Raw genomic sequence first — 100,990 nt, 5'->3', positions numbered from 1 at the left:
GATCCTCAAATTGCCCGTTCCAATTCTTCCTACAGGAAGAAAAACATTTCCATCCCCAGGAAATAAATGCCTATCTTCCATCCCATCAGTTTCATTTCCTATATGCAAATGTCCAATTAAGTAACTTTGTGATTATTTGTTGTTGGCATGTAATATATAATATAGTTGAAGTTGATCAATTAAACTACTTGTGAGTAAATTTTGTTGTGATAATATAGTTGATCTTCTTCTTTTTCTTCAGTTTTGGGGAGATGATGCTGGAAATTGGAAGTAATGGAAGGTTGACGAATACGGGAGCAACCTTGCAAAGCAAGTGAAGCAAAGTTATTCATAGAGAAATCTAATCTACAATGATAGAGAAGTTGTTTCCACCAATGCAGTTGAAGAAGAGATGAAGCTGGTACTTGAGGTTGCCATGCTTTGCACTAAGAGCAGACAATCTGATCGCCCATCCCATCCATGCAAGATACATTGATTTAGAGCTTTTACCGGGTCAAAAAATAAACCCTACTTTTGAAGCAGCAGGAATTATGATTTTGGATGCAGATTACCAATTAGAACAAAACAGAACAAAACAAAAACAAAAATAGGATTTCTCATGTGCAGAAAATAGGTCTCCTTCTTGGGTTGGCCAGTTGTTGAATGTATCTCAATAACCAGACGGCTCTAGAATAAGAACCAATTGTAAAAATGTACATATCAGAGTCAGCAATACAATACAAAATCAGGTAGGACTGAGGATCCATTCACTTAATCGTAGTTAGTTCTTTTCTGTCCAATGAGTTCCAATACCAAGTTTTTGGGTCTTGGAGAAAAATTGTTTGAAGGTAGGGGTCCTCTTGAACAAGATTTCTCTTTGGCAAGTCATAGTTCGAGCTTCGAGTTACTAAACTGGCTCAGCATGATAGCCAAATCCATACCTTGTACCATTGTAGGCACAGCTGTCTCATAAGGACACTGCTGAGAAAATCCAACCTTCCCAGATTTTTGTACTTTCTTTATGCAGGTCTTGAACTTCTCATGGCATTTTATATCGGTCATACCTATAAAACCAATATATTATAGCAAAGGATGTTGTAAAACAAGCAAGCTAATACCATGCCAATAAAAAAGAAAACAGTAAATTACTAAAATTAAAAAAAATATTCTACCAGCTACAAAAAGGGAAGGACAGACAACTGTATGTGCACGGTTCATGACGAACTGCAAAAAAACAGGAAGGACAACTGTATTGGCATGATTCATGATGAACTGCCCAATCCTTGTATCATCTAAATTCGGTAATATATTCAATTCATGTTGCCCAAGTTGTCTGCCCTTTGTTAATTTATGGGTTCGGTAGTTAATCAAAACTCCAAGAAAAAAATGTTTATATCTGACTGTCACGATGCACCAAGACCAGACAACCAATATATCAACGTGTTGAGTTCTCAAGTTTAAACTTTTTCTTTACCCTGCCCTAGAGAGAGGAGATGATGCTGTTATAGTTGTTAAATGAATGAATTCTTAACTAGAAACCAACTTGCTCTGTATATGAGTTATCTTATAGAGGAGCAGGCCTAGAATTCAACCAATTACATGTTAGTTTCCATTACATACTTTTTCTATTGATTGGCAAAATGAAACTAGAACGCTTTTGACACAACAAGGACACAAGTTTCTGAGAAATCATAACAAGGATCCAAAGCAAATGAAAATGTGGCTGCAATTTTTTCGAGTGAGTGAAATAAAAAGTTACCAACCATATTTTTACCAGGGCTGATGGCACATAAGAAATAGACTATTGATGGTTTGTAACCCAATTCACTACTACTTTCTAATAATCAAAAGTTTGATTCTTTTTCCCACCAAAGAATGCTACTTGTCAATCAAAATGCCAAACAGATATGATATGACATTCTGTTTCCTATTCATCTAATTCATCTAATTCATCTAATCATCCAAAACCCAAGTGTCTAAAGCTTATTTAATCAGTGAAGTAACTGAAACAACCACATAAATTGCAGCAAAGCAAAAGCCAAAAACATGTTACTTCAAGTTCCACCAAAATTAAAAAAGAAGATACCTTTTTTGCCAACACAATCGTCATGAATCTTGCAGCAAGCATCAAGATCATCGCAGGGCTTCTCCCCTGGGCAGCCGGTCCACCCTACTCCGCAGTACTTTCCGTACCGAATCCCAACAGCTAAAAGTTCACAAACAATAATATCAAAATAAATTATTAATTTAAGAATAAAATACAGAAAAAGGAGTTGGATTTGAGAAAGTTTTAGGAATTAAAGGATCTAGAGCTTACAATTACAGTTCTCTGCTACGCAGATTCGGCTGCAGGTCACCTGCACATTCCAAAATCCCAGTTTTATTTTAAAAACAAAGTGAAAAAGAACAAATCCGAAGCTCCAAATAATATGGGCTCAATTTTTTTGTCCAATTTTGTGGGAAGAGATATTTACCTCGGAGTCATTGTTGGAGCAGCGGGCGACGGCGATGAGGGAGAAGATAACGAAGGCGAATGCGGCGGCAAAACTTGTCGTGCGACGGAGGCCGGCGTCTCGCGACATTGACATTGTCGCTCGCTGTTTCAGTTTTTGGGCTCAACGGGATTAACAGAAACTGAAGTCTTCGGCGCCTTCTTCCTCGAAGCGTTCCGTGTATTAATATTTGTCGTTTCTCTGCGTGTCTGTCTGTCGGTTCCTCATTCGCCCGAATGACGTTATTTGATTTTACTAAAGTGCCCTTCCCTGGTCGCTGACAAATTGCCAATGGCGTAGTCAACAATAATACATAAAATCAAATTTTATTTTTTGGTGCAACTTAATTAATATATATATATATATATATTTTTTGTTATTTGCATAGGCAGCTTTTAAAAGTCTATCTTAAAGTAAAAATAAATTTCAAAAACTACGATTAATTTTAGAATTTGCTATTCCTACTCCCAAAAAATCCATATGCACACATTTTTCTTATAAAAACATGTCATAAAGAACAAAAATTACATTTAAAATTTTACATAATGACTATTTTGAAGTGTCAATAATAACTTTGTAAAATAACTTCTATACACAGGCGGAACAAGCGCATTGAACAAAAGGGGCAATGATTTGATGTAGCAAAATTTGTTGATGTGTAAAGGATCAACATTGTCTGCATAATTCTTGAGAAAAAAGTTCAAAAGATGAAGAAAACTGGCGTAAATGTTTGTCCGAAACTAGGGACATGCAATGGCAGGGGGTACAATTGCAATGTGATTTCACGTCTGTTTGATGGCCGAGCAAAGAAAAAAGAAAGGCCTTTCTCCATGGAAATTTGGCCAACCAAGTAATTTTGTTCGAGATTCTCTATCAATATGAACCATAAAAACAAAATTATCAGATATAACAGTTGAGATTTCATCAGAAACAGATTCTACCAGATACAAGAATCCCTTTTAGATTCTGACATGCTCACCTTGGCATAATCGGATGGCAATACCAATATTATACAATCGCACTACACATTTGGATTCAAGGGATTGATCTAAGCACAAGTAAAAGCTATTGATTTCAAAGAGAGTGAACCTAATAAAATTTGTGACGTATTATCATCATATTCATGATTCCAAAAGAGAAAACTAAACAACATCCCATTCAAGTCACTTTCAAATACATTTGATTATTAAGGCTGTCAAACTTGCCCACCGATTTCTCAGCTTCAAAAATTTGTCAAGGAAAACAAAAAAATTGCAAGTACAGTACCCGCAGTTCAGATCCAGCAAATGACATGAGAGGCTTACACGTGCAATCCCTAGAAACATTTTATCAAATGGTTGCTCTCAAGGATAGTAACCAGTGAAGGTAAATCCCCTTCCCACAATCTCACCAGCACAAAACCATGCAAAGCACTCCAGCCCAAACAAAGCAGCAATGCCAGCATCTTCAACCTTCAGGTCCTGCCTGTTCTTCCACAAATGCTTGACGTAATCAACTTCCTTCCAGAATGATTCGGTACGGCCAGGAATACTGTAGAGTAAAAACTAAGTCAGATGAAGTAACATATATATATATATATATATACATTAGAGAAAGACATAACATATTGGGTTATTACACAATGACTACTGCAATTAAAATGCGCTTCCAATGAAAGTTCTAAGCTTGAATGAATTCGTTGGGTACATGAAAGACTTCATAAAAATAAATGTATGAAAAAGAGAGAAAAATTGTATCAAAAGCATTCTTTGTGATGGGTTCTCAGGTCCCAAAATAAATCCGAGACTTGATGATACACACAACCAAACCATTGGATGCCCATGAACAAATTGCAATTCAAGCACGTATCAAAATAGTCTGCTATAAAAATGTATTGCCACATCCAGGATGTACAAAGAAAATTGACACTTGGATGCCCAGTATTAAACTATAAGCTACATTATCAACATAAACCCAACCAAGTATCTAGAGCACTTATGAACATAAAGAAAAGGGCGAAAAGAAAAGAAACTTTAATTAGCTTTTCCAAAGAGCACTAATTTGTTTACAAAGCAGAGAAATTAAATGGAGGCAACAAGAACATGCAAGGCAATCTACATTCTTCTCCTTCAATTACAACAACTGTATCAACATCAATTCAAGCTTCAGAGCTAGAGAATGTTGCTTATTTAAAGCAGATAAATTACATGATTGAAATTAAAGGAAACTAATACCAAAAAAAATATTGTAATCACAAGTTGAAGAGAATAGTTCATTTGGAGAATTTTCATGGTTTCAATCCTGACGATGGGCAGAGTGGGTCTGAAATAATCTTATGCCATTGTTGTGTGTAATGATAATGCCTGCTAAGATTTGTTACGCAACTCACTTATCTTGGGTTACATTGTTTAGTTACTTACTATGCATTAATTCATTCAGGCTCTCGACGTGGTAGGAAGGTGATTCAACTAACATAAATCTTGAAGAGCATGTAATCAACATATATGAAATTTTCATTCACTCTGGCACTCCTACCAGAGAAGCCCAAGTTATAACTCAATTCGGTCCTTAGACAAAGAAGGTTAAGAAATATAACCTAGCAAGTCGAGTATAAAACAATTGCTTTGACAGCTCATTGCACTTCTCAACTGTTGGTGGATGCTGAATGTATTGCTTGTTCTGCTCTAACAAATTCTTGTAGTAGGTACTTCCATGCTTGGACACAAACTGTGTTGCTTGACAAGCCTTAGATTGCAACTGGCGCAACTTCGATGCCATCAATGCCCAAATCAATCCTGAGTTCAGAATATAATCAGTTAGTTACCTTAAAACAAGTGAAAGAGCTATAATTCAACAAGAACAGGTAATCTAGGCACAATTAAAAAGAAAAATTCATCAATTTGCACCATGCACAACAATGTGCCAAAAAACACAAGACCATTCTCTATACGGGCACCGCAATCTCTTGCCCAATTTTTTTCCCCAAATTTCTGAACCCTAAGTTTCATTTGCCTCAAAAATTAAAATTGCTAATGGGTATCAAGCTAAAACCCTAACCATCGAGATTCTCACATAATTAAATCAGCCGTAAACTTCATATGCTAAAAAAAAAAAAAATCAAAAATTTGCTTCTTGGTCTAAAACCCATAGATTCGCATGCTCCGATTTCCAAATCAAAGCATCACCCAAAGGGGTCAGTCCAAAATCGCAAGATCTAAACAATCAAAAGCGGAAGCCTTGAGATAAATCAACAAGTTGCAACTGGAAGCAGAGAAAGAAAAATCTGAATGACATTTTACCTTCGTCTTCGTAGTGTTCGATTCGAATGCAAAGCCGAAGAGAGAGAGTCTCAGACTGTCAGACTCCTTGCTTCTCTTGTGCTGCGCTTCGCGGCCTGCGTGCTATGGTGTATAGAGGGAGCTCTCGCGTTTTGGGATCAGAGAGGTTTTACCTGTTGGGCTTTCCACTCAATTTCAATCGGGGGTAGTTTCGGAATTTCAGTATGAATTGTGGGCTTCCATTTTTGCTATCTCAAGCTGGCCCAAAAGAAAATCAATTAATTTTGGTCGGCCCACTATTATTATAAGCCTGCATAAGATCCAATAAATTTTGTAGGCCCACTGAAAAAAAAACCGTCCAGAAACGAAAGAGACTTCCATCTCCAAGTTTAACTCAGACGTAGCTCGCTTCTTTTTGGAAAATTCGTGCATGAAATATTTTATTTATTTATTTATTTTAACATGGAATGCCCCCTGTTTTTTAAAGGGTATAACACCATTTCGTGTTCTTGGAATGAGAATTGAAGAAAGACTTTCCACCATGGTCAAACTAACTCTCCCGACAACTTGTTCCTCTACTTGCCCAATGAAAATGAACCTTCCATCAATAGAGTGAAAGGATTTTTTTTTTAATTTTAGCATCACATGAGAGTGATTTGATGACATCCGTCTACTCTCAACCAATGGATCGTATTCGTAGAAGAACACAATATTCATAAAAGAAATTAACATAGTTGGAATTTCTAATATGTTGATTAACAAAAGACTAGCTTTTTCGCACCTGTGAGAGGCTTTTTTTTAATTAAAAAAAAATTTTAGAATTAAAAAGATAAATGGGTAGTTGTGTCCCATAAAAATATGATCCATTATCTAATTTTTCTTTTAATTTTAATTTTTTTAAATATGAAAAAGTGTGAATTTACTATATTATCTTCATTTAATTAATAATTTCAATTGTTAATATTTGTATTAACAAAGTGCATTTTTTGATATTTTGAATGTTTTACCATTTTCTAGTATATATATAGATAATGAACCTGAATAATCATATTATATTGCATGCTAAATGACTTAAGCATGACCGGCTAAACCCTAATGGCCCAATGCTCCTATCTAACATATATATAAATCTCATATTCAAATTCAGAGTTATTTGTGTTTATACCTGGATTTTTTTTCTCATTACGACCCACATAAAACCAAGTAACATGAAAAAGCGTCATTGATAATTTTATCCTAAATAATTCACGTGTTAGGCTGAAAAGATTTTACGGTCAACATTTTGCTAATGTTTGTAATTATACATCGCATCAGCACACAATATCCTAATTAAAGTCGTGTTAGTTGAAAAAACAAAATTATATGCCAACCTTCTACACTCGTATAGGTCTGAAAATAAAAAAATTCCAGTATCGATAATTTTTATATTATTGCGATTTGAATCATTTGATTGGGATCATAGTGGACCCTTGCTCCATATAAAAATTGGCAGCGACCATCACGCCTCTGAAAGCTTTGCACTTTCCAGCATATCATTGAGACTTCATGGAGCCTGTTCAAACTGCATGCCAAGGCCAAAAATCAAATGGAGTAGTTGGCCAAATTTGTTATTTTATGCATCTCTACATGCTTACTTGGCAGCTGATGATTGCCCTCGTGAGCCACATGGTGGTGATCTGGAGGACTGTGATTGGTGGGTTCGTTGTTTCCGTGTGATTTGTCATGGGAAGCGATCACACATTTTAATGATATATGCGATATATAATAGTTGACATTTGGCTTGGAAAATGATCAATGGGGTTTGGTGTTATGTGTCAAGAAATTGTCAACAGGAAACTCTGCTACGCAGAAGAATATATGGCAACAACTATAAATATATTCACACTAAACCCTATTAAAAAAGAATGGGTCGTAAAAGAAACTCAAAGAGCGAGAGAGAAATTTTTGTGTGTGACGGCAATACTAAAAATTAAGTTGGCATTGAATTTCACATAAAAATGGGTTGTTTATAGTTTGAGAAAGCTTAAAGATACTTTTCAATGATCATATCGTCTAATGTCGTTGTTTCCGTATATATGAAATGACATTATCATAATCTTCGACATATTAGAAAATAATTGATATTTGGAATTGACTTATAGACACCTACTAACCATATTATCTCTACATGATTAGATTATCTACTGATGCGCCTCCTGACCTGAGCTCATCTAAACCCTCTCTGATTTCTTCATCTCTCTGCTTAAACCAATTTCGGTTAGCTATAATCGAACTCGCCGTATCTCTCGAATGGATATTTACGTTAATTAGATGATTAATATAGCCTAATTATAATTTGATATATTCTGGGCCAGTCTGTATCAAATGGTATATATCATGCATGTGGTGGACCAACATTTGGTAAAGCATGGCACATTGCACGCAATGCTCATATATTAAAATTTTAAAAAAATTTATAATAATAATAAAAAAATTAAAAAAAAAAAAAACACAAGAGAAAATTAACCTACTAGATCAATCAGGCTTATGTTATATGAGCATGATATGATAGTGACAGAATCAGAGCTTAATTAATTAAAAAATGTCAAAGGGGGTGTAGACGTTTGATGTTCTAATCTCTAAATATATATGCCATGATGTTTACATATGGCTAGGTCTCTCTCTCTCTCTCTCTCTCTCTCTCTCTCTCTCTCTCTCTGTGTTAATATTCTCGACCCCACATTAACATGTTGTTTCTTGGGTCTTTCTTCGAAACTTGATTAATTGCCCAATGTCATGTATCAAGAGTCAAGTCTTCCAAACTCCATTGATGAGTTCTATATTAACACTCGACAGTCGACATGCATTATTTAAGTGACACCACAATTAGCTCAAGATATGGACTAATATATGACTAATGAAAATGTAATGCAAAGAGATTTTTTTGAGATAAGGACGATAGATTGTATTTATAATTCAAGCACAAAAATCGTCAGCTAAATGATATATATTTAGGATGTTTCACTATGGAATGTTTCTCTCTCAATATCAGGCACGCTTCCTTCCTTACCACTTGAGCTCACTTAAGAGCTAATGCGTTTGTTCAATATTTTTGCTAGAAGCATATCAGAAATTTCATTAAAACTTTAAATTAATGCTCCTTGCTCATTCGAGAAAGATAGATGCTTTTGTAGGAAATACTAAAAGAGAGAAAAGTAATGCTACTATCAATTGATTATAGAAGTTGGATTTCTGTGAAACTTGCTTTTCCAAGCAAGAAAACAAGGGTGTTGTTTCATCCAATCTAAAGTATGTATGATGAGACAAATCTCCAATTCCTTATGAACTAGCTAGATTTTGTCTTCTCAAGAATCAAAATGGGTAGAACCATTCAAAAAGAGAAAAAAAGGATAAAAGGATCAAAGAGATGAAAATAGAATCTAACTTCTCTCTCTTCGTTCCATGAAATTATGTATTCTTTTGAGAGCAATTTCAAGTGTCTGCTCACTCATGTTGGCAAAACACACCCTAAACCAACCTGGTTCAGAGCAGTGGCAAGAAGAGCCTGGAGATATATTTAACTTCACTTCATGCAGCATAGAGTCCCAAAGAGCCAGTTCACCTCCTCTTGTTGGTTTCTCTAATAGTGGACTTAAATTCATCCAGCAAAACAACCCAGCATTTCCTTTCAAACACTCAATCCCAGCTTTCTTCAACCCTTCAATGATCATATCATATCTCTTCCTCAGTCTCTCTCTGTTTGTCTTTATGTAATTTTCAGTGAATTCCTTATCAGACAACATGGAAGCCAAGAGATGTTGTGTTTGAGAAGATATTAAGGTGAAGCTTGACATCCTTCTTGCTGTTGTTACAACCTTGTCATTGTACGAGTACACGGTGCCAATTCTAAATCCCGGAAGGCCAAGGTCTTTGGAAAGGCTATAAACAATGTGAACTCTTTCTGAATTCTTGTACTGCCTGGCTTCAAGAATCTCTGCAATGCTCACGAATGCAGAGGATGAGAAGGTGGACCCCGAATAGATTTCATCAGAGACAAGATGGATGTTTTTGGAGGTAACAAAATCAAGAATCTCTTCAAGAACTACTCTTTGGATTGTTGCACCTAAAGGGTTTGAAGGATTTGTGATTAGTACCCCTCTCACTCTCATGTTCTTGGCTTCTGCATCTTTGTATGCAGCTTCCAAAGCTTGAGGAGTAATCTGGAAATTGTTTGAGCTGTCACAGTGAATTGGTACAATATTCACACCAGTCCTCCACCTTAAATCTCTATCAAATCTGTAAAACAGAATTTGCGCAGAACATAATTAGTTTTGATACATATATGGATTATATAAAAATAATATGCATAAAATGTAAGTTTGAATTGTGGAGGGAGGGACTAGTTCTTACCCTGGATAGTATGGGGTTGGCACAAGCAAAGCATCACCAGGATCAGCTATAATGAAAGTTAAAAGCTCATTGGCTGCAGTTGCACCTGCAGTTAGGACAATTCTATCGGGGTCAAATTTGGCTCTTCCTCCTCTGATTTGTCCCATGAAACTTGCCATTGCCTTTCTGAAAGACACAAGGCCATGGTAATCTTGAAACAAGGCATTTTCTCTAAAGCAAGGCACTCCTTTTGATCCCCAGTTGAAAACTTCTGAGTGCTCTTCCAAGTACTTTTCCAACAAATCAAATGAAACCTGTTCAAGAATCAAAACAACAAATGAACATTAGATGAGAATTCCAACACAAAAAATTAAAAAAAAAAAAGTTTCAATTTGGTCTTGGTCATGAGCATGCTACTTACTTGGTTCTCTGCCAGCCCCATCTGTATGACACCAGAAGGGTTAGTTGATTGATTATAAGGGTCTTCATCATATGCTTTCCAGCCTGCAAAGTATGGAGAGTCTTCTCCATGAGTATCAGAAACAGCTATCTTTGATAGCCCGACAGAAGGCTGCTCAATCTCTATAGCCATCACTAGCTAGCTCAATTCGTTGCGAAAAAGGTTCACGCTTCTCCTTTTTTTATCTAGGATTGATGGCAACGGCAATGCCTAAAAATATTCAGGCTTCTCCTTTTTTGTCTACGATTGGTGGCAAAGGCCAATGACTATGGGATTAGAGAAAAGAGCTGAAGAGAGAACTGTTTGAATGAAACCTCAAACGGACGGGCCTCTTATATATAGGGAAGGCAAGCCTCTGCCTCTATAGTTTTTTCTTTAAAATATAAATCTCATGCAACAATGGTTGGTTGGTTCTGTCATATTACCAAACTTTCCCTATCTTAATCATCCTAAGATCGTGAACGGCGGTAGCCCGATAGAAAAGAGTCTTGATGTGAGAAATACGGAGGCCCCTCCTATAGTTTAAAATATCACTTATATTTTTTTTAATAAATAACAATCATCCTAAGATTATACATATCAAATATGGTGGCTAAAAGGGTAGTTGTCTTATTCCTAAATTAATTAGAAAAAAAAAATTATGGGATTTATTATGAGTGTTGCTATTTCCATCTTTGTATCTTATTTTTCCGCTCACTTCATCTTCAAATTTTAAAAAACAAATTTACTCCGTTGTAGAATGACTTTTAAGAACTTAACTCTAAGTTAACACTGTTAAGCCATAAAAAATAAAAGAGCCCAGCAAACAACCTCCAGACTACCCACCCGACCTCATGACAACCAAACCCAACCTCCCCTCCTCACCTCACCGCCACCCACATCATCAATTGCCACCTGAACCAAATGAGTTGCTCTTGTAAGATTCCCAGTTGCCCTCCTCTCTATCTTTTCTTTTTTTATAGCAGCACTCTTAATTACGCAGCTAAATTGTAGTTGGTTGATACTTCAAACCAAACAAATGATTGCCGTTTCAAATCCAGGGATTCTGTAGTTAATAAATTGTTTAACTGGAATACGTAAGTTTGGTATTTGCATATAATAAGAATAAAAATAACCAATACATAAATCAAAGATCAAATCCCATTAAATCTTTTAATTAAACACTTTCCATGCTGCAAACCAAATATTTGAAGAGATCTAAGAGTAGTTAAGTTCTGCTAACCAGACACAGATAACAATTTATCCGAGATTTTAAGATTCTGATTGTTAACAAAGGTAGGACAAAGCAGAAACTCCGAGAAGATCTGCTCATGGTCCCACACCATTTGTTCTTAGCAACAAAACATATTTTGACCTGCTTTTCTGCTTTTTGATTGTGTCAATTTACTGTGTGTATTTTTTTCTCTGCAATTTTTTTTTTGTTTTTTTGCAATTCAAGCCCATCACTGTCCATTTTGATTATGTTTCTTATAGCATAAGAGTGTTCCAAGTTTGCATAGATGGGATTTTTTTTTTTTTTTTTTTCAAACGGTAAGGGAGATTGCATTCATAAATTACGCCACGAGAGCAATACAAATACAATATTCACAAGGTTCACTACAACTATTCCCAACGAAGAAATCTAATAATAACATCAAACTTGTAATGCACACTACAAACTCAAAGATAGTTCAGCATAAACACATGTCTGAAAAAGCCGAGTATATAACAACCACAGCGCAAACTCTCCTACATAAACACTACAACTCCGGAGTCATGGGTACGAAGGTTAGTACTTCTCTACAAACCCCAAAATAGCAACAACAATAATAATTATTATTTTTACTTACAAATTTAATAATTGTTATGGGTTGTATTTAGTAGGTCTATTATGTTCGGGTGTATGTTCATTATAAATTTCTATTTTTTTGGCATTACTGATTAAGTCCATTACAAGATTTACATGAGCCTTTTTTTTTAAGAATTCAACTTTTTCTCTCCCATTGGATGAAGGAATTAAAATTTGTATAGAATTCTTAAATGATGGAATTTAGATTTCCATCTTTTAACTTTCTGGCAATTAATAATTTTAGTGTTTGAATTTATAGTCAAATTTTATAAATGACATAAATTACAGTGAAAAACGAATTTATGCTCAATAGAAATTGCAAATTAACGCCTCTTTTGACAGAAATTAAACTTGGGAATCTTGATCTCCAATTTCCACGATTTTTTTCGCGTGTCATTTAATAAGTCCTATGCTTAAGTTGCCAAACAATGGAAATATCGATTTTTCCTCTTCAATTTCTGACTTTTAGCTAAATCTCGAGTTATTTTTCTCCATCCAAATAAAGAGTTTGTTTCAAACCAACTAATGGTTTGTTTATATGGGAAACGAGACATTAAGATATAATCCGGCCCCATGATTTGATAACGGAAAGAGTCATTTTTCCATTTACTTGTCACACTACGAATATGAACCACAATCGTCAATACAATTAATACAAGCATTTGTTTGGCAAAAGAACCAATACCCGTATATACATACATAATGCTCTTATATACATAGCTCTTATATACATATACAAAATGTTATATGACATGAGCATATAATGTGGAAGGTATTTGATATATATATATATATATATATATATATATATACACACACATATTTGTTGAGATCTCGTTTCTAATTTGTTATTGGTGTAAGATTTCATCAACTAACTTGGGCTGTGGATATGAGAAAGAAAAGCAAAAGATAATTTTAAAATGTTGCTCGAGGTCATGAAGATCCATGTGCAAGATAGCATGAGAGATTTTGCAATTAATAGATAGAATCCCTCCTCCTACTACTGCATCAAACATACAGAGAACGTGAATACTAGCTACTGATGAGATGACGACTACAAAGCCGACTTCAGCCTTGCCATGGACAGACAAGTATCAAACAAAAGTTCCACACAAGATATGGAATTTCAATTTTATATCAATAAAACTTATAAATAAATAATCAGATTGCCCTTTAAAATAAATAATAATGAGATATATCGAAGTCGTGGGCAATTCATTTTCCATGTTTTCATGATGACCTTCTGTTTGCCGCCTATATATATATATGTTTATTATTTTATTATTAAAGAGTGTAATTAAGGGTTGCTAGCAGCCATCATAAACTAATTAGCTAGCTTGCTAAAGCAACTACATAGTAATGAATTAGGTAGTTAAATTAATATAATTAAGAAATTAATATTATGATATATGTCAAGCTCTTTGCCAAGAAAGTGTACTCACATTTCCTAGGTGGAGTCCAACTCAGAGACAGCCATGGCCATGGAAGCACCCCAGAAATTGGACAAGTCAATTGATCTGCCTAAGTAGGAAAATACTTACATCCTTTCTTGGAAGTACGACTATTAATAGCTAATGTGTCAACATCCTCAGAATAAGGGGCCAAAGTTGATGTCACTTTATGCTGTTCAGAAGGACTACAAATGACAGATTGTATTTGCCTTTTGTCTTAAAAAAAAATGTTGTAATGTGTAGCTAGCTAGCTAGCCAAAAATGACCTAGAGATGGGAAAATGCTTCAATTTTGAAAGTGGTCGGCCTTCAGGAGGATTGGGTAGGTACCATGTTTGTATTTTAGACATGATCGATCGATCATACATATAGGAAATCTATTTCAATTGACAAACATTGCGCCGAATCTCATCACTAGTTAAAAGCTCATTATGTTATATAAAATGCTTCTGTTTATGCAATATGTGGTATGAATAGGTCCACATTTGGTTCTTTCAGATTCTTTCAGATTTCAAAAAAAATAAAAATAAATAAAGATGTGAATCACATATATATGATCAAATGAAGAGGCTGGTCTCCTGCAAATGTACAAGGGAAAAATGGAGCTGGTGTTTGCAACCCAATCAAAGACCAAATATCTTCATGGAAGATATAGAACCAATGACAATGTGCCACTTGGACACGGAAATTCTTTATTATAATTGATCTTGCTAGCTAAGATCATGCACAAGAGAGAGAGAGAGAGAGAGAGAGAGAGAGAGAGAGAGAGAGAGAGAGCTTGCTAGCTAAGATCATGCACGAGAGAGAGAGAGAGAGAGAGAGGAGTGTAGAATATTGGGCAGGTCAGATTTTAATACTAGTCTGCCTCTATTAAGAGAGAAACTTTGTTGCAAGTTGCAACAGGGATAGTACTATTTTTCAATTCATGATCATAACACTATAATATGCTTGATAAGTTTTTCATATGGTATATTTTTATCGACCTTATTGACTAGGGATAACGAAACAATCAGGGACGGATCCATTCCCAGGCTAACCTGGGCTATAGCTCAAGTGTCTTAATTTGTTTTAGCCTATAGTAATACTCCTAGCCCGCTCAAGGAAACCCCACACACCCTCTTGTGCAGAAAACATCCCTTAGTTAATGCACGCAGAAAAAAAAAAAGAAAAAAAAAGAAGAAGAAAGAGCCAACATCCCTGCCACACGCCAATCAACCATGCCCTTCAATGCTTAATTAAGCAAACCAAATTAATCTTCTTTTTTATTATCTTAATTTGTTGATATTCAAATTTAGGGACTTTTTAGAGTTTATGAAGTATCAATTAGGGATTTACAATTTTTTATTTAAAAAAATTTATGTAATTTTTTTTTTAATAGCTTGGCTAAAACATTTGATTGTACATGTTTTTTTTCAAGTAGGTCAGCCCCTTATAGTCCCATAAAATTCCAATATAAATTTTAATTATAATCATTCATGTTTTACGCCATAAAGCCTTAATCCTAAAAATTTCTTCATTTTTGGAAAGAAAAAAATAGCTTCTACATTTGTAATTGTTTTATTAGTATGAGTTTATTTCTTTTGTTGGTTAGTGTTAGTTTTTGTTTTGGTTAATTAATATGGGTTTTATGTTTTTAAAAAAATTGGAAATATGTACACGTCAATCCTATTGATTATGTTTTTCTCTTCAAGGCTTGTACGTAAGGTAAATCTAGCCCATTCTAATTTGAAATCCTGAGTCCGTCCCTGTAAACAATGCTACTCCTGTCTCCTCTATTAGGAGATGAATTGCTGAACTGGTATAAAGTTTTGTACTTTTAATTAATTTCGTTATATATATCCAATCCAAGCCTAAGTACGTTGTAGCTAGTTTATAAAATAATTGAGGATTTCAAATTGCGTGGTTTTGTACCAACACGTTTTGTGAACCCCATATGAGGCTTTGAGAGACATAATCCCAACTTGGCCAAAACCGTGTTTACTGATGTCTGCAGAAAAGCATATGTTTTAATTATTGTCTTTATTATACAACTTTCCTTATGGCTCTGCAGAAAACGCGATCAGCCTTACATTTAGTACACACAAATTAATATACAGCCTTACATTTGCTCTGGTTTTTTTAAAACCCCCACTTGCATTTGTGATTATATTAAAGCGAATTAAGCTTTTTTTCTGATGCATATATGTGACAAGAATCACCTTTTTGTGGATAATTTTTTGTCTTAACCATGTGCCGCCTTCTTATTCTTCTCAACCAAATTAATGCTTGTATTTGTGTGTGAACATTTCATTATTATTGATGACTATAACTATAATAATTGTAAAGTGGGAGTTTTTGTATATATATATATATATATAGAAATTCTCTTATGTAGACATTCGTACGTTATTATCGTAAAGACACCATGTATTTTATATTATCCTTTCTTGCCTTCTTGCCTGTTTACAATGACATCCATACGATAATAATGTGCTAATATTCAGATTGTGATCCAAGAAACATCCATGCACACAGGCTTTTGGTGATAAAATTAGATCAAGATTATTGTAATAAGACACATTATTGACACAAAACAGGCACGTTTGTTTCTGGTTTTGAATTCTTAATATGTGTCACCTAACCTAGCTCTTTTATAAATCCTTGTATAAATTTTGCTTTCCATATCTGATCTTGATCTTTCTTTCTCTCTTCCAATGTACATAACTGTCTACTCCACCTCCCTTGCCAACCAGGCAACTACGCTGGCTCATACATGGCTTTTTTTTTTTTTTTTTTGGTCGAAGGCTCATACATGGCTTAGTTTGCATGCATGGGAACTCATGAAAATGCTATATATATTTCTAATAATAAGGCCTCGTAAATTGAATTCAAACACATGTGCTTGCACATTTTTTAAAAACCCTATCATATATTCAAGTCTAAATACAAGAAGTTAGAGGAAATTGCTCTGAAACTGAAGACCTTTTCTCTTGAAAGAATTGGTTTACTAAAGCTGCCAAGTAATCTGGTTTTGTTACCATGCATATATATATATATATATATATATATATTAAAATGTCATTATAGCTAGCCTATAGTTGCAGAAGGCCTGACAAATTGAGGGTTTGGACTAATAAAATATATGTTAAATGATAGTTTGGAGTCGACTTTGTTAATGACTTTTACCACAGATCATAAGAAAGTTTCAATTGGCAAATGTCTCAAGATCAACGACAGTATATAAAAGCGACTGAATGTTTACTTATAATATGTTCTACACTGATTATGATTTTTTAAGATTTTTTTTTTTTTTTTAAATTTCAAAGTCAAGTGGCGCGCTTAAATGCCAAACTTAAATATAATATTAAGCAGAGAATTCGAATCCCCTCTTTTATACCCCTATTGAGCTCAGATCAACATGAAATATATGATCTTAAATATTTCTCTCGAATGCGTGTTTACATTATTTTTTTGATTAATAAATGTAATCAGTGTTTACTGATTAATATATTCAGGGCCTGCTGTGTATATCAAATGGTATCTGTCGTGGTGGACTAACATTTGATGCAAAGCTTTGTATATTATGCAAACCATATCTTAATTAATCATGCCAGGTTATATATGAGAATGACATTGCAACGTCAAAATCAGCTTACATATTGTCAAAAGTTGGAAGTTCAAGGCAATATTAATTCAAAATAATAATATTAATTGCAAGACAAGTAAGAAAAATGCATAATATTAATCTGAACTCCATCAATTATACAAAATGAATTTGTGAGAAACTTGCTTTTTCAAGCAAGAAAACAAGAGAGATGGTTGTTACAATTCAATCACATCTACAATACTATATATGTAAGAAGACAATCCTCTTAAGAATCAAAAATAGGGAGGATCACTAAAAAAAAGGAAGATAAAAAGAGAGGAAAACAGATTTCTAGCTAGCTCTCTCTTTTTTCTCCATGAAATTATGTATTCTTGTCAATGCAACTTCAAGTGTTTGCTCACTCATGTTAGCAAAGCACACCCTAAACCAACCTGGTTCAGAGCATTGACAGGACGAACCTGGAGAAATGTTTAGCTTCACTTCATGCATTATAGAATTCCAAAGAGTCAGCTCACCTTCTCTTGTTGGTTCATCCAAAAATGGACTTAAATTCATCCAGCAAAACAACCCAGCATTTCCTTTCAAACACTCAATCCCGGCTTTCTTTAATCCTTCAATGATCAGATCGTATCGCTTCCTCAGTCTCTCTCTGTTTGTCTTTATGTAGTTTTCAGTGAATTCCTTGTCAGACAACATGGAAGCTAAGAGATGTTGTGTTTGAGAAGATATTAAGGTGAAGCTTGACATCCTTCTTGCTGTTGTTACAACCTTGTCGTTGTATGAGTACACGGTGCCAACTCTAAAGCCCGGAAGGCCAAGGTCTTTGGAAAGGCTATAAACTATGTGAACTCTTTCTGAGTTCTTGTGCTGCTGGGATTCAAGAATCTCTGCAACGCTTATGAATTCGGAGGATGAGAAGGCGGATCCTGAGTAGATTTCATCGGAGACAAGATGGATGTTTTTTCGGGTGACAAAATCAAGAATCTGTTCAAGGACTTGTCTTTGGATTGTTGCACCTAATGGGTTTGAAGGATTTGTGATTAGTATCCCTCTCACTCTCATGTTCTTGGCTTCTGCTTCTTTGTATGCAGCTTCTAAAGCTTGAGGAGTAACCTGAAAGTTGTTTGAGCTATCAGTGTGGATTGGCACAATGTTCACCCCAGTCCTCCACCTTAAATCTCTATCAAATCTGAAGAAGGAAATTTAAGTTGACATTAGTTATGAGAATTCGAATACAAATTCACAGAAAGTATGCATGAAAAAAACAATATATAACTTCCAAAGATTATGTTCTCTTGTCAAATAACACTTGACATGATGTTATGTTGTCAGATTATCATTTGGATAGTGTCTCACTGTCGACAAGTGAACATTTCCGTAACTTCTAAAATCGTTAAGTTCCATGTTGGAGGATAGTTCTTACCCTGGATAGTATGGGGTTGGAACAAGCAAAGCATCACCAGGATCAGCTATAATGAAAGTTAAGAGCTCATTGGCGGCAGTTGCACCTGCTGTTAAGACTACCCTATCAGGGTCAAATTTGGCTCTTCCTCCTCTAATTTGTTCCATGAAACTTGCCATTGCCTTTCTGAAAGACAAAAGTCCATGGTAATCTTGAAACAAAGCATTCTCTCTAAAGCCTGACACTCCTTTTGATCCCAAGTTTGAAGATTCTGAATGCTCTTCCAAGTACTTTTCCAACAGATCAAATGAAACCTGTTAAACAAATTAAAAAACTAACATTAGGTGAAAATTCTAAAAAAAAGAAAAAATTTTCAGAATTTCTTCTTCTTGGTTTTCTAAAGCAATTGATCATTGTGATCATGAGCACTTACTTGATTCTCTGCAAGTCCCATCTGTATAACTCCAGACGGATTGCTTGATTCATTATATGGGTTTTCATCATATGCTTTCCAGCCTGCAAAGTATGGAGAGTCTTCTCCATGAGTATCAGAAACAGCTATTTTTGATAGCCCAACAGAAGGCTGCTCAATCTCTATAGCCATAACTGGCTTTCTTATAAACAAGCTGTTATGACTAAGAGAGAGAGAGGAGTTTGATAGAGAACTGTTTGAATGAAACCTTTAAAATGCCCTTTTATATATAGGAACTGTTTGAGAGCTATGCCATTAAAAATTAATAATAAAAAAAGGTCCCCTCAACTTGCCTGGTCTATTGGTTAAAAAGAACAAAAAGAAAAAGAATCAATGATTGATTCTGTGACATAAGCAAGATACATAAAAGCTGGCCTTTTACTTATGCAGTTTTTATCTCATGAACAAGTACCAACAACTGTGAATAAATTATCCTGTGTTGTCAAAGCTTTCTTTTATCTTAATCTCCATAAGATCTGATTAAGATATGGAGGTATATTTGGTTATTGGGTTCCCTCTCTCTGCAAACCCCCATGTTCTTCCCAACCTATGACAAATCAAATCCTTGCTGAGCGAACTCTAAATCCCACGCTGAAAACCAAATGATGCATGAAATTAAAATGCTTATACAAACAAATTATTGTTTCGAAGAGATCTAGGAGTGGTTAAGTTCGATTACGTGACAAAGATACCAATTTTCCCAAGATTTAGATTCTGATTTGTGGACAAATTAGCTACTAGGACATATAATTGAAGCCCCATGCCTGCTGCTGACATATCACACATGCATATGCATTAATTCCCAGCAACAGAATTTATAACTTGGGGGTTTTGAAGTTTGTATCAATAATCATCTCATGGTTCTAATTAAATTCTCAAAACATATGTACTATTGTTAATTGTAGCAGAATGCAGTGTTTTCTTTTATTATATTATGTTAGATCATGCATTGCCCATGATATCCAATCAGTGACAATTCTTAGGCATGTGTGCAACATTTTTCATTTTCTTCTTTTCTTTTTTACAAGTGGAGGAAGATACATTTTCTCTGTGTTTGTGCATGTGTGTGTGTGTAAATGCAGACAAAACTTGTTCGAGTGGCAAAATGAAAAGGGGAATATGTTTTGGGGTTCAAGATATGGTGAAATTCCATGTGCAAAAACTCAAACAGCTAGCTGCATCAGAGATTTGCAATCAATACATAGAATCCCTCGTAATCCATATATATACAACAGAGAACGTGAATGGAGTTATGAAGATGACGCCTGCTAAGGCCATTTCAGCCTGCAAGGCACAGACAAGTATCACCGCAAAAAGTAACCATCAGATATGGAGCTTCCTTCAATTTTAATCAGATTAATGCAGTCATGGGCAATTACACTTGTTTCAGTGGAAGGTGCTTTTTATCTCATTAAAAACAACCCAATAATGCAAGGGACTTGTAGCTTAAGTGGATAAGAGCATTTACCCTTGCACCCGAGGTCCTAAGTTCGATTCTCCTCTCCTCAAACCCAATAATTATAAAAAGGGATGGTGGGTTGTGTTTTACCACTTATTGAAGCAGAGACATGCCAAAAAGTAAACTTATTGAAGCAAAAAGCTAAAGCATTTCATCTGTAGTTAAGTATGTGCAGTCAAGTTCAAAATCAATGGATTAGGTATTAATTAGTAATTAAGAAGCTGCATTGTCGGTAAAGCTCATTGCTGAGAAAGTGTTTGATCACATTCCTATGTGGATTGCAGCTGGGAAACATCATCAAACATGTCATGGAATGGAATGGAAGCACACCAGAAATTAGGACTGACAAAGACAGACCAATTGGCTTTACATGGAAACAAACTGCATGCACAGTCTGTACTGTCCAAGATGGCCTTTTTCCCAGCATCAGTAGCTGCCTCTAATTAATCAATTAATTAATTAAGCAAGCCAAAAAGCTGTAGGGAGATCATATAATTACTTGAGATTAATGAGATTTTCTTAATGGTCTAGCAGCTGCTGTGTCAACATCTTCTGAATAAAGGGCCAAAGTTTGTCCTTTCATGTTGCTCTCAAGGTCTACAACTGAGTCACAGATGAAAGCTAGCAATCACATTACATTATACTAAATCCATCTTTATATATGTAATTTGTGGTAACTGGGCAAGCAGAGGTCTAAATTTGATTCCCTGAGATGATTTCATATGTCAAAATAATAATAAATAATTGAGAATATGAAAGGGTTTCAAAAGTTGTAAAAAGCAAAAAAGAAAGGGAGTTGGCATGTTTAATTGTAACCCAATTATCAGGCCACAAATCTTGGTGAAGATATAATAGCAATGACAGTGAGCCACTTGGGATTCTTTATTATAATCATGCCATGATCATGTCAAAGAAGATAACTAAAGATTATTGGGTAGGTGAAGGCTACATCTAATTAATAGTTTATTCCTCACTCTGCCTCTACTACAATCAATTGCTTAAATTGGTTTATGACTATATGGATTGTATTAAGAGGTAAATTATCATAATCAATACTCATTTCTCTTTTTAATGTTGAAAGAAGTACTGTGTTCGATCCTCGTCTTTTATTAACTAAAATAAATAATTTCACTGTACTCAATGATTCCTTTCCCTGTTTTCATATTTGTACGAACACGTCTTGTGAACCTCATATGGTATGGAGCCATGAGGTTGGAGGCATTGAGAGAGATGATCTCAACTTGTGCATGCCAATGTTGGAGGCATTGAGAGAGATGATCTCAACTTGTGCATGCCAATGTTTACTAATGTGATGTCTGCACATAAACATGCCCAAGGACCAAGCCCATGGTGGTCTTCACCTTAGAAATTTCCTACTTGTTCTGCTTCTGCATATATAAAATGGAGGTCAGCCTTGTATTTAGTACGTACACAAATATTAATATGTATATATGCTTCCATAATGCCATTTTCTTAATGTCGTTTGCTTTAGTTGTAAAGCATGAAATGCGATCCACCATCGTCCACATAGACTTTGACTTACCAATAATGCATTAATTTTCAAACCTCTACATTGATTATAGTTTTTTTCCCCCTCAACTTGCAAATTGTTTTTGTTAATTTCTGTGTTTATGGTTGAACAAATATTCAAAGTAATGTCTCTACATATGTGCCAACAATCACCTTTTTGTGGAGAATTTCCTACGTCCCAACCATGTGCTTTCCTCTCATCCCATCCTTTCTCAAAATATAATAACTAAATACAAATCCATGGCTAATAATTGTATAGTTGAAGTCTCTTGTATATATTCCCTAAATTGTGATCCAACAACCTCCATGCAAACACAGGCTTAGAGATAAGATTGCTTTATCAAGATTATTAATTATAAGATGCACACCAACCATGATTTCTTTCTTGTTCTAAAGTCTATTTTGTAAAAAACGCTCCCGATTCGCAAGGAGCATGTAGTTTAAGTGGTTAAGAGTATTTACCCATGCTATCAAGTTCTAAGTTTGATTTCCTCCTTCCCCAATATTGCTTGTATAAAAAAAAAGACCTCCCAATTGAATTATTATGATCAAGAAATTCTTATATTTTATATTAAAACAAAAAAGTAGAATATATGTATTGATAGCCGATCAACATATCATATGTTGGATTAATAGACAATATATATTTAGATGTATCCATGTACTCTAGCTCCTTGCCAACCAGGCAACTAAGCAGGATCAGCTAGCTGATTGACAATCATCTCACATTTATACATGGCTTCACATTGAAACTCATGAAAATTGTTCATATTCTAGTAAAGGCCTCGAAAATTGAATTCAAACACATGCCCACATGCGCATATATACTTACAATTTCTTCACTGGCTATGGTCCTTAAATATTTTTTTTTTCTCAATTTGTAATCAATAGATCATCGTGACGTTATGAACAAAAAAATAATTGCAATGAGTCATATGTTAAAAGTTACAATGATGTTCAGAACCAAAAAAAAAAGAAAAAAAAGAATCGGGTCTAGTCTAGTGAAAAATGGTCTTGATTTGCAGACAAGTGACCTTAGATTCGAACCTTCATATTTTGTAGTTTAGACTATCGCTTGTATTTAAAACAATAATAATAACAAAAGAAAATTCGATAATTATTTATTCATAGGACTGGCCCAAAATATTCATAAGATGAAATGGGCTTGGTATGGGCCTAATTTAAGGCCCAAAAGTGTGGGCTTCGATCCAATCATATAAGTAAGTCCGTACGTCGGTTCCTTGGTTCCCGGAAAAAGAAGCCATTTCCATGGCTTCGCTGTCGTCTCTCACTCCTCCTACAGTCCCGGTGGAGCTCTACGTCACCAACCGCGAAAAGCTGCTCAGTTCTCTTCGCCATCACCTCTCTCAGTCTTCTCGTCCCATCCATGGCATCGTCTTTCTCCAAGTAATCCACTTTCTTTTCGGTGATTTTGATTCAATGTATTTTCATAAAAAAAGAAAAAAAAATTGAGCTTTGGTTTTTCGCAACTGGTTTTGGACTTGTTGTTTTTAGGGAGGCGAGGAGCAAAATCGCTATGACACTGATCACACCGAGCTCTTCAGGTGCATAGTTGAAATAATTATGTTGTTGATCATATTATTGTTGATATTCAATTTAGCTTTCGGTTTATGTATGTTTAGGTCTTGTTCGATTGTGTGAAGCACCAGTATTAAAAATGACCATTGGAATTTCCAATTTAAATTTCGCTTTTACTTTTGTAAAAAAATAAAAAATTGCCACTTAATTAGACTCGGTTAAGAAGTATCATAGTTCATAGTATGATTTGTATATTATGCTATGAAAGGTGTTTGGAAACTATTGGTTGTTGTCACTGCAATAATTGGTTTGCATCAATGGATGATTTATTTATTTAGTTTCTGATTGCTGTCGAATTTCCGTTTACAGGCAAGAGAGTTTCTTCGCTTACTTGTTTGGAGTAAGAGAGCCTGGCTTCTATGGAGCTATCGTAAGTACATATATTTAGGACACTTGGGTTGTTCTTGAATGCAAATGTGTTTTTTATTCGTTGTTTCTTTTCGGTTTTAGCTCTAATGGGTTACATGTAACGTATTGTTCTTCTTGTGGGCTGATCTTTTTGTATGCTTTTTCCTTAAGGACATTGCAACTGGGAAATCTGTTCTCTTTGCTCCTAGGTTATCCGCTGAGTATGCTGTTTGGTTGGGAGAGATCAAGCCTTTATCCTACTTCAAGGTGATTGGCGGCTTAATACATTTCTCTGTAAACATAAGATGCAGTCGTTATTCATTAGCTCACATTTATGTTATTCATTTGCAGGAAAGATATATGGTTAGCTCGGTATACTACACTGATGAGATCACAACTGTTCTGCATGATGAATACCAGGGATCTGGTAAACCTTTATTGTTTCTCTTGCATGGGGTCAACACTGATAGTGATCTATTCTCAAAACCAGCAGAGTTTCAGGTTAATAAATCTCATGCTCCCTCTTTATCTCATATCAGTTATAGATACCTTCAGAATAGGATTTGCTGCATCAGTTCTTGTTCAGGTGGTTAAAGCTGGAGTTGGGGAATGATAGGTGTTAGTTGACTAGATGAATAAATTATAAAAACAATTGCATTCTCTGTTTTAGACACATTTTTCTTTAAGTAGAATGTTATACTGAATATAAATTCTTAATCTTTTTATAGGGGATTGATAAGTTTGACACAGATTTGACTACCTTGCATCCGGTTTTGACTGAATGCCGTGTCACAAAATCAGATCTGGAGCTTTCCCTTATCCAGTTTGCCAATGATATCAGCTCTGAAGCTCATGTCGAGGTAAGTTTCTATGAAAATGTTCCATTGCCCATATGTGTTACCCATACTTTTAACACAAATTCTGCATGTCATCCTCACTTATGTACGTCTAATGACAAGAAGCAGCTCAGAAATGGATCAGTTATTTCACTGTTGGATGAGCTTTCTGCACTTCGAAATCTTGATTTTGGACTGATCCTTATTAGATCTTTAGAAATGTTTCAGACCTTGAATGTTTTTTTTTCCTTAGTCATGATTGCTATTTTTCTTTCTGACCAGGTCATGAGAAAAGTTAGGGTGGGCATGTACGAGTATCAGCTGGAAAGCATGTTTCTTCACCACACCTACATGTATGGTGGCTGTAGACATTGCTCGTACACTTGTATTTGTGCTACTGGTGAAAATAGGTAAACTTTTCTTAATTAAGCCATGAGTCGATAGAATAATCTGCTCAATTAAGAGATCCTTTTGATTTCATTAGAGGTTTGAATGTATCGATATCGACGTTAATCTCAACTGCAAGCTATTGGCTAAAATTTCTATTGTTTTGAAAATACAGCGGTGTTCTCCATTATGGGCATGCAGCAGCTCCAAACGATAGGGTACAACATACATAGATGCTAAGTACTTTGTTACACAATGAAAATTAGCGAAAATTCATAACATCTTTTGTGCAGACCTTGGAAGATGGAGATTTGGCATTGCTTGATATGGGAGCTGAATACAAGTTTTATGGGTCTGACATCACTTGTTCTTACCCAGTGAGTATGCATAGTTTTGTTTGCAATTAAGTTTAGCTAGGGTTAAGATTTTCTGAACCATGGACTGAATGGTAATAAATAGTAGTACGCAGGAGACTCTTCTTGTGGTACAATGCCTATTTGTTCGATTTTTCCCTGAGCTTTCTCAGAATTCTTTCAACCTTATCTGCAGGTGAATGGAAAGTTTAGCTCTGACCAAGCACTTATATATAATGTAAGTGCATTAGTATTACGGCATTGATCATATCTTCAATTCTTGCTCTCTCTATCAGTGTACAAACACACACTCCTGTACGTATGTGTGCTTGTCACTCCAGGCTGGTATGCAGGCCTGCCACAAGAATCATATTTCTGTGTTTAACATTTTCTAGCATTTTGTAGTAGATATGTACTTTTTGTTTAAAATTGTCTTGTTTTCTGCAGGCTGTCCTTGAAGCTCACAATGCTGTCATATCTACAATGAAACCCGGAGTAAGCTGGGTTGATATGCACAAGTATGACTCAATCCTGACTGTTTCTGTAAACAAAAGATTAAGGCGTTTGTTAATATTATGAGCATTCTGATTCTCTTTGCCTCATTATTTACAGACTAGCAGAAAAGGTTATTCTTGAATCATTGAAGAGAGGGAGCATCCTAGTTGGGTAAAAACCATTGTATCTCAATTGTGTACTCTAGTATACCAATTACTTGCAAGTTGTGTGTAGTTTTGGAATTATAAATTTACTTAAGCTGCTCATTGCTCTTGGCTCTAGCAACGTTGATGATATGATGGTTGAACGATTGGGTGCTGTTTTCATGCCTCATGGTCTTGGGCATTTGCTTGGTATCGACACTCATGATCCTGGTGGCTACCCAAAGGTTATTATCAACAAGTTATATGCTCTCCTTTCTAGATATCTTTCAGAATTCCTTTTTAAATAATTTTTGGCATTTTTCCTTGGTGGAACTTGGAACAACTGCATAATTTGCAGGGTTTGGAGAGGCCAAAAGAACCTGGATTAAGGTCTCTACGTACAGCAAGAGAACTCCAAGAGGGAATGGTTAGTATTGATTTATAGATCAAACCCTTTCGCTAATGTTCTGAATTTTTTTCCTGAACGCTGGTTAAAATAATTCTTTTGCATTTGATAGTTTGTCTTTGGGGATTGTTTTGTAGGTGATAACCGTGGAGCCTGGTTGCTACTTTATTGATGCTTTGTTGGTTCCAGCCATGGGAAGTTCAAATACTACTAAGTTCTTCAATCATGAAGCAGTTAGTAGATTTAAAGGTTTTGGTGGAGTTCGCATTGAAAGCGATGTGGTACATCCCATCTTCTGAACCTTATGATTCCTTTTACTGATTTTTGACCTGTGTTCCTTGTCCCCTTGGTTGCATTCGCATTGTGGTTTTGGACATATGAAATAATAACATGCCACTGAAACTGTACATTTTGCTCAACTCTCTTCGTCTGTGTTGTGTCTGGTTCACGTATATCTCGGTTTTCTTTGTATGGTCGATGTGTGCTTATACATTATTCTGGTTGTTGTAGCTTGTCATGGATACCGGTTGTAAGAACATGACAAAGGTTCCTCGGGAAATATCAGAGATCGAAGCAGTAATGGCGGGAGCCCCGTGGTCACTTGATAAAGCTTCTACCGGAAAGGGCTGACAGTTTAAAGCCTCTACCGGAAAGGGCTGATAGAACAATCGTATCCATAATGGATTATGCTATTTATCATGGCATAAAGAATAAGATAGAATCTCTCAACAACAAAAAAAGAAAAAAGAAAAAGATAGAATAGCATAGCATCCGCTGTGAAATATTGTTGTAAACTTTTACCTATATATGCGGTCGGATTTATTTGTTCTCTTAGCTATCATCTCCACATTTTTTTCATTATATCTAAAGTTTATTTTCTTCATCAAACAATAGAAGAATTCCAAAGCTAAAAAATTCTAGTGATTTTTCCTCAATAATGAAAAGAAAGGGCAATGCTGTGTTATTATTAATCACATCTTTTTCAAGGTCAAACAAAGAAATTGTATGGTAATGTCCTGTTAAAGAGAGCGAGACGATTAAAAAAAGAAGAAGTCAGTTTCAAGCAAACTAGAAACGCCGTCGTTTGGTTTCCGCATCATGGACCTTGGGCTCTCTCTCTCCCGCGTCGGCAAGCAAAACGACGACCCTTCCACTTGAAGTGGAAAACGACCTCCAACGGCCCCACTCTAATTTTAAACAAAAGCTTTAAACTTTAAAAAACACGGTCTCTCAAAAACTACGAGCCATTAAGTACCCAAAAACCCCTCGCAAAACCCTAAATCGCTGTCAATGGGTCGCCGAAAGAACAACAACAACAGCAATCAGAGCTCAGCTGGCTTCAGCCACTTGCCCCAAGGCTCCAAGATTCGCTTCGCAGACAAGGAAGACGAAGACGAAGCTCTCAAAGACGCCTCCGGGAGCTCCAACCACGACGAGTCCATGTGCGACCCCGAGCTTGACAAGGCCGTTGATGACTCCATGGGCGAGCCTGACGTCTCTTTCATCGCCGCCGATGATAAGACCAGCGCCGACTATTACTTCGACTCCTACTCTCACTTCGGTAGCTTCCTTTCTCCTTCGTTTACTGGTTGTTGCTTGCGCTTTTGTTTTGGGTTTCTCTTTGGATGCTGTGAAAACTGAGACAAAAGGGATTTGAAAAAAGGTAAAGTTTTTGTTTGGATGATTGATTTTTGGGTGTGGGTTTGGAAAGTTTCGAACTTGGTTGCATTTTTGTTTTCTAAGTTAAGACTGTTGTACTAGTTTTAGTTGATTGGGAGCTTTGGTTTGAGTGCAATGGCAGAAAGTAATAGAGCGATATCACAAAATTTTTATGCTTTAATTGATTGCATATTGTGATTGTTGCATTTTTTCTAAAAAAAATCGTTCTTGTTTTGTTTCGATGAGCACCTGCTACAAAAGGCTTGATTTGTGTTTTGTGTGATTGCAGGTATCCATGAAGTAAGTGTGCGGCACTTGGATGCAACCCAGTTCTGCATTTCGTTCTTGTAACCTCTTGCTAATACCCATTGGATGCTCCTGACTATTGTCATCTTTCAGGAAATGTTGAAGGATGTAGTGAGGACTAAGACATATCAAAATGTTATTTATCAGAACCAGTTTCTGTTTAAGGACAAGATTGTTCTTGATGTGGGAGCTGGGACTGGAATTTTGTCCCTATTTTGTGCAAAAGCTGGTGCACAGCATGTGTATGCGGTATGTTTTTCTTAAAGAAAGTTTGTTAACAAATCAATTTCTAGTAATGCATAGTATTTTTCTTATTTTGTAATGTAGCTTGGTTATGTCTCCTTAATATTACTGATATGACAAATGCTTTATCCACAGGTTGAGTGCTCAGACATGGCCGACATGGCAAAAGAGATTGTTGAAGCAAACGGATTTTCTAATGGTAATATTTTCAGAGTTCATACCTGCATGTAGTTCTGTCTGTTGACAATGCTTTGACAAAATAAGTATTCTGTGTACTCATTGGTTATTTGATAAATGCAGTAATAACAGTTCTGAAGGGAAAGATTGAAGAACTTGAGCTTCCAGTCCCTAAAGTGGATATAATTATCTCAGAATGGATGGGATATTTTTTGTTGTTTGAGAATATGTTAAATACAGTCCTCTATGCTCGTGATAAATGGCTTGTAAGTAGTATTTACATCCTATATTTATTGTCTGTGATATCTATGCCAAGAATAAATACACCTGCAGACTAATTATTCGGTTGGGTGGGGCTTCAGTTCCTGTGGCCCTTGTAGAGGGATACAATCCATTGTAATTGTGATGTTTTGAGCTCCTTTGGGTTAATGTTACTTGTTGATCTTTGCATATAAAAGCCAGGGCATAATCTCTATTACATTCAAGTCAAAGATCTATCATGCTTAGGCTTATTTATACAAAGATTTTTTCTTTCTTTCTTGTTTGCAGGTAGACGATGGAGTTTTACTACCAGACAAAGCTTCTCTCTATTTGACAGCTATCGAGGATGCAGAGTACAAAGAAGACAAGATAGAATGTAAGCCTTTTAAACTCTTGTGTGTACACGTTGATCATTGCTGACTTGGTCCCTTAGGTGGACTACAAATGTTCTTTAGTGCCATGCAAATGTACATGTAATCTTTCAGCTCATCTTTATGAATTTTTGCTTCTTACCTCTTGCAATTTTCATGCTATTCCAGTTTGGAACAACGTATATGGCTTTGACATGAGCTGCATCAAGAAGCAAGCCATGATGGAGCCCCTTGTGGACACAGTTGACCAAAATCAAATTGTTACAAATAGCCAGCTACTCAAGGTGGGAAATATCTATGCAGTGATTACCCTGCTGCACTAAGTGAAATAAGTCTGGCCTCTTTTATGCTATCAATTCTGTCCACTAACATTCTCTAATTTTCTTCATTCAGACAATGGATATATCTAAGATGACTCCCGGAGATGCTTCCTTCACAGCACCTTTCAAGCTTGTTGCTGAACGTGATGATTTCATTCATGCTCTTGTAGCCTACTTTGATGTGTCATTTACAAAGTGCCATAAATTGATGGGCTTCTCCACAGGTCAGTATCTGTGTGCTTTACTTCTTATTTTCATTCATTTGTTGTCTGGATCAAAGTTTGTTTTGGAAATATGGGCATTTGAAGCAACAAATAAATGGAAAAAGAAGAATATGGGCATTCGTTCTCGAGTGAAGCCCCAAACCCAAGTTTCAATCAAACACTGGAATTGAGGTAATCAGAACTTTTTGACAACTTGAAATATAATGCAGGGCCAAGATCACGGTCTACTCATTGGAAGCAAACAGTCCTGTACTTGGAAGATGTGCTAACAGTATGTCAAGGAGAATCCATTGTCGGAAGCATGACTGTGGCGCAAAACAAAAAGAATCCCCGTGATATTGATATCATGCTCAAGTATTCATTAAATGGCCGACGATGCACGGTCTCGAGGGTTCAATATTACAAAATGCGCTAAGTTACGTTATGCTATTTTTCCATCGAGAAAGCAATCCATAATTGCAATAACTCAGTGTTGTGGATTGTTGTTGCTCAGCCTGTTTGAATGTTGCCTCCCTTTAGGTTATCTGTGCTAGGAGGCAGCATTGTAGCATCTGTACTTTTAATTATTCATTTCTTAAAATTGTAATGTCCAAATTTTGATGCTAAAAGGTTTGGAATTTATTTATTTTAGTTGATGACTTGCAATTCTATAAATCTCATCTGTTCTTTCCTTGGGGTAAAAAGTTTTCATTCAAGTGATTTTTCATTGGAATAATTGCCGGCATACGCACATGCTTTAAAATTTGTTATTCTTTCTTCGTAAGTGTAATGCTATTATGAACGAGGATATGAGCAAGAAAGAAGTATTTGGTAGCTGCCATCCGAAGTTGATACAATTGCAATAAGGTACTGGAAACAACTGTCGAGTATTCCGGAAGGGCATAAAAAGCAAAAACTGCAGCAAATCTACTTTTTAACTTCTCCTCAACTTCCTACTTAAATGTCAAAACAATATTGATACAATTAACAAAAACGTGATTACTCTCATACAAGTTACTATAATTCAGTGATTTTATGTTCTAAAGCTCTGCCTTGTTGGCCTTTGTACTCTTCTTTGAAGCTGGCTTTTTCAGTCCCCTCCACGTTTTCCGTAACCAGTTAGAGACTTGGTTTGCATGTTTCTTTAGTGTCTCCTTGGTCTTCAAAATTCCGTTGGTGATCCTCTGTTTCAAGTCACTCTTTGAGCTTTCTTTTTCTCTCAAAACTTTTCCCTGTTTAAGAAAATCTTTTAAATGCTGAAAGAAACAATATGGTTTTCTAATGGAGAATTTGTAGACTTAAGATTTTGTATTACCAATTTTGAGGGAATCTGCGTGTCCTCATCGTCATCATCTTCATCGTCGGCATCTTCACCACCAAAATTTTGATTCATCAATTCATCTCTTGAATACATTTTCATGCCTGGGGCTCCTGGCATACCCTGAAGAATGGTAAAGCAGAATATAGGTCAAAATTCAGCACACTAGTATGATATGAAAAATTTCAGGAATGCAAGGACAATTACCTCCATAGATTTCATTATCTTTTCCATTTCAGCTTCTTTAGCTGACTTGGCCACAAAAATTTCTCCAGGAGTCCTATTCTGGAACACACAAGATATTATCATGAGTATCAAAAGTAAGCGTCTTGCTCATGCAGCAAGTTGTGCAAAGCCAAGCATCTAGATTTATAGTGTCCTATGTAACATAATGACTTGACCTCCTCAAAAATCAAGGTGATTATAATCAGTGGTAGAGACTAGAGATTAACATGTATACAAGGCAGCAGTCGTGAATCTCCACGTCAACCTTATTTGGGTCTCAAATCTGTATATCTAGTGGAAAGTCTTTGAAGCACGTTACCTACCTGATTTTATAGGTTGTGGAATAAAGACACCATTGTTGGTTACACATGAGCCCCATGTGTGTAAAAACAAGTTTCAGACTAATTTTCTACTGGCCAAACTTAGTTAGGAAATGAAGGATAATGTAATGATCAGCATCTTAAAATCTCTACTTGACATACCTCAAAGACGTACGGTTCATGTTGAAAATAAAATTACTTGGCGGAAAAGCACAAGAGTTGCAAAGATTGACCCATATCTCAATTAACTAACATAGGATGATCCCTTACAGACGTATTGTGCAAAGAATGAATTGAATTGAATATCAAGTCAAGAAAGCAGTTACCTTAGGAACTCGGGGAGGCTTGGTACTGCATGCTTTAGTAAGGTCTTTGCATAGATAATTAACCAATGAATCAATGTCAGGCTTGGATTTATATAGATATTCAGCAACATCAGTATCAGAATACCCCAAAACCTGCAATATTTCAGATTAACGCTTAATTGAATTGTAATACATGAACATTCAGACTAATGCAAATTGAAGGCCAATATTAAGAGAGAGGATGAATCGCATTTGCAGTTCCTAAAAAAAAAAACATATTGCAGAGTTCATATTAAATTAAGAAATCATTTGACTTTCTCAGAGTCAATTAAAAGGAAAATGAAGTGGAAAACCAGAGAATTTAACTTGATTGGTTGCAAGGATCAATATTTTAGGAAGCAAAGTAACCCAGATACACAAGAAACTAAAAAACGAGATCCAAAACCTCACCTCCTGACAAGCTCGCTCTATTGTCTTGCATTCCGAATTACATTGTCCTTCAGAACCTTGTTCCACCAGCTGAAAAGTAACAAATGATGTAGCAGGTCAGGACAATGAACAACAAAATGTCTACAATATGCCTACAGGAATTTGTATATCCACTATACCATCAAATTATCAGCAAGCCATACTTTCCAAGCAATGAATAACTAAACTCAACTATACGTATGCACAAAACTCAAAAATACCATTTAACTTATCAAACAGGCCTAAAACCAAAAACAAACCCAAGAAATTGTTACCTCCAACTTATCTCCTTGCTCAACTATATCAATCTGCAAAATCCAATCCGCCTCTGCCTTCTTCAAATTACAGACATTCTCCGAAATCTCAATAATCTGATACTCCGAGATCTAGCACCAAAAAACGAGCACCCACTTTCAAATTCAACAGACGCTCTGAAACAAAAGCATATTGAAGGCTCTGGAAGAAAACCCAGATGATAAAAATACCTTCTTGGGGGTGATCTCAGCTTGCTTCTTCTTAACTTGTTGGTGTAGCTGAGCTGCGAGCTTTTCACAGACTTGGCATTTGATGAAAGGAATGTCTTCCTTCCTCGCAACAGTCATTGGTTTCTTAGCACACTCGGAGATTGGCACACATGCTAATACCACCAACACTGAGATTGCTACAAGAATTCGCTTCAGTTTCGCCATAACTCTCTCTCCAGAATTCAAACAAGAACCTGAACACAGACCAAACAGTGACAAACACAAGAAGTTTGATCCTTATAATGATTTTCACCAAAAAAGACGCAATCTTTTGTTTTTTGTTTATTTTAGTTTTGATGGATCAATTTTTCACTTTGTCAGCAAAAACAGGTAGTTGTGAAATCCAATTTGCTCCTATACGTGTTTCCTTGCATCTGATTGGTGGTTACAGCATAGTGTAGTAGTGGGTCCCGCTTACCAACCAATAGAATACGAGATACACGTCTTATTGTCAAACTCTGCCCATGACCCGACCCGACCCATTGACCCATCTTAGCTATGACAAAACGACACGTAGTGCTTACAAACGGCGGTAACCTCTTAAACCCTAAACCGTTGGTTTCTTCAACTGACCTGCTCATACAATTAGGGTTTTTCTTTAGCACAGCTCCTTATCACATTCCTCACTGAAACAAATTGGTCGCATTTTAGGGTTCAACCATGGCTCTCGCTTTAATCGACTCCAAAAGTTCCTCAATCCCAGCAAACCTAAGCCCTCTGATTGGCGAAAACTACGACCTCAAGTTAACCCAATCAATTCAAAACCTTTTAGTTGAAATTCACAAGGAAAACCCCAAATTCTCCCACTTCATCCAAGTCTTCTACGACCTAATGCAAGCTCAAGTAGACCCACCTCTCGAATCCATCTGGGTCTATGCCGCATTGACGTTTCGTAGCCGTAATCACCCAAAAGAGGACCCTTTGAATCGAATATCAGCCGCAAAAGACTTATTTCAGCTGGTGTCCGCGTGCTCAGCTTCGGTCAGTTCTTTGAAGAGCATCGCATTGCTTGCTCCAGTGGTTTATGAGGTGTACAATGTGGTTGTTGATTTGTTTAAGAGGGACTTGTCATTGAAAGCAGAGAAGAAAGTGATGAAAGCAGTTCAGAATTTGGTAGGAGTGGTTCTTGGTTATGCAAATGTGTGTTCTTGCAAGGATTTGGGTGAGAATGATGGTTCAACTGGTTCAAGTTTGATTACTCCTTTTGCGGATTTAATTCGTGTTTGGATGAACTCAAATGAGGGATCAGAATTTTTCTTACCTTTAGTGAGCAGTGACGTGTTTCGGGGGCATAGTGAGAGAGAAGGTGATGCTGGTTACTTGGCAGGAGTTGTTATTGCAGAGGTGTTTTTGTTGAAACTGTGCCTGAATTTCAAACTTGGGACTTCAACGAAGGAGTTGGAGATGGAGTTAAGGACTTGGGCCATTGCTTCCATTACCGGATTTCAGAACTTTTACCTTTTTGGTTAGTGTTATTTTAACTTTTTCTTGAATTAGGACATGGTGTATGTATATTTGTTATCAAGATTTTTCCTTCTGCATCACACTTTTATTTTAGTAAGGCATGAGTTCTGCATGGGCTAAAATGGCCGAGGATTATTTGCACCAAAAAGGACTGGGATAGACATTAACAATGAATGCTTTTATCATATATAACTTTTCATTGTGCTTTTGCTATGTTTCTTCTGTTTCATCGATTTCAAAAAGTGAAATTATATCACACGTATCTAAAACTGTTCGGTAGTTTCCTAGTTACTGCATGCCTTGTGTTTCACTGAATAAAATTTCATGTCTCATATAGCGATGATGATTTCATCAGATTCTCATATTTATTGTGCTAACATCCTAATCTTTGTGTCAAATAGAGGTGCTTGTGAGGATGCTGCTGGAGAAGACTTTGCCTGTTACCTCCCTTTTGGTTTGTATTCCTCTTTTAAAATCTTGAGTTTGATACTAGATCTGTCCTAGTGTTTGTTTCTATTCAAACAGACTATATTGACAGGAAGTGGAATTATCTTTTTGTTGATATGATCTTACAAGTAAAGTTCACATCCTGTTACTCTTTATATGCAGAGTTCTGAAGATGAAGTTTTGTTGAGGCAAGTGCTGTATGATGCCATCATATTGGTTGAGTATTCTTTCCTCAACCCTGAGAGAGTAATTCACTTACCTGCTGAGCGCATGAAAAGTATTGCCATGAAAAGATTGATTGTTACTCATGAAGCAGTGGAGTATTTCAGGTACGAAAAAATAAATATAATTATATGTCCAGAAAGAAAAAATGAAATAGAAATCAGCATTTCATTATGTTTTTGAAATTCTAGTGAAACCCTTATGGAAAAATTTCACTACTGGTTTGCTTTAGGGAGCATGGGGATCAGAGGAGAGCCATCTCTTATGTAACTGCATTTTCCAGTTCACAATTATCTTCCCAAATAATTAAATGGGTAAAGAATCAGATTCCTGAGGATGACGGTGCAATCAGATCAAAGGGCACTTCACCTAAAGCTCTTATAAGTAAGTGATTCTACTTCCGTTTGTGGTAAATCAACTATAAATATATATTTTTTAATGCTCTCTCTAATATCGATCTCATTCTCCAGAGTGGCTTCTTAACCTTGAAGATCATGGCTTAAGAGTATTTGATGATAGCATGGAAAACTTTCGTACTAAACTGGTTCATGAGATGTCCAAATCAGACTCTGAGCAACCGGCTTCTAAGTTGGATAGCAAGAAAGTGGATGATGATCTTCTCTTTTACATAGATAACAATGGAGACGAGGAACATGCAGATGAGGAGAATGAAAAGGTGAATGAATCCATGAGTGCTGCATTTGTAGCTGCTGCGCATACAATGACCTCATCAGAAAAAAGAGGAAGAAAACGGAAAGAGGGGAAAACCCCTGAGAAGAAAGAGAAGATAAAATTTGTAAAGTATGACCTTCGTTGTAACTCTGACTCAGCTAGTGGGAGGTCCTCATTCATCAATAATGATAGCCTAAATAGTGGGAGTGAAGTTGAGAATCCCCTCTCTGATGAGGATACAGAATGAGAAGAGCAATAATGTAGTTGCTTGTGTGATCCAGAAAAAGTATACTATATTTTTTTTACGACTACCTCGTGCTCATGCAGAAAACTCAGGCAACCAGATACTCGAGGCATCCTTATAAGTTGTGTACTGAAGGTTAATACACTGCCTTACCGGTATCAGTTTTGTTGTTTCTTTAGTAGTTATTAGAAGGGGGAATATCGCATTTTTGTGTAACTTATTTGCTAGATGGAATACAAACTTTGTTGTGTGCAATAGTAAGAAATGTAACGTTTTGGCATCAGTTTAGAGGGTCGGAAATGCCTTAGAAGTGTGTAATTAGGAAGTTCCTAATTTGAAAGTTTTAACCAGTCTCAAGAAAAAAAATTTACGTACTTAACAGTAGAAATCAGTAAGGAGCCTTAAGATCATCAAAGAAATGGAGGTTCCATATCATACGCCTTACTCAATGAACCTGGATTACAAATTTACAACCCTGCCGCCAACTAATGCCCTGAACCCAATGAACATATACAATTTTCTTTTGGTCAATGAATATATACAAAAAAAATTCGGTGGCAACTAATATGAAGGGTACCAGACGAAAGCAACACAACTAGAGAGGTCCACATGTGGCTTTCAAACTTCACAGTTCACAGAGCATAGACGCCAAGCAGCTGCAGTTTTATACTGCTTGTCTTAGACTCGCTGTTTGGTCTACACAACCCAGGCTTTTCCACATGTGAAGCGCATATGAGGTTTCAATATTCTGGTCCTCTCTTTGTGCATTGGCTCGTTCCTCTGGTCAAACCTGATAATAAAGAATCCAGACCAAAAGAAAACCGTGATAAAGAACGTTACTAAATGTTCCATTCTATGAACTTTAATGACAACACAATTCATTCTCAAGAAAGGGCGCTTCATCCTTCAACTTTTATCTCATTCTGGAACTTCAGAACTGCCACGAACCTCCTGTTGAGATGTATATCATACTCGTCACTCAACCTACCAAAGGAAGTAGAAGTAGAAGAAAAGGGATACAATCTTAGAAGACAACAATACCTTATCCAAGTGGCGGTGAAGGAAAGACTCTATTAGCAAACCGCACATGCCACAGAAATAGGAACCTTGTGATAAAACCATTCAGTCCAAGAGGGTGATCTGCATTAAGGGAATACAAGTCCCAAACCAAGAATTATTTCCCTATACTTCATCTATGGTACAAACCCTGATCAAAGAACTGAGACAGATACTCTACACAAAGTTGGAAAAAATGGTGGGAACTACAGCAAATGGTGAAAGTATCTAACCGAACACCCACTGTCACCCCCATGCACATAAGCCTGAACAAGGAGATGATTGTGCAATCAGAAATTAGTTATGGTGCAAGATCTCATCAGAGCAAATGACTTTAGAACATGAGTAGTGAAAAAGAAAATCTACTTCTACACCTATCTTTGGTTGCAACCCCATATTAACACCAGCAAATGTATCTAATATTTGAGTCTTGAGATCAGCAACCAAAGAGTTCCAAACTCTCGCGACTTGAAGATCAATTAAAATAAAGTAAGTGTTAATCATTCTGCAAAAAAGTTGAGAACCTCAAGGAATCAGACAGGTCATTTACAGGAAGCACAGGATCATCAGGACAATCGAAGCAGCTCCCAACTGCAAGAACTATTGCGAAGTTCTGAAGAGGATTAATGTGAACAATAGCAATCAGTTTCACACAATATACTTCAGGAAAAAAAGAAAAAAAAGAAGAAAGAAATGCACTCAAAGAAAACCATCTACGAACCTCATGGCCAGGAGGATTGATATGATATATGCAGACGCAGAGTACAAAAGAAGCGGCTTCAGGACAAAAGAATAACCTTTCAAAACAGGGCATACCTGCTCAGTTTGTTTTAAAATGGAGGGAAAAAAGGGTAATCAGGAACCAGAATTTTTTTAATTGTCTAGTTATGTTATGAAAAAAAAAGAAGCAATATAATACGTTGAGAGGTAGTACTCTGATAAGATTACAGCTGCATTTCTTTGGGTAGGAGATTGTGGTTCATAGTTCATTATGAGGACAATGTTTAAAATGCTCTGTGGGTGAACCCCCTACCCCAACTATAGAGCTTCTAATGCCAAATCACCAGAAGTCATTACAGGAGCAAGTTCCACTCTTAAAATGATGAAACCGCTTGACGTCACGAACAACTATTTCCCGATTTGTGACATCTGAAATGAGCTTCATAACCTCATGGCAGTCTCCACAGATGCGTAGATTTTTAAAAATCCGAATAGTTTTTGGAGGATTGGTACTTATAAGGGAGAAGGCAAGAGCCAACCTTTCACTATGATATTGGAGATGCTCGTTTTTTTCTCTTTCAGTGATGTTATGAAGCACATCTTCTGTTTCCGGTATATAACCTACTGAATTCAGCTTTTCGCCTAGTTCCTCCAATTTCAAATGGATATCCCTGATTCTTGGATGTGAACCATCTTGAGAGACAAAAGTGTTGACTTGTCCGTCAACTTCAACCCAGCTACAACCAGGTTTTTTCTTAACACCCTGACTGGACATTAATTTCCTGACTTTGCTAACATCATCCCACCTACCTTTGACTGCAAAGATATTAGATAGTAAGATATAAGTTGAATCCATCTCAGGTTTAAGCTCAAAAAGCTTTTTTGCAGCTGTTTCACCAAATTCTACATTACCATACATCTTACAAGCCCCTAGAACAGTCTCCCAAATAATGGGATACAATGTTAGATTCATTGTCTCAATGAAGCTTTCAGCCTCATTAAATTTTCCAGCCCTAACAAGAATATCAACCATACAAGCATAATGCTCAATTGTAGGAGTGATCCTGAAAACTTTGATCAGTGAGTCAAAGTGCTTTTTCCCTTCTTCAACTAAACCCAGGTGGCTGCATGCAGAAAGGATGCCAATGAAGGTTACTTCATCTGGTATGGCGCCTTCATTCAACATTGTTGAAAAGGCTTCAATAGCCTTCTCTCCTCGCCCATATTGGGAATATCCACATATCATGATGTTCCATGAGACTGTATCACGTGAATCTAAGTCCCCAAAGATATCCTCAGCATCACCTATGCATCCACATTTTGCATACATATCAACAAGTGCACTACTAACAAATAAATCTCCCAAATGCCCACTCTTAATTGCCATTGAGTGGAGCTGCCGCCCATTTTCCAGCATAGCTATACAGGAGCAAGCACTCAAACAGCCAGCAAGGGCGAACTCGTTTGGCTTCACTCCTTCTTGTTGCATCTGACTGAAGCAAGCAACAGCTTTCTCTGCTTGATCACTTTGTGCATAACCCGTAATGATGACTGTCCAAATGAAGAGGTCCCGATTACTCAATTTATTGAAAGCTATCACAGCATCTTCCAAGAACCTAATTTTGGCATACATGTCGATGAGAGCTGTCCCAACAAAGTCATTGTCATCGAGGCTAGTTTTGACAATATGGGCATGTACTTGTTTTCCAAGGCCTACATCCAAGAGGCTAGAACAAGACCTTAAAACACTAATGAATGAGTACATGTTGGGCTTGAAACCTTCGACAAGCATTTGGTGGAAGATTCTTGGTCCTAGGTCACATATTTCATGATTGTGCGTTCCAGATAAAAGGGAATTCCATGAAATCAAATCACGATCTGTCATTGCCTCAAAAACTTGAGCACCATCTAGCACACGCCCAATTTTCATATACATTGTGATTAGAGCATTGCTGACTGAAATATCAGATTCACAACCGTATTTCCATGCAAAAGCATGGACGCTTTCACCAAAATGCAGATCTTTGAGATCAGTGGCAGCACTGATGATACTAGAAAGACTAAATTGATTTGGAGAGATTCCTGTGCTTATCATTTCACGAAATAGCTCAGCCACTTCTTGGCATTGCCCTTGTTGATCAAGGCAAGTGATAATTGCACTCCAGGCCACTACATCAGGATTTTTAATCCTCCTGAACACTTTTACCGCATCGATTGCCATCCCACACTTTGAGTACATATCAACGAGACTGCAACCCAGGAATTCATCTATCTTGCACCCACTTTTAATTGCTAGGGAATGCAAAAACTGACCTCCTCTCAAATTTTCCGAGTTTGCACAACCTTTGAGAACAGTAGACAAGGTGAACTTGCTCAACCTCATTTCTGATTCCGTCATTCTGCAGAATAATTTCAGAACTTGCTTTCCATCACCTTCTTGAGCATACCCATTAAGCAATGCATTCCACGATACAACATTCTGCTCGGGCATACAAAATAACACTGTATCTGCAAGTTCCATCTCACCACATTTTGCATAAAGACTGACAAGGGCGGAACCAACAAAAACATCCGAAAAGAACCCCAGTTTCACTGCTTCAGCATGCAACTGTTTCCCAAAACCTAAATCGAAGCACAAAGAACATGCTTTCAAACCAGTTGCCAATGCAAATTCATTTGCTCTCGTACCATCTTTCTTCATCTCACAGAATAATTTAACAGCATCAACACCAAAACCTTTAACTACAAATCCTTGAATTAAAGTAGTCCATGACACAACGTCCTGTTCTGGCATCTCATCAAGCACTTTACGTGCGTACCCACAATCCCCACATTTTGCATAGACATTAACCAATGAAACCCACAAATGCAAATCTGGATCAATCCCATTTTTTATTACCTGCCCATGAATAACCTTCCCCTCATTCAAAGACCCTTGCAAAACACAGGTACGAAGCATCCCAGAATAACGTATAAGCCTCTTTTTGCTATTGAAAACTCTAGGCCTGGTTTTCACATTGCTTCCTACCATTTCCTCATTAGTTGAACTGCCGTTATTTACTCTTACTTCATGAAGCTGAGTCTCAGAGTTTGGGACATTGCTGAGAGCCAAATCACTGATGGGATTCAAGTCAAACGCTTCCAGAGCAGCACAAGACAAGGGCTTTAATTTAACAGAGAGCAAAAGTGACCTGGAACTGAGACTAAGCTTGTTATGTAATTGAACCGAAGAAGTGGGTCTTTGGCAAATGGGCAATAAGAGACTCCGGAAAGCAGGTGACATTCGCAGAGCTTTCAAGTCACATTCCATCTATTTGAAACAGTTTGTAATTATCAAATGAACCAAAAAAAATGGCTTTATAAACACACACAAAAAGGTTATCCAAATATAGGCACAAGAAGAAATCAACAACACAACATAAATTACATAATCTAGAATCAACAATAGAAATGAGTGAAACCAATTATTAATAAGGAACGTTAGCTAATATTACAGAAAAGTTTCGTGCTTTTCACTTACATGTGCGACCAGGACGGTGACAAATGAAAGCCGGCGACGTCGGTTGACGACTGGCAGCAGCTACAGCAGCTCTCTCTCACCTTCCTGGGTAGGGGTTTTGCTTAAACCCGCGACTGCAGTCGCGGGCTTTCTAAAGGTATCGTAGCCGCCGGGTCGTCTTACTTCATTCCCTGTCTAGATAAGATGAAACGACGTCGTAGACGTCTTCAGAAAGCAAATTCTACTCAAGCCCAATAGCTAAGCATAGAGCCGCAAAGCAGGCCCAACAAAAGCCGAGCAGCCCCCAAAAACTACAGCAACCCAATTTTTATAAGTAAATTTAGGTTTTAGCCACAAAAAACCCAATTTTTCAACGGCTCTTTTCCTCACAGGCTCTTGAAGCAGAGCAAACTACGACGTTTCCTGGTGTTGTAACCTTGTAGGCCTGCTATTGTGACTGAATGGGTTCAGAGCGAGGAGCGTGTATCATCGTATGTCCTTCAATTTCGTTAATTGCATGGAAAAACTCTGGTAAACTCTCAGGTAATTTTTATTAGATAACATTCGTAAAAATTAGCGGTTTGAGATTTTCTGGGTTCTGATTGTGTAGTCTCTAATTGGTTTTGGTTCAAACTTCAATCCTTTTGTGAAATTGTTTAGTATTTTAATTCAAGGAAGTTGAATTTGAAAATTAGAATTGGAGGTTTTGAAAATAGTTCATACATCACTGCTGTTACCTCATAAGACATAGTAATCTTGATCGGCCGTCTGTTAATTTCTTCTTCTCCTCTTCAAACAGGTAAAAGGGATGATCTTTTGCTTACCCAAAGAAAAAAGTAAAACTTTGGTTCTAATTGTATGATAAATGACTGATTGGATAATGAGTTATTGGAATTTTATCTGTGTTTGGTCCAATAGAAGGGTTCTTGTATAAAATTACGTTTCTTTGTTATGAGCTAAAGTTCATCCTTAATAATTGGGTTCACTCATCACTTTGTTGATTCTGGATTATGTCATTTGTGTTGTGTTGTTGATTCTGGATTATGCCATTTGTGCTGTGTTGTTGATTTCTTGCTTTTTCTATACTTTGATATCCTTTGTGTGTATGTTTATAGAGCCTTTTTCTTTGATTCATTTGATAATTAAAAGCTGTTTCAAATAGAAACATATAAAAGCCTTTCTGTAACCAGGACTTGAATTCCATTAACTTTTTTCTGTGGGATACAAACAAGAACCTCCTGTATTAAATTTCAAAACAGTATTATTTTACCCTAGAATAGTTTTCAGAGTGGCCTCTGGGTTCTGTTAGTTTGAAGATCAGTATCTTCATTATTTTGTTCTTAGATTTCCATGTATGCGTAATCTATATGGTTTCCTTCATTGACTAGTCGGACATGACAGTTTTGGCATCACTTTATTAGCATAGATGCTGTTAAAAATACAATAATAATATAAAGAACTGAAATACTGTTGACCCGCATTTGGCATGATTGTGTCCTGGTGCCAGGACATGATATACCTCTCCCATATCATGTCCTAGTGATCTTTCATTTGTTAAGTTTTGTAGCTGTTTAATTTCTGCAGATGTTTAATCCTTTACATTTTCAGGCTTTTCTTACTGCATTTAGTTGATTCATATGATGCATACAAGCTGTAGCATCTGGATCTCTCAGTTTGCCATCTCATGTTTTGTTAGTCTGTATAGATCACTCCATTATGGTTGGTTGTATTTGGCATGATATGGAATTCGGTGGTTCTTTGAAACATAATCTTAGATTTTGACCTAGTCTACTTTTCTGTGGAGTGAGTTGGAATCTGGTTACATGCTGTGTGGATTGGAAATTTGACTGTTTTAAGGTTGTGATGGAGTGCTAACCTGAAACTATATTCTAACTACCTTTGATGGAAGATATTTGGTAATATATGGTTTATTGTTTTCCCCTTTTGTTGTTGATTAGGTCTTGGGATTGTGATTTTTGGTTTGCTTTTGTTAATAAATGGAGCTTTGGTTATGTGAATTTTCAGGCTTTGTCAGGATTGAGTATGTAATCTTAACAAAATTACAAAAGCAGGTTGGAGGTCGTAGTAGGTCCTTGGCTCAAGGAATGATGTTTTGCAAATAATAAAAAAGTAGCTTCAGCAAAACTTGAGAAACGGTTTTCCATTTTAAACAGGTGTAAATTCTTAAAATTCCGTTCCGAATGAACAAATCACTGCCTAGACGGAGTAAGGAGATGATTGACTACTCTGGCGACTTTTAGCTACGGTTAAAAGTTTCGTTGACTATAGTTTCAATTAGTGGCGCTTAGCAACGGTTAACGACCAAAAAAACCGCAGCTAAAGCTGTTTTACGGATTGAGACCTTAAAGTTGCCACTAATTATCTTAAAAGCGGAGCTAAAGATGCAAACCGTCATTTAAAACCAGACTGGCTACTTTTCTGCTGAATTAAATGTTTTAAAAATAAATATAAAAAAAAAAAAAAAAGCAATAGTCTAAGCTACAAATAGAAGGGAGTTTCTTACACATACTATCAAGATGTCGTGAGAGTTCGAATCAAAGACCACTTGGCTTAAATAAGTATTTTTATTTACTTTTTTTTATGACAATTTAATGTTTCTCCTTTTGTTTTCAGGTTCACAATTATTTTCCTTCCAATATAGGCAATTTAGTAAACCAAAAAAGAATAATTGTTATTTTCATTTGTCCAGTATTATATCTACAATCACCACGGAGGAATGTGTTGTTCCCTGTTATGATAAATCTTGGTGTCTGGCAATGGGAGAGTATAAAACCACAAAAGCAAGGTTAAGTTTTGGAAATTTTGTAATATCTTCTTACTTTTAGATATGTGAAAGCAAGAAAGAAAAACTCTACCAAATATAAAAGAGAATCAAATCAGATTATGCTTACAAATTTCAATAATCAATATCATGTGGTCAATTTAGCAAGAATCAATATCTCCCCTTACTCAAATTCTATCAAAAAGTTATGTCTCACACTAATATAGGACATGAAACAACAATAGTAAAGACATTCACAGATTCATCTCCAAATAAAACCATCCCCTTTTGAATTGACGAGAGTAACTTTTCATTCAATTATTACAGTAATATCTCAACGTATTTTACAAATAACCTCACTGGTAATTAGTAAACAATTCCAGAAAGAAAACTATTTTCAGTAAGAAGAAAATATAGTATGTAAAGCTTGCCAAGTTGTCGACATTAATCTTATATATGCTAAATACTCATATAAATAACATGATATGCATATCCATATGTTTACTGCTAGAGTCTATATAAGCATGCAGTTTAGGATTCCTCTTATATCCAGTAGGAGCTTTTTTGTTCCGGCAGCTACAGATGGGCCTGAGCTGCTGTAAAGAGCAAATGGGTGAAAATTCCCCCTATGTATGAGTTTAAGAATCAAACCCCAAGAGTGCTTCGAAAGGTTCGTGGAGCCTCAGGAAACACCTTGGTTACCTTCACCTACAAAACCAACAGTCGCTTACAGATAAATACTTGGCTTGGCTTGAGAAGCTTGTGGCATGAAAGCTAAGCACTCATGATTTTAGCATTAAAGAGAAAGAGAGCTTGTGATTTCCTATGAGAAACAAGGGTTCAAAGCAAGGGGGAAGGGATTTTAAGAGGATTCGTTGAGAGGAGAGAGAGGGATTTTAAGAGGATTCGTTGAGAGGAGAGAGAGAGAGAGAGAGAGAGAGAGAGAGAGAGAGAGAGAGAGAGAGAAGGGAGGAGAAGTGGGTGGTTTGAGCAATTTTCCGGCAGCCTGACGAAAGCTTTGTCAGGCTCTGGAATGGCTTGCCGTAAGAGAAAATGGGAAGAGATGGAGGAATATGGCTCGAATTTAAAGGATTCTAGAGGTGAGATATACTACTTGCTCTCTCTGGATGTGTATGTTTTGATGGGTAGGAGATGCCTCATTTTATAGTTGCTGGAAGCTCCTTCTTCCCAAGAAACCTTAAGTGGTTTCTCCCCAATCTACCAAGTATTCTCTTCCATTTCCCTTCTCTTCCTTCGATTCACCCTCATTTTGTGAAATCCTACTCAGTCCAAACACACATGAACAAGATTTTTGGGAGCTCTAGAGCCTTCTCGCAGCTGTTCCAGTGGCCATCTCTTATCTTTGGCTATCCCCTCTCCTTCTTTCCTCCATTCTTTCATGTCAAGTGCTGATAGGAGAAAGAAATGGGTAAAGGCGCTGGTCTAAAAGGTGCTTCTTCTCCTAGCAACTTGCGCGCACTAATACCCTTCGGTTTTTTGAATGGTCTGCCTAGAGGTTTGTGTTTGACCATGTGCTGGAGTCTCCCAGCAGTTTGCAGACGCAAGAGGCTGTTGGCTTTTGTCGTGGTTTTGCCTCCAGCCAAGTGCTGGAGACTTTTAGATATTTTTCTTGGTCATTTGGGCCTCCCTAGCGTGATAGGTTAGTCTGTTAATGGAATGGGCCAGCTTCCTAAAGTGGTGGACTATTTTTATTAAGGTGATGGACCAATTTTCTCTCTATTATGCTTACCCATATAGTTGGGCTCAAAAAATGGGCCCGAGTTTTGGGGCTCCCAAGCAGCCCAAAACTTCCATTCCTTGGCTTATCAATGGGCCTCGTGAATGCTCATAACCATCCATACCACAAACAACTCAGCAAACCTATGGCATTTGCGTGACATGGACCCACTTAAGCTTGTAGCGTGGCTAGGTGCAAAATAAGGGTTTTTTGCTTGTCATTGTATGTCAATCGGCTTGCTCAAATTTTATCGCTTTAAAAAGTGATATGCTGCTTGACGGGATAATTAGCATGGGCTCGTAGAGCCAGTGTATTTTATAGGCTCATTTCAATTCTTACCGTGATGGATCACATATTTTATTTGGCATGGCACGTGGATTGTGACTCGTGCGAGCGTGTATGGCAAACTTTTGCGTGCTCCAAATCGAGTCTCTTCTTAGTAAGGTGTCGCACTGGGCCGGGAATTTATTTGGACCCAACTCTGAATTTTTTGGGCCTCAACAATCCCATATATTTATTATGTAGACTTATCTTTTTATCTCAAGAAATAAAGATAAAAACTAAATACTAAAAATTAGTTCTTTTTTTTTTCTTTTTTTTTAAAATTAAATGATGGGTCTAGAAACTTAACAAAAGATTAGCACATAACCCATTTTGGGATCATCTAAAATACAACTTAAAAAACATGAAGGCTCAAAGGAAAAGAAAGGTCAAGGAAGGCAAGTTTCTATGTTTTCATTGAATCGTTTCTCCAATTGCAATGTACAATACATAAGAATTTACACCAATTTTGGTGGGAACATAAGAATAAGAATACTTGTTAACAAGAGAAATTGGCAACAATCCAATTATCCAATAGGTGATACTCATATTGGGGGACATAATTTTAACACATTGTGATGGCATTGTTTCACTTTCTTGATGGTCATAAGAATTACCCCGATAAACTAATCAACCCATTTGCAGCCTGCCAACTCCATGTTTGGATTAGCACCTGTTCTCTGGCCTCCAAATCTGGCTTGTAATCTACTTCTAATGTCTGCTTGGTCAAGCGCCCTTCATAGTTTCAGTTCCTACCTTTCAACTTCTTGAACTCCGGAATGGCCTCCTGTAGGCGTCTGCATTTTGTGGCAGTGGTCTTTAAGATGGAATGAGCTCTTGAGGACCATTTGATTCTCAGCCATAGGCAATGCATTACCATATATCTGATAACATGTCCATCCCCCCAAGCCATTCCCAATCTTAAGAGAAATTTATAGTTTTCATTCTTCATCGAGCTAGCCTTTCCAACTGTGAATAAATCTCCCTGATCATGGGATGTGTTCTATCTTGAGCAAAAAAAACATGGGCTTGAGCATTGAACTCTAGCCAGCTACACCCTGGTGCTTTCGTAATTTTCCGACTGCGCATCAATGCCCTAACCCTTGCAACATCATCCCACTGCCCATTGGCTGCATAAATGTGAGATAACAATATATAATTGAAGCCCATTTCAGGTTCAAGCTCAAATAGCTTCTGTGCAGCTCTCTCACCAAATTCCACATTCCCATGCATTTTACAAGCCCATAGAACAGTTTCCCAAATCAAGGGACTCTCTGTGAGTTTCCATTCCCCAACAAACCTTTCAACCTCATTAAATTTGCCGGCCCGACTAAAAATATTGACCATACATGCACAATGCTCAATTGAAAGAGTAAGCCCATACTCCTTGCTTAATGAATTAAAGTGCATCTTCCCTTGATCAATTAAACCCATGTGGCTGCATGCAGAAAGAACACCTATAAAAGTAACCTCATCTGGCGGAACACCTTCATCTAGCATAATCTGAAAGGCTTCAAGAGCCTTCTTTCCTTGACCATGTTGTGAGTATCCACATATGATTGTGTTCCAGGAGACTCTGTTTCTTGAATCCAAGCCCTTGAATATCTTCTCAGCATCTTCTATACATCGACATTGTGCATACATAGCAACAAGTGCACAAGAAACATATGTATCATTTGACTGTCCAGACTTCAATGCCAGTGAATGGAGTTGTTGTCCACTTTCTAGGATTGCTGAACTGGAGCAAGCACTCAAACAACTAGAGAAAGTAAAGTTATTGGGCTTCACACCTTGTCGTTGCATCTGATTGAAACTCTTTACAGCCTTCTCTCCTTGATTAGTTTGTGCACAACCAGATATGAGGACTGTCCAAGTGAAGAGGTCTCTTTCCATCAATTCGTTCAGGATTACATCTGCATCATCCAAGGACCTGCCTTTGGAGTACATCCCAATGAGAACAGTTGCTACAAATCTGTTAGCGTTGAGGCCACTCTTTATGATATGCGTATGTACTTGCTTCGCAAAAAATACAGTTAACAGGCTGGAACAGCATCTTAAAATGCTGATATATGTGTACGTATCAGGTTTGAAACCTTGCGCAAGCATCTCTTTGAAGACATTTGGCCCATGATCACAGTTTTCACTGTCATAAATTCCACACAAAAGGAAATTCCATGAAGCTGTATCTAGAACAGGCATTTGATTAAATGCATGCCAACCTTTTTGTACAGATCCAACTTTCATGTACATTGTTACAAGTGCATTGCTGACGTAATTATCAGATTCGAAACCGTATTTAAATACACAAGCATGAATGCTTTCACCATAGTGCCAATCACCCAGATTCTTTGCAGCAGTCACCATACTAGCAAGGGTAAACTGATTCGGTCTTAAGTTTGTGTGCCTCATTTGGCAAAACATCTCGGCTGCTTCAAGGCTTCGGCCTTGTTGATCAAGGCAGCTTATCATTGTACTCCAGGCTACTATTTTCGGATTTTTTATTCTCCCGAAGACTTTGAGTGCATCATCTGCCAATTCACACTTCGAGTACATATTAAGAAGGCAACTACCCAGAATTTTATCAAGCTCACAACCAATCTTGATTAGAAGAGCATGCACAGCTTGACCTCCTCCTAAATTTTCCATGTGAGCACAACTCTTAAGCACAGTCAATAAAGTGAATTTACTAAACTTCAATCCCTGAATTTTTAGTCTGCAAAACAATGTCAGAATCTCTTTCCAATCACCAATCTTACCATATCCATCAAGCAAAGCATTCCATGACACAGCATTCTTCTTGGGCATGTTAAAGAACACCTTATTTGCTAGTTCCAGCTCTCCACACTTTGCATAAAGATCAACCAGAGCAGACCCAACAATCCCATCCAGAAAGACTCCTAATTTTATAACTTCTGCATGCAACTGTGTCCCAAAATCCAACTCTAAGCTAATTGAGCAAGCTTTCAATCCAGCCGCCAAGCTTAACCCGTTTGGCATACTACCATCCTTCCTCATCTGACAATAGAATTTAATCAAGTCGTAGCTACATCCTTCATCTTCCAGCCGAGACATTAGCTTATTCCACAACACAGCATCTTGTTCTGGCAATTCATCAACAACCTTACCTGCAAACCCAAAGCTCCCCAATTTCACAAAAAGACTATCCATTGAACTGCAAATTTCCAAACTTGGGTGAATCCCATTTTTGATCAGTTGATCCTGAATCGCCTTACCCTCGGTCAAAGGCCCTTTTGAAGTGCAACTACGTAGCAACCCCGAAGGGCCAGAACAGAGACTCGTCCTCTCGTTTGGGTTATTCTTGGATAATTTTCTGAGTATGTTCTGAAAGCGCTCATCAAAACACGACGCCGTGCAGTGTTCAGTGTCATCGCTAAAAGAAGTGGCTTCTGCATGGGATAAAGCGGTACTAATGGGACAGAAAGCAGCGCGAGATTGTGGGAAGGAGAGAAGGTTGCCAGGAAGTTCAACGAAGAAATGACCTCGAAAAGCAGTCCGTAGGATACGCATTGCAGTCGCATGAAGACAAGCCTCCCAATGTGGGAATTAATTCACTCCCTCATGTTTCCTCGTACAAATAGCGAAAGCGATTGATTTAAAAAAAAAAAAAAATTAGGTATGAATTGGACCCGTTACATCACCATAATATTAAACTAGTTTAAATTACTCTAAATTAATTTTATGGATGGACTCACGACCATAATGGCCCACCCCAAAATATTCTGAAAACTATTGAGATATAATTCCACCAACTAATTTTCTGTTTTGCGGTACGTTCCTTAACCCGATGAATAAATTTGATGACTCTAAACTGGTCTATATATTTCAACTTTTTATAAGGAAAATATTATTTATATGATTTGATGTAGCTGTATCTAAGTGGAAATGCAGTTCAAAGGAATTGAGAGAGAGAGAGAGAGAGAGAGAGAGAGAGAGAGAGATTCTGAACGAATGGTAAGTTCCCCTCTGTTATTGATTTCTCGTCATCATAAATAAAAGTCAATCCAATTTGTTTATAGTAGAATTTACAGACAGCTCAAAGGAATGATTCCCTTATGACTGACTACAAAAGAATGAATCAAAGTCTCCTCCCTCCCTATATAATTATATTATATATGACATATTCTTTCCCCTCTGTATCTACAACCCCACCCCTCCGGCCACTTCTTCTACCCTTTTTTCCTGCTTAAACAATAAAAAATTTAACAAAAGAACCAAAAAAATACCAACTTTTGAAACCACATTCACATAACTTGCATTATTTCCAATTTCCACCTGTTTTTCGACAATGTTACCGTCCTAGCGAAACACGGGTCTTTATTGGTTTTAGTTTCAAACCCATGCTTTCTGGGGAGAGAAGCTCCGGGGAGATGCAAGACGGGCTGAGTGGGCTCCTAGGGCTGTCACTGAAATGGCATGGCCTATACAAGCCATACCCCATGAAGAAGTACTCCATAGGTATCAACATTGCATGTGGCTGCTCCTCTGTTACCATAGATCCACAAGCCTGGACCTGCACCAACACAACCCATCCATCCTGTATTGAACACTCTCTCTTTGATTCTTTTCAAAATCATGCGCATCTAATGATAGATATTTAGAAGAAACAAGTATAACATGGCATGCAACATACCTCTACTAAGGCACTATATCTCCTATCCAACTTTGCGGTCATGTGGAGAGCCTCAGAGTGGAAAGGAGAGCTATCCCCAACAAAAATAAGTGTGCGACACCTTAGCGACTTCAACCCTTCAGTTATGTCAGGTCTCCTGAAAGTCAGAAAAAACAAAGTTATAGACCATCAAAATATATTGCATTTATCTCTGTGGAGGGGAAACCGGAAAGTAAGCAACTCCAGCACTGTTTACCGATTAATTGCTTGAAGAAATCTAAAAACATTTGAGCTCTGCCTCTCTTCCAGCAACTGAAGAAGCAAACATTGCAAGTAAATCAGACAGATAAAACCATTTGAGAATCCTGTTCCAGAAAACATGCAGTTTACCTAAAAGAAATTTAAATTAGCTGAAGCACTCACTTTTCTGCATGCTTGAACTATATCTGACTCTGGAACTTCAGCACTACCACGAACCTCCTGTTGAGAAGTATAACATACTCATCACTCGATCTACCAAAGGTAGTAGAAGTGGAAGAAGGACACAATGTTAGAGCACAGCAATACCTTACTGAAGTAGCGCTGAAGCAAACACTCTTTTAGCAAACCACACATGCCATAGAAATATAGCATATTCGACATCACCTAAAAATTACAAGTAAGCATAGGTTTAATATTCGAAATTAACATTTACTCACAACAAATAAGAGCTAAGTTTAGAAAAAGGACCTTATTATAAAACCATTCTGTCCAAGAGGGTGATTTGCACAAAGGGGATACAAGTATCAATCCAAGAACACGCTCCCTATATTTCATCTATTGAATAAAGATTGATCAATGAATTGAGATTGAAACATTTTAAAACATAGTTGCAAAAAAAATGAATGGAACTTACAGCAAATAGGGAAAGGATATAAGCACCCGCTGTCACCCCCATGCACATAACTGCACCAAGCCTGAAGAAGGAGATGTTAGTGCAATCAGAACTAGGTAATGTGCAAAATCTCATCAAAGAAAATGACATTAAAACATGATTAGTGAAAATGGAAAACCACTTCTACACCTAGCTCTACTTGCAACCCATTATTAACACCAGAAAATAATGTGTTACATTTAAATGTTGGAAGCAGCGGTCAGCGTCATTTGAAAATCAGTTGGAATGAAGAAATAGTGTTAGTCATTACCCAAAAAAGTTGAGAACCTCAAGGATCTGATCTGCCAAGTCATCAACAGAAGGCACAGGATCATCAGGAAAAATTGAAGCAGCTCCTAACTGCAAGAACTCTTGTGAGAGTTCCAAAGAGAAACTATGTGAATAATGGCATTCAGTTACATAAAATATTTTTCAAAATTGATATGATTTGGTTAAAAAGTATAATAGAAATCCACTTGAAGCAAACCATTTACAGACCTCATGGCCAGGAGGACTGATATGATATATGCAGAAGTTGTGGAGCAGCAAAGAAGCCGCTTCAGGACAAAAGAATAACCCTTGGAAACAAGACATATCTGCTCAATTTAAGAAAGAAAGAAAAAAAGTGTTAGAAAAATAAACTTTGTAGAATTGTCTAATTGTGTTAAGAAGAAGCAATATATTTGAGAGCTTTGATGTCCATTCAGAAAATAAGGTATTAAAATTTTATTAAGAACAGCAAAAGGTACTACTCAGATTGCCATTTCAAACAACAACAAAATGGAGCCAGGAAAAGAGACTTTATTGCACTTACGATTTAGAGCTAAATCAGGATAAGTGATAAGTGCAGGCTTCTCTTGGTCTCCATACACAATAACGGACACAGAACCACAGCCAGTTCGTATAAAATGTTCCTGAGGATAAAAAAAAATTGTAATAAATGAGTAACAACCAGAATAACAATATCAGAGCAAGAAAAATTAAGCATGCAGATTGCAAATCAACAACTATATCTAATTGTCAAAGAAAACATCACAAATTTACAAGTTAAATTATTTTACTACCATTATATTTATATGATACATGCATAAACATATAACCTTTATTTAAGAGATATCTACTGTGTCTTATCTATGTGATTATTAAACATTGAAGTAAGGGGAAAAAATTCCAGGAATCCAGCTTTCCAGATAATTTTATTCCCTAAAGAGCTTCCCATGTGCACTTACACCTTTTCAGGGAACTCAAACTGACCTGCCACATCTTTGACATAACTTTGTTAAAAATAGATGAAACAAATAAGTGGTTCTGGATATCAATCATTTAAATCTCTTGAAAAAGGAAGAAAAGAAAGTGGTGACAGTTAAAAAGAGAAGCATGGAATCTAATATATTAAAGAATAAAATAGCTTTAAACTAATCAGAAACTGATAAAAAAATAAGTTATAGATGACATTTTAAAGCAACAGCTAGACTTGTCAATAGAGTGGAGAAATAAGACAACGAAAGGTATAACTTTGGTTTCTTCAACAGACAGTAACACACTTTGAATAAACCACAGAGATTGACTCATCGAAGCAACCAGCTTCTTGCCCAATAAAGAACATCACACAAGAAGGAAAGAATCAGGGAAAAAGAAAAAAAGAAAAACCCCCATTACTGAGTTGAAGCTTAATCCAAACAAATCAACAAAAGGGTCTAAATGAGTACTTCCTATACTAAATAATCCAAAGTAATCTCAAACATTCAACCCTTTCGCATAAAAGTTCACAAACCGGAACAAAGCTAAAAGGATATTAAAAATATAAGGAGAGTGGAAAAGAAAATCACCATGAGAACAAATCAGGTGGGATTGCATATGGAGCGAGAAGATGTTAACGTTACAAATCCCCAATACACAAATGCGCACTTAAAAGGAAAGCTTCGTTGCATCTATAACGGCGAAAATGTAAAAAGAAAAATTATATCTAGCAGATCTAGAATTACCATTTGCATATCTTCAGTATCCCAAAATTAATTTTTAGCAAACCCATTTCTAGAAACATCTGAAATTAAATGGTTTTATGTTCTTCTTATTGAACCAAGCCAAATAGTCACCGCTGTCGGATGCTACAGAGGACTTGGGGATGGGGAAGAACAAGCATCCAAAATACAAAATGTGACTTTCCTATCTCTTTTCCTATATTTTCTATGTAACCAAACAGGAGATAACTCCAACATTTCAAAAGCAGCAAAACGTATTGCAAACCAAGGTTCCCAAGAAAATAAACATGAAAGAAGAAAAATGAGAACCGTAAAAAATTTAAAATTTCGAAAGATTAAACTCAATCTTTGAACCCAATGCCAAAACACTTCGTCCCAAATTAACTTAAGCTTTCAGCTAGAAGACCAAATCCCAAAACAAAAGAAGAAGGAAACAACAAAAATTAAAACAGACAGAAGAAAAAAAATCAATCTTTGAAGTAAAGCTCGAACCTTTCCACCAAGATAGATCTTCTCCATATCGAGGGAGACGGCGTCGTTTGATTCAGCCATGGCTAACTCTGCGCGTCTCCCAACAGCCCCTCTCTCGCTCTCCCTCGCTCTGTCTCTCTCTTTCTTTCTCTCTCTTGAAGAAATGTAGGCCTTTGGCTTCGTTGTGGCTTATATACAAAGCGACTCTTTCTCTCTCTAAAGCGAAAAAATAACCTGCGGTTAACCACCACCGACGCTCCCACGCCTATCCGTACTAACGGAATTTAGTCGTTAATCTTTTACCCGCGGTCAAATTCGGGCAGTTGCTTCGATACGACGTCGTTTCGTCCCTTATCCGTTAAGTTTTCGCCGCTCAATAATTTGACTCAATTTATAGATGCTCGTTTTTATGGTTTCCGGATTTACTGCTCATTTTTTTGACTTTAAAAGGAATGATAGTGGCATGCCCCTATCATTGTGGTTTGACTAAAAGTGTTTGGTGTCCTGGTGATGTGTACACAAGTCATTGGATGCTTTTTTTTGTGGGTCCCATGTGGGCCATGCGCACTTTATTTAATTTTTAATCCAAATAAAAAAAATAATAAAAAGGTTACATGTTTTGGGGATTGGACATGTTTAGAAGTTACAATACTCTCTCTCTAGTTGCCTTGCCTTTCAACTGACTCAATGATTAATCATGCTATCTTAATCATGATTTGATGGAATATCTTTTTTCATCACATTTTTTTTTTGCATGGTGTGTTTGCTCCCTTTTGGTGTCAATTGAATTAGTTGCCATGAAAAGGAATAATATTTCAATAAAGCTAAGCTAAAAATATCAAAAAGAGGAAAAAATAGAGTTTGGAATATGGGTATTTTAGGGTTTTTCTTTAGCAATTGGTTATGGACAGAGTCTTTTCTTTATGCAGGTTGCAGTTTGTTATGGGGCATGAGCCCTGTTATGGTTAAAACTGAAGTTCTAGATGCAACAATTTTGCTCAACTCAAAAATGTGGAAGAGGTTAGAACGTTCTTATGGATCAGGTAATTGTTCTAGAGTTCTATTAATACTAAATCGAGACATATTGAAAACCGGCAATATGTAGTATTGTCAAATATAAACTCTATTATATTTCAGTATCGCTTGTATTAAAAAAAAAAAAAACCTGCAATTTGCTCAATATTAACTGAAAACATCTCATTTGCGAAACAATCAATCTTCTCTATTTGATATTTTTGTTCTAACGAAACTATACAAGTTATTAGTCCTGCAACAGTCCTAATCAATTACTATTTCATTGAAGAAGACCAATTGATGCTTCTGACCATCACATTATTGAGTATGTTGGCATTGTTCTTTCCACATTACCAACCACTTGTATGAGGCCTACCGACTTTAATAGGACAAGAGGCCCAAAACAATTTTAGGGTTCCATTGTTGTCCTCAGACAGGCTGTGTGGTCATCATTGTTCACTGTGTTCTTAAAATTCCAACATAGCCCCCAAAACAAAGTTTTCATTAATTAATTAGTTATTTATTTTTTAACAACAACAAACACAGAAGCCGTCACCAAACGCCGTCGCTTAACTCTTGATTTACAGTTGGCGCGTTCAGCTGCTTACCGTGAACAGATTTTCTTGGCCGGCGGGGCTCGTAATGGCGGGAATAGTGGTGGTTTTTGACTTTGACCGAACCCTAATCGACGGTGACAGTGATAGCTGGGTCGTTGCGGAGATGGGTCTCACTCAGCTCTTCAATGAGCTTCGCTCTACTTTGCCATGGAACAAACTCATGGTTTGCACACTCTCTTTCTCTCTTAGATTTATAGAAAAAGTCCAAATTTTTATCCTCTGGCTGATTGCTAATAAATGGGTGAATTTTGTGAACGAAAACGATATTTTTGAACACTTAACCTATTTGTTCTGTTTGGTCACAGATATAAACAAGAAAAAATATTAAGAATTTCTATGCAAACCAGTTTGTGAACTTTGTATTATTGCTGAGAGATCCTTGCATTTGTGGGTTTTTGACTTTGATCATGGACTTATTGGTTTGTTAATGTTCATTGGCAACATACACACAAGTTACAATGAAATGAAAACCAGTTATGATGCCGAAGGACTTAGCCTTATTAATGTTGACTGCTAAACTTTGTAGGATAGAATGATGGAGGAGCTGCATTTGCAAGGAAAAAGTTCTGTGGATATTAAAGAGTGCCTCAAAAGAATTCCAATGCATCTAGGGGTAATTGCAGCTATTAAGTCAGCTCAAGCTTCAGGGTAAATTTTTCAGCCAATATTGTATGTTAATTCTGTTTTTCTTTTCGTATGGTGCTAAAACAAACGATGTGGTGTTCAATATGGTCGTTGCAGATGTGATTTGAGGATTATTAGCGATGCAAATCAGTTTTTTATTGAGACAATCTTAGAATGTCATGGTTTGTTAGGATCCTTCTCACAGATTGTCACAAATCCAAGCATTGTTGATGGAGATGGAAGACTCAGGATTTTTCCGTACCATGATGTAGGCTCACCTTCTCATGGTTGCAATTTATGCCCTTCAAATTTGTGCAAGGTAAATTTTATTATCAAACCAATATGCATTTGTTTATGTCAGATGCTCATGTACTCAGAATATCATCCATTTCAGTTATATATTACTTCCGCATATGTGCTTTTGTTTCCAGTGGCATACAACTATGTTTATCATTACAATTTAGTACCTATATACTAAGAGTTTCTCGGTTGCTTTATCAAATAACTGATTGGTTTTGATGATTGGAGCTTCTCTTTAGATACGACTTACGCATCACCATCGAGGTATAATATTCATAAGTTTAGCAATTAGTATGTTTTTTGGCTTGCTGAGAGCTCCATTTTTGTCTATCCTATGCCTGGACCAGTAACAAATAATAACAAAATGGAGACATGTTCAGTTTGTAATTGCTTTTTCTTCCTATCTATAGGTGATTGTAACTTTTGCTATTAATTATTTGGCCCTATTTACCTGAAAAAAATTGTTTCAAGAACAAGAGATGCACACTTCTAATGTATATGATATGGTCCTGTTTCCAAAAAAAGATCACAATACATATAGGAGCCACATTGAAGTGTTGCCCATTCCTTTCCAATCCGTTTTTGGTAACATTTAGGGGAAACAAATTGGATGCACTTTTTGCTGGGTGATGAGTTATAAGACTCAAGTGTTTGTATAGAGGTATCAAATCCACTGATTCTTCCATGGTAGCTCCCAAGTAAAATTGATCTGCAGGATATGCAGAACATTGAATTGATTTCTTTCTATCATTCACCATCCCAACTATTTCAAATTAAACGCAGAGCTAAATATTTCTATCATTTCTGCTATGGGGGTCAGGATAAAAGTTTTGTGACTTGGTCTAATGCAAGTGTGCTTCAGTTTTGTCCCCAATTTTGCCATTTAAGAGGCTTATTTTCCTATCGATATGTTTTACTGCATAAAATGTTTTCTCCATCTTCTCATTACAGTAGATTTGTTCCATATAAAACTGAGGTTCTATTTATGATTTCCATTTTAGGGTGTGGTGATTGATCAAATCCGAGCGTCTGTTTCTGCCAATGGGAGGAAAATATATATCTACCTAGGAGATGGGAGAAATGATTTTTGCCCAACTTTAAGGCTTGTAGAAGGAGACCATGTAATGCCAAGGAAGGACTATGCTCTATCGAAGCGCATTTACAGCAACCGAATGCTTATCAAGGCTGACATCCATGAATGGAGTGATGGAGAGGAGCTTGGGAAGATATTGCTTCACCTCATCCACAGAATTTCTACTGAAGAAATTAATTGTAGTGACCTCAGTCAGCTGAACTCATCTGACCACATATGACAGACAATGCCTGATGAAATACTCCCTCAAACTCTCCCTGTTCGTCACTAGCAATCGAAGGCGGAAATTACTTTCTGATAGAATTTTTTTCCTGTGACTTAAATTTAAGCAACACAGATTTGAATGTATTTTTTACCATTACTATTAGACTGTTGCTTCTGATCAAATTAGAGTGGCTTGTGAGTGTTGAGAAACCCACAATTTTTCGGTCTCTAACTGAGTTTAGGAACTCTTTTCTTTTGTAGTGTTGGACGGTACGCATTTTTTGGATAAGCTAAGAAAAATACGTTCTATGTCAACTTTTTTCTTCTTTTGTTTTCTGTAGTTTGGTGGTTTTATTGATATCTATATTCTATGAATCTATGCCTAATCTCTGTATAATTTTGGTTTATTAAATTCACCTATGCTGGCACGTGTTACACGGTCCATTGATGCTAATAGCTAGTAAAATAATCAAATTAACCATTCATATTCCTTGTTCATGATGACACTAATCACACTGAAGTCAAAATTGAACAAAGGGAGAGTCTTTGATTTCATTCGATTTTCTAATGATGTGTGCTTGAAACTCGTGACTGAGAAAGTAGATGGATTTGATTTGATTTTTATTTATTTTTAATCTGGGTATATGGACCTGTTTTGACTGGCCACAGAAGCCCATGATTGAAACTGGCCCAGTAATTGGACGGTCCTGATTGTGAGATTCTTCTATACCTTGAAAACAAATAAAATAGAACTGAAAGTAGCTGAACATATCTCTGCAAACCAATAATTCTTTTTCTTACATAGAAAAAGAGGGAATCCAAGTCAAGCGTGTGCTTCTCTTACTTGTCCGTTGTCCTCTCCCATACATATAAAATCCATAAAACACATAGAGAAACGTTTAGTTTCTTTTTTTTCTCTCTCTCTCTCTCCTCGGCGCCAACTCCTCCTTCGATCAGCTACCCAGAATCTCTCTCTCTCTCTCTGTTTCTTCAGAGGGTGCTGCAATGGCAAAGAAGAGAGAAGAGAGAGAGATGAATACCTACCTGGATGGGATAATAGAGGCCATGCCTGTGTTTGCCAAAGAGCTGATTGCTGGTGGTGTTGCGGGTGGTGTTGCAAAGACTGTTGTTGCACCACTTGAACGTATCAAGATTTTGTTTCAGGTACAATTGTGTTAAATTCTCCTTCAAAATATGGAATTAGATTGATTCTTTACTTTTTTTGGTGTGAAAGGGGCTAAAGTTGACTGTTCATTTTGGGCACTGTAAAGATTGGTATTACATTTGGCTTCTTGGGTGTTTGAGTTTCTGGGATTTATTCAGTGGGTAGATTTCATCTAAGATGACTGCTTTTCACTGAACTGGTGCAAATTTTTATGGATTGTGAAATTGGTTTCTGGCGTTGGGTGTTTGCTGGTCTCAGATTGAATAATACTGTGATCATTAGAAGTTCAATGGGTTACTTTATTTGATTCGATTTTTCGATACTTTGTTCTCCATGACTTTGTTTTATAGAGGCAGTCATGGGGTCAATAGTATACAAACAGAATTTCAGGAGTTCCAAGCAAGAAAATCCGAGTTAACTTTCCTTCCCCGACCCAAAAAGGAAACACAAAAGAAGAGAACTTGTAAGGTTTTTTGAGAGAGAGATAAATAGCTTATTTAACACATGCCTTGATTTTTTGTGTGGTTTTGCTGTTTTTTCTTCTTCCTTGAGTGGGAAACTGGAGGTTAAGATATTCCTTCATGTTTCCCATGGCGATTAGAAACAAATTATTAACTTTAAACTGGATTGACCATTAAGCAGATTATCCTTGAAGATTGAAATAATTTGTTTGTTGTCTTTTGCAGACCAGAAGAGCAGAGTATCAAAGCATAGGGCTGTTTGGATCCATTAAGAAAATTGCAAAGACAGAAGGGCCTTTGGGTTTCTACAGGTGGATCCCTGAGTACATAATCATTTATGTGAAGGTTGTGTTTTCAAGTTTTCAATAACTAACATATTTTCAAACAGAGGAAACGGAGCTAGTGTTGCAAGAATTGTTCCCTATGCAGCTTTGCATTATATGACCTATGAACAATACCGCAGATGGATTATTCTCACCTTTCCTGACGTGGGGCGTGGACCTGGTCTAGATCTTGTGGCAGGGTCTTTTGCTGGAGGAACAGCTGTGCTTTTTACTTATCCTCTTGATTTAGTTCGGACTAAGTTGGCTTATCAGGTAACTAATTGAATCGTGAAAAATCTCTCACTCAAGTGCACGAATTAGTTGCTCTTTACACTTCCAAGAAACTTTTTTTTTGACAGAAGCCATCTTTGTTTTGCAGGTTGTTGGTTCACCGAAGTTAAATGTTCAAGGGGTAGTAAATACTGGACAAATTTATAAAGGAATTCTTGATTGTTTCTCGAAGACTTACAGAGAGGCTGGACTTAGAGGCCTCTATCGCGGTGTTGGTATGCATTTGAAAACTGCTTGTATCATCCACTGCTGTCATTGTGTGTTTCTATAGTTGTTAAGATGTTTGCAACAATTTTGCACATAACGCATTAACTTCATTATCAGCTCCATCACTTTATGGAATCTTCCCATATGCCGGTTTGAAGTTTTACTTCTATGAGGAGATGAAGCGACATGTCCCTCAGGAGCACAAGAAGAGTATTATGGTCAAACTTGTATGTGGTTCTGTTGCTGGTCTATTAGGTCAGACTTTTACATATCCCCTCGATGTGGTGAGGAGGCAAATGCAGGTAATTTACTTTATAAGGGTCCTTAAAATACTATTTGACAGAAATTTTGTGACATTGATGGGTGTAATCATCTGAATAGGTTCAACGAATTGTGTCATCAAACAGTCCAGAGATGAAAGGGACAATGGAAGTCCTTGTCATGATCGCTCAAAAGCAAGGATGGAAGCAATTATTTTCAGGACTTAGCATCAATTACTTGAAGGTGGTAAAAACCTAGTCAGTCTTTTCACAGAAAATCCCTTGGCTTTCTTGTCTAATCATGTTTTGGGATGTTGTAATTCAGGTCGTACCATCTGTAGCAATCGGGTTTACAGTTTACGATGTTATGAAGTCCTACCTTCGAGTTCCTTCAAGGGATGAAGCTGTGACAAAATTGGTAACCAACAAAAGAAATACCCATCCATCCTCCCTTCACTCCTAGTTACTTTTTCTTCCAATTTTTCACTTCAAGTAACAGCCCTGCACAATTGATTGGGAGCTTTTCCTTCCCTTTTGAATTGTCAATTAGGTTGACTTTTTGTACCATTCATGCCATTTTCAGCTGTACATTTCATTCTTTGGAGCTGAATAATAGCCCCTCGGTAGGTTAAACCCCTCCCTTACACATCCTACAAGCTCTAGTTTCATGATTAAGTTAGCAGAAATCATCAATTAGGCTACCTTGTATATTTAGGAGAGACGATTCTCTTGCAATGTACATATGGAGAATTTTGACCCCTGTAATCGTTCTATAATTGAATAATAAGACTTGAGTAATCTTACTAGCTTTTCTTGTCTCTTTATGATATTGGCTTAAGAACTTGAAATGCATCTGTTCAATGTTTTATTTACCAAGGCACCCCAGGAAACAGATTCCATTTTTGCCCTTTTCTTTTCCTGGGAATAAAAGGCGAAAAAGGAATTCATTCTTCACTACTGGCACAGCCCCCAGAAGCATATGCCATTTTAGGTAAAAGATGAAAGATGCAAAAAGGAATCATACAAGGCACCTTCCAACTTTTGAACCATGGTTGCTTAATATTGAAAACACTCGACCATATTATGCTTTCAGAAATAAATCAGAGAATCAATCAGCAAGCAAACAGGAACATAATCGTAAATTTGTTTTCTATTGAATGTAATTGAATTTAAATACAAGATTAATGTACAAGAAAAGATACTCATAAAAAAAACTACAAAGTTAATTTCCAGCCACAAAACTTCCTTTGATTTTTCATGCTGCACATTGAACATTACATAACGCAGCACCACAGCCTCGACTCTTGTAGAGAAGCTGTATGCACTAGCTGCTGATAAGTTTACCAGTAATCCCCACAGGAGCATTTCCCATCCTTGAAATGATGGAACCGCTTGTTATCCCTGACGATCAGCTCCCTCCCAACGATCTTTGACATGATTTTTATTGCATTATGGCAGTCGCCGCATATTCGAAGATTCTTAATTATCCTTAGAGTTTGCCTGGCTGGAGTACTGATCAGACCATAAGCAATTGCCAAACGCTCGCTGTGATACTGTAAGGCCTGCTCTTTTGCCTCCTGATCAATGTCATGAAGCACATATCTTGTATCTGGCACATAGCCTGCTTCCCTCATTTGTCCTTTCAAACCCTTCAGTTTCTCATATGCCTCGTTTGTAATCCGATACTCACTCACCCTATTCTTCTCCTCTAGCATGTTAATCTCAGAGTGCTGCTTCCGCAGAGGCAATGGGATTTTTTCAGCATTGGCCTTAGAAGGATCGAGACTACCCAACAAATCCTCAGCGCGATCTTCAAGCTCAATGTCTCCATGAATCCGCGCAAAGTTTCGAAGAGCCTCCCAAACTTCTGCAGTAGGCTCAAATGGCATTTTCTCAATGAATTCCTCTGCCTCATTCAAATGACCAGAATTTCCAAGAACATCAATAAGCCCTAAATAATGCTCAATCTCCGGCACAATCTCATACTCATTCTTCATCGACTCGAAGTAAGTTAACCCTTCTTCCACAGCTTCCGCGCTAGCACATGCCACCAAAACCACTACAAATGTCTCCTTATTGGGCTTCAATCCTAAATTCCTCATTTGTTCAAACAACAGCAGCCCCTCATCACCCTGCCCATTCACCGCATACCCATGTATCATTGAATGCCACAAACTCATACTCCGCTTAGGCATTCGATCGAACACCTTGCGTGCATCTCTCATACTCCCACATCTTCCATACATTTGAATCAATTTAGCGTTCAACTCAATATCTCCACGAAATGGCGACTGTTTCATAAAATCATGAATCTTTTTCCCAACCTCAAGCGACTTCGAGCTGTCACACGAGTCCAATAACGCACAAAATACACCATAATCAGCGGAAACATCTTGAGCCATATACTGCAACGCCTCTTTGACCTTACCCTCCTTGCACAAACGCATCAAATCCACATCTTTTGTGTTAATACGCAATGGAGCACTCACATTTTGGTTGTTTAACTCATCACCGTTCGCTTTGGGTTCATTTGGTTGCTGGCTCTGGTACTTGTTGCCCTTGCGTAAAGGTTGGGTCTTGTACTGGGAATTGGAGCGAGATGTTGTTGGTTGGGGCTGAGAGGAGCCAGTGTTGCGGCGATGTACTCTGGGATTATTGGCACTGGGAACTGCATTGGTGAAGAGAGGTTTGGATGGGGTGGGATTGAAGGAAGAGGAAGGTGTGGTTTTGAGGACCGAAGGAAGAGTGGTGTTGAGATATAGCATATCAGGAGGGGTTGGAGTTATCCGAGCTCTGAAACGAAAAGAGATAATGGAGTTTCCAGTTGGCTGAAGAGAAGAAGTCAGAGAAGCCATTGATGTGCTAAAACTCTGCTGCTATTGGAAAAGCAGAAAGAGGAAAGAAGAAGTGGAGTGATGGGATAATTGGGTCATTGGTCAAGGTGGGCTTTGCTCACTCAAAACCATGTCAATGTATGCAGTAAGAATTCTATAGTGAGGGCCTTATATGGCTCTTACGTTGAATTAAATTGATTAATTGTTTGATTAAATTGGTTAGTTTGAACTAACAGTTAATATAGAACCTCACCTAAAGACCATATACAAAGCCGAAGCTATAGAATGACTCATCAATGTGATTAAAGACAAGCCGACTGAATCTAGCCCAGTTAAAAAAGCCTTGAATTACAAATTAATTTCGAACCTACATGGTACCAAAGCCCAGCCACATTTGCACAATCTGCCTTCGCAAAAGACCTTTGGTCTTGAAATTCAACTCTTGTCAAAGTCTATTTACTTTTAATTTGTTCATTCATTCTTTCACTTAATTGGATCATTTATTATTTAGATGCTAAACAAACTTGGCCATGGTAGAAATCTATTTTTGTGGAAAGTTCAACCTAAACCCAATTCCCTCCATAAAATGTTTAGTTTTACTAAGCTAAGCTCTCTGCCTTTTTGATTGTCCAATGCTCCAAGGCTCAACAAGGTTTAGATAATCTCCTTTTTAAGAGAAGAAGAAAACAAAGTACAAAAACAAAGCATAACGATAAACAACTAACATAACTATCACAAGTTCACAACTCTCATTCTTATATAATATAGTCAGACCACTCGGAAATAAACGACGTATGGTCCATGGACTCGCCAGGCACATCCTCAAGCTTCGACGGCCGTTCCTTCCCGCCAACCAACCTCGCCGGATTCCCAACCGCCGTCGTGCTTGGCGGCACATCAATCAACACCACCGATCCGGCCCCGATCTTCGCCCCCTCCCCTATCTTCACATTCCCTAGAATCGTCGCGCTCGCGCCGATCAAAACCCCATCGCCGATCTTCGGGTGCCGATCTCCGCCGGCCTTGCCGGTCCCACCCAGCGTCACGTGGTGAAGTATCGACACGTTGTTTCCGATCACCGCCGTCTCCCCCACCACCACCCCGGTGGCGTGGTCGAACAGCACCCCCTTTCCGATCCTCGCCGCCGGGTGTATGTCCACCGCGAACACGTCGGCGATCCGCGAATGCAGCGCAAGCGCCAAGGGCCTGCGTGACTGGATCCACAGCTTGTGCGCCACTCGATGAGCCTATAAATCAAATAAAACAAAATCAATTCGTTTATTTTCTTGCGTTTTCTCGGAATCAAAACAGGAAATTAAATTGTGGCCCTAAACCTCAAATTAATTACCTGACAGGCTAAGAAGCCCTTGTAATTGAGCAAGCAGTGGGAGAATGAGACGCAGGCGGGGTCGCGCTCGTGGGCGGCGCGGAGATCGGCAACGGCTGCGGCGAGCAGAGAGGGGTCGGAGGAGAAGGTGTTGAGAAAGAGGTCGTAGAGGAGCGTGGAGAGGAGAGTGGAGGAGCAGAGCTTGTTCCCCAAGTGAAACGACAGGGATCGCTTCAACGACGAGTGGGAGAGTATCGTAGAGTAGAGGTAGCTGGCCAGAGCCGGTTCGGCCTCGGCGTCGAGGCGCGCCTCGGCTTTGATCTGGGCCCACACCCACGCCTCGCCTTCGACTTCGGAGGACGACCCTGTGTGTCGGAGCTCGCCGGCTGGCATCTTATCCGTTGATGTTTATCGCCTCTACGGCGCACGATAGCGGAGAGCAGTGGAGAAATGGTGGTTTGTGGAACTAGGGGATATGTGGTTGTTTATTATATTTGTGTTTTGTGTGGTTCAATTAAATACATGGGTTGCTTTAGGGAAAAATCAGGTGGCGTAGGATCTTTAAAACCCAAAAACGGACGTACAATCCAATTCGTTCTTCTCTCTGTCTTTGGTTGCAGATGTCACATAAAACGGAAAGAAAAAAAATCCAGCAATTTTATCTTATCTTATGTTTGCAAAGAGATGCATTCCTAACTAGAGAAGGCTAGTTAAAATACAACGGGATCTAAATAAGTTGAGAAGGCCTTCGCCAATGATCTTCAATTCGAATCCCATGATATTTTAGTAGTGTGTATCATCGTTGGTATAAAAAATAAAATGAAAACCCAAAAATAACAAATCATGACTTAAAAGGAGAAAAACAAAAACATAAAATATGGGATGAAATTACACAAAAGGATATATCAAATAAAACAAAAAAGTCAAACCAAATTCATACCCAACTTCTTCTTAGGCCAATACAACATTATTTTAAAGGGTATGTAATAATTTGATACAGAAAGCTACAACATTATCTGATAGGCATAACAATCAACAACAAATTGAAGTCTGGATCACCAATTTCTACAATCTATTTTCAGAGAGAAGAAAACCCCAAGTGGATTTACTTTACTTCCCTTGTGTTATGTTGCTCCCCATCTCCTTTCATGAGTAGTTTCACATAGAGATCCTCTCTGTATGGACACATAATTTTGTTTTTGCTGTCACAGCACCTTCTTCCACTTCCTACAATAGGCTGCCTTGTGCAAAAATATCCACAGCCTACATCCACCACCACCCCACACGTAGTATCATAGCTTTTATTGGACCGTCAAAACTTGAGCTTGCACTTCTCCAAATTTACATAATGCAGATGAATTCTGCTCATAGTTTGAAGTCCCAAAATTACAGGGTTCAGAAGCCACATCATGCACATATTTTAGTTTAGCTTCGTTCGCCTACTTAGAGTTGGGGTTCTAGATTCTTTTCCCTTTATGTTCATCACATCTTTTCCTCCCTCGAATTGGATGCCTTCTGCAAGAAGAGCCATCAGGCAAGATGATTCCACAAATGGAAGTGAAGCTCTCTACTGGATAACGATTAATAATTTGAGCATCATGAAACACTCTGCTGCTAATAGCACTGTATTCTGATTCTGAGTCAACGGTGCTATTTGATATCCCAACTCTAGTTGACCTATTAATCCTCATCCCTTTATGTTCATCACATCTTTTCCTCCCTTGAATTGGATGCCTTCTGCAAGAAGAGCCATCAGCCAAGATGAATCCACAAATGGAAGCGAAGCTCTCTACTGGATCACTGTTAATAATTTGAGCACCATGAAACTCTATGCTGCTAATAGCACTGCATTCTGATTCTGAGTCAACGGTGCTATTTGATATCCCAACTCTAGTTGACCCATTAATCCTCATCCCTTTGTGTTTAGCACACCTCTTTCTTCCTGGAACTGGTGGTGTTCTGCAAACGGAGCCATCAGCCAAGATGAATCCACAAATGGAAGCGAAGCTCTCTACTGGATCACTGTTAATAATTTGAGCACCATGAAACTCTATGCTGCTAATAGCACTGCATTCTGATTCTGAGTCAACGGTGCTATTTGATATCCCAACTCTAGTTGACCCATTAATCCTCATCCCTTTGTGTTTAGCACACCTCTTTCTTCCTGGAACTGGTGGCTATTTGATATTCTGCAAATCCCTTTGTGGAGAACTGGTGGCATTCTGCAAATGGAGCCATCACCTACATCCACCCCACAAATTATAGTATTCTCCGGAGTAATGCCAATTCTATCCAAAACTAACCTAGGCTGTGATCTGCCAAGCTTGAAAACTCGAGAAAGGGGATTGTGGCTCTCCCTATTAGCATAAGCACTGAACTTATCCTCTGGTGAAAGCAATATGCTTGATTCAATCCTAGTACCCACTTTCTTCGGACTGAAAGGCACAAACTTCTGGGCAATATTAACAAATCGTGTAGGCCTTGAAGATACCATCTTAAGTTTTTTAAGGACATCATCGGGGCGTCTTGCCCCATTAATGTTTGTGTTCCATGCATAATCAAATGTGTTAAGCAGCTGAGTTTCTGTTTTCAGCGCAACACTTTTGTTTTCCATCTGTAGATACAATCAACAAAGAACCGATAAGGGCATATCATATATTCCAATCACATGGCCAAAATTGCACCCAGAAGTGCTTCAGAATTCATAAATTCCAATTACATATCAGATATTTCAGTCCACACATACATAATGGCAAGCACATGATCACTATTTACCATGTACGTGTATGTTTGAGAATCCCAAAGCTAACACAACTACAAGCCTCGAGTTGTATAAAAGATAGAAAAACTTCATACAAGTATAGCTTCTATCTAATTATGATGGTCCCATATATGTAGTAATGGTATGAACATGAAGGTGGACGAAAACCCTGAAATTAGAAATTCATGAAGCAATCAACTATCCAGCTTGCAGCATCTGATCTTTAAAGGAGATTATAAGGACTCTTCTGGCAGCCTCTGATCAACTATCCATCAGTCTCAACCAGAAGAAGGGCATCCACATAATATGCATGATAAACTAGTATAGCCATCCATGACAACAAGGAAGAATAAAAGTGGTAACTTAATAAATGCATGATACATCTAATTCAATATCAATCACACAAAAAACCCTAGTAAAGTTCAAACTTCTTAAACGGATCAAAATTTAGATAAACTTACAGGAGCCCATCTGTACACAACGGGGTAGTCTCTTGACAGTATCTCAGCAAACAATCCCGGCCCCTTTTGGACACGGTCACTAGGATGACCAGTTGGACAGCCATTGCCCAAATGAGCACCTGAACGACCATATTGCTGAAGTCGTGTCCTCACATTATCAGCTTGTCCAAGGTACACTGGGACTATATAGTCTGGGTCAAGCTTGCCAATCTCACGGCCTAAACCAGTACGCAAGACTGCAATGCCAAGTTCATAGACACCTGGACTCTCCTTTTCTGGGAGGTTATGAACCCTGTATCTTTCAGCCCCTTCTATTCCCAGTGAATAGTCTTCCCAATCCGAAGGACCAACCAGAATCTAAAATTCCCAATAAAAATGCAGAAACAAAAACACCCATGTTGTAAATACCATGTAAAACTGGATTTTGGAATCTGGGTAAGTAGTGGGAGTAAATTTGAGATCTTTCAACAGAGAAACAAAAACCCAGAAATCTAATTTGAAGATACAGCTAGTCAGTCAATAAAATGAGTTGAGGACAGAGAAAGTAATCAAAATCTCCAAATATTTCAAATTACAGATCAAGTAAAAAATCAAAATTTCAATTACAATTCCAGTTCCATCAGGTGAGGCAGAGAAATTACCTTCCAATTAGAGAAGTGAGAGTCGTGTTTGGTGCGCTTGCAATCTTCTCTCTTCAACCTTGTCACAGCAACGGTCAAGTCGCTGTCTCCCATTTGAGGCTTTGTGCCCCCTTTGCCGGAAAATGACCGTTAATCGCGCCCTTTATCAGCCCCGAGATGATCTCCTTTCGAAAATACCACTTTGCTCATATAAAATTGAGCCGCATCCAACCCCAAACTGGGCTGTGGACTGGCCCAGACCAAGTGACAACTTTTTTTCTCTCTTCTTCTCCGGGTGAGATTTTTTTTTTTTTTTTTCATTTAAAATAGGGAGCTGTTGTTCGGACTCCAAGAGGTATCGTACACTTTTATAAGCACAATTTCTCACTCATATTTTCAGAGGGAGAATCTCAACAAGTTTTATGGAGTACCAAAAACAGTTCCTTTAAGATAAACGGTGACCGACTTGGTAATGAAAACGAATATTAGTGAGAAGAAAAAGGAGACTGATTCGAAAGAGCATCTTTATAATATGACATCGAGCTTCATATCATGCACTGTTTCAAAAGCAGCTTCTTCTTTAATCTTCTTCAATCTTATAAAAAATGGATTCTCGAGTATAGCCGCGCGAATATTTCTTTTTCGAAAACAGTATAGCCGCGCGGCTATACGAAAGAATCTTTTTTTACCGCTGGCTGTACTTCGGATTTTTAAAGAGAGAGTCTAGCCGCTCGGCTTTACTGAAGTCGCTTTTAAAATTTATTTATAAATAGTATAGCCGAGCGGCGATGCTCAAGTATAGCCACGCGGCTTTACGTGGGTCCCTTTTTTAAAAAAAACAGTTTATTTATAAATAGTATCGCCGCCTGGCTATACTGGAATTTTTTTATTTAAAAATTCCCGAGTATAGCCGCCCGGCTATATTGTTTTGACACGTGGGTGCCTAACCAATAGGCGGGCACTAGGTGCAGGGAGGGTCCCCTTTTTTTTTCATAAATAGTATAGCCGAACGGTTATACTTGCAATTTTCTTTTTAAAAAGATCATAACCGCCCGACTATACTCAGGAATTTTTTTAAATAGACAGAGTATAGCGGGACTGCTTTACTGGGTCCTTTTTTTTTTCGGAAAATAGTATAGCCGCCCGGTTTTACTGGTGTCGATTTTTTTTAAAAATTTATTTATAAATAGTAGCCGGTTGGCTATACTTGGGATTTAAAATAGGGAGCTGTTATTCGGACTCCAAAAAGGTATCGTACACTCTTTTAAGCATAATTTCTCACTCATATTTTGAGAAAGCAGAATCTCGATGACTTTTGTGGAGTATCGATAACAGTTCCCTTAAGATAAATGGTGACCGACTTGGTAACGAATATTGGTGAGAAGAAAAAGAAGACTGATTCGGAAGAGCATCTTTATAATATGACACCAAGCTTTATATCATGTACTGTTTCAAAAGCAACTTCTTCAATCTTCTTCGTTCACTAATCATGAAGCTGAAAGTTTTGGCCTATATACGCTGATAAGGTCTTGAAAGGTATGCTGGCCAAGATATATCGAGATCAAAGTTCTCATCAATCGTCATGCATGTTTGATTCTTCCTAATATTGTTTCCTTCATTATGTCTCTTCGTCAAAAGCAACTTTATCAGCCAAAAGATAATGCACCAAAACTTGTTTTAAAACACCTTTGGATAAAGGGGAAAAGGAAGTGGATTGAGACATCAAATTCAAGATTCGAAGCCCATTAAGGTCCATTTGCCAAATGCTTACCTACCCATGATACAACTTTATTTGGAGAAATAGAACTAAGTAAGAGAAAAACAAGCAAACTCAATATTATAGTCCATGAAACTTCATCATTTTTAACTTTTTGATAAAGAAGACACTGAACGCAATTCCATTATTTTCTGACTTCAAGAAAATGAAGGCACTGCAACATGTTACCTCTAAGGTCCTACACCCTAGATAAACATACATAGGGAGAGGGTACACAACTTAGGATGTTCCTCCAATGTTTAATTCAACCTTTAGTCTAGTAGCTAGATTATAGTAGGGAGTGGTCCTACACCTATAAGCTCAAATTTGAACTCACTTTGAATAACTAGTGACAAAAAGATAAAAAAAATAAACAATAAAGAAGATGGGTAGTTTTGAAGATTGCATAAGGTTTGAATAATTGACAAGATCTTCCAACCAAACCTGAAGGGGTAAGAAAATAGACGTATGTGACACAAATGTGATTCCTCAAAGAACTAATAGCCATCACGATTCTTGTTTCTTTATGAAGAGACAAATGTTTGTCAATTATTCAACATTAGTCAGGTAAATTCTTATTTGAATCTACTATTAAAAATAACAAACAACGGTTAATATTACGATAGATCCGCATGAAAAATTACGCTTATAAATAAAGATACATTAGTATCTTCTTCCTTTATATCAAAAGCCAATTAAAAGAGGTAATGAGAAGACACAAACATATTATATCTTTGAAGTTATGGCTAATGGACATCCCATATCCCTTGTTACAACGTTAATTGTTAAAAGACAAACACTAAATAATGCCATATAAACCAGTGTGACCAATGATCTCTTTCCTATATATAAGTTATTCATTTTCATTCCATTAGCACATAGAAAGTTACCACTTCCAAAACTTACAAATGAAAAGACTTTTTTAACAGCAAGAAAGAGAAGCTCCAATCATTGATCCGCTCTTGGTTTTCTTATTATTAATCAGCTAGTGTCGTGTCGTTTAACCTAAAATCTCCACTTCTTTTTGTTCTTTTATTGGTTTGATAGTTGGCGCTTCTTTCTTGCAATGATGCAAAATTCCCTAGTGAGAATCTACCAACAAAAAAGTCCAACTTAGGCCACCTGCTTCTTCTCTCCATGACTTAATCAAAATTCTGCTATACTTTATATTAACATCAAGGCACCCCGAGAGCCACATGCAAAGTGTAGACTCATTTTCCATGGAAGAACCGATCTTTTTTTGGGACAAATGAAAGAACCAAACTTTGTGTTTGAAATTTTTTGCTCTGTTCTGCATTAATCCCAAAGCTTGTGTTGTCTTGTAGAGTCATAGAGTGTGAGAGGGGGTTTGGGCCCCTTTACATGTCCTTTAACGGCAATGAAGTCAGTGAGTGGTTAAAGTACATAGAAGACAGTGCGTGTCCTCTTCTACTTTCATGTTTCTTTTGTGTTCTTGTCATCTGGGTAAAGATCAAAAAGCTCCTTCATTTGGTTTCTGCTTCTCACAGTGATAATGCGTGTATTTCTGCTTCTGGGTTTTGTTTCATTTGAGAATTTGGATATGGGTTTTGATTGTGGGGAGTGTTGAGGAAGTGTGGGGTTGTAGAATTTCAGATTTTTTGGTTGGGGCAGAGGTATGAAAGAGAAGAGTAATGGGGTTGTGGCTGGGAAAGTTGTGGTGGTTGCTGTTAATGCTTTGAGGGAAATTCAAAAGACTGCTCTGGTGTGGGCTTTGACTCATGTTGTGCAACCTGGCGATTATGTTAAGCTTTTGGCTGTGATTCCTTCTCACACATCAAGTAAGCCTCCTTGTTTTTTCTGTTTCAACTGAAGAAAAGTTGCCCATTTATATATCAAAATGTTAAAGATTCACACAAAAATGCAAATTGCATTGCATGTTCGCTAATAATGCTCCTTGTTTTTTCTGTTTCAACTGGAGAAAAATTGCCAGTTAATGTTTCAAATTGCATTCCTTTTGGTTAATTAGGGAACTTTCTAGTGAATTGGCAATATGTTCTCTCTGCCTCTGTACTTGACTATTGGGAATTTGAAAATCTTACCGATGGCATGTTAAGTTTGACAGAGGTGCTTCACAAATTTGAAGCTTTGATACCAGTTTCAAATCAATTGAATCACAGCCGAGTTGAATTATGTATGAGATGTATCTGATTTTTTTCTCTCTTTCAAATACCATGTGTCCAGGTAAAAAGATATGGGAGTTTGCAAGATTTACTAGTGATTGCACCACTAGTCATCGCAGGTCTGTTTCAGGAACCGTGTCAGATAAGAAGGATGATATTGTGGACTCATGTTCTCAGATGGTGCTCCGGCTCCAAGATGTTTATGATCCAGAGAAGGTTGGTACATCAATTCCGTTTCCAATGGTTTAGTCCTTGCATGTTTCATTTCTAATACTAATCCATTCCCATCATATTTTCTTCACAGATAAAGATCAGGATAAAAATTCTCTCTGGCTCACCCTGCGGTGTTGTGGCTGCCGAAGCAAAGAGAGCTCAATCTAACTGGGTTATATTGGACAAGTAATACGTCAATGTAACCTTAATTTCTATTATCACATGCTATAGCCTACAATTTCTTATTTTAGGGATTGCTGTTTAGATGTGTGATAGCATACAATGGCATCATATGTTGATTTCAGAATGTTAATCCTTAGCCAACACTTTTGTGCATGAAAGCTTTTTCTGCAGAATACTGTTTGTTTCCCTTATTGCCTTTTCAAGTTATCAATTTTATTCGTGTGCAGACAATTGAAATGTGAAAAGAAACACTGCATGGAAAAACTGCAATGCAATGTTGTGATTATGAAACGATCTGGGCCAAAGGTTCTTCGCTTGAATTTGATAACAAAGACAGACCCTGAAGTGCCTTACCCTTCATTGTCTGAATCAGAATCTTCTCCAAAACGTCTAAAAAGCAAGTTTGAAGAGTCGAATATGATTAGAGGGCCAACTGTGACTCCTAGAAGTAGTTTTGACCACGAGTCACCTCTGACTGCAACTGATATTGGAACATCATCCATATCAAGCTCAGATGTGGGGACTGAACGAGATTTTCTTTCTGAAATTTTGGGGAGGTTAAAGCAAGAGTATCCATCTACTGTTGAAGGAAATCAGAATTTGAATGAATCTGATATTGAGACAAATAATGAAAACCAGAGTTCTTACTTCACAAGTTCGTGTTGTCAGCCTTGTATGGCAGATTATCAAAGTTCTGGTGGTGAGTTTTCAAGATGTGTGGTGGAAGGTTCAGAGAGACCTTATGATAAGGCTCTGATTTCAACGTATGGAGCCTTGCTGGATAAGTTAGCTAACTTGAATCGAGAACCTGATGTTGGGGTCTTGAATTATAGGCTTGATTTGAATTTAAGCAGAAGTGTACGTGAAGCAATTTCATTATCCAAAAATTCACCTCCTAACCCTCCTCCATTGTGCTCCATATGTCAGCACAAGGCACCTGTTTTTGGAAATCCTCCTCGGTGGTTCACGTATGCGGAGCTGGAATTTGCTACAGGTGGATTTTCACAAGCAAATTTCTTGGCTGAAGGTGGGTTTGGTTCTGTGCACAGAGGTGTCTTAGCACATGGTCAGGTTGTTGCTGTCAAGCAATATAAATTGGCTAGTTCTCAAGGTGATCAAGAATTCTGCTCAGAAGTTGAAGTCCTAAGCTGTGCGCAGCATCGCAATGTTGTGATGCTGATTGGGTTCTGCGTGGAGGATGGAAGAAGGTTGCTAGTTTATGAATATATATGCAATGGGTCTTTGAATTCTCATCTATACGGTAAGTTCTCCTCTATCCCTGATTTTTTAATGCACAAAATGAAATGCTACTACAAACGGATCTAAGTTGCAAGCAAGCATGCTCTAGTATTTCCTCTTTACTTCAGATGAATGGCAACATTTATGTTCGGTTTTCAAATTACATAGATTAACAGATTGACTGGGTTTACTGATCAAGAATCAGATTGTCAAACAAATGAAAAGGTTATGGTCTTGACGTTAATAAGGACCCTGTTATTTCCAGGATTCTCAGTTAAAGTGTGGATATATACATTACCGAGAACACTCTTGCTCCACAAGCGCATTACACCTTCTTTACAAACTATAAATGTGCGTATTCACTTCTGTGACCATCCAAGTTAAGGGGATGCTAAAATTTTCAGGGCCACAAAGACATCCGTTAAAATGGTCTGCGCGACAAAGGATTGCAGTTGGAGCAGCTCGAGGGTTGAGATACCTTCACGAAGAGTGTAGAGTGGGTTGCATTGTCCACCGTGATATGCGACCAAACAATATCCTTCTGACGCATGATTTTGAACCCTTGGTATGTCATACACTCCTGATCTCTTACAAAACAAAATTCAACTTCCTACTCCCCTTCACCAGTTGTATGTTGTCCTTGATGAATCACATCTTGTATGAGTAGTGTTTCTCTTTGTGTGAAGCCGTATGTGCATTGAGGATGCAGCGTTAAATTCCATACATGTATCACTCGGAGTAACTCTTACCCAGTTCTGGGTTTCAGGTTGGAGATTTTGGACTGGCAAGGTGGCAACCAGATGGAGATGTTGGGATGCAAACAAGAGTACTTGGAACATTTGGGTAAAGCCCATTGGACTAGAGAAAAAACAAAAAAAGTCTTTCTCATTATACCAAATTACAATTGACAAAGTTTAGACTAAACCAGAAACCTTGCCTTAAATGTAGTTACTTGGCTCCAGAATATGCTCAAAGTGGACAAATCACAGAAAAAGCTGATGTATATTCCTTCGGGGTAGTTCTAGTGGAGCTTATTACAGGACGGAAAGCTATGGACTTAAACAAGCCTAAAGGCCAACAGTGCCTCACTGAATGGGTAAGCATGAACAAGATAACTCTAATTTGAGATCGTGCAGTATATCAGAGATAGAACATCTGACATCTTTCTTTTTCAAAACATACTAAATAGAGTTTTGATAGAATATTGAGACTTCTGATAAATTATGTTTTACTCTCATATTGGTCATTGCTTGTCCTCATCTGTGTGGAGCAGGCACGGCCTTTGCTAGAAAAGAACGCCATTTTCGAGCTGTTAGACCCGCGGTTAAGGAGCTGCTATTCGAATCAAGAGGTTTGTAACATGCTGCAATGTGCTTCCTTGTGCATCAGGAGAGACCCTCATTCCAGGCCTCGCATGTCCCAGGTATGAGTTGATGTCATGTCACCTCACTCACTGCATCTTCATTTTTGCCTGAGAACCATTGAAAATTTCTTGTCCATTTGGTTCCTATAGGTGCTTCGGATTTTGGAAGGCGATGACATCCCCGCAAATTCGACAAAGCATTCTTGAAGGAAGGAGGCATTGTGAGAAAAATCTGTAGACGATCCACAAGATAGCTATACATTTTTTTCCAAAAGAACAAAAGAAATTAGTTTCTGTTGTAATGTGTAGTTGTAAGAGAGGTAGATATGCCTGTCGTCAGTTCCTTACGAGTTACAAGTTTACAACCATATGAATGAAGTTGATGAAATTTCATTCCATTCCTCCAGTCCTCACTCGTGTTGTTGCTACGTCAAATTGAATATCTGGAGATTTTGTAGACATATAACATCGTCCTGTTAATATAGTAATTATCAACTGAGTAATGTTCTCTTGCGTAAGAGTTTGATAATAAGATCATATTATAGACACATTTTTCGTGAAGTCAACATGGTTGCTCATGCTTTAACCATCGTCTTGATCATACACGTATCTGGTGTGCTCGGTAGTAAGTAACTATGGGACGGGACGTGGATGGGCCTGCTTAAAACCAGGTTATCCATAATTCATACGTTTTCATATTATTATGGTATTCATTTTTTGTACTTAAATTGGAATACCCTGATTTCGATCCGATTCATTGATCACAAGGGGTGACCCTCTCTACCACTCATGACAGTGCTTGCCTCTTCCATGAAGCCACCTAATGAGTTCTTCTACATGTTTGTTGGTAAATTACCCACCGCTTGATATTATTTTAAGGAATCATTAGATGGTTTTCCATTATTTAATATAAACGTAAAAAATCAATCGGAGCCATATTAAAATAGGGAAAATTGTTTGACACCACTGTTCAATACTCATATACAAAACATATCAGAATTTCAAAAAGAAGAGGAGGCAAAGGCTCAAAATCATTATTTGCTTGCTTCCAAATCACCAGAGATATAACGCAGATTACTGTAAACAGCCAGAGGACCGACATCTCTAATCCGGCTGATAAGAGCTTCAGGGGATGAAAAACATCTCGCAAAAACAGTTTAACAGTCGTGTATTATTGCCTTACTATTTATCTTTTTGCTTGTTCATTTTTACTTCTATAAGTGAGATGACAATAAAACATGGTTTAAAATTTAAATCAATATCTGCTCACGTTAAATGTTTGCAATTGCGGCTTCTAAGAACAAATTTTCGTCTATGAAATTACTCCTGCACAAGATTGTAGAAATTAGAACAGGATGAAAAGTGTGAGTTTCTTCTAACATCAAACACAAGCTTAAACCACCACATCAAAATGTTGAAACTAGCAAGTCCTGCAACAAAACCACATAGAATGCTTCAAAATCATAAATGACGAGAGTTTAATAACCATGATTTCTTATAAGAAAAAATTACAGAGACTGTCTACAATACACCACTGATATAAAGATTACACATTTTTTAAGTTACAGTAGTGTTTGTCTGCTCGCAGTATACTCAACTTAAATCACTCAAACCAACTATGCAATACATTTGCTTCATCTTTTTTGGTCAAATTAGTAGATAATTGACTTAATGAACATCTTCTGAAGTTTCATTAAAAGTTTCCATATTTTTATCACAATTTCCGTCGTTTTTATACAATTCTTACTAATATCGATATTTTCCTGATATTTCCGTATTTTTGGACCACCGATATTTCTTAAACTTCCGATATTAAAGACCTTGGTCTCAACCTTTTGGAACCCTAAACAGGTTATTAATGTCAGTTCTGTCGTAAGAATAAGATTTTATGGGGACTACTTCAATTAAAATGGAGTTGTTATTTGGTACGCTAGGCCCTGACTTATTAAAATGAAACACTTGTGTAAAATAGAAATACCACTATTTTATTATCTCAACCAATCACGACATGACAAGCGTTGTCACTTTTTCACGAGGCTGTCTGTTGAGCACCCATGTTCAGATGTTCTTATTAAAAGAACACACACACAAAAAAGGTGAATTTGGTGGCGGTAATTATAGTGCGAATGTGGTAAAAATTGCGCCCAAAAAAGTGAAAGAAGCTATAAGCCCGGGAAAGGACTGAAAGGAAAACCAGGGTATGAGTCTGAGTGAGACCACGGGACGAACACCATGTGTGCGCTGGTGACAGTTGGCAGCAAGCGCTTAAGCTCTGTGCTGAGCAGCCTCAACTCTCTGTCCCTGCGTCGCTTCTGCAGCACACTTGCACCTGGCTCCATTCATCCCACTGCAATCGTTCACCCCAATGCCGTTTTGGGCCAGGTACTTCATTTGCTCCACCTCGCAATTCTCAACTAAAATAGCTACTTATTGATGAAACTGATAGTGTGGTTTTTTGGCTGTGGTGTTTTTGCGATCAGGGTGTTTCAATTGGTCCCTTTTGTACTGTTGGGTCGACCGTGAAGGTTGGAAATGGCTGCCAATTATACCCGGGAAGCCATATATTCGGAAATTCAGAAGTTGGGGAGCGTTGTGTTTTGATGACGTGAGTTTTGAATACATATAAATTGTTGAAAAGTTGATAAAGGTTTCACTTTTGATTACAAGTTTTGAACTTTGCATTGTGGTACAAAATTTGTCAGGCAGTGGCGCCGTTGTTGGTGATGATCTTCCAGGCCGAACTTTGCTGGGATGTAATAATATTATTGGACACCATGCTGTGGTTGGTGTCAAATGCCAAGACTTGAAGTACAAGGTCAGTTTCAATGTTTCATTTATGTAACAAAGTCAGCAGGATACACAAAAATTTTATGACCAAATTCACTAGTTAGTGTTTGTTTTATGATTTAGTCAGGGGATGAATGTTTCCTTGAGATTGGGGACAACAATGACATCAGGGAGCATACATCAATCCACCGGTCTTCGAAGTCGAGTGATACAACAGTATGTGGATATGATAAATTACTTTTTCATTTATTTTTGTGTGTCGTGTGTTAAGTTTCATGCTCTGATACTAGTGTTTTGTGATCAGGTTATTGGGAATAATAATCTTATCATGGGTTCTTGTCATGTTGCCCACGATTGCAAGATTGGAAACAACATCATTTTTGCAAATAATACCCTTTTAGCAGGCCATGTTGTGGTGGAAGTAAGCCCTTACGCTTTATTTGGATTGTGAGATTTCAAATTTCAGGATAGTGGTTGATGTTTTGTAGGAAGATATTTTCTTTCACTCTAAGAAATATATTTGAGATGTCCGTTATATTTTTTCAAATCAACAATGTTACATTCTATCTTTGCATTTCAAATGTAATTTATATACTTCTATCCTACTTGCTGTATCTGATAGATAGTCATGTTTCAAATGTAGGATTATGCTCACACTGCAGGGGCTGTAGTTGTTCATCAGTTCTGCCATGTTGGTTCTTTCTCTTTTATTGGTGGTGGCTCCGTGGTATGACATGATCTTACTCTTTACCGTCTGTCATTATACACTATAATTTCAATAGCTTATGTATCAAGGGAACCTGCACAATTTCTCTTATCCATTTATGAGTGTAAGCCATGAATTAACTATAAATTTCCCACTGTGCAATATTGATTTTACATTCTTATTTTATTTGCCTGAAGATTGCACAGGATGTTCCAAAGTACATGATGGTTGCAGGAGAAAGAGCTGAACTTCGTGGTTTAAATCTTGAGGGTCTACGACGCCATGGTTTCACAGCCCAAGAGGTTTGCGTTAACAAATATTTTATCTTAGTTGCACTTTCTACTTCCTTATGTTAAATTGAATGTCTAAAAGAGCTTTTATTCCTCTGGGCAAGGATCTAGATCAGAAGCCTGCGAACAGCTTACCAAAAAATATTCATGCCTGCTGAAATTTCGAAGGGTTTCGATGAACGTCTGGCTGACATGGTATCATATTCAACCATATCCCTCACCCTCTCCATGATATAATTTTAAATCGTTGGTCAATGGAGTTAAATTCATTTTGCAGGAGATGCGTGATGAATTGGCTCATGTATCTGTAGTCTGTTCCATGGTGCAATCTATCCGTGACTCTTTTGAAGGAAAACGACGTGGAATATGTAAATTCAGACATTGGAATGGCTCTTAAAAACATGCAATAGGTCAGTTTCTTTATTCCACAAAACTGTTATTCTATTCTATTTTCAGAATCAAGAAAGTGAACTCTTAACAGAAAATTAAAGGTGCAATACATCCTCTCTCTTTTCCCCCCAATTTGAATGGTATCTTGTTATTAATCTAAATCCAAAAGCTGACATACTTTACCAATATCCATATCCATGCTTCCTGGGTACAGAAAGATAGATTTCCCTATGAATTGTTGTAATTAGTATGGTTTTTATTTCTTCTTTTTGCAGTGATCTAACTGCCATTGTCTTTACAAAATGGCTTAGCATGTGGACTAATTTGTTGTATGAAGATCTTTCCAGGCGGCTCGTGGTTGTGTTGTAATAAAAATTCAAGATTTATATTGGGGCAGTTCTCATTGTTTGATAAAAGAATACTTTGGTGAAAGGATGTAATACAGAGAGAAGTTGCAGATGCATAACGTAGTGTAGAAGTATTAATCTTTTCAACTTGTGGGTTGTTTCAACTTTCAAGGAAATTACTTGTGCAATGTCTTTGAAGTTAGAAACAAACATTTTTTAAGTTTTGTGCTTCTTGATAATGTTGACCTTGAAGCACATGCTATTTGTACAAGCAGATTGAACCTCACCCAATTCAGAGAAAATCCTAGGAATTTGATTGTTCTGGTTTTTCAGTTACATGATGGATTTTTATTTCTTATTTATCCTCTGTGATTACCTGAATAATGTATTAACTGAGGTATTCTAGAAGTTTGCTTCTTCGAAAAGCAAATCAATATGATATATATGTTACAAGACAATCTTTGAAAGTTTCTTTGTTCTCGTAGTCCATTGGTTTCCTTCTTGATTTGAATGTTTAGAACGGCAATGAATCAATTCAAGGTCACTAAAAGGCATTTGACTTTGATTTAAAAACTGTTGTTCTTTGTTCAAGCTTGTGATACCTTTGACTACATAATTGGTTGCTTCGGGGACTGAAACAAATCAGAGAATTTTGCAACTATTGAATACTTTTCTTCATATCTTATACTGGGGGGAATGTATATATCTACTGTAAGATATGAACAACATTTCATATACAAGGCAAATTAATAATTATGTGCTCCCCACTATGCACCCGAGTTTGAATCCCCTTCCTCGGAGTTTAGATTAGTTTAAAGTATAATATCGCTTGTATCAACCAAAAAAAAATTATAATTTTCTGATGTCTAGGCTTCATATGAGCCATTCATTTTCAATTCCTGATACTCAATCCACCAGCTCAGGATAAATTCCTTGTGATTGTGATTACAAGAAAAGCACTGATGAACTTGCTGACAAATTTAAATTGGCCACTCTATCAAGTACCAGGAGAATCATATGTGCTACAATTGACTTCAATTTTCAAAACCAGAGGCTTTGTTCAAAGAATGATAAAAACTTTTTTCAGTGCGGTCCAAATTGCTTGATTTTCCAAGTTTCCTCATCTGCATAGTGAAGATTCTTTCTTAACTTTGACTTGGAGGCAATGACTTGAATGGCCACACCTCTTTGTATGTTTAGAAAGACACTTATTTCTAGAATCAAATCTTATTTTATTGCAGCAACAAAAATTAAAATATTTTTTTTTAAAAAAAGTAGAAAAAATGAATAAAAAAATATTATTTTATGTGCAATAGAATTGACAGACGTTAAGTACTGATGTTCTTTGGCCTACTGTTACAATCATTCCCCCTCCACAGATAAATAAAATAGACAAGTGACAATAATATTCACTTCTGTTGTGGCTGCTGATATGAGATTATTTTGAAGAAAAAAAGAAAAGAAGAAGAAGAAGAAAAAGAAAAGATGCTTAGTGCTTGTACATTGTATATTCCTCTACTTCATTTGTAGTTGTAGCTAATATTGGATCATGGCATATGATGTAATCTTTAGCACTAATGGAAGATTAATTATGTATATAATATGATAATGATATGAAAATGAGATATAAAGGCATTATGCTCTCAGTTCCTAATTAAAAAGATTAAAGAGCAGTTGAGATCTTGGATTTGAATATGACCCATGTCAAAACCTTGTCCATTCTTTTAACCTTTTTTTTTTTTTCTTCTTCCCATATTTGAACTTGAAATGTGTGTGCTACTTTTTTCCATCTTGCTTATCTGTGGATGCTAGTGTTTTACAACCCCCCCCATTCTCTTTTTCCTTTATGTTCTGGTTGGACTTTAGGGAAAGAACTAGACTCAAAAAGCAGTGCTATAATATATTTAAAACAAAAAAAATGAACTCATTTAAACTGTTGATTCATTATTCCCCTCGCATGTTTCAACGATCATGATTATTTTACACCACATTACGCTTGTGGACAACTGATCTAAAATTAAAGCCAAAAACATCGATCATGGTCTGATACTACTGCTTCACTATGCTAGTGTTGTTTGAAAGTTGATCATTCCCTCCCTTCTTTAGATGCAGATGCAGTGGTTTGAGCAACTCAGGCTGATGGGTACACTTCCATTATTTTATGGCCATTTATTTCTCCTAAAGTTTATGCCTTTTGGGTTTGTGTGGGAAGCAATTGTGGGCAGAAAAAGAATGATTTCTAATCAAATCTCTGTACCAGATTTAATATAATTATTGAACACAGGAACATGATTTAGCAAGACATATATGCTTTAATAATCAATCTGTACAACTTGGTACTTAAAATAAATATTCCCTCTGAGTCCTTTTCAGATGAAGCTGAGATCTCAAGCTCACCCCCATTCTTGCAGTTTTAGCTCATAGGCTACAACCCTTTGACAAATATCGATGCAATTAAGGGAATTTAATAACATAATAATTCAACTGTCAATTATAATTATCCTCTGGTTTCATACGAGGGAAGATTCTTTTCTATAATAACGCCAAATGCAAAATGCATAAAAATAAATAAATAAATAATTTGGAAGTGTTTCCTGGTTCAGACATAGAAAGGACTAAATAATTTTCAACTTGGCCTCCTCATATATTGGATTATTTTCTTTTTCCCAAGTTTCCAACTTGCTTAAAATCTTAATTAACAAGATGGCCCCATGATTAACATTAAGTAGGACAAAAGTAGTAGCGTGAGAAATAAATATGTCTATCTAAGTTATTAATTATAGATATCGCATGACTCTCTCTCTCTAGATTTTGAAGTACTCTCGTGTATTACTTTATCAATATGGGAAAGGGTATATACTATTCTTCTCCTTTAATCAAACTGAGGGATTCTATATATTTTGTGTGACATTAGCCATAAATTGTGCATATAAAATAATTTAATAAAAAAATTAAGTGATATGAGTTATGTTATGAGATATATTAAAAAAAAAAAAATCAAGGATAAATAATTAGGTAAGACTTGAAAATAGATTATATAGATTGATAATCAACCGTCGAATAAAAACAAATTTACGTGGCAACAATATGGAAAGTGGCCATGATGATGATGATGGTGATCATAGATTTTAAGCGATTTCGATTATGTCAATGTTTGATTAGTTGGTGATCATGATCAAATCATTAATTTGTACATCAATCTATTTTGAGTATTAATTGGTCCACTGATTTGAAATGGACAATAATTTTGGCTTCCTTCCTTTGAAATTATTGGTATTAGGGGCATATAGTTGTTGACTTATGAGCAGGAGCCTAACATCCTCCTTAATTTTTGGTGGAACTAACTATGAAAGTACTGAAAAATATCAAATAATGTTGAACTAATTTAGGCTAACATTATTATGTTTTCTTTTTTGCCCTTTTTGGTTGTCTTATAATGATATGGTATGTTGTTTCTATGAGTTTCCTAAGAAAGTGCAACATGGGCTGATCAATGTATCAACTTTCAAAGTAGTCTTCCTTTTCTTAGATATTTCTCACCCACCGACTTCCAAAATATTGGAAAAGATCATCCATCTTTCTCTTTCTCTTCTCTTTCACGGTACACACCATATTCAAAGAAAACACATTAAAAAACTCATTATGTACACACTGACTTAAATGTGAATATAATTACTAACTAACTTTTAATCTAGTGATATTCTGCTCTAGGGTGATTAAAAAATAGGATACGAACATATAGATACCTGCGATTTATCTTCTTATATATAAAAGTAGTAAGTAATTGGTGTTTAATAAAAAAGAAAAAAGAAAAAACACAAAAAGCTGAATAGTTTGCTAGAGGGTCCCCTACTCATCAATATTTGTACGTACGTAGTATATATGCCTACAAACTCCAGAGGACAAAAAGTATCCTGTATAAGATAAGATTTATAATTTGTATAAAGGGAGGCAGAGAGAGGTAGGTAGTTATACAAGTTTTGTTAATATGTTTAGAACCCAACTTGGAAAAAAAATCCATCAATAAATAAATATCCATCCAATCATCTTCTCTTGGTGTGCATCCATTTTCATAAACCCCACCCTCACCCCCCTCCCCCATCATCTTATATACCACCAAAACACTTTACTTATTCTCCCTCTCTCCTCTCTCTCTCTCTCTCTCTCTCTCTCTCTCTGAGTTTTGGACTTGTTATTATTTGGAGAATTGAGTGGAGGGAAGGCACTTAATAATATTATCATTGTTCTCGTCTGGGTGAAAATGGGCAGAAAGTGCTCACATTGTGGAAACATAGGCCACAATTCAAGGACCTGCACGAATTTCAGAGGGACTGGTACAAGTTTTAGTGTTGGTCATGTTGGGGTTAGGCTCTTTGGTGTCCAACTTCATCATCATGATCATCATCATCTCATGATGCCTTCATCATCTAATATGAATCATCATGTTGCCATGTCCATGAAGAAAAGTTTCAGCATGGATTGCTTGCCCACGTCATCGGCCTCATCGTCCTCCCCATCTTCTTCAAGAATTTCTGTGGATGAGAATTCTATTCAGGATAAAGCATCCATCGGCTATCTCTCTGATGGTCTCATATGCCGAGCCCAAGAGAGGAAAAAGGGTCAGTTCCCATTTAATCATTTCTTTCTTCTTCTTCTTCTTATTTTGAAAGGAAAATAAAAACTTCAACATGAAGGGATATTTTACTTCAATTTCTTCTGTGTATTCAGTTTCTATAGCACATTTTCTGCACAAATTAATCACCCATTTATTTTTTGCTTAACATATATACATTTAAATGTTTATTATATATATATTGATTTTATTTTCATGCACAGGCGTTCCATGGACGGAAGAGGAGCACCGGACGTTTCTAATCGGTCTCGAGAAGCTTGGAAAGGGTGACTGGAGAGGCATCTCTAGGAACTATGTGACCACAAGAACCCCAACCCAAGTTGCCAGCCATGCTCAGAAGTACTTTCTCAGGCAAGCAACCCTCACCAAGAAGAAACGACGTTCTAGCCTCTTCGACATGGTATATAATATACTTATGTTTAAAAATCTCCCCCTCTTAATTAAAATTTATGTATGGATTGAATTTTAATTCTGTGCTCAAAATTCAATTAATTATGTTCATATATGTGACAGTTTGGGAGGAGCAACAATATCAATCTGTCAACTGGTCATCCTGCCAATACCAACACCTCTCATTATAAGCAGCCATTAAGCGATGATCATCAAGTTCTTCCTCCACAACATAACAATATTATTCATGACAACTCTGGGGCCACGCTGCCTCTGCTTGAACTCGGCACCTCCGTAGCAGCTCAAAATCCAAACTTAGATAATCGAAAACCGGATCACTGCAGTGCTAATCAGCAGCTACCGGTTTGGATTTACGGATTGATCGATTCCCAGATGAAATATTCATCAAACATTGCTGCCTCAAAACCCGGTTCATCAGCATCAGTTGTACCGGATCTAGAGCTCAAGCTTGCCGCGCCAGCTAGTCCTAGTTTGGAACAAAAAAATAAATCTTCCCCATCCCCTGCAGGTCCCCTCCTTAATCTTGGACCAATTAGTGTTACATGAAAAAAAAAAAAAAAAAAAAAAATCGATGGATTGGGGATGCATGATAGAAATGATGATTTTGACTTTAACCCAATTAAGCAGCTGAGGAGGGAGAAGGATCTCAAGGAGAATTCATGGGCCACTTTTACTTTAATTATAGTTAGTATATGTCTTAATTATATATTTAACGTTCTCTTCTCTTCCCTTCCTTTGAATAAACAAGGATGTATCCATAATCCATGCATGAAAACTTATTATGGAAGTGCTTAGTGCTTAACTAGCTTGGAATTAATTAAAATTTATTCTACTTGTAGTTAACCAGTTTGATTGGTTGCAGGCTAACAATTATTGGCAGTGATTATCTCTAAAATATATATAATCTAAAGAGATTATCAATTCGGAAAAAGGGCTTTCCGACCCTCATACGCCCATTTCCATATTGAATACCTAACCATTGTTGGGTCTTCTCACTAGGTTTATTTTAATCCAGGTCCCTATTTATAGTATTAATTTGCAAATTAAAATAACGAACGGCATTTTCAAGATTGTTCTTCGTAATAAATAAAGAAAGCTTGATATCTTTGTGCCAGTCTGGCTAATGGTAATTAAGGAACAGAAATACTTGCACAAAAGCAGATGCAAAACACAATAACACATGATTAATCTGCACCAATGATTTGATGACAAATGTGAAGGTTTCTTTAATGCATGAATACAGTTTTATTGAATGTTTGATGATAAGTACGTACGATCTAACAGTGACAACTGTCGAAAAGAATACCAGACAGACAGGCAGGTAAAGAAAAGCAAAGAAGAGAAGAGAAAAACGTGCATGGCAGCATAGCGTTTTTGGAAGACTGTTTTGCTACTTGAAAAAAAAAAATTATATATATTATATATATATATATATATATTGCGTAGCTTCTCTTTTCTCCATTTCCATCTTAGCCAAAAACAACTAGCTATACGTAGTTAATATCTTTGAGTGTCGACCGGGTATGAATTCTTATGACACTTTTATAGTGTGTGTGTGTGAGAAACTTTCTTTTGAGTTGTAGTTTAGACTAATCGCTTGTATTTAAAAATAAAAAAATCATGTATGTCCAGGTCTTTACTCAACAACACCACAGCTTGACTCTCTTACATTCTGTAATTTCCAAGTAATTTCATCCTATAATTTACTGTCGGCTCCATCCCAAAAAGTTCTTGACTTTTTAAAGTCAATTTAATGTAATAGTGAAGAAATTAATTGATGCAAAAGAAAAAAAATTCAATATGCAGCAAAACATTGGCTAGGAAACAGAAAGCAAAAAGATCAGGAAACCGTGGACTGGTGACCAGGATACAAGTAATTAACTACCATTTCATAAGTTTGACTACAATATTCCCAACACTCAAGACTTTTTGTGGAAGTTTGAATGTTTCAAAAGTCTAACCAGAGCCTTAGTAAACACTTCAATTCCTTGACCACCTACAATTGATAATTCCCCAATCTTGTTTTATCTTTCTAGGGTTGTTTTTTCCCTTGTCTTGAGGGGCATCTAGCACAATCTATGATTTGGAGAGTACCTCAAGAAAATCCATATCCCTATAACATTAGAACGACGAAGTTATTAGTTCACCAAATAAAAGAAGACAAAAAAATTTCATTAATTTTGTGTGACCACACAGCTGACACATCTGTATGCTTTTCTATCGTTTTTAAGATAAGGAAGAAATGAAGCTAGTCCACATGTTCACAAGAAAACACAATGTCACATTCTAGGGCTTTCATGTCTAGCTAGCTAGGAGTAGGCAGGGACATGGTTCATCAGCTAGAAGAAAGACTTCTATGAAATATGGATAGCATTATTTTGTTATCTCCGATCAATAACACATGATACGCGTGATAATATTTTTATGTGACATAATATTATTGGTTGAGAATAGAAAAATAGTGATATCTCTGTTGCAACTAAGTTTTTTTACTATTCCCATTGCAACTAAGTTTTTCTCTAGGGGAGGGTTCTCTTTGAGTGTGCTAACTTTACAAGCCAACCCCCTAGCCAAAAGAAGAAAGAAGTTTCATTGCAATTTTCTATCCTCACTGGCATGAGAAAAACTTATCTACATCGAAGATGCTGCTGTGATGATATTCTAATCCAATCACACATGATCATATATTAACCTTCTTGCAATGTAGTGCATGATTGGCTTGAAATATTGTCATATTAATTAGTATCCCATTAATTGAAATTAAGTACTTCTCCCTCCTAAAGGGAAACTGATGTAGAATACGTGGTTGAGTTGATTGAGGAAGAGCTGGACAGGTGCGCAACGTCGTCGCAGCAACAAAGCTCAATCCGTGCAAATATGGGCCCTAAGCTCAGAATCAGGCCCATGACCTATCATTTTGAAGAGAACAAGATGACGAGTGCAACTCACCACTTTGTTGTGATACATGAGCTATGTTAGCCAAATTTTATATTTTATTTTGACTTTTCAGCCTTTAAGGTTTTAGAATATTTTGAGAAACTTTGTTTATTTCCATTTCACTTTTAATTAGTTTTCCTAGCAAGCCTAGGATTTTCTTTGTATAAAAGGAATACATAAGAGCGCCCTAAAGAATCATCTTATTTTTAGTTTGGTGGTGGACTCTGACGTGTTATTTTAGGGTTGTCATTCAATCTCCTTGTTCCTCTATATCCCTTCCTAATAGTAGAGTTGAAATAATAGTACCAACCATGTGCTCGAAAATTCTTCGATCTTTGTGTCTGTTTGTAAGTATTTGTTTGGATTGATTTAATACCATCTGTCACATTTATTATCACTTTTAAATTACAGAGACATTCAACCAACTTGCTATGTCTTCTTTAATACCCGTAACTATCTGTGTGTGGTGTCAAATTGTTTGGAGAAACCTTTACTCAATCAAAACAAAACCCACATATCCACTTTCATGTTCACATGAATCTTGTGGAGGATACAAGTTTGTTTCTTCCAGCAAGCAGACACAAATCCCATTTATCTTTTCCCTTGTTCCAAATCTGTACACACATGCATACACATTTCTGTCATGAATCATAATGTTGCATGCATAAAAAGCATTGCCATCACCCTCATTGGAGCCCTGTCTTTATAACAATTTTTTTTATTTCAGCTAATCTCAATTTGTTTAATTACTAATCTGGTTTTGAACCATATTTAGTAAACTAATGACATGTGGTGGTAGGTCATCCCCCATAATATAGTAAAGAAATGAAGAAAAAGAAAAATATATTCTTGTCAGCAGCAACTAGCAAGCAAGGTTTATTTATAGCCATAGGTAATAACAGGCAGACACCACCAAGGAACATAAGCATTCTGTAGCCGCATCATGTTTGCAAAAGCTAAAGTATTACATGTACAAATATATATATATATATATATATATGCAGCATCAAGAAAAGAAAGAAAAGTCTTGTCCATTGAAAAGCATATCATGACATATATATATATATATATATATATATATATTAGTGAGTGCATAATTAATGTTAATTATGTCATGTGATGATGACCGGCCTCTTAATTTAATTAAGAACTAATTGTAAATTAAGATTGAGTTACTAAACTAGTGAACAATCTTTGTCAGTAAAACGTGGATTAACCAACTATTTTAGTTAGCTGATGGAGAATTTGCTTTGATTCTTTCTCATTAGTCGTTTCGTCATTTGTTTTCTTCCTGAAACCAGTTCACACTCACACTCTTAACCATTTTCACTTTATTAATCGTAATTATGAACTGGGTTAAACCGTATGTTTCCTTGTGGTTCTGCCTATTGTCACTTTCAACCTTAACATCAAAGATGACTTCTGATGATCATGTAGGTTTTTTTATATGTTATATGGCAACCTTGCCTGACTTCCACTTCCATGGTAATTTAACAGACGAAATGATCTGTAACTATCACCACTGGATTGCTTATATTCTCTTTAATGTGTTAAGAGAGCAATGGCCGACAACTTCCAAGGATATATTTGGATATTATTTCATGCAATCAATAGAGTTTACCTCAATTTTCTTTTAAAGTAATTATTATTACTGTAATATGATGATCCCAAGTCAAATTAGGTAGGAAGCACCATGTTTTGGTGACAAACAGCCAAGATGAAATTGCATCTTCCCTAAAAAAGAACCAAGTTCAAGAAAGAAAAAGAAAACTGTGGTACCATTATAAGAACAAATACATGATACATTTGAGTTTAGGAACATCGCTGATTCTAAACTAGGGAAGAAAAACAAGACAACTAAAATTATCAACCTCAGGAGGAGGGGGGGGGGGGAGAGGGAGAGGAAATGATTTACATTACAAAATGGACACTATTTCACAAAGAACAAAATTTTCTGGCTCGGTATCTCCAGCGTGCTCTGTTTTTCTCGGTCGCAATTGGCATTAGGATTCACTATTTTCTTAATCATTCAGATGCATGGAAAGTAGGCAACAATTTGAGGAGCTTTACAGTTTAGAAACTTTTCAACCAGTCGACCTCCTTTGCACTCTTAAATACCTCTCCTCCAGAGTATAACAACCCCATAAGGTAAAGGCTAAAAATTGCATTTTTCTGGTTCATGCTTTGTTTAATGTCATGAATCATGAGAGCCTTGGACCATCATAGCAATACGCTTAGCACTGTCTGAGCGATAGCTTTCTCCTTTAAATCCAATCTGGGAGGAGAAACCATATTCAAGATATTTTAAAACACTAGCTCCAACAAGAACTATGCAAAACTCTAAACTGACACCTTTTTGTATGGTGAAAATTTATGTAAATGTGCAAGTGCCGATCATTACCACAGTTGGGTTATCAGGGGAAAACCACCGCAACAACACGCCAAGATGAACAACAGCAGGAATCATCTTGAAAAGCAATGGCGTAGTGACCTGCACCATTAGATTATAAAAATATATATCCCTTTAAACAGGCCATGTTTTCAAACTGAGCTGCAATTAACATTTCAATAGATGTCGCACGTACCAGACTGAGGGCTGTTGTGCCTAGAAGCAACAGATATAATTTACCCTGCAATAGTGATAAACCTTCAGTTACAAAGTCAGGTTAATTAAACTTGAGTCAAGTCCCTAGATTAGCTGGGGTTTGCAAAGAGATTTAAGTTTTATAAAATTTCTTGGTAATTTTACAGGTGAAGACGCACTCACCTCAACCAGATGAAGATTAGAAGCACGGCTCAGAAGAACAAAAGAAAATTCTCCAATTTGTGCAAGAGACATCCCAACCTACGCATATGGGATAACCTAAGGCCCCTCCGTCAATAAAATGTACGGAATAGTACAAATGCATGTAAAACTGTGCTAGAAGTTTGCTGAAATCTTACAAGAAGGCAAGTCTTGTTATTGTAGCCAAATCCCTTGACCACACTGGCAACTACTATAGTTTTTATAATGATGACCAATATAACAGCTGCTAATAAAATATCAACATGATTCCAAAGGAAATGAACATGTATTAACATCCCAATGCTGGCGAGAAAAAGAGCAGCAAAGAAATTACGAATGGGCTCAACCTGAAAGACAAAGAACCCCCCCAAATAAGAGCAGAAACACATGTAAAGATTATAATCTTGAATTCAAATGTCATGATAATTGATAAGAAAATTCAATAGTATGTACCAAGACAAGTTAAATGAAAAAACTGCACATTCCTAGAATCATCAATCATAAAAGGGGAAAACAACTTGTAAAGCCTGTATCAGGCACACCACAACTTCTGAATTACATAATGAACAAAAGATATCTTACTTGTTCTAGTGTATGCTGACCAAGATCAGTTGTTGATATCATCACTCCAGCCGCAAAGGAACCCAGTTCAAGGCTTAAACCCAGCTTATCACTACACTGAAATGACATTTTAAAAAAAAGCATATTATATCAATCCTTTCAGACAGTCATTAGATAGACATGTGTGAGCATGGAAGCAAGTGCTGTAGACCTCTGGGGAAAATGTTTAGGGGGTAGGCATCAACTAACAAATATGTAACCCCTAATCCCCCTACTTTCCCCTTTTCTTTGTTGATGACGCAAGTAATTTGCTCAAAACAATGGCATGATGGTCTGTTTATCTTACTTGTGCATATTAACTGGAATGAGTCTGTCCTTCTAAAATGGAAGAAGTAAAAGATAGGAAATGAGACATACCCAAGCGACAAGTAAGCAGAATGCCACCGATGCCAATTGATAGAGTTCATTAGTCTGCACACAGTAATTGTTCAGCCAAAACAATCTCTAAAATTAAAGCATCAGACTGCATTAAAATTGAAGATTTATCAATACCTGAGAAGATAGGCTTATCATAAGCTTAAGGAACCATGGTACACAAGTACGCGATAATATGGACAAGGTGGCCAAAAATATAAGCAACACCACCAACCTGTAATAATGGACTAGTATGTGAAAAGAGACATGTGGCACTAATAGACACTCAAAACAGGTAAAATAGAATTAACTGCAATATCACTAGAGAAACAGAGCACTTAAGAGTTTCCTAGATGTGCCAAAGACTAACTATGCTGTTTTTGGCTTTCCACAGCTGAGTAATGGGAACTACATAAGTGTGTATAATGAACCTGCTTACAACCTGCCCAACCACTTGAATATCCCAAATAAAGCATAAGCTTAGAAAGCAATATAAATTTCTCAGTTATTTCATCTACATAATCTTAAGTTATATTACTAATTTAACAATGACAGATGAACTGTTGTTGTGATCAGTAAATAATGACAGATTAAGTTTCTGTTGCACACTCAAGGATAGAGTATCCAGCCTTTATTCGACCAAAAGATATCAGGCCTTTAAATTGCTAACTCAGGTCTACCACCAGCTCTTTAAGCCTGATTGCATCCTCTCTCTTTTCCCCGTTTTGGTGCTGTTGTGAATTTTCGCTAAAATGTGTTGATTTGTTTATGCTTTACATGAGAGTCATTTCAACCTAAACATTTGGATGAACTCATATGATAGGATGACCTTTCATAACCTCTACTTACGATTTAGTCATGGATATTACTCCTTGAAGAATACCAGAACTCCCACCTAGAACTGGAAGCAGAGCAAATAGCAAACCCACAGCACAGTCCTAGTAGGTCGCACAAGTTTAAATCAGTGAGAAATCATAAACCTGAATCTTCAATCATTGTTTAAATACAGAAACTTATCAGTGATAGATGCTGTAAAGTGAGAAATTGGGGTATCACATACCTGCAGTATAAGAGTGCCAACCACAACTTGACCATGAAGAGCACCAATACTATTTCTTTCCATCAAGAATTTCAAAACCTGCAGACCAAAAAGGATGAAACAATACAGATGTGGTACAGGAAGATCAAGTTTCAAGAATACATGAAAACAAATGAGATCTGACTAAAGGAGAGGTAGGCAAGCTTGTTTTCTGGTATCACCACTTAGATGCATATTGCACCAACTCGTCCATCCAATTGCATATCAACGCCTCATATTGAATAAGAACACAAATAAAATTCTATGCATGCTATGCAAACAATTGTAAAGCGGTACTAAGGTCAGATTAACATAAGATGAAGACACCCACAACCCATTTGCAAGAATTATTAAATTGGTCATGAATCCATATACTTCCCCCAGGTAAAAACATAAGTGGTACATGAGAAAATATGTAGAGATATCAGGGCAAAGAGAGTCACCACTGCTGTTGAAGACATAGAAAGAAATGCACCAACGAATACCCCTTCAGAAGGTCTCCCACCGCATAACTAGAAATAGCATGCAGTAGTCACATTAGAAATCCATTGAACACACAGATCTAAGTGGAAAGAAAGATAGTATAAACAATTATGACATGGAGTCATAAAAAGAAAGCAAGAGAACCAAAATGTTTTGAAGTATAATACTAATTTGCACTTGTCTCTTAGAGCAAAATGGCTAGGCTTAGTCCAGCCTGACTACCATGTGGTGCACATGGTATAATTCCATAGCCCCAGAAACACATAACTACCTCAAATACCCAGTCCAAGGTATGAAAATTGGAAACTCCAATTGGGTAACAAGTCCTTTTGAAGTATTTTTTTCACAATATATATGTAACACAAAATGTTGATTAAAATGCAGACATACTGAGGCTGTTATTCCACACAAGCACATAAACAGGAAAATTTGCAGTAGACCTCCCAGAACAGCCACTATACGAACAACCCGAAGCTGCAAACTTGAAAAGGAATGAGTAGTATCATGGCCTAAATTAACAGACAAACAAAACTCAGAAGGAATACTGCAACATTAAATTTACAAGCCAACCTTAGTAGCCGAGAATTCCAAGCCCAAAGCAAAAAGAAGAAAGATCACCCCAAACTGAGCCACTGTCTCAACCTACATGCATGTAATTTAATAAGGAAATGGAAGTAATGCTTATGAAGATACCTTAATATCATATGACAACATACTTGCACCATTTCACTGACAAAACTTAAGCCTCCAGGTCCGATGACAGATCCTGCTAGCAAATATCCAGTAATAACCTGCAAAAATTCATAATGTAGTGAGTGATGACTTTTAGGACAATACGTGGATCTAAAGGCAAAGAAAGACTTAGCATATAGATGCCAGGACTTAGTTCAGAAGATAATTCCCAATCTTCAAATAGAAATTCATTATAAAAGAAAGCAAAGAGCTATGATAGTGGACTGACTGGTTGTCCAGCACAGGCAAAGGCAATCCCACCACAAGTTGCAGAGACAATGACAACTACCAGATCCGAAATCAATCTGAACATATAAAGAGGATATATCAGCCAAAAGTTTCAGTGGCTCATAAATGAAATGGAAATAATAATAAAGAAAACATAAGCTGACCTCAAGTCCAATTGCAGCACAGGATATTTTGACTTGCGATTAGACATAATAAAGACATTGTCCTGATAAAATAAAAATAAAACTTTCAGCATGCTGAAAAGTATCAGCTTCAAGCACAAGACAGTGTATATATTATCCAAAACAGCAGTATGTTATCGTCACCATAGAATTGTTATGTGCGTTACATTAATGTACTTTTATCCACTTAAACTTTATCAGTTACCTATCTATATTACAATAATATAAATGAATCGTGAACTCAATAAAATTATCCAATGACAGATGGCAGGCATACCTTCCGATCTATTAAAGTTGGCATATCTTCTTCTCCATTCTCATTATCCAGATGGAAAACATCCTGAAACTGAAATGACCTAACATAAAGGTCACAAAGATGTCAGCGAACTCACTTAAAGTATTCCTATTCCAATTACAACCACTTCCATAAATTGAAGTCAAACATATTTGATCTTCAGTTCACAAGATAGAAGAACATACTTCTCCTCCTTGCTGTCATTTTTCTTGGACTTAACTCTAGCAACGGTTTCCAGAACTGCCTAATAAACAAACAGTTAAGCTTTCAATCTCGGGCCAAGGATTATGCAAAATCACTCATATATAAAGGTAAATAAATGATATACTATCAAGTTGGATCGGATTAGCCTTGATCCATGTTTAATGTGTTAAGCTGAAAAATTCAAATCCTAATCTGATAATCCTATGAAATCATCACCCTTGTCCAGTTAATCTAATAAGATACAGATGAATTATATGAGAACCTGATTTGTTGACAGGCCTAGATAGACTCTTCAAGCCATATCCAACAGAAGAAATGTTGGAGTGATAAGTCTATATAAATATCATCCACCATAAACTTTTTTTTTTCCTTTGATAAATCTAAAGAATTTTCTTTTATTGGTAGCTAAGATTAAAATGCGTCAAAGGTGTTAACTTTTAAATCTCCATAAGAAATAAGTTTATCTATGGTTTCTTTTCGACTAACTAAATCCCTAAATAAGCTTCTAGGTGATTATCATCCAGTTACAAACTTACAGCCCATTTACCTTGATTAAGAGAACTGAAAATATCAAACACATGTTAAAAAAAAAGAATGCAGCAATTCTAAAGCTCTGTTTGTTTTTCTCACACTCGCCTAACTCTAACACCAACAAAATTACTTAAAAATCGCAAATTTCAGAGCATGTGAGTGCCTACCTGCTGTTCATTAACGCTATTATTGAAGCCACCATCATCCGTGGCTGCACAAGAAGACACAATTTAGACCAATCATCTACTGTCATTAATTGCTTCAAATTTTCCACAGGAGACAAACAATTACAAAATCAACTTAGCAGCCGAATTAAATTCCACACTTTTCATCACCAAACAGACGATTTAACAATGCATGCAACGCCAAACATGAAATTTAAGGCCGTTAGGCATTCAGTTCGATCAGAGCAGCAATTGAAAGCCATTTATGGAAATTGCAAACCGAGGAATTGAAGCTCGGATCTAAAGAACCTTGATTTCGCTCATTCTCAGGGAACTCCCGCTCCAGAGCCCGATCAATCATGTCGGCGAAGCTGTCCTCCTCGGTGGATCTCCCGCGCGACGAGTTAATTAACTCGGCATTGGCCGCCACGGCCACCGAGTTCGACTCGTTGGAATCGGCGGACCCGGTAGGAACAGCGACGAAAGAGCAGAGAAGAAGAAGAAGCAGAGCGAGAGTCGTAGACGATCGGAGCCTCATTGCAGAGGCGTGGTTGTGGAGTGTGCGTAGAGTGATCCCAGCGTAAGTTAGCAAAAAGGACCGTGCTTTTTCGCTGAGAGAGACCATCCACCAGGAGGGAAAAAAAAATCAGTTGAGTTGGAGTGGAAATGGAGGAGGTGATGGTGAAAGGACGAAATGTCTTCCAGAAGCAAAGGTGCGGGACTCTCAGTGTCGACTGTTGAGAGATAAGCTTAAATCCTACGCGCGAGCGCGTGTTTTCACTGCCAGTGCACGTGGAAATGCAATCTACGCTTGCAGCTTCCAGTGGGTAGTTAAACGGCGTTTCCCGCACCTCCTTGGGAGGGTGCAACTGTGAGGAGAGGATCCGGTGCGCTGACGGCGCATGAAAGCCAATGCAGCTCCAACGGTCAATTAGGTTGCGTACGGTCACAAAATCTCTTTTCTTTTGCATGCGCAGACCGGCGGCAGCGGGCACCGGTTATTTATTTATTAATAAATCGAAACTTTATTATATTTTATTCAACGAATTTCTTCGTTTATGTTGTACCAAAGAAAAGGGCTTTTTCACTTCTTATTTTGTTGGGGTGTTAAGCATGGGACTTGGAAGCACGTTACACGAAGGATGCTAAAATTAGAGGTTAAGCAAAGGTCAATGATGATGAATTTGTGCTCTTTTAGGACGATGATTCATCAATTAATTGACATCTTCGCCAAATTATATTCAATAATGATGAATATTTGTTGTTTGAGTCGGGCTCACATTTATTTGTGAATAATGAATTTTTTAAAGTGCACAAACCTTCATCTAGGGATACTGTGATGTTTTTTGGAATATCCAGATGCCTTTCATTTTGAGGTATTTCTTGTCCCAAGATGTTTGATTTGAGAAATTGTTTCTATGCCTTGATCTTCTTAAAGCACTGGTTGTTGCTAGGGTATGGGTCCTCCTTATTTGTAACTCCATGTGAGTAGGGTTTCAAACAGTATATTTTATTCTCACTGTCTTGTAATACTTGTTCCTATTTGTTTATGTCTTTTAGAGTTTCTGTGTTGCATGAACTTCCATTTAAGGCTGTATTTTTTGCGTATGTATTCTAAATTTTTACTTAGCTTTTAATGAAAATTACTGTTTCGCAAAAACAGCTCAAAAAAATTTATTAGCAAAATTGCAATTATTTTGATGTCCTCTGTTTTCTCATGAAGAAAAACAAATGGATCATAGGGATTGCGCAGCTCATGTAGAGGCACATATTTCCTTAATAAAAATAAATTAAGAAAAAAGAAAGTAGAGGCTTACACACACAAGAAAGTGAAGCTCCTTTGGGCCACCGCATTCGGGATATTGTGCAAAGCCCAAAGAGAAAAACAGTGCAAAGCCCAAAGAGAAAAATAGGCTCATTAAATGAACATTTGAGCCCCAAGAAAACCCAATTTCTTGTCCTCATTCATTTTCCTCTCCACAACTCGAGGAAAACGACGACATCTTCTGGTGTTATAGTAACCTTGTAGAACTACGACCGTTGGGAACGAGGGCTCTTAATCGTCGTCTACAACGCTGAATGGTGTTGGGATGCTGTGGCCTCTAATTCCGTTAGTCGCATGGGAGCAGAACAGCCTTGTTAAGTTATAAGGTAATTCTAATTCATCCTATTTTGTAAAATTAATCTTCAATAGTTTCTGGGGCTCCGATTGTGCAGTCGCTAATTGCTGGGTTTGGTTCAAACTTCAATCCGATTGATAAATTATTTAGGAATTTAATTCAGTGATGTTGAATTTTGAATATTAAAGTTGGAGGTTCAGAAAACTGTTCATACATCTCACTGCTATTAGTAGAACCCTTTGGTTTTTGCTGGAAAGGAAGTGTAGATAAGCAGCAAATGAATGGCTAATTAGATGAAAAGTTCATGTAATTTTACCTGTGTTTTGTCCAATACAAGGATAGAAGAAGGTAAGGTCATAAATTAATTAGAACATAATTTTTTTTTGTCATTGACTAGGGAGGGGGAGGGGAAAGTATTATATTGGGTTGCCTCTAGATTGTCTCGTATGTGAATCGAATCAGGGTGCACTTTGAGGGGAGGGGAGAGTTTGGCCCACTTTTCCACTGCGGTGCCACCCCATGTGCTAGAAATGAAATATTTAGGAAGTGGAATGTGGTATGTGAACAACTAAAAACTAGTTTTAGAAGTATCAGTTCTTCACAATAAGCTACCTTCCTTGAATTTAGTTTTAGAGAGCTCCTTGATTCTGCTCTTTTAAAGTTAACAATTTCAAGATTGGGTCACCCTTTTCAATTTCATAAATGATAATGAAGTTTCAAAATGTTTGATGTAACCAAGAAGTTATTCCCTAGGATAGTTTTCAGATTGACCTCTGGGCTCTGTTTTATATGGTTTCTTTCCTTGACTAGTTGGAGGTGAAGTATTTGGCATCACTGTGTCAGCAGAAATGCTGTCAACAAAAAAGAAAAAAGAATTGAAATAGTATCTTCAAATAACACAAACATTAGCATTGCAGCTAGGAAAGCATAAATCTAAGTTCTTGGATAAATTTAAGTTCGGGGGATGTTGAATCCTTTACATCTTGAGGCTTTTCTTACTGCGTTTTGCTCGAGTCATATTATGAAAATGAGCTGTAATACGTGGATCGTTTTCATTTCGGACCTTCATAACAATCTGCATCTGAGTTTTCCATCTCATGCTTTGTTGGTGTGTATCGGTTACTTCATTCTGGTTGGTTGTTTTTGGCAGGATATCAAATTCGGTGTATTATGGTGTGCTTCGTATGTTATTTGATAGCATTTGGAGTTCTATTTCACCGGGTGTTCTGGTGCCTTCTAATGCTCGTTCGTATGCCCATTGTGATTTTTAACCTTGGCATTAATAGTCTGCGTTTGTGATATGTTGATGCCTTGATTTTTTTTATTTCAGCACTCGGGCTGCTTGTTTTATTGCTGTTTTCTGAGGTGGAAATCTGCTCGAAACGAGTACTTCATCAACTAGTCCGTACGAGACCCTTTGGTTATTGGACTCTCTCATTTAGTTGTTTATTTCCATTACCATTAATTGGGTTATCAAATGAAAATGAAAACTATTTAATATCTGCACAATCTTTTCATCAGAGTAAAACACCAAAAAGAAGACTTCAATATGAGCAAATTTTGACAAATATATATAACTATGGACCATATGAGAAATGGTTTTTTTTTCTTTCCAAACATGCGGAGATTCCTGAAATTGCGTTGCTGAATGAACAAAACACTGCCTAAAGGGTGGGAAGGAATGATTCAATATTTCTGTCGTCTTTTAGCGGCAGTTTTTCAGACCGCTTCTAAAAACCTTTTTATCAACACTTAACGACGGTTAGCAACAGAATAAAACGTCGTTAAAGAAATATGCGAAATCGTCATTTAAAATATGAGCTACTGTTCTACTGAATTAAGTGTTTCTCTGTGTATTCTGATAGACATTTATTTCCTTCCCTTCAAATACTATGGGCAAATTATTAAATGAAGTAAGCAAGAATTTACTTATCATTTGGTCAATCTTTACCATCAGAATGGAAGATTGTTCTTCTCTGTTACGATATAACCTGTAAATCTTGACATCTTGCACCAATGTAAATTCTCCCTCAAACAATTGAGAACCAAGTGACTTGTAAAGTCAGAAACCAACAAAGCAAAGTAAAATTTGATGGTTTTGGGGTGTCTTCTGACATTTAGATATGCTAGAGCAAGGAAAACTAAGTCAATCTCTCAACTAGTCTAAGTATTAGACAGTCTTCAGAGAAATTCAAACTTGGAGTAACGTGAATGATAATAAACATGGACATTAGAAAATAACGGCTCCCAAAACAATTTGGATTGCCATGGAACTTGACTTTCAATGTCAAGCAGAATTTTTGCTTTTTTTTAATAAAAATAATAATAATAGGATTAAATGGTCAATGTTATTTGATCGTATCGATTTTGGGCCAATGTTTCACTGCAGGGTTTTTTTAATTTAGATTTTTTGTTTTGTTTTCTTAAATCATAATGCAATATGTCAAAAAATTCCTTTGTACATAACAATTTATTTTATTTTTAACTTCCACTTGCTCTCACGCAGTTGCTGTCTAACCCCTTCAACCAAGCTACTTGTATCTG

At 37.0% G+C, this 100,990-nt stretch overlaps 20 protein-coding genes across 33 annotated transcripts; 8 read left to right on the top strand and 12 right to left on the bottom strand.

Annotated features, from left to right (window-relative positions):
* Positions 1-572: 572 nt before the first annotated feature.
* Positions 573-2,650, bottom strand: LOC117634671 (probable phospholipase A2 homolog 1). Its single transcript, XM_034368855.1, has 4 exons — positions 2,454-2,650; positions 2,297-2,336; positions 2,066-2,185; positions 573-1,043 (listed from the first exon to the last, which is right to left on the bottom strand). Exons 1-4 carry the CDS (start codon positions 2,565-2,567, stop codon positions 865-867), a joined length of 453 nt encoding a protein of 150 aa, XP_034224746.1. The 5' UTR covers positions 2,568-2,650; the 3' UTR covers positions 573-864.
* A 905-nt stretch (positions 2,651-3,555) lies between these two features.
* Positions 3,556-5,884, bottom strand: LOC117634786. The gene is made up of 3 exons (XM_034369005.1): positions 5,750-5,884; positions 5,047-5,245; positions 3,556-4,001 (listed from the first exon to the last, which is right to left on the bottom strand). Exons 2-3 carry the CDS (start codon positions 5,226-5,228, stop codon positions 3,815-3,817), a joined length of 369 nt encoding a protein of 122 aa, XP_034224896.1. The 5' UTR covers positions 5,229-5,245; positions 5,750-5,884; the 3' UTR covers positions 3,556-3,814.
* A 3,190-nt stretch (positions 5,885-9,074) lies between these two features.
* LOC117633662 (1-aminocyclopropane-1-carboxylate synthase 7-like) lies at positions 9,075-10,865 on the bottom strand. Its single transcript, XM_034367334.1, has 3 exons — positions 10,518-10,865; positions 10,118-10,410; positions 9,075-10,003 (listed from the first exon to the last, which is right to left on the bottom strand). The coding sequence occupies exons 1-3, from the start codon at positions 10,686-10,688 to the stop codon at positions 9,148-9,150; spliced, it is 1,320 nt and encodes a 439-aa protein (XP_034223225.1). The 5' UTR covers positions 10,689-10,865; the 3' UTR covers positions 9,075-9,147.
* A 6,700-nt stretch (positions 10,866-17,565) lies between these two features.
* Positions 17,566-19,438, bottom strand: LOC117633661 (1-aminocyclopropane-1-carboxylate synthase 7-like). Its single transcript, XM_034367333.1, has 3 exons — positions 19,256-19,438; positions 18,844-19,136; positions 17,566-18,609 (listed from the first exon to the last, which is right to left on the bottom strand). Exons 1-3 carry the CDS (start codon positions 19,424-19,426, stop codon positions 17,751-17,753), a joined length of 1,323 nt encoding a protein of 440 aa, XP_034223224.1. The 5' UTR covers positions 19,427-19,438; the 3' UTR covers positions 17,566-17,750.
* Positions 19,439-23,524: 4,086 nt separating this feature from the next.
* LOC117633660 (xaa-Pro dipeptidase) lies at positions 23,525-27,684 on the top strand. The gene is made up of 16 exons (XM_034367332.1): positions 23,525-23,690; positions 23,799-23,848; positions 24,192-24,252; positions 24,402-24,497; positions 24,582-24,731; positions 24,959-25,090; positions 25,349-25,476; positions 25,629-25,671; positions 25,747-25,830; positions 26,003-26,044; positions 26,254-26,324; positions 26,419-26,472; positions 26,584-26,689; positions 26,803-26,871; positions 26,988-27,131; positions 27,361-27,684. Exons 1-16 carry the CDS (start codon positions 23,553-23,555, stop codon positions 27,478-27,480), a joined length of 1,488 nt encoding a protein of 495 aa, XP_034223223.1. The 5' UTR covers positions 23,525-23,552; the 3' UTR covers positions 27,481-27,684.
* A 388-nt stretch (positions 27,685-28,072) lies between these two features.
* LOC117633659 (probable protein arginine N-methyltransferase 1) lies at positions 28,073-31,081 on the top strand. Of its 2 annotated transcripts, XM_034367329.1 has the most exons (9): positions 28,073-28,411; positions 28,799-28,809; positions 28,909-29,064; positions 29,194-29,257; positions 29,359-29,501; positions 29,785-29,872; positions 30,036-30,151; positions 30,261-30,411; positions 30,621-31,081. In XM_034367329.1, the coding sequence occupies exons 1-9, from the start codon at positions 28,141-28,143 to the stop codon at positions 30,824-30,826; spliced, it is 1,206 nt and encodes a 401-aa protein (XP_034223220.1). In that variant the 5' UTR covers positions 28,073-28,140; the 3' UTR covers positions 30,827-31,081. The 2 variants fall into 2 exon arrangements, with proteins under 2 accessions (XP_034223220.1, XP_034223222.1); XM_034367331.1 differs by lacking the exon at positions 28,799-28,809 and having other exon boundaries at positions 28,215-28,411; positions 30,621-30,943.
* Positions 31,082-31,231: 150 nt separating this feature from the next.
* On the bottom strand, positions 31,232-33,875 carry LOC117634525. The gene is made up of 7 exons (XM_034368671.1): positions 33,512-33,875; positions 33,302-33,412; positions 33,009-33,077; positions 32,580-32,711; positions 31,916-31,993; positions 31,706-31,831; positions 31,232-31,622 (listed from the first exon to the last, which is right to left on the bottom strand). The coding sequence occupies exons 1-7, from the start codon at positions 33,713-33,715 to the stop codon at positions 31,431-31,433; spliced, it is 912 nt and encodes a 303-aa protein (XP_034224562.1). The 5' UTR covers positions 33,716-33,875; the 3' UTR covers positions 31,232-31,430.
* Positions 33,876-34,095: 220 nt separating this feature from the next.
* On the top strand, positions 34,096-36,882 carry LOC117633561. Its single transcript, XM_034367208.1, has 5 exons — positions 34,096-35,015; positions 35,416-35,468; positions 35,624-35,790; positions 35,916-36,067; positions 36,154-36,882. Exons 1-5 carry the CDS (start codon positions 34,211-34,213, stop codon positions 36,600-36,602), a joined length of 1,626 nt encoding a protein of 541 aa, XP_034223099.1. The 5' UTR covers positions 34,096-34,210; the 3' UTR covers positions 36,603-36,882.
* Positions 36,883-37,006: 124 nt separating this feature from the next.
* Positions 37,007-41,966, bottom strand: LOC117636078 (pentatricopeptide repeat-containing protein At3g24000, mitochondrial-like). Of its 5 annotated transcripts, none has more exons than XM_034370521.1 (6): positions 41,896-41,966; positions 38,590-41,685; positions 38,377-38,471; positions 38,180-38,268; positions 37,641-37,921; positions 37,007-37,550 (listed from the first exon to the last, which is right to left on the bottom strand). In XM_034370521.1, the coding sequence occupies exon 2, from the start codon at positions 41,683-41,685 to the stop codon at positions 38,716-38,718; it is 2,970 nt and encodes a 989-aa protein (XP_034226412.1). In that variant the 5' UTR covers positions 41,896-41,966; the 3' UTR covers positions 37,007-37,550; positions 37,641-37,921; positions 38,180-38,268; positions 38,377-38,471; positions 38,590-38,715. The 5 variants fall into 5 exon arrangements, with proteins under 5 accessions (XP_034226412.1, XP_034226413.1, XP_034226414.1 ...); XM_034370522.1 differs by having other exon boundaries at positions 37,641-37,739; XM_034370523.1 differs by having other exon boundaries at positions 37,641-38,268; positions 38,590-41,476; positions 41,567-41,685.
* Positions 41,967-47,178: 5,212 nt separating this feature from the next.
* Positions 47,179-50,286, bottom strand: LOC117635005 (pentatricopeptide repeat-containing protein At2g33680-like). Its single transcript, XM_034369323.1, has 2 exons — positions 48,506-50,286; positions 47,179-48,331 (listed from the first exon to the last, which is right to left on the bottom strand). Exons 1-2 carry the CDS (start codon positions 50,241-50,243, stop codon positions 47,664-47,666), a joined length of 2,406 nt encoding a protein of 801 aa, XP_034225214.1. The 5' UTR covers positions 50,244-50,286; the 3' UTR covers positions 47,179-47,663.
* Positions 50,287-50,677: 391 nt separating this feature from the next.
* Positions 50,678-54,879, bottom strand: LOC117635894 (protein NDL1-like). Of its 2 annotated transcripts, none has more exons than XM_034370270.1 (11): positions 54,733-54,879; positions 53,073-53,172; positions 52,757-52,854; positions 52,530-52,618; positions 52,241-52,301; positions 52,075-52,161; positions 51,913-51,990; positions 51,769-51,825; positions 51,602-51,657; positions 51,367-51,502; positions 50,678-51,270 (listed from the first exon to the last, which is right to left on the bottom strand). In XM_034370270.1, the coding sequence occupies exons 1-11, from the start codon at positions 54,790-54,792 to the stop codon at positions 51,025-51,027; spliced, it is 1,068 nt and encodes a 355-aa protein (XP_034226161.1). In that variant the 5' UTR covers positions 54,793-54,879; the 3' UTR covers positions 50,678-51,024. The 2 variants fall into 2 exon arrangements, with proteins under 2 accessions (XP_034226161.1, XP_034226162.1); XM_034370271.1 differs by having other exon boundaries at positions 50,808-51,246.
* Positions 54,880-56,230: 1,351 nt separating this feature from the next.
* Positions 56,231-58,855, top strand: LOC117634815 (thiamine phosphate phosphatase-like protein). Of its 2 annotated transcripts, none has more exons than XM_034369059.1 (4): positions 56,231-56,505; positions 56,869-56,990; positions 57,084-57,285; positions 58,268-58,855. In XM_034369059.1, exons 1-4 carry the CDS (start codon positions 56,368-56,370, stop codon positions 58,577-58,579), a joined length of 774 nt encoding a protein of 257 aa, XP_034224950.1. In that variant the 5' UTR covers positions 56,231-56,367; the 3' UTR covers positions 58,580-58,855. The 2 variants fall into 2 exon arrangements, with proteins under 2 accessions (XP_034224950.1, XP_034224951.1); XM_034369060.1 differs by having other exon boundaries at positions 56,391-56,505; positions 56,874-56,990.
* Positions 58,856-59,439: 584 nt separating this feature from the next.
* LOC117634609 (mitochondrial carrier protein CoAc2) lies at positions 59,440-62,079 on the top strand. The gene is made up of 7 exons (XM_034368784.1): positions 59,440-59,727; positions 60,415-60,500; positions 60,578-60,785; positions 60,892-61,018; positions 61,128-61,312; positions 61,392-61,514; positions 61,596-62,079. The coding sequence occupies exons 1-7, from the start codon at positions 59,569-59,571 to the stop codon at positions 61,731-61,733; spliced, it is 1,026 nt and encodes a 341-aa protein (XP_034224675.1). The 5' UTR covers positions 59,440-59,568; the 3' UTR covers positions 61,734-62,079.
* Positions 62,080-62,402: 323 nt separating this feature from the next.
* On the bottom strand, positions 62,403-64,587 carry LOC117634015 (pentatricopeptide repeat-containing protein At2g15690, mitochondrial-like). Its single transcript, XM_034367913.1, has one exon. It carries the CDS (start codon positions 64,123-64,125, stop codon positions 62,611-62,613), a length of 1,515 nt encoding a protein of 504 aa, XP_034223804.1. The 5' UTR covers positions 64,126-64,587; the 3' UTR covers positions 62,403-62,610.
* Positions 64,588-64,742: 155 nt separating this feature from the next.
* LOC117634016 (serine acetyltransferase 5) lies at positions 64,743-66,011 on the bottom strand. Its single transcript, XM_034367914.1, has 2 exons — positions 65,453-66,011; positions 64,743-65,351 (listed from the first exon to the last, which is right to left on the bottom strand). Exons 1-2 carry the CDS (start codon positions 65,822-65,824, stop codon positions 64,860-64,862), a joined length of 864 nt encoding a protein of 287 aa, XP_034223805.1. The 5' UTR covers positions 65,825-66,011; the 3' UTR covers positions 64,743-64,859.
* Positions 66,012-66,298: 287 nt separating this feature from the next.
* Positions 66,299-69,837, bottom strand: LOC117635925 (protein EFFECTOR OF TRANSCRIPTION 2-like). Its single transcript, XM_034370318.1, has 4 exons — positions 69,295-69,837; positions 68,654-69,010; positions 67,643-68,045; positions 66,299-67,601 (listed from the first exon to the last, which is right to left on the bottom strand). The coding sequence occupies exons 1-4, from the start codon at positions 69,385-69,387 to the stop codon at positions 66,889-66,891; spliced, it is 1,566 nt and encodes a 521-aa protein (XP_034226209.1). The 5' UTR covers positions 69,388-69,837; the 3' UTR covers positions 66,299-66,888.
* Positions 69,838-72,130: 2,293 nt separating this feature from the next.
* LOC117636071 (inactive protein kinase SELMODRAFT_444075) lies at positions 72,131-76,671 on the top strand. Its single transcript, XM_034370511.1, has 9 exons — positions 72,131-72,828; positions 73,232-73,386; positions 73,475-73,569; positions 73,794-74,827; positions 75,210-75,370; positions 75,572-75,648; positions 75,754-75,901; positions 76,079-76,228; positions 76,319-76,671. Exons 1-9 carry the CDS (start codon positions 72,666-72,668, stop codon positions 76,373-76,375), a joined length of 2,040 nt encoding a protein of 679 aa, XP_034226402.1. The 5' UTR covers positions 72,131-72,665; the 3' UTR covers positions 76,376-76,671.
* A 1,673-nt stretch (positions 76,672-78,344) lies between these two features.
* LOC117635095 (probable acyl-[acyl-carrier-protein]--UDP-N-acetylglucosamine O-acyltransferase, mitochondrial) lies at positions 78,345-81,013 on the top strand. Of its 2 annotated transcripts, XM_034369429.1 has the most exons (10): positions 78,345-78,550; positions 78,649-78,773; positions 78,875-78,983; positions 79,079-79,171; positions 79,260-79,376; positions 79,599-79,682; positions 79,859-79,963; positions 80,063-80,146; positions 80,229-80,361; positions 80,617-81,013. In XM_034369429.1, the coding sequence occupies exons 1-9, from the start codon at positions 78,401-78,403 to the stop codon at positions 80,346-80,348; spliced, it is 987 nt and encodes a 328-aa protein (XP_034225320.1). In that variant the 5' UTR covers positions 78,345-78,400; the 3' UTR covers positions 80,349-80,361; positions 80,617-81,013. The 2 variants fall into 2 exon arrangements, with proteins under 2 accessions (XP_034225320.1, XP_034225321.1); XM_034369430.1 differs by lacking the exon at positions 80,617-81,013 and having other exon boundaries at positions 80,056-80,146; positions 80,229-80,343.
* Positions 81,014-84,828: 3,815 nt separating this feature from the next.
* On the top strand, positions 84,829-86,582 carry LOC117635086 (transcription factor KUA1). The gene is made up of 3 exons (XM_034369419.1): positions 84,829-85,307; positions 85,525-85,721; positions 85,835-86,582. The coding sequence occupies exons 1-3, from the start codon at positions 84,950-84,952 to the stop codon at positions 86,276-86,278; spliced, it is 999 nt and encodes a 332-aa protein (XP_034225310.1). The 5' UTR covers positions 84,829-84,949; the 3' UTR covers positions 86,279-86,582.
* A 3,982-nt stretch (positions 86,583-90,564) lies between these two features.
* LOC117634743 (K(+) efflux antiporter 4-like) lies at positions 90,565-97,120 on the bottom strand. 6 transcript variants are annotated; one of them, XM_034368951.1, is made up of 20 exons: positions 96,636-97,111; positions 96,330-96,373; positions 95,613-95,671; positions 95,410-95,488; positions 95,115-95,176; positions 94,952-95,027; positions 94,707-94,781; positions 94,561-94,632; positions 94,381-94,464; positions 93,951-94,019; positions 93,490-93,567; positions 93,279-93,367; positions 92,568-92,664; positions 92,433-92,486; positions 92,037-92,132; positions 91,613-91,801; positions 91,437-91,514; positions 91,255-91,299; positions 91,071-91,160; positions 90,565-90,944 (listed from the first exon to the last, which is right to left on the bottom strand). In XM_034368951.1, the coding sequence occupies exons 1-20, from the start codon at positions 96,949-96,951 to the stop codon at positions 90,864-90,866; spliced, it is 1,833 nt and encodes a 610-aa protein (XP_034224842.1). In that variant the 5' UTR covers positions 96,952-97,111; the 3' UTR covers positions 90,565-90,863. The 6 variants fall into 6 exon arrangements, 5 of the variants coding, with proteins under 5 accessions (XP_034224842.1, XP_034224843.1, XP_034224846.1 ...); XM_034368952.1 differs by lacking the exon at positions 91,613-91,801 and having other exon boundaries at positions 96,636-97,112; XM_034368955.1 differs by lacking the exon at positions 95,613-95,671 and having other exon boundaries at positions 96,636-96,767.
* Between the last annotated feature and the right edge of the window lie 3,870 nt (positions 97,121-100,990).

This window comes from Prunus dulcis, chromosome 7 (genome assembly GCF_902201215.1).
Source record: "Prunus dulcis chromosome 7, ALMONDv2, whole genome shotgun sequence".
In the NCBI taxonomy this organism is placed as follows: Eukaryota; Viridiplantae; Streptophyta; class Magnoliopsida; order Rosales; family Rosaceae; genus Prunus; species Prunus dulcis.
Note: the sequence above shows the minus strand (reverse complement) of the source record. Positions and strands in the feature narration are given on the sequence as shown.

Excerpts from the sequence above, each read along its gene's own strand:
- LOC117635095 (XM_034369429.1), top strand. The coding sequence starts at position 78,401 with ATGTGTGCGCTGGTGACAGTTGGCAGCAAGCGCTTAAGCTCTGTGCTG. Across the intron at positions 78,551-78,648 it reads CCAATGCCGTTTTGGGCCAG|GGTGTTTCAATTGGTCCCTT; the intron begins GTACTTCATTTG and ends TTTTGCGATCAG. Across the intron at positions 79,172-79,259 it reads CGAAGTCGAGTGATACAACA|GTTATTGGGAATAATAATCT; the intron begins GTATGTGGATAT and ends TTTTGTGATCAG.
- LOC117633662 (XM_034367334.1), bottom strand. The coding sequence starts at position 10,688 with ATGGCTATAGAGATTGAGCAGCCTTCTGTCGGGCTATCAAAGATAGCT. Across the intron at positions 10,411-10,517 it reads TGGGGCTGGCAGAGAACCAA|GTTTCATTTGATTTGTTGGA; the intron begins GTAAGTAGCATG and ends ATTCTTGAACAG. Across the intron at positions 10,004-10,117 it reads CCAACCCCATACTATCCAGG|ATTTGATAGAGATTTAAGGT; the intron begins GTAAGAACTAGT and ends TCTGTTTTACAG.
- LOC117633661 (XM_034367333.1), bottom strand. The coding sequence starts at position 19,426 with ATGGCTATAGAGATTGAGCAGCCTTCTGTTGGGCTATCAAAAATAGCT. Across the intron at positions 19,137-19,255 it reads TGGGACTTGCAGAGAATCAA|GTTTCATTTGATCTGTTGGA; the intron begins GTAAGTGCTCAT and ends TTTGTTTAACAG. Across the intron at positions 18,610-18,843 it reads CCAACCCCATACTATCCAGG|ATTTGATAGAGATTTAAGGT; the intron begins GTAAGAACTATC and ends TTCCTTCTTCAG.
- LOC117634015 (XM_034367913.1), bottom strand. The coding sequence starts at position 64,125 with ATGGCTTCTCTGACTTCTTCTCTTCAGCCAACTGGAAACTCCATTATC.
- LOC117634016 (XM_034367914.1), bottom strand. The coding sequence starts at position 65,824 with ATGCCAGCCGGCGAGCTCCGACACACAGGGTCGTCCTCCGAAGTCGAA. Across the intron at positions 65,352-65,452 it reads AGGGCTTCTTAGCCTGTCAG|GCTCATCGAGTGGCGCACAA; the intron begins GTAATTAATTTG and ends TTTGATTTATAG.
- LOC117635005 (XM_034369323.1), bottom strand. The coding sequence starts at position 50,243 with ATGCGTATCCTACGGACTGCTTTTCGAGGTCATTTCTTCGTTGAACTT. Across the intron at positions 48,332-48,505 it reads CAATCAGATGCAACGACAAG|ATGCTGAGAAGATATTCAAG; the intron begins GTGTGAAGCCCA and ends GATGTATAGAAG.
- LOC117634743 (XM_034368951.1), bottom strand. The coding sequence starts at position 96,951 with ATGGTCTCTCTCAGCGAAAAAGCACGGTCCTTTTTGCTAACTTACGCT. Across the intron at positions 93,368-93,489 it reads TTGGCACTCTTATACTGCAG|GACTGTGCTGTGGGTTTGCT; the intron begins GTATGTGATACC and ends GCGACCTACTAG. Across the intron at positions 92,487-92,567 it reads TGATAAGCCTATCTTCTCAG|ACTAATGAACTCTATCAATT; the intron begins GTATTGATAAAT and ends TACTGTGTGCAG.
- LOC117635086 (XM_034369419.1), top strand. The coding sequence starts at position 84,950 with ATGGGCAGAAAGTGCTCACATTGTGGAAACATAGGCCACAATTCAAGG. Across the intron at positions 85,308-85,524 it reads AGCCCAAGAGAGGAAAAAGG|GCGTTCCATGGACGGAAGAG; the intron begins GTCAGTTCCCAT and ends TTTCATGCACAG. Across the intron at positions 85,722-85,834 it reads GTTCTAGCCTCTTCGACATG|TTTGGGAGGAGCAACAATAT; the intron begins GTATATAATATA and ends TATATGTGACAG.
- LOC117634786 (XM_034369005.1), bottom strand. The coding sequence starts at position 5,228 with ATGGCATCGAAGTTGCGCCAGTTGCAATCTAAGGCTTGTCAAGCAACA. Across the intron at positions 4,002-5,046 it reads TTTTATACTCGACTTGCTAG|TATTCCTGGCCGTACCGAAT; the intron begins GTTATATTTCTT and ends TTTACTCTACAG.
- LOC117635925 (XM_034370318.1), bottom strand. The coding sequence starts at position 69,387 with ATGGGAGACAGCGACTTGACCGTTGCTGTGACAAGGTTGAAGAGAGAA. Across the intron at positions 69,011-69,294 it reads CTCACTTCTCTAATTGGAAG|ATTCTGGTTGGTCCTTCGGA; the intron begins GTAATTTCTCTG and ends TGGGAATTTTAG. Across the intron at positions 67,602-67,642 it reads CATTTGCAGAATGCCACCAG|TTCCAGGAAGAAAGAGGTGT; the intron begins TTCTCCACAAAG and ends AATAGCCACCAG.
- LOC117634671 (XM_034368855.1), bottom strand. The coding sequence starts at position 2,567 with ATGTCAATGTCGCGAGACGCCGGCCTCCGTCGCACGACAAGTTTTGCC. Across the intron at positions 2,337-2,453 it reads GCTCCAACAATGACTCCGAG|GTGACCTGCAGCCGAATCTG; the intron begins GTAAATATCTCT and ends TGGAATGTGCAG. Across the intron at positions 1,044-2,065 it reads CGATTGTGTTGGCAAAAAAG|GTATGACCGATATAAAATGC; the intron begins GTATCTTCTTTT and ends TTGGTTTTATAG.
- LOC117633660 (XM_034367332.1), top strand. The coding sequence starts at position 23,553 with ATGGCTTCGCTGTCGTCTCTCACTCCTCCTACAGTCCCGGTGGAGCTC. Across the intron at positions 24,498-24,581 it reads AGCCTTTATCCTACTTCAAG|GAAAGATATATGGTTAGCTC; the intron begins GTGATTGGCGGC and ends ATTCATTTGCAG. Across the intron at positions 24,732-24,958 it reads CAAAACCAGCAGAGTTTCAG|GGGATTGATAAGTTTGACAC; the intron begins GTTAATAAATCT and ends ATCTTTTTATAG.
- LOC117635894 (XM_034370270.1), bottom strand. The coding sequence starts at position 54,792 with ATGGCTGAATCAAACGACGCCGTCTCCCTCGATATGGAGAAGATCTAT. Across the intron at positions 52,855-53,072 it reads TCCTGATTTAGCTCTAAATC|ATATGTCTTGTTTCCAAGGG; the intron begins GTAAGTGCAATA and ends TAAATTGAGCAG. Across the intron at positions 52,162-52,240 it reads ATATCCTTTCCCTATTTGCT|ATGAAATATAGGGAGCGTGT; the intron begins GTAAGTTCCATT and ends TTTATTCAATAG.
- LOC117633561 (XM_034367208.1), top strand. The coding sequence starts at position 34,211 with ATGGCTCTCGCTTTAATCGACTCCAAAAGTTCCTCAATCCCAGCAAAC. Across the intron at positions 35,016-35,415 it reads TCAGAACTTTTACCTTTTTG|AGGTGCTTGTGAGGATGCTG; the intron begins GTTAGTGTTATT and ends TGTGTCAAATAG. Across the intron at positions 35,791-35,915 it reads GAAGCAGTGGAGTATTTCAG|GGAGCATGGGGATCAGAGGA; the intron begins GTACGAAAAAAT and ends GGTTTGCTTTAG.
- LOC117636078 (XM_034370520.1), bottom strand. The coding sequence starts at position 41,685 with ATGGAATGTGACTTGAAAGCTCTGCGAATGTCACCTGCTTTCCGGAGT.
- LOC117634525 (XM_034368671.1), bottom strand. The coding sequence starts at position 33,715 with ATGGCGAAACTGAAGCGAATTCTTGTAGCAATCTCAGTGTTGGTGGTA. Across the intron at positions 32,712-33,008 it reads TAGAGCGAGCTTGTCAGGAG|GTTTTGGGGTATTCTGATAC; the intron begins GTGAGGTTTTGG and ends GAAATATTGCAG. Across the intron at positions 31,994-32,579 it reads AGCCTCCCCGAGTTCCTAAG|AATAGGACTCCTGGAGAAAT; the intron begins GTAACTGCTTTC and ends TGTGTGTTCCAG.
- LOC117633659 (XM_034367329.1), top strand. The coding sequence starts at position 28,141 with ATGGGTCGCCGAAAGAACAACAACAACAGCAATCAGAGCTCAGCTGGC. Across the intron at positions 29,065-29,193 it reads GTGCACAGCATGTGTATGCG|GTTGAGTGCTCAGACATGGC; the intron begins GTATGTTTTTCT and ends CTTTATCCACAG. Across the intron at positions 29,502-29,784 it reads ATGCTCGTGATAAATGGCTT|GTAGACGATGGAGTTTTACT; the intron begins GTAAGTAGTATT and ends TCTTGTTTGCAG.
- LOC117634609 (XM_034368784.1), top strand. The coding sequence starts at position 59,569 with ATGGCAAAGAAGAGAGAAGAGAGAGAGATGAATACCTACCTGGATGGG. Across the intron at positions 60,786-60,891 it reads GGACTAAGTTGGCTTATCAG|GTTGTTGGTTCACCGAAGTT; the intron begins GTAACTAATTGA and ends TTTGTTTTGCAG. Across the intron at positions 61,019-61,127 it reads AGGCCTCTATCGCGGTGTTG|CTCCATCACTTTATGGAATC; the intron begins GTATGCATTTGA and ends CTTCATTATCAG.
- LOC117636071 (XM_034370511.1), top strand. The coding sequence starts at position 72,666 with ATGAAAGAGAAGAGTAATGGGGTTGTGGCTGGGAAAGTTGTGGTGGTT. Across the intron at positions 75,902-76,078 it reads AACAGTGCCTCACTGAATGG|GCACGGCCTTTGCTAGAAAA; the intron begins GTAAGCATGAAC and ends TGTGTGGAGCAG. Across the intron at positions 76,229-76,318 it reads CCAGGCCTCGCATGTCCCAG|GTGCTTCGGATTTTGGAAGG; the intron begins GTATGAGTTGAT and ends TGGTTCCTATAG.
- LOC117634815 (XM_034369059.1), top strand. The coding sequence starts at position 56,368 with ATGGCGGGAATAGTGGTGGTTTTTGACTTTGACCGAACCCTAATCGAC. Across the intron at positions 56,506-56,868 it reads TGCCATGGAACAAACTCATG|GATAGAATGATGGAGGAGCT; the intron begins GTTTGCACACTC and ends TAAACTTTGTAG. Across the intron at positions 56,991-57,083 it reads AAGTCAGCTCAAGCTTCAGG|ATGTGATTTGAGGATTATTA; the intron begins GTAAATTTTTCA and ends TGGTCGTTGCAG.